At 39.0% G+C, this 141,112-nt stretch overlaps 2 protein-coding genes across 6 annotated transcripts; one reads left to right on the forward strand and one right to left on the reverse strand.

The window, feature by feature from the left end:
* Positions 1-3,017: 3,017 nt before the first annotated feature.
* MTFR1 (mitochondrial fission regulator 1) lies at positions 3,018-59,676 on the reverse strand. Of its 4 annotated transcripts, XM_059166346.1 has the most exons (10): positions 59,522-59,676; positions 42,610-42,682; positions 37,710-37,852; positions 32,246-32,325; positions 31,394-31,492; positions 25,500-25,615; positions 8,213-8,445; positions 6,086-6,350; positions 5,355-5,523; positions 3,018-4,541 (listed from the first exon to the last, which is right to left on the reverse strand). In XM_059166346.1, exons 4-10 carry the CDS (start codon positions 32,267-32,269, stop codon positions 4,473-4,475), a joined length of 975 nt encoding a protein of 324 aa, XP_059022329.1. In that variant the 5' UTR covers positions 32,270-32,325; positions 37,710-37,852; positions 42,610-42,682; positions 59,522-59,676; the 3' UTR covers positions 3,018-4,472. The 4 variants fall into 4 exon arrangements, with proteins under 4 accessions (XP_059022329.1, XP_059022326.1, XP_059022327.1 ...); XM_059166343.1 differs by lacking the exon at positions 32,246-32,325 and having other exon boundaries at positions 59,522-59,670; XM_059166344.1 differs by lacking the exons at positions 32,246-32,325; positions 42,610-42,682 and having other exon boundaries at positions 59,522-59,670.
* Positions 59,677-69,105: 9,429 nt separating this feature from the next.
* ARMC1 (armadillo repeat containing 1) lies at positions 69,106-105,660 on the forward strand. Of its 2 annotated transcripts, none has more exons than XM_059166347.1 (7): positions 69,106-69,317; positions 76,534-76,834; positions 81,819-81,910; positions 92,920-93,109; positions 101,449-101,565; positions 101,651-101,725; positions 103,491-105,660. In XM_059166347.1, exons 2-7 carry the CDS (start codon positions 76,652-76,654, stop codon positions 103,680-103,682), a joined length of 849 nt encoding a protein of 282 aa, XP_059022330.1. In that variant the 5' UTR covers positions 69,106-69,317; positions 76,534-76,651; the 3' UTR covers positions 103,683-105,660. The 2 variants fall into 2 exon arrangements, with proteins under 2 accessions (XP_059022330.1, XP_059022331.1); XM_059166348.1 differs by having other exon boundaries at positions 76,614-76,834.
* Positions 105,661-141,112: the final 35,452 nt, after the last annotated feature.

Below are 141,112 nucleotides of genomic sequence, written 5' to 3' on the forward strand. Positions count from 1 at the left end.
TTTTTTATTTTTTTTTTTATTTTTTTTTAAGATTTTATTAATTTATTTGACAGAGAGAAAGATCACAAGTAGGCGGAGAGTCAGGCAGAGAAATTGGAGGAAGCAGGCTCCCGTTGAGCAAAGAGCCCGATGTGGGGCTCGATCCCAGGACACTGAGATCATGACCTGAGCCGAAGGCAGCGGCTTAATCCACTGAGCCACCCAGGCGCCCCTGTAGTTTTCTTTTTATGTGGTTTGTCTTTCAGTATCAGGCCAGTGCTGGCCTCTGTAATCTTTATTATTTCCTTCCTTCTACTAACTAGATACAAGCTTAGGTAGTTTATTTGGGATTTTGTTTCTTGAGGTAGACTTTCTTTAGCCATGAACTTCCCTCTTGGAAATGCTTTTTGTTGCATTCTATGGCTTTTGTAAAGTTGTTTCATTTTTCATTTGTCTTAAAGTGTTTTTTAATTTTCTCTTTGATTTCTTCATTGACTTAATGTTTAATAATGTTTTTAGTCTCCATGTTTTTGTGTTTTTACCAGTTTTATTAATGTAAATGACTTCTAGTTTCATACTGTTTTAACTGTTAGGAAAAAAGAGGCCTGATATTGAATTTATTGAAACTTTTCTGGCTTAACATGATCGCTCTTGCAGAATGTTCTGTGTACAGTTGAAAAGAATCTGTATTCTACAGTTTGGGGGAATGGAATGTTTTGTATGTATCAAGTCCATCTGGTCTAATGTGTCATTTAAGGCCAATGTTTCCTTATTTTCTCTCTGGATGATCTATCCATTGATGTAAGTGGGGGTATTAATGGCTCCTACTATTAAAGTATTACTGTCACTTTCTCTCTTTATGTTTATGTCTCAATATTTTGCTTTCTATATTTACATGCTCCTATGTTGGCTGCAGAGGTATAATGATAAAAGGGGTTGATCCAAGAGGATCTAACACTTGTAATCATTATGTAATACCCTTGTCTTTTGTTACAGTCTTGGTCTATTTTGGTTTTTTTTTTGAAGATTTATTTGAGAGAAAACAAGCATGAGGGGGGTGTGGGATGAGCAAAGAGAGAGCAACACACTGACTCTGATGAGCATGGAGCCTGATGCAGCCCACCTCAGGACCCCAATATCATGACCTGAGCCAAAATCAAGAGTTGGACACTTAAACAGACTGAGCCACATGTTTGCCCCTAGTCTTTGTCTATTTTGTATGATATGTGTATTGTTAACATTAGTCTTCTTACTGTTTGCTTGCATAGAATAACTTTCTTCATCCTGTCACTTCCAATAGATGTATCTTTAGATCTGAAATAAGTCTCATAGGCAGCAAATACGTGGGTCTTTTTAAAATGTATCCAGCCACCCCCTCATAGGTAACATGCTTATCTCCATTTTGTTTAGTTTTCTCAGGTTTTGTCCTATTCTTTTGCCTTTCTTTGCTTCTGTAAAGTAGGCAAACAGCTACCCCTCCCAATCCTGAAGGAGTGGCCCTGTGTAGGAATGCCCTGTGCAGACTGCAGCTGCCTGACCGCTTTGCATGGTGAGCCGGAATGGAAGCAGGCACAGGCCAGGGATATACTATGCACACTATGCTAGGGCCACCTTTGGGGGGAATGGCTCAAGCTAGTGGGGGCCTGAGGCTCACTGGGGTGGCCCAGCAGGCTGGCTAGAGTGCCTGGACTCTGCTCCAGTCTACGCTATCAAGATGGAAGGGGAACATAAACAATGGTAATGAGCAGTGCTTTCCACCTGAGGCCCAGCAGTTTCTCCACCATTCTTCTGACAGCTGTAGTTAGTAAATGGCTCTCCTTCACTCAGGGCTAATTGCCCTTTAAACCAGTTTTTTTTTTTTTTTTTTTTTTTGCTGTGCCCCAGGGTGGACAAATCTGCACACAGGCTCCCCCAGGATATCCCTCCTTATGTAGTTTGCTGCACTGGGGTTCAGGTTCCTGTCATTACTCCCTCTCACCTACCTTTCTCTCTGTGGTCCCTCTCTCTTCCGTTGTACGAAAGCTATTCAGTCAGCCCTTAGTTCTTCTAGAACAATTGCTTTATATGTAAATTTGAGTTTAGCAGCTCTCTAAGCTCCCTAAACCACTATCCTGGACTGCCTCCCAAAAGTCTACTTCAGCCTCATTCTATCCCTCAGAGAAAACTCCCTTATTTTGGAGTTGTTAGAAGGATGGTTTTTCCAAAGTATTTGTTTCCGGTAGTTGCTACCTCACGTTGTCTTCTTTATCACTGAGACACAGGCTCTGGAACTAGGTATATCAAGAAAACAGGATTCTTGCACAGACGGGCCCATGACTTCTGCTCCACCGCAAGCCTGTGCAAGCAGTATACAGGATGACACCTAGCAGAAATCAGTTTACTGGAAGCTACAGCACCCTCACGTAAAATCATGTGAGTAGTCATTATTTAGCTATCTACCACTCATAGAATGCATTCAAACTTATTTCATGTAATCCTCAACAACTGTTTCAGCTGAGTAGTATTCCTGTTTTGAAAACAGAATGACTTGTAGAACTCCCAAGTCCAGGCTCTCTGACTCCTATTCAGTATGTATATATAGTGCATCTCGGACCAGTCAGATCATAGGAGACAAAACATACTAGTTACTTTACATTTTATAGCTGAGGCTCAGAAACTTTTTTTTTTTTTTTTTTAAGATTTTGTTTATTTATTTGACAGACAGAGATCACAAGTAGGCAGAGAGGCAGGCAGAGAGAGAGGAGGAAGCAGGCTCTCCGCCGAGCAGAGAGCCCGATGCAGGGCTCGATCCCAGGACTCCGGGACCACGACCCGAGCCGAGGGCAGAGGCTTTAACCCACTGAGCCACCCAGGTGCCCCAGAAACTTTATTTTTATCATCTTTCACTTAAGGCATTGTGCTGAGTGGGAGAAACTGAGACTGGTGAGTAAGTGGCAACGGATTTCCACCTTCAGAATGCAGAAAGTAAATTCTAAAGAATCTGCATGTACGATATAAGAGAATCTTACCCATTAAAAAATAACATATAGGCCTTGTGGTCCAAGGAAAACATAAGTTTGCTTTATTTTAAAACAGTAACTTCTTCAATTGGAGAAGTGGCCAAAATTCAATACTGATACAAATTCTTAGGAGGTCAAAATATGAAATTCAGGCAAATTTTCTGAATTTTTTTAAAGGCAGAATTTATAAATCAAACAATGTAATCAACAACATATGTAAAATAAGTCACAGTTCAAATTTAAGCTGAGTAACATTTGCTAATATTGAGAACACTGCACATATTTTCAATAACTTAAAAGTAAATTCTCCTCTTCCTATCTTCACTTCTTTTTACTAGATTTAAGTAAATCCAAATATTTACTCGTGGTAAGAGATTCTGGCATTAACTATGAGTTTAACAGAAATACAGAAAACCATAAAGATTATCAAGCATTCACAAATGATCAGGTATAGCAATTCCTCAGAAGCCCTCAATGAGAAAGGCTGTTCTCCACTTTCTAATAGCACCTAAGGTTTGCTGCATAATGTAATTCAACAGAACAGCACTCTGACCAATGATAAACTTATATGAAATTATTTCGCCTATTCAAGGTTTCATTATAAAGCTACGGTATTTGACCAATATTAAAAATCTTAAAACTCCATTATATTGCCATTTCCATTATGTATTACCTCAGCAACAAGTTATCTTTATGATGCCATTTATTCAACTGGAAAAAAAAAAAAAAAAGATGGTACATTGTGGTTTTCATCTGTTACAGATTTAATTCAATAATCTGATTTCTCACTATATGAAAACTACATTTTCTTTCTCAGTGCTGGAAAGCACTAAAGTGAAAGCAGCTTTCATAGTCCCTGACTTCCCTTTAAATGAAAGCATTATGGAATTTTCAGCAGTGAACATTATCTGGTTCCTACTTTGAACCCCATCTCCAAGGAAATGAGAGATTCTAAGGTAAAAAGTCCCGTTCAAGGCAAAAAGGTTCCAATCCTAAATATTTCACTCCAACAACCTGTGTTCCATCATTGAGTAGTAAATGATCAGTGACAACTAATGATGGTAACAGTACCTTCACTGACATCATTATTAAAATCTACATACTATTTTATATCCAAATATATGCATATAAAATATCTGCACATATAAATTAGTGTTAAAAATTAAAAACTCAACATCTACAAATGTCCTTTCTTCTGAAATCTATGTAATTGTTCTCAAGAGTAGAAACCTGAACATCCCAACTATACATTAAAAACACATGTCTGAATACATGTTATGGAAAACTTCAGAACTAATCTTACCCCCCCAAAAAAACAAAAAACCCCCCACAAACTTAAGAGTGCTTTTGTTATTGCTGAATCTAATTAGACTTAAAGGATGTCACTGAATAATAAATTCAGGTATTTACTAAATAGTGTTGATTTCTACTTGTCAAACAGCCCTAACAAACCAACAGCTGGAACAAGGGTAGTTTTTCTCTGCTCACTGTCTATTAGGAAGTTGAAACATTTTCAATTAAAGCCTTCATTTTTCCTGTAGACTTCAACATGTGTGGCCCAAACTGGAAAAGAAACAAAAAAAAAGTATCAAGACACTGGTTCAGGTAAAAGTAATGATATACTCCCCTCCTAATCATGGATCAAAAGTCTGGGTAGGTTCTGCATGAAAAACCAAGCAATAAAACAGTAAAACCGTGAACTGAATATGACACATTAACAAGGAAAGCAAATTATTTCCTAGAAAACTATAACCATCTTAGCAAGACCATAAGCTTTAGTCCAATTTTACTTCTTTGAGTAAAAGAATGAAGTATAAGGTTTCCTTTCCTCAATGTCTAAAGAGTTTCAAAGATGCTAGAATTTCTAAGATACCTGCTTCTCTAGAATGGACAAGCACATATACATGACAGTAAAGGGAATGTATAAATTAATATTTGAGTTTCCATAAAATCTGCTCAATCTCCCCTATGACATGAAACATACTGCAAGGAAGGTCCACGTTGAATCTCACCCACATCAGACTACTTTCACAAGGCCCCCTAAAGGAAAATGATCTTTACTTTTTGAATTCTCCTCCACAACATACATACTGTCCTAAGATATAAATTTTAGTATAATGAATTTCGCTTCATTATGCTTACATGGAAATCAAGCACAGCATGGAAAATTTAACACTCGTGATGCTAAGCAGTGAAGCCAAGAGTTGGCTTTTGCTTCCCTTTTTATGCTCTTAAATCTACTCGTGGGTAGGGGCTAAATCCCATAGCACATCCTTCTGAATTCTAAGGCCACAGCTCAATGTCACAAAATACAGGTGGCTCAGTAATGGAGTCAATTGCCATGCTGTACAAGGGAAGAGGTGACCTAATACTCACCAACACTGTTTCTGAGGTGGCGTCTGATGCAGGTTTGGGAATTCCTTTATCAATTTCACCTTGACTATCGCTTCGATATCGATAAGCAAATTTCTTTTTCAGAGCCTCTGCGATGAGGGCAGCTGGGTCAGTAGCATCCACCGTTTTGGGCTTTATATCCTGTTCTGACCTTAAGGAAGTGAACAGAAACCAAGGGGACATTTCAGTATGCTGGCTCCTTCCGAGAAGTCACTGTGTGCCTGCACATGCTTGATGGCACGTCTCTAGCATCACAGATCCCCAGTGAAGTTACTGACAAACATTGCGAGAAGTGAGACAGAAACCCTAGATTTAAGGCTCAGTTAAAGAACACAAAGATGCCCAAGGAACAGCTACTCAATTCAACTCAAGAGCACACACTGTGCTCTCCCTTCAGGGCAATTACAGCTCCATTCTTCTCCCAAAGCCTAGTGATCACCACAGTGCGTATACAACACAGCTTTACTGAACAAAGCACTGGACAATAACAAAGGCTTTACATAAAAGAACTTTAAATGCAATGGGGGAAAGACAAAGTGTAACCTAGAGATGTTTGCTAATTTCTTAGATAAGAACTAAGAATTTTTTTTAAACTAAAAACTAGAACTATTCATGGTAATCATGTTATAAAAGAAAATTCTCAAGGAGTCTAGTACTTTGTTTTACAAAACACAACAAAAATAAAGTGTGAGAGAAGGTAAATGTATTCTCACCTTTTTACTGACCGAAGTTTTACACTATTCATATCTTTAAGGATCTCTAGCATATTTGGCATATCAGGTTTCTTTGGACTGCTCTTAACCAAAGTCTTCCCAGCACAGGCTTTTTTCTCCCTTCGCTCTTTTATCAGGTCAATAGCCGATGATGCACTTTGGTGGAGTCCTGATGGGGGAAGGGGTGGGGGAGGTGGGGGCGGCGGCGGTGGTGGTGGAATAGAGGATGGTGGTGTAGTAACAGATGTGGCAGGCTCTAAGTCACCTACAGAAATAAGGAAAAATCAATTTAATCTTGATGGTAACCGGCAAATAAAATACTTTTAACAGGGGCACCTGGGTGGTTCAGTGGGTTAAAGCCTCTGCCTTCAGCTCAGGTCATGACCCCAGGGACTTGGGATCAAGCCCCGTGTCAGGCTCTCTGCTTAGCGGGGAGCCTGCTTCCTTCTCTCTCTCTCTGCCTGCCTCTCTGCCTACTTGTGATCTCTGTCAAATAAATAAAAAATCTTAAAAAAAAAAAATCCTTTAAAAAGAAAGAAATTCTTTTAACAGCAAAATTATGTTAAGGACTTTTGTATACCTGAAATCAATATGCTTGAAAGAAACCTCAGTTAAGGAAGTAAAGGAAGTTTCATTTACTTGGTTAGAATCTTGAATACCTGCATTTAATCCCAAACTCTCCAGATGGAAAAGTTCCACTTAACAGGGGTGTTTTTGTGATCTCAAATGTTCAAGCCTGGCTACTGCACATTCTCTAACTACTTTTAGATAAAATATAAAACAATGTGCACTGTATAAACATCTTCAACATAGTTTGACAATTCACTACTGTATTTGGAAAAACTGGTAAATTTGTGATTCATTTTAGGAATATATATATTTAAGACTTACTGGGCATTTAAAGTTTTAAGGCTTATTATTCAACAAATTTCTGAAAGAAGAAAAAGTATTACTTTTCAAAACAGTAACCAAGGTAAGAGTTAAAGTGACACCAAAATAAGGATGTAAAAATTCATCTTTCTGCATAACTAGAGGACACAGTTGTTCACTGGTTGAACTGTATTAATTAGGGGGAGCTCAATGTAAAATTTTTACTCAAGGGTTTCTGACTGTAAATAGAACATTTAGTAACATAAATCTCCAAACTGCCTCACTACAGCAGTTTTCATAGTCTGCCAGAAGAGGGAGGTAAAGCAAAAGAGAAATGCAATTTAAAAGTTAAAAGCAAAGGCAGGACTTCTGGATTTCAAAAAGTTACATGCAAATTTCATTTAAGTAACCAATTACTTCTTAAACACTCAGTGCCCAGAGTCCATCTGCTCTCTATCTTGGCAGTACACAGGCTGGATGAGGTTTCCGTGCTGGATTACATTAAACTCTAGGAGCATAAGTGGCTCAGAAGCAGAGTAACTGTCCTTATCCTTTAACCTTTAGAATTGGCTAATTCTGAATCTAGCCAGGCCTCAGGAACACCACTAGGGAAAACAACTACTACTTGCCAGAGGGTTAATGGGCTAGGATTTCAAAACTATGCTTTCTTCTCCAAAGTAACAATGCACACAAATAAAAGCACACAGTACTAAACCAGGAGTCACAGGACCTGAATTCAGTTTCTACTCTGGGCAAGAGGAAGAGAAATGACTATTAAGTAGCTACCATGTGCTAAAGGCATTGTATAAAATTTCCACATTTACTATAACAACTCCACCATATAGGTACTACTGGCCCATTTTAGAGCATAAGAGGGAGGAAGAAAGGCCTAGGACTTGCCTTACAATATGCAGGTAAGTAAACAGCACTCAACCCTGTCAGGGCTCTTTTGAGATTACTTCACGGCTGATAAAATTGGTGCCATTATCACAGACAAAAGTTTCCCAAGTGCATTCACATAGCAGCAATTCAACTGTATGAATTTCAGTACTTTCCCAAATTCATTCTCTCTGATAGCATCAAAATTGTACCAAACCAACAAAACCACTTAAACTTGACTGGGTCCTGGACTAAACCATGGAGAAGACTGATCTTTGGTTTTTTAACAACCCCATGGCTATTACTTGCTAATACATTTTAAAATTAGTGGCATTCTGCTAATTTCCAGTTCACTGGTTAAATGTATGATTTACAGACCTGTAATGAGATTTTGCTGTTCTTGCAGGGTCACAATTTTGGCAATCTGAGCTCTGAGAGCAGCAAGTTCATTTTCAAGGGCACAGATCTTCTGCAATGCTTCCTCATTCGCTAGTGCTGTCTTCTGTTGAGGATCTTCTGGAGACAGGTTTGGTAAGGAAAACTGCCTGCTTGGCGGCTTCTCAAAGAAGGGAAGGTCATCCTGGAGAGGTTGCCTGGATCTGACCTCTGTCCTGCAAGAAAGAAAAAAGGATCGCTAGATCACAGGGTTTGTAAGGAAATATAAAGATCATTACCAATTAATCAGAACATGATATCTGAGAAATACTTTTCAGACTAACCTTACATAAATCCCCTCCTGTAAGTTTCAAAACAACAAAGTACTTATCAACCTGATGCAGGTACATACCAAGCCAGGTTTCTTACTGCAATCATTCTTAATTTCTATGTAATATGCACAAACTTACACTATCAGGAGTATCACAGATTCCAACAATGTTTTTGCTAATCCACATTTTGAGTAGGTTTGAACTTAATGTTCTAAAAATGGTAAACTAGGGACGCCTGGGTGGCTCAGTTGGTTAAGCAGCTGCCTTCGGCTCAGGTCATGATCCCAGCGTCCTGGGATCGAGTCCCACATCGGGCTCTTTGCTCGGCAGGGAGCCTGCTTCTCCCTCTGCCTCTGCCTGCCATTCTGTCTGCCTGTGCTCGCTCTCTTCCCCTCTCTCTGATAGATGAATAAAATTTAAAAAAAAAAAAAGGTAAACTAATTACTGGTTTCATTTGACAACAAAATCAAATGAGTAATTCAATATCCTTTTGCCAGGATCTGGGCTTCTGCATTTCAAAGTCAGTGTTTTCCACGTATGATAAAATACAACAAATTTCAAGACACAGTGTAACAATATGGCCCAAACAGCATCAGAAACTAAAAAGGAGGGACAAGAATGAACTGAACCCATGAAGTAACTACATACACAGTCTTATTTCACCTGGGTTTAAAGAAATTTTTTACTGGGGCGCCTGAGTGGCTCAGTGGGTTAAAGCCTTTGCCTTGGGCTCAGGTCATGATCTCAAGGTCCAGGGATAGAGCCCCACATCAGGCTCTCTGCTTGGCAGGGGCCTGCTTCCCTCTCTCTCTCTCTGCCTGCCTCTCTGCCTACTTGTGATCTCTAGCAAATAAATAAACAAAATCTTAAAAAAAAAAAAAAAAAAAGTTTTTTTACGATGCACTGCTCCATAGTTACAAATATAGGTCTTTTTTTTTTTTTAAAGATTTTATTTATTTGAGAGACAGAGACCACAAGTAGACAGATAGGCAGGCAGAGAGAGAGAGGAGGAAGCAGGCTTCCCACTGAGCACAGAGCCCAATGCGGGGCTCGATCCCAGGACCCAGGACCCTGAGATCATGACCTGAGCTGAAGGCAGAGACTTTAACCCACTGAGTCACCCAGGCGCCCCCAAATATAAGTCTTTTGAGGCTGAGAATAAAATTTAGATTTCTTTTTAACTATCAATTTATACGCTCAGCTGTTTCATCCTATTTTTCTACAACTGGGTTTTCTAGGCCTTTAAGCCCTTTGTTCTTCCAGCTTTACTGAGGTAAAACTGACAGTTGTATTTTATTTATCTAAGGTGTACAAGATGATGATCTGAGTACACACTGTGAAATAATCACCACAGTCAAGTTAATGAACATATCCCAGGCTCCCTCAGTTTCATGTGGTCATGTGACTGAGTTCCAGCTAACAAGATACAGGCAGATGTTGACAGGAGAGGACTCCATGAGAAAGTCCTTTAATCTCTAGCCCCACCCCATTCCTTGCTCCTGAGTCTTGAGTACAAGGTGATGACTGGATTTGAGAGTCCCAGACAGCCAAAGGCTAACCTGGGCATAGAAGCCAATGCTAAGGATGGCAGAGAGCCTATCTGGGTCCCTGTGAACACTGTAGAGCCACTGTCAATTTCAGACTATCTACTCTGGATATTTTTGATTTGAGAAATAAACTTCTATCTTGTAAAAGGTACCATTATTTGGGGCTTCTCTGTTACATGTACTCAAACCTAATCCTGTTATAAAACCATCATTAAATTCTATTTTAATTTTCCTTTACCTGGATATTGGTATTTTATTTTTGCTTAACAAGTGTTATAATTCTTCATTCTACCTTGTGTTCTAAATGAAGGAATTCTTGGACCTTTAGCTTTTGGTATTCCCTGAATTCAGAAGTTTTTCTTCATTATTTAATTTTGCTTATGCTCTCTTAATTAATTTACCATACATGGAGGATGCCTGTAAACTTTTTTTCCGTAATATTATTAAATAAAAATACCTGGAGACTAAATATCTCAGTTGTCCCCAGCCTTAGCTTAACTAGCAAGAAACTTTAAAAATACTAACTTTAGGGGCGTCTGGGTGGCTCAGTCGTTAAGCATCAGCCTTCGGCTCAAGTCATGATCCCAGGGCCCTGGGATCGAGCCCTGCATTGCATCAGGAAGCCTGCCTCGCCCTCTCCCACTCCCCCTTGCTTGTGTTCCCTCTTTCGCTGTCTCTCTCTGTCAAATAAATAAATAAAATCTTTTTAAAAAAAGACTGACTTTATTAATTTTAAGTTGGGTATCTGTGGGATAAAGAAGTAGGTCTGGCTTACAAAGCTTTAATTACCATTCCACTGCTTACCTCCACACTGGGAAGAAACAGGTGATGAAATTTCTTTAAAAGTACATGAAGACTAAACAATGGTAAAAACTTCTCTAATGAATAGTACCTATATTCTGATTACATACATTAGTATGTTCTTTGAAAGATTACATATTATATAAGTTATAGATTAGATGCATGTGCTCTAATCACCTGCAATAAAATTTTAATAAGGCACTGTCATTTTTTTAAAAGATTTATTTCTTTGCAAAAGGGCATGCACACACTTTGCTTTAAAAAAATGAACCCAAGGTGCACCTGGGTGGCTCAGTGGGTTATGATCCCAGGGTCATGATCCCGAGCCCCCCGTCGGGCTCTCTGCTCAGTGGGGAGCCTGCTTCCTCCCCTCTCTCTACCTGCCTCTCTGCCTACTTGTGATCTGTCAAATAAATAAATAAATATATATATATATATATTTTTTTAAAAGAACCCAAAAGAATGAATATTTTTGTATCTGGTAATAGGAAAATGAAGGTTTTCCTATTACGTATGAACACAGAAATTTCTTCAAGTCTATACTGTAACAGCAAATAAATTCTGGACCCAGAATCTATAGTGTCACTCATCAAAAAACGATGTTATAATACTTCTTATTTAAAAACTAGTAGTCACTTTATTTTTTTTTAAGTTTTATTTAAGTAATCTTGATATACAACAAGGGTGCAAACTCATGACCCAAGTTCAAGAGTTGCATGCTCTTCCAACAGAGCCGGCCAAGTGCCCCCCTAGTTCTCACTTTAGTAGATAATACTTTCCTACTTAAATTATACACATTTCAGGATCCAAAAGTTTTAAATGATTTTAAGTTTGTCTTAAAAATGTTACCATTCAGGGGTGCCTGGGTGGCTCAGTGGGTTAAAGCCTCTGCCTTCAGCTCAGGTCATGATCTCAGGGTCCTGGGATCGAGCCTGCATAGGGCTCTCTGCTCAGCAGCGAGCCTGCTTCCATCTCTCTCTCTATCTGCCTGCCTCTCTGCCTACTTGTGATCTCTGGCTGTCAAATAAATAAATAAAGTCTTTAAAAAAAAAAAGTTACCATTCAAGTAAGCTGAAGTTCAAATCCCATGAACATTTACTCTTCAATATCCAGAATTAGAACAAGATAATATGACAATTTGGATTAAGAGATCAACTAATCAACTATAAATCATGTTTGAACAGCTTACTTCAAAATATTTTCTTGCCAAAATGAATTGAGAGAATTAATGAATACTGAACAGCAACTGCAATGTTAAAAAAAAAAAAAAAAGAAGTTACTGCATCTCCCCAAAACCCCTACAGATCAGTTTTTCATTTTGATTTTCTACTGAAAATTAAGGACAAAACACTCATTATTGTTCATCTTGAAAACAAGTGTGCCAGGATAACAGGAAAAAAGTTTAGTCCTTTAGGAAAATAATTTGATAACAGTGTCAAATCATCTGTATTTTAGGTCTATCCTATTTTTATAAATTTGATGATAAAGACTTTTCATTTCCTTTGTGAAATATGTTAATAGTTATGACCATACACAGTAATTACAGTAAATGTCGAACTTTAAATGTGGATTTTTAGAAGCTGAAAAAGGAAAGTAAACCTGAAATGATTATGTCTTCTCAAAACCACAGAAAGATTTGACATTTATAGGAGCGCAAGAACCAAAAACAAAAAAAGCCAAGATGCTGTTGTGCAATATTCTTGTGTATGGAAAATATTTAGATTTTATGAAATTCTTAGACATGTTCCTTCCTTTAAAAATGCATACACCCTTTCCCACAGACATGTTCTATAAGACATCTGACAAATAATTCATTCTCAGAACCAATGTGTTCTGCCATCCTTCAAAGGGCTAGTAAAAGCTACAATATAGAGGCAGAATTAAACCAAATGAAGAGGGGCGCCTGGGTGGCTCAGTGGGTTAAAGCCTCTGCCTTTGGCTCGGGTCATGATCTCAGGGTCCTCAGATCGAGCCCCACATCGGGCTCTCTGCTCAGCAGGGAGCCTGCTTCCCCCTCTCTCTCTCTGCCTGCTTGTGATCTCTTTCTCTCTGTCAAATGAATAAATAAAATCTTAAAAAAAAAAAAAAAACAAATGAAGAAAAATGATCTTTTCTAAAATTCTTATGTATAATTCTGAGAACTGTGAAAGAAACAAAGCAAATATAAAACAAAAACAATAAAAAGAAGGATCAAGTATGGATGTGCCAAAAGCAGAAGACAAATCATGATTATCTCTTAAAAACCATTTTCTGTGGGGCACCTGGGTGGCTCAGTGGGTTAGGCCGCTGCCTTCGGCTCAGGTCATGGTCTCGGGGTCCTGGGATCGAGTCCCGCATCGGGCTCTCTGCTCGGCAGGGAGCCTGCTTCCCTCTCTCTCTCTGCCTGCCTCTCCATCTACTTGTGATTTCTCTCTGTCAAATAAATAAATAAAATCTTAAAAAAAAAAAAAAAAAAAAAAAACATTTTCTGTACCCCAACTTCTTCTATAGGTGAGATTTCTACCTTTTTTGAGTTTGGCTCCCAAATGCCTTATGGCAAGCTCCTGTTCAGAGTAGCACTGCACAAGAGTTTTCTAGCTCTCTTATTTCTTAAATGATATTATCAAGGGCAGCCACTTTGGGGGGTACAACTTAGATAAATACGAAGGGCTTTTTAAGCTTGCTAACCATTTCAAAGAAAATTCTAAATTAAACATAACGCACCTCTGAAGTCCTTTCTATCACACAGTTAATGAAACATCAAAATCTGAGTTCATGTTAAGTTAGCCATTGCCCTATGAAAGATGATATTCCTAGGATGATTGTTACTAACTCTCCAACACCTTTTTAGTTTAGAGAATAGCCCAGAAAGATAAAAATATACTCTCTTGTCAATGGGACCCAGGGAGGGGGTTAAAGCAGCAATTTAGTTCCCTGAAAACAAAGTCTCTTTCCAAAGTGCATAAGTAGCTGAATAGACAACTGAACCAGGAAATTATTTCCAGAGGCAAGTAATCCATTAAAGGATCTATAGTGGGGAGTAAGGCAGGACTTTTGTAAGGCTACAGACCCAGATGACCATTTCTTTTTTTTTTTTTTTTTTTAAAGATTTTATTTATTTATTTGACAGAGAGCGATCACAAGTAGACAGAGAGGCAGGCAGAAAGAGAGAGAGCTCCCCGCCGAGCAGAGAGCCCGATGCAGGACTCGATCCCAGGACCCTGAGATCATGACCTGAGCCGAAGGCAGGGGCTCAACTCACTGAGCCACCCAGGCGCCCCTCAGATGACCATTTCATTAGCTGTTTTAGACTCTGTTCCTATTTTGGCATTTTAAAAGCTGGACCTTCCTAAAAGTGATTATTTAATAACATTAAATCCATGTATTTAATGCAGTACTGACTGTAGCATCTTATTGATGTATATTATCAATTAACATCTAGTGTCAATTAATTAAAATTAAAATAGGAATGAGTAACAACTGCTTTTTGCTATGCTGTGAATAGGAAACAGTCTTGCTCCAGTCTACAAAGGTTCCTGGTCTACCCTCACATCTGTGGAGCTGTGGCAAACCAGCCAGCTTGCATGATGAGTCATCTCCTTTGGAATCTTAATCAAGGTCCTCCTCTATGAGGTCAGAGTTCCTCCCCAACACTCCTTGAACAACGCATTCCATTCTATACTCACACTGAAATTTGAAAAATTAAACTGGATATCTTTGGTCAAATCCTCAATCTCACTTTGCTATCCTTATATTGCAGATTTTTATAAATATGTTCATCTTGGTCATTAGATTATAATCAGTCTGGTAAGCAAAGGGGCTACCTTTAATACTTTCAAGTCTTATGAACCTATAAATTTGCATTTGCTGCATACTCATTTTGATATGTATGTGGCACGCAGAATCAAGAAGGTACAATTAGATTAATATAAACAACAGATATTGAACTTGAAATATTCCAATATTCCTTAAATAATATTCTTCTACTCCAAAAAGCTACCAAATACTTGATGACAATATGTTGTCTACTAAGAAGCCACAGAGATTACAGTCTTTAAATTTCATCACACATAATACAAATGCTATGCTGTGTACATATCTAAAGATACACATTCTCCTTAGGCTACTATTATGAAAGAAAACAAATGGATTATTATTTTTTTAAGATTTTATTTATTTATTTGACAGACAGAAATCACAAATAGAGAGGCAGGCAGAGAGTGAGAGAGGGAAGCAGGCTCCCTGCTGAGCAGAGAGCCCGATGCAGGGCTCGATCCCAGGACCCTGGGATCATGACCTGAGCCGAAGGCAGAAGCTTTAACCCACTGAGCCACCCAGGCGCCCCAAATGGATTATCTTAAAACAAGACTGTCAGTTATATTGATCCTTTCAATGAATCTCAATGCTTCTTATAATTCTTTCCAATTCTGAGGCCATTCTGCTAATTCAAAGGGAAATGAAAATGTGTATAGAAGAGAAAAAAATGAGGCCTTTACTCTGCCTGCTACAGTGCTAAGTTGTGATAAGTTCTTTTATGTTATCTTCTAAAATTCTCAAGACAGGTTTTTTTTTTTTTTTTTTAAGATTTTATTTCTCTGACAGAGAGAGACAGAGCACCAACAGGGGGAGAGGCAGAGGGAGAGGGGGAAAGAGAAGCAGGCTCCACACTGAGCAGGGAGCCCAATGCCATGCAGGTTCTATCCCAGGAGCCTGGGATCATGAGCCAAGGCAAAGGCAGACACTTAACCAACTGAGCCACCCAGGTGCCCCTCAACACAAGTATTAATTCTTCTAATATTAAGAAAAAAAAAAACAAGTTCTGTGCATTTGAAAAAAATCATTTGTACAATAACTATGAAGGGCTCTTATATAGCTATTTTCCCAGAGAAAATACTGTGACAGTTTAATGGTTAATAGAAATGTCATTAACAGGGGTGCCTGGGTGGCTCAGTGGGTTAAGCCTCTACTTTCGGTTCAGCTCATGATCCCAGGGTCCTGGGATCGAGCCCCGCATTGGGCTCTCTGCTCAGCGGGAAGCCCGCTTCCTCCTCTCTCTCTGCCTGCCTCTCTGCCTACTTGTGATCAAATAAATCAATAAAATATTTTTTAAAGAAATCTCATTAACATAAATTTGAAGGGAGAAAGAAGAAACAAGTATCTCGAATAGCTCTGGCTTTCAAACAAATACAAATATGAGAGGCAAAGAAACACCCAAACTGAAATATACAAGTTCTTGAATCTACTCTCATTCATATGGTCTTTAAGATTTAAGTTACAAGGGACAGGCTGGCTCAGTTGGTGGAGCGTATGACTCTTGATCTTGGGGTAGTAAGTTTAAGCCCCACACAGGGTATAGAGATTACCTAAAAATTAAATCTTTTTTTAAAAGAAAAGATTTAAGTTATGCTTTAAAAATTTTTTTTTAATTTTTTTATTATTTATTTGACAGATCACAAGTAGGCAGAGAGGCAGGCAGAGAGAGAGGAGGAAGCGGGCTCCCCGCTGAGCAGAGAGCCTGATGCGGGGCTCGATCCCAGGCCCCTGGGATCATGACCTGAGCCAAAGGCAGAGGCTTTAACCCACTGAGCCACCCAGGCGCCCCTAAAAAAATTTTTTTATTACATAATTTCCATCTATAATTTGTCAAAAATCAATACAAAGGGCAATATAGCACCATACTCAAAAGAAAAAGGCTGTCCAATTTTCCTAATCATGTAGGCCGTATCACTAACCCTGTAACCATGGCCATCGGCACTACACCACCTTTGCAACTCCCTCCCTCTAGAGCACCATTCAAATCCAGCTGGGTTTCCTCTGTTTCTTTCTTATTGTGTTCAAGTTCAGATTACCTTTACCTACAGTACTTCCAGGTACCTTTTCAAAGACCCTTTAGCCAATTATTTTCAACATCACAGGCCAAATCCATTATTCAGATCCATTATGCCAATTCAGTTACTATTATCACAATCCCCATTAATAGCTACCCCATGTCATATCCTCTACAAACATGACATTTTTGTTAAAAGTCCTTTAGAAACTTCTCTTTCTAGGAAGATGGAGCAGACTAGTTTTCCCTATTCTTCCTCTAACTAAAACTAAAACCCCTAGACATTATACATAAAACAAATGTAGATGACTGAAAGCTTGGGAAGAAAGAATGAATGGGACTTTGGGATTCAAAAAAACAATGTAGGAGTGAGTGCCCCAACTTTTTCTTTTGCTTCATATATCCCAGACTGGTTGCTGGAGTAATGGGTGACCCAGAAATGTCAGCAGATGCAGGGGAAAAAAGCCCAACAAAAGCCTGCTCTCCTAGCCAAAGGACCAAGAAAAGGGTAGGCTCCCAAGAGAAAGAAAGCTATATAAAAGCTATATAAAAAATAATTGCTATATATATATATATATAGCTATATATATAATTGCTATATATATATATATATATATATATAAAAGCTATATATATAAAAGCATATATATATATAGCTATATAAAAGCTATATAAAAATAACTGCTCTAGGAGCACCTGGGTCGCTCAGTTAAGTGTCTGCCTTTGGCTCAGGTCATGATCCCAGGGTTCTAGACTTGAGCCCTGCATCAGGTTCCCTACTCAGAAGGGAGTCTGCTTCTCCCTCTTCCTCCCACTTGTGTTCTTTCTCTAATAAATTAATAAAACCTTTTAAAATAATAGTAACAGAGGCACCTGGGTGGCTCAGTGGGTTAAAGCTTCTGCCTTCGGCTCAGGCCATGATCCCAGGGTCCTGGGATCGAGCCCTTCATCGGGCTCTCTGCTCAGCAGGGAGCCTGCTTCCTCCTCGCGCTCTCTTCCTGCCTCTCTGCCTACATGTGATCTCTGTCTGTCAAATAAATAAATAAAATCTTTGAAAATTAAAAAAATAATAATAATAAAAAATTAAAAAATAGTAATAAAATAACTGCTCTACTCCAAACATCACAGAAAGCACTGTGGTCCCACCTTATCATGCAACAAAGGCTAACTCCCATCCTTACTAGGCTGTAAAAGCGGTACCTCATACTCTGCAGGATGCTGTCACAGAAAGTAGGGAGAAGGAATGTCACAAGGGCATCCTCCCCTCATAGTATAGTGGAGATAATGTGGGGAGCCTCAAGTTACACCCCATTCAGCAATAATGAAGCACTCACATCTGCCTGCTGGGATGGTGTCACAAGAGGCCTTGTGGAGAGCTGGAGCTCCCAACAACATCCTCAGGGGTGAATGGAGGCATAATGGGGAACTGGATTTCTACTCCCACCTGGCAGAAGTAAGGTGGTACCTACTCTTTCCCAGCCAGAGTGCTATTAGTGAAAAACAGCTGTAGAACAGGTTTAGATCTAGAAAATATCTAGATTTCAATCAAAAATCACTCTTTGTATATACAAAGAAACCTAAAGAACATAAAATGAATGAAAAAGACAACAGATGGCAACTCTGAGAAGATAAAGATGTTAAACTATGACATAAAGAAGCTATGATAAAAAGGTTACAATGAGCACTTATCAGCACTCCTGAAACAAACAGTCTCAGCAAAGCAAAAGAAAATATAAAGGAGAACCAAATAACAATTTTAGAACTAAAAAGTAAAATAACTGAAAACACAGTGGATAGGATCAAAAACAGAATGGTGAAGACAGAGGAAAGCATCAGTGAATCTGGAGACAGAACAAGAAAAAATTAACCAATTTGAAAAGCAAAGAGCAAACAGACTAGGAAAAAATGAACAGTCTCAGTAACCTGTATGACTATAAAAGATCTAATATTTGGCTTATCAGGGTCCCAGAAGAAAAGGAGAAAAGGGGCCAGGCTGAAAAAGTACTTAAAGAAATAATGGGCAGGGACGCCTGGGTGGCTCAGTCGGTTAAGCCGCTGCCTTCAGCTTGGGTCATGGTCCCAGAGTCTAGGGATCCAGTCCCACATCGGGCTCCTTGCTCAGCGGGGAGCCTGCTTCTCTCTCTGCCTCTGCCTGCCACTCTGCCTGCTCGTGTTCTCTCTCTCTCTCTGACAAATAAATAAATAAAGTCTTAAAAAAAAAAAAAGAAAGAAAGAAAGAAAAAGAAATAATGGGGCAGACAACTTAAAGAAAATATTTATGGAAATAATGACAAAAGACATAAACTTGGAAATTCAAGAAACTGAGTGAACCCCAAACAGGATAAACACAAAGAAATAAATGCCAAGAAACACCTTACTCAAAGTTCTGAAAATCAAAGACAAAGGAAAAATTTTTAAAGCAACTAGAAAGAAAGGGTACCCTACCTATAGGGGAAAACCTCTTTGAATGACAAAGGACTTCTCACCTGAACATGAAGGCTTCCAGAAACTGGCACATTTTTCAAGTGCTAAAAGAAAATAACTGTGAACTCATAACCTCATATCCAGCAAATATATCCCTCAAAATTGGGGAAATCAAGGATTCTCAAATGAAAGGAAAAAAAAAAAAACTAAAAAACAAAAAAAAGAGCAAGCACACCCAACCTAAAAGAATAGCTGAAGGAGCTCTCTAAACAGAAAGAAAGCAATATAAGTAGAAACCGCATCAGTCAGAAAGAAAAACACAGCAAATGTGGGTAAACAGACTTATTTTCTTCTCTTTCTAAATTATGTTTTCTAAATTATGTTTGATTATTGAAGGAAATATACTGTATGATGTGATTCTAAATGTTTGCACAGGAAACCTAAAATTATAAACATGGGAGGGCACAGGGACATAAAGGAGAAGACCAACTGGTAAAATGACAATACCAGCAGAACATGGTAAGTTAGGTATATACAATGTAATACTTAGATCAACCACCAAAAGAGCTTTACAAGGAGACACACTTAAAAACAGATAAATCAAAAATGGATTCCAAAAAAATGTTTAAGTACTCCACAGAAAAGTATAAAAAAAGGGACCCGAAGAGAAAAAAAGTAGACTTATATTCTAACATAAAAATTACATAAACATAAATGGCTTTTTTTTTTAAAGATTTTATTTATTTATTTGACAGCGAGAGATCACAAGTAGGCAGAGAGGCAGGCAGAGAGAGAGGAAGGGAAGCAGGCTCCCTGCTGAGCAGAGAGCCCGATGTGGGGCTCGATCCCAGGACCCTGAGATCATGACCTGAGCCAAAGGCAGAGGCTTAACCCACTGAGCCACCCAAGCGCCCCCATAAATGGCTTTTATATATACCAATTAAAAGAGAGATCGGAAGAGTGGATTAAAAAATTATGACCCTGATATCTCAGGGTCCTGTGATCGAGTCCCACATTGGGCTCTCTGCTCAGCAGGTAGCCTACTTCCCTCTCTCTCTCTCTCTCTGCCTGCCTCTCCATCTACTTGTGATCTCTGTCAAATAAATAAATAAAATCTTAAAAAAAAAAAAATTATGACCCAACAGCATGCTGTCTGCAAGAAACTCGCTTCAAATGTAATGACACAGACAGGGTGAAAGTATACAAACAGAAAAAGAAAATGATCTGAAATAGAGAGGGACATTAAATAACAGTGAAGTGATAAGACATAGCATTTCTAATGTGTACTCACCAAACACACTTCAGAATATGCTTTTTTCAAAAACCAAAAACTATTAAAACAGAAAAGAGACACACACACACACCCACAAACACCCCCTTTTCAACAACTGTAAGAACAATGAGGAAGGATAGAAAAAAATTCAACAACGGGATCTATTTGACATTTACAGGGTATGCCATGCATAATATACTTCTTTTTCTCAAGTAACCAGAGAATATAAACAAAAATGGCCCATATCTGGGACCACCGAAATAAAAATTCAACAAATCTAAAATGGAAGTATACAGCATGTGTTCTCTGGCCACAATAGAGTAACAGCAAAATTTCCAAGTATCTGGAAACCGAACAAACTTTAAAATTATTCATAGATCAAAGAAGACATCTCAAGGGAAATTTAAAAGAAAATACAGTGAACGGATTTTTAAAAATATATTGAATATACTGAAACTTGTAGGGTGCAGCTAAAGCAATGCTGAAAGGGAGATTTATAGCACTAAAATGGTTTTACAGTAGTCTCCCCTTATCCATGGGGAAATATGTTCCAAGACCTCCATGTAAGCCTGAAACTTTGGAGAGTACTGGATGTTATATATAGTATGTTCTTGCCTATACATATATATCAATGATAAAATTGAATAAGTTAGACACAGTAAAACAGTAAAAATAATAATAAAACAGAACAATTGTAACAATGTGCTGTAATAAAAGTTACATGAATGTTATCTTGCTCAAAATGTCTTATTGTGAGGCATGTGGGTGGCTCAGTGGGTTAAAGTCTCAGCCTTCGGCTCAGGTCATGATCCCAGGGTCCTGGGATTGAGCTTTCTGCTCAGCAGGGAGCTTGCTTCCCCCACCCCTGCCTGCCTCTCTGCTTACTTGTGATCTCTGTCAAATAAACAAATAAAATACTTTAAAAAAAAATGTCTTACTATACTGTACTTACCCTTATTGTGGTAACAGATGATAAAATGCTTACATGATAAGATGAAGTGAGGTAAATGTAGAATTAATGCAGAATTATGCTGTTACTGACATTCTGACAATATGTCAGAAGGAGGATCATCTGCTTCTGGACCATAGTTGACTGTAGGTAACTGAAATTGTGGAAAGTGAAACTGCAGATACGGGGGGACTACTGTATTAGAAAAAAGGAAAAGCCTCAAATTAATAAAGTAAGCTCCCACTTTAAAAACCTAGAAAAATAGGGGCGCCTGGGTGGCTCAGTGGGTTAAGCCGCTGCCTTCGGCTCAGGTCATGATCTCAGGGTCCTGGGATCGAGCCCCACATCGGGCTCTCTGCTCAGCAGGGAGCCTGCTTCCCTCTCTCTCTCTCTGCCTGCCTCTCCATCTACTTGTGATTTCTGTCAAATAAATAAACAAAATCTTTAAAAAAAAAAAAAATTAAAAAAAAAAAAATAAAAAAAATTAAAAAAAAAAATAAAAAAATAAAAAAAAAAAAAACCTAGAAAAATAAGAGCAAAACAAACTCAAAACAACCAGAAGAAAATAGAAGAAATCAACAAAATTGAAAACAGAAAAATGAAAAGAGATTCTTTGAAAAGATGAATGAACTTTGAAAAGATGAAAAGAACTGACAAGTTAAAAAAAAAGAGAAGGTACAAATTAACTAGTATCAAGAATGAAACCGAGGATACAACTACACACCTTGTAAACATCAACAGGATAAGGAAATGCAATGGATAATACCACACACATAAATCTGACCACTCAAATGAAATGGACCAATTCCCTGAGAGGCACAACCAAGATTTCACCCAAATGAAACTGATAGAACAGTTCTGTAACCTGGAGAAAAACGAATTCATAATTTTAAAACACACCAAAAACAAATCTCCAGGCCCAGATTTCACTGGAGAAAACTACAAAATATAAATCAAAGGAGCACACTTAAACATAAAGCAGAACTATTAAAATAAAAAAAACCATGTCCCAACAAAACTGAGAAATCAGACAGGCTATGCCAATCCTGTCCTACACGGAAACAGATAATGAAAGAAATCATGCAAAATGGATCAGTTCAAGCCATAAGGCACATTCATGAGGGTTTCTTCCATTATAAGACAGGGATATATAGACATGTTACCAGAACAAATGAAGAATCAGGAAAATATTGAAAGTTTTACACATATGCCTCAAATTCACTGGATGGGGCATACTGAAAGTAACAAAAGGACAGAAAAGAAAGACTCTGGATTGCTGTGAATTCCGGGGATAGTCATGAGGAGAGACTGGCTACTTCAGGACTCCTCAAGGAGTAAATGAACTGGACATTGAAAATTTGTTTACTGGGGCACCTGGGTGGTTCAGTGGGTTAAGCATCTGCCTTCAGCTCAGGTCATGATCCCAGGGTCCTGGAATCGAGTCCCATCTCGGGCTCCCTGCTCAGCAGGGAGCCTGCTTCTTCCTCTGTCCCTCACCCCACTCTAGCTCTCTCTCTCTCTCTCAAATAAATAAATGAAATATTTTTTAAAAAGAAAAGGTGGGGCCAGCTTGGGGCCAACTGAAAAGCTCAGATGAATCACAACATATCATTAAATTTCCAAAAGGCCGTGAATTTAAATAACCCCTTAAACTAAATTAAGCAATGTGAGGTTCTCTGTGACAGTGGAATATTTGTCCCTTCACCATGTCATTATAATGTGCCTATTTTCTTGTATCACCCTAGGCTCCATGCTGTTTTTGTTAATATCACTGAATATATAAAAACACTGATTGAGGATAGCAGAGTAGCTAAATGCCTTTAAAGTTCTCTAGTTGTCTTTATTTTTCTCTTATGACAATGTCCTTTTTTACTTTGATCGTTCACAGAAGTGTGAAAGCGCTTGTCTTAAAAGTTCATGGCATTCCTTTGTAGTAATGAAGTAGCTTCTGTCTTTAACCAGTGATGATTTCAGACAGAAAAAAAGGGGGGCGGGGCATGGAACACCAGTTTACCATCTCCGTGATTTTTTTTCAAACACATAATGCTTTCTTCAGACCCTGTTTAAGATTTGCCAAAAGCAGTGGAAATAGACTGTTTCTCTCAATAAGTTAACATTTTGTTTCTTTTCATTTGTCTTAACCTAACTTGCAATCTGTACTCAAGAGAAAAATAATTTTCCACAGGAAATAAATATTCTTTATGGTAGTTTACTCTTTATACTATTAATGGCCCGTGCTGTACAGAAGGTGGTGTCTGGGAGGGAAAACTTCCCATCATTCCTCCTCATTCTTTTGGTTGGTCTAATAATTGAAGGACAGATTTTAAAAAAGAGTGAGAGAGAACCTGCAGACTGCAGTTCTTACACTGACAGCAAAAGCATGACCCATAAAACAAAAAAATTGCTAAATTGGACATTAGCAAAATTAAAAGCTTTCGCTTTGGGAAAGACTATTAAGTAGATGAACAGACAAGCTTTCACTTGTCCCCATATATGTGGGAGAAAGGTTTACAAACTACGTATCTGACAAGGACTCGTATCTAAAATAAAGAACTCTTGGAGTGAACTCCAATTAGAAAATGGGGATAAGACATGAAGAGAACACTGTATCCAAAAGGATAATAAAGATGGCAGATAAACTCTTGAAAAGATGTTCAACATCATTAGCCATTAAGAAAACACAAATGAAAACCACAATGATATACACAACTTCAAAACTACCAGATTGGCAAGAAAAGAAAAAAGAATGACAACATCAAAGACTAGTGAGGCTGGACCTGGATAAGCCACACATTACTAGTAGGAATGTAATTGTCAGTTTCTTAAAACGTAAACATGCAACTATAGTTGACTGAGATGATCCATCAATTGCACTTACAGGCATTCATCCCAGAGAAATAAAAATTTATATTCACTCAAAATCTGGTTCACCAATGTTCATAGCAACTTTATTGACTTTTATCAATGTCAAATCCTGCTTGTGGTATTGTACCAATTTTGCTGGATGCTGCCACTGGAAAAAAATTAGGTAAAGAGTACTGGAAAAAAATAGGTAAAGAGTACAGGAAATACAGAAAAGTCTCTGTAAAATTTCTTACAACTATATATGAAGAATCTATTACTATCTCAAGATAAAAAGTTTAAAAAAATAAAATGAACATCTTTAAAAAGAAAGGCTCTTTACCTGCTAATCCTGCAATACCTGGTCTCTGTTCATCTATAGCTATGTCCTCACTTCTACTTGTCATTCAAATCAAATTCCTTCTTTGCTCTTGGATTACTTGATTCTTATTTTATCCAGCTAAAACCATTCAAATGAAATTACTCTTGCTAAAGTCAATTACAATCTTCCAACTGCAAAACAAAATTGAAACTTGCTCGTTTTTTTTAATTTACCTACCCTAGTATTTGACACTCATAATTAGTTCTCCCTTCCATGAAACCTTCCTACCTCTGCTGGTTGTCCTTCCTCAGCTTTACTGTCCTCTCCTCTGAGAAGCCTTGCCAAACCTCTCTCATCCCACAGGGACCTTCTGTATTTACTTAACTTTATAGTACTGACTTCCTTTTTAATCTCCTCTAGCACAAGAAATATTCCTGGAAATCAGTGTCTTGTTTTATCTCTGTATCTTTGAGGCCTAATAAGAATGAAGAGTTGAAATATGCTGCACGACTGTTCATTAGACTGAAGCATAGTCAATAATTCGTTCAGACTCTTTCAAATAAATGGAAGCATCTAACTCTTACACAGTCTGTCCTTTGAAACAAAACTCATCTTGACTTAACTTTTAGGAAGCATTCTCCAGTAATTATACCAATTCCCTACTAAGAATCACAAGTTCCTCTGCCCCAATAAAACCTCTGCCCCCCCAAAATAAAAATTACTTACCTAAACACATTTATGATAGTTCCTTTTCGTTTAATATTAAACTCCTGAAGGGCAGGCAATTCTATGATTCATAGAGACTTAAGACAGTTATATATGTCTCTAGGAACTCTACAAATACTGAGTCTTTAAAATGAACAGAAAATAAGACTGCTTAAGAAAAACAATGGGCTTAGTTACCAGAGATCAAATTACTAAAAGGAAATACTGCAAATATATCACCTTTTAAAATAATAAATACTGCATCCCAGCTGACAGCCTTCCAGACTAACCTTTGTCTTGTTGAACATTCTCCTTCTTCTTTGGCTACCCATCCAACATCAGCAAAAGACACCACTGCATCTTCTCCTAGATGGTTTGGGCTCCATTCTGTTGTAGGGCTGGTAAGCTGTAAGTTATAAGGAAAGTTCTTTGGTACCAAGATGTCAGAATAAAACTTAATCACCTAAAAGAAAACCATCAGCTCTGGTGTTACAACCACATGGACAGTTTCTATATTTACATTGAAGGTCCCCACAAAATGGACCATTAGTTATGTCATACAGTTGCCTAGGAATGTATAACATTCTCTGAATTATAATAAAAATGGGTATTATATAGATCTGCTGTTAAAATGCTGAAAAAATATTTTTTAAAAATCCTTAAATCATGAATTTTTAAGTAAAAGTATTAACTGTAAAAAACAAAAAATACTAATTGCACTAAGACAGAATCCCCTAGTTAATCTTAACCACAAAAATGAGAATATTCTGAAATTCTTGAAGTTCTTGAATTTACTTTAAAAAAAGGAAAGATAATTAAATTAAATTAAATTTGTCTTTTTGTAAGTACAATGCCAATGAATATAATTTTAAAATTAAGTTACCAGATTAATACTTCCTAAAAATAAGTAACAGTAAGCTTTAAATAAATGAGACAATGCAGACTTTGTAATTGAAGAAAAGTTAAAAAGGCCAAAGAGATTTACTTATTAATGCTTTTATCAAAAATGTTCTCAAGGGGCGCCTGGGTGGCTCAGTTGGTTAACCATCTATCTGCCTTTGGCTCAGGTCAAGATCCCGTGGTCTTGGGATAGAGCCCTGTTGGCCTCCCTGCTCAGCAGGGAGTCTGTTTTTCCTTCTTCCTCTGCCCTTTCCCCTTGCTTCATGCTGTCTCTCAAATAAATAAACAAACAAAATTAAAAAAAAAAAAATTCTGCTGTAACCCATGCTCTGTTTAAATCCTTTAATACTGTCACTGTCAGATCAAACTTTTGGAAGCTACACTTAAATGTAATGCTTTTTCCTCAAAGACAAAATATACCTTGCAAACACATTAATACTGAAAGAGTTAAAAATCAAAATGTCTTTAATATTATGAATAAAATTTTAATTGAACATACTCGCTGCTGGTATGCACTAGCATACCAGCATTCTGAAATAACTACCTAACATTATCAACCTAGTAAAGTAGCATTAGAAAACTGACATTTTAATAACATACTAAAAATATCAAGTATTTAAAATGCCTGGGTGGCTCAGTGGGTTAAGGGCTCTCTGCCTTCGGCTCAGGTCATGATCTCAGGGTCCTGGGATCGAGTCCCGCATCAGGCTCTCTGCTCAGCAGGGAGCCTGCTTCCCCCTCTCTCTCTCTGCCTGCCTCTTTGCCTACCTGTGATCTCTGTCTATCAAATAAAATCTTTTTTATAAAATGCCTTAAATTATGGCTTTTGGGGAGGACAAGATACAGGCAACAGGAAAAGGGTAAGCTTTAAAAGGGTAAATATTCAAGAATCTAATCCTGGGCAAAAAACAAACAAAAAATAATAATGATAATGAATTAAGATGAAAAGCCTTTCAAAATACAAATGTTTTAAAGCATGTAGTGGAATAACTGTGGCCATAAGAAAGGGAAAAAAAAAAGGAGTAAACTCCTCAGGAAGTACACTGTCAAAAGATATGATCAAAGAAAAATCAGTAAGATTTTTCTACTTTTCCCCCTTATATTTTAGAAATTCATCCAAATAAGTCAATAAACACACAGATATTCAGTCAATCTTATATAACTGAAATTAACGGGGCATCACATCTCCTCTCAAGACACAGAGAAATCCGGTAAGATTATTTCCATCTGTTACTGAAAACACAATAATGTATTAATATTCCCATAACATTGTAATAGGGAGAGTCCCAAGTGGGTTACATGGAGATCCCTGAACAAAAAGGGCTCCCAGTCCCATGGAAGTTCCTAGAACATACAGTATTTAATGGGCTGTTTGTAAAAGTGAAAGATCAAAAAAGTAAAACGTGAATGGTACCTTCCTAAGGTGCTAGACTTTATGAAGATCAATCTGATTGTAACTATTCTAAAAAGTCTTATTGCAATACAGTTCTAGTTTGTAGGAAGTGAGGTATATTAAAACAAAGCTAAGTTTTGACCCTTCTTCCTTTCCCACAAAAGTTACAAAAATTGAAATTTTCTTCCTAGATATTTCTGCTTACAAATGGAAGCAAAATGGTACTTTTATAAAAATACTTAAAAATAGAAAAGTTAACCTATTTTGTGACAGCTTTTCAGAGTATTTATAACACAATTAAGGATTAAACAATGCAGCTCAATTTTACATATGTAGTTGCTTTCTGCATAAACTTTAAAAAAAAAAAAACCACAAACCAAAACTTTCCATGGATTTAGTAACATGTAACATGTGCTCAATGAGATGAAAATGTTGATGATACTGTTGATCATATCTGTATCATTTCTAATGGACATCCTACCCCACAAAACAAGGTCATCTTAGTAATTTAAGTCATTTATCTACATTAAACAATGATTTATGCCTTTAAAAAAAAGTCTAACAAAGTCTCTGAGGAAACCAAACTCATTGAAAAGACAAGATAAAAGTGAAAAATAACAACACTAATCTTTTTTTAAAAAGGCATTTCAGTTGCTGCTGAAACGTACACTGAATAACAAGCATGGAATGGGAAGGACAATTCACTCAGTAAAATACTAGTTAAGGAGACACCAGTGCAGGCAAGGGGGCTGATGGCATGGAATTGTTGGAAGGATGATTTAGATGCCAGTACTGACATGCATGGATGACCTAAGGGAAGTTTGAAAAAGACAAAACCAACTTACTAAAAATTCCAGCAAGGTCCTGTCTTACCATAGCTACTGTTAGTAGGGGGGAAAAAAAACAATGAAGAGAACAGACAAAAAAATTTCTTCAAAGTCAAGGGCATTATAAAATTTAAAAGTAAAATTAGCAAATATTGATTTGTAAGTATCCAAAGTCCTTTCAGAAAGTATGAAAACCATTTCATCCAGAGCAATAATCCAGTCGTTGCATTGTATTTTTACTGATTTTAAGAAATTTAATTCAACATCTGATATAATTTAAATTATCCAAAATTCAATTATATTTCAAGAATTTTACTACAATAACTTTACACAGTTTTATATATTCTGATAATGTAAAACTAACTGATTAATAGAACTCAAAGAAAAATACAAAGCTTGTATAAAAGCTGAAATACCTAGAATAAAATATTAAGAGAGCTAACTTTGTCCTAATGTGACTTTTCATAAAATAAACAATTAGGAACCATGATTCTATCAGTTTCTTGCCAATAAGTGTGTTTATAGTAATCAGACTTAGTCTATTTTACTGGCATTTGTTTATAGCCCAATGCAAATTATGTGTTCTTAAAAGGAGCACAGCAAAATAATAATCTACAGCTTTTACTTACAGTTTATTAATTCTTTTTCTACCAATTCCTGCCATAATAAAAACAACTGAAAGCGAAATTTCCATATTTTAATACAGTGACATACAATAAGCCAAGCAGGTACCTGTGTAAACAACACTAAATCCAGTATTCTCATGCTTTGCTGTAGTATGGTCCCTTTTTAAAAACTGAGGATTTAGGGGCACCTGGATAGCCTGATTTCAGCTCAGGTCATCATCTCTGGGTAGTGAAATCAAGCCCTGCACTGGGCTCTGCTGAGTGTGGAGCCTGTCTGAGATTTCCCTCTCCCACTGCCACCCCCCAGGCTGTACTCCATGCACATGCTCTCTCTTTTCCTCTCTCAAAAAAATAAATAAAATAGGGCGCTGGGTGGCTCAGTGGGTTAAGCCGCTGCCTTCGACTCAGGTCATGATCTCAGGGTCCTGGGATCAAGTCCCGAATCGGGCTCTCTGCTCAGCAGGGAGCCTGCTTCCTCCTCTCTCTGCCTGCCTCTCTGCCTACTTGTGATCTCTGGCAAACGAACAAACAAACAAACAAATAAATAAAATCTTTAAAATACTGATCTTGAATTTGAAAAGACTCAGTAGGGGCGCCTGGGTGGATCAGAGGGTTAAGCCTCTGCCTTGGCTCAGATCATGGTCTCAGGGTCCTGGGATCAAGCCCCACATCCAGCTCTCTGCTCAGTGGGGAGCCTGCTTCCCCCCCTTCTCTGTTTACTTGTGATCTCTCTGTCAAATAAATAAATAAAATTTTTTAAAAAAGAAAGAAAGAAAGAAAAGACTCAGTATACTGTAAAACCAACTGGAAATAAAACTCTCACTATAAACAAATGTCGTCTACCTTTCACTACATTCTCAAGTAGGTCACCAGTCTTTCTCTTACATTATCCCTCTCTCCTATGTTTATCCATCTTTATTCAAATGCAGCTCCTGCATTAAACCTAATAGGCTTAATTCTGCTCATACCTTTTTAAGTGACTAGTAACACAAAGAGATCTCTTGGAGAGATCCAAGAAAATGTACTTGGCTCTAGTATTTCAGCTCACTGTCAAGGCAGATTTGGGTTTTTACTAAAAAATTCTAGATTACCTTCTATATACCTCTAGCTACATGAACACAAAAGACTATGCTTAAGCTCTCCTGCAACTAGGTTAAGTAGATACATTAACAGATAAAAAGAAAATTTTAATGAACTGAGCAATCCAAAAAAAGTTAATAAGCCCTAGTTAACAACCGTAGTTTATTTTGAAGGAAGCTAGCAAATGAAGCAATAAGCATTTTGTGTCTAATTGAGTTGAATTCTCAGAAATTGTGCTTGGGAGTTACCACCACAGATTTCTTCATTTTCATTATTTTTTCAAAAGCCTATAGTTTGATAAAAATATTACTTCTTGGAAAGTTCCAATCTGTCACTTTCTAGACTGATGTACAAAGGTTTTGCCAGTCAATTTGCAAGCAGGATTATGAGCACAATAATGAACAATCTCGTTAGTCAACCTGAACAAATGCTAATTTCTACTGCTTACTTAGGAACAGATTTTTACCTCCATCTACCAGGAGAATTGATTTATGAGTAAATCAATAATATCAAATAAACTTGCAGAGGCACTTCTGAGCTTCTGAATTATGAGTTAAATATATCTTCCACATTTCATATGCTAATCTATTATTTAAAATTGGTATAGCTATCTGAACTTTACATTCTTAAATGTTGAACTGAAATATTCTGCAGTATTACTGTTGTAGAGAATTAGTGAAAAACAGGAACATGTCTAACACTATTACAACAATAAGGAACAAAGCCCAATCCAGAAAATAACAGTTTATCTCCAAGCAAAGAACAGAGTTGCTCCTATCTGGTGCTATAAGAGAATTCTAAGACCTGTGCATTTAAAAGTATTCCCAAATCAGGGTTGCACTATCCTCTCATTCAGAGAACAATTACTTCTTTGTCTTGACACTGTCCTTTCCAAAAGCAATGGTTCCTACAATTAATACTAAGCTTTAAACCAAGCATGGAGAAAGCAACTTAAAAGGCATCCACAGAGATATTGAAAAATAAACTAGGAGAACAGAATGGGTGTCCAAGGGAGAAGGTATGACAAAGAAAACAATGGTAGTATCTGAAGCTTCTTAAGTAACATAAGGCCACGTTTGAGGTCACCTGAGAATTAACAACTCCTTGGCTTATTATATGCTTTTACAAAATGTATTCTGCGTATTCTTAAGAGGGATAAGTGTCTTAAGAACTTTAAAAAGCTTGAATAATCACTTCACAGAGGAAGTAAAATTAGAAAGACTTTACCATGATTTTACTGTCTTTTACTGACAGTAGCATCAACAGAGGGAAAGGTTCAAAATTACTTTTAAAATTGTCTTGCCTATTTGTATTTCTAATGCACTTATTAATATAAAATTTCAAAATATATAGAGTACCTGAAACTGAACTCTTGGGCACTGGATCAGAGATAAGTTAGTACCAATTTTCCTTACGATACTTCGAGATGAACCATATGGCTTCCCAGACCAAAGTACCTGAGGAAGTAGGAAAAACCAAAAGTTTAATTACAAGAGTTATAAAGGTTTGTAGTTTGTTCCTACAAAACACTGGACAATTAATTGCACAACATGTTGACACATTAATTAAGGGATCAGAATGCTCTATGTGTTACGGGAAATGAGCTAATATTTCTCAATTAGAAGTTTAAGGATATATATAGCTGGTTATGATTAACACAAAGTTTAATGTAAGGCATTAAATAAAAAACACAGAAGAATAACTAGTAACTGTAAAATAATACATCTGAAATAAATAAATGCATTTTCATTAGGTTTTCGTATTATTCTGTAAAGGAAACACAATTTCTCTCTCTTCTGCTGTATTTTTAGTTTTAGAATTCACGCACGATTTTTTTTAAACTGTGAGCTACTTTTGTTATAATGGACTTTTCAAAAGAAACCCAAATCAGTACAAAGTTCAGAATCTGAAGTTGTACTATTCAGGGTACTTTGCTTTTGTTTGCTACATAAGAATGTCTGGTCAAGGTTAAGTGTAGGCCAAAATCCAGTCACACTGCATCTTTTTGTGAGGCCTTGTCCCAAGGTAAAGGTATCTTTTCCTAATTTATACAAAGGCTGAATGAGCTTACAGTGACCCTAACTAGCAGAATTCCTCAGATGAAATCATAATACACAGAGAACATTATGCAAAAACAAACTCCCAAAGCAAAAGGCAAACAAACAAACAAAAAAACCACACATGTAGAATGTTAAATCATTATAAAGTACCTTGAAACTTCTCCCCAAGTACATGATTTTTCCTTAAAGAGAAAAACTATCCATCTGTTTTGAGTGCTACACTTGAAAGCCTGGACAGAAAGGCAGAGAGGTGGTATGCTATTAAAAGCAATTTTAAAAGAAAAGAATAAGAATGATATGACCACTTAATTCATTAAATTTTACATTCAATTATATTCTAAAACTAAATAAGTAATACCAAATCAGCGGCATGTATTCTGAGCAATAGACATTGACCCTTTTTAGTCATGCCATGGCCGTTCTAATTTAAAGAATGGAATTACCGTAATATATGCAGTATGAACAAGGGATAAATGTTATTGTAAACAGCAGTGGCTCCAACACATAATCCAAATTAGACTTTTAAACCATTCTAAAAGCATGCACAATTTGTAAAATGGGCATAGAAGTAATCTGACTTCTTAGATTTTCACAACTCAACCCAATTAGATAGAACAGTAGGGCTCAAAGTGAAGATCATGGGGATGTGTATATAATAGTTCTGGTATATGCCTCAGCTTTTACCTAACTCATCATTAATATGTTCAAAGTTTCACTATTACCCAAGAGAGTCCAGAAAGTACTATACCCTACACTGGCTACTATAACCAATAAAAACTGAACTCTTGCTTAGGAAATATAAATTAAAAAGATGGTAAAGAGTGGGAAATAGGACACTAGAAAGAAGACATTGATTTTGAAATATGAATATTAAACAAAGAATGTTAAGAGGCAGAGCTACTGTGAAGATTAGAAGAGAATTACCTGTAATTAGGAATGCAAATCATTCACACCAATGACTGATCAAACAACTAATAATAATAACACATAAGGACCGAGAAGAAAAACATCGGACTAGACAAAAATGGGAAGCATCACAGTTTTACAAATTCAACATAAGAGGCCAAGGACAAAATAAGAATATGGGCAAGTAATTCTAAGACAGTATTTAAGCAAACTCTACCTTATACATGTTCATAGGTCTTAATCTTTTAAAAAGAAACCCACAGGGCAATAGCATCCTATACCATCCCTTCTCTTCCTGAATCTTCTATTTAGTCACAAGTCAAAATTCTCCTATGATGTAGGTGTAGTGGAACACTATGCATCACAATGTGACAATTACAGAGTCTAAAGTGAATCTCCCATCCCTTCAGTATGCAAAGATCTTAACTGGAGATGAAGAGGGCAAGAAACTCACAATGAAAAATTTGGAAAGGATTTGCCAAGGTCAGGAACTAATGTTTCTGCCAACTTTTAGCATTCCTTGCTATGCATGCTTCAGGGCTAAGTTTCAACTATTATCATCCCATCTGCTGAATATCAGAAGGAAAAGAGTACCAGGTGACTTCTATAAGAGAAGGTGGCCAAAGATTCAACATTTACTTTTAAGGACAAAGTAGACTATTTAGGCTTCTTATACAAAATTCTAAAGGAAGTAAAAACAGATTGCTTTATGTGATTTTTTTCAAAGTATATACAGCAGACTAACAATGTTTTCCTGTTATTTATGAACTGAATAGCACTTAGCACCAAGAAATATGAAGGGTCTATGTAAGCTAATGATGAGAATATTTAGAAAGAAGAGTCATAAACTTTACTTGACTTTAGGAAAAAGTAATGGTAAAGAGCACCTAACTTTCAGGAACCCAAAACTAGGTCCTACTTCATTTTTTCTATTCAGCCATCATGGAGTGGGAGAAATTGTAAATGGCTGTGAAGAAATAATGAACAGATGGTACTGAAAAGTCACCATCTGTGCACTGGGAGACTGTAAGGCCCAAGTGTATCTCCTACCCTAACTGGTGGCTGAACTGTTGTCTTGTCGGTATACAAGAGAATGAAAGACTTCCTCTAAAGATAAACTGTCATTAATATTTTTTCAGATGTTAGAGAGAAGGGAGAAAACTAGCACTGCTAACCAAATGGATTTCATTAAGAAATAAGAATTCAGTTCCACTAGAAAATAATTAAGTAACTATTATTATTAAACAGAAAAACTCTGCTTTGCTTTATAATGACTACTGACAAATAATCTAATAATGAATGTGTGCATGTGTGTTTGCATGTCTGTGTCTAGTAATGACAGTCCCTAACATTTAGAAACAGTGTTTGAAAGTGATGACAGCAAGGAGGAGGATGACAACAAGAAAGCAATTTGTTCTTTTTTAACATTGTGAAATGCTATTGTAGAAGTGTTGAAGTGTGAGCCTGGAATCTGAAGCTATCATCTGTCTCATCGTGATGACTGTACTCAAGTTTCATGTGGTAATTCATCTGTTATAGACCAGTTTAATCTAAATTACTACTTCAGAGGTACCATTTAGCAGGAAAAAGTACAAATTCAATTCCAAATAAATATATTTTTCTCAAGATTAGCTATTTCATATTAATGCAAGGGTCTTTATTCTGGGGTCAAGTCCCTGAAATTACATGCAAAATTCTGTGTTTATGTGATTATTTTTAGAATAAAGTCCATACCATTAATCAAAATTCCAAGGAGTCTAAGACACAACAAAATACAAATTCTTAACTCCAAGGGAGCCAGGGGAAAATTCAAAGTGTGTGTTGGGGAAAGAGGCTAGAGACAGGAAGATGAAACTCTAACAATTTAAAATCCCCAATTAAAGAAAACACTTTCCACAGTTCTCTTCTTCCTTACTCTAAACTCTTAGCCACACTGACATTCTTCCTCCAAAGCACAAAAGGAAAACAAAGTTACAATTCTTAAGTATTACTGGAAATATATTACTAATACTAATTGGGTATTTGCTCTGACTGTGGATATACCTGTAAAACAAAGTATTGTTTTACTGAACATACATAATTTAGGCTAAAGAACTAGATATAGTAAATCAATCAGTAACTGCCATTACAGTGCTGATGTGTACAGTACAATACAAAGAGCTAATCATCAACAGTTGTTCTAATGGCAAAAACAAAACTCTAATCTCAAAGCTGCACATTTTCTTTTTAAGCAGATAAAACACGTAAAGAATGAAGGCAGTTTCTACCTGGAATATTTTCAAACACAGTATTAAGTTCATTATCAAACAATGGGAAAATATGTATTTACTACTGAAAGGGAGCAAAGAAGTTTTATTTTCAGATGTCCGAAAGTAAAATCTTCATAGACTATACCTTTCTTACACTTGGGCAGCATGCTAAGAAATTTTAGAAACTAAACAATTCCAAAGTATCAAACTGCTTTATGTTAAAAGAAAACTTCTTTCTATATAGATTTTCAGTTAATGGATTAAAGTTGATGATCATATGAGGGTGCCTGGGTGGCTCAGTCGGGTAAGCATCTGCCTTTGGCCCTGATCATGATCTCAGGGTCCTGGAATCGAGTCCCATATCGGGCTCCCTGCTCAGTGGTGAGCCTGCTTCTCCTTCTCCCTCTGCCTGCTGCTACCCTGCTTATGCTCTGTCAAATATATAAAACCTTTGAAAAGGAAAAAAAAAAGTGTTACCCCCCCAAAAAAAAAAAAAGTCTTTTCAGGGCCTTAATTATGAATACCCTGTAAATATAGGGAGTAAGTTAATGCTGCTACCTGGTTCTTTTTTTGGATGAAAAAAGGCATGAATGAACATGATGAACATGGATGAAAGGCAAAATGAACAAGCTAAATAAACTGTGTTATCTGTTTCTGAAACAAACTTCTGCACTTCGGTCTCAATCAGCATTAGTCACATTCGCCTGACTTGGGGCCAGGATTGGGGGAAATGACAGAGCAAAACCATAGAAAATTAACCATTATTGAATGTAGCTATACTACATACAAGCCTCTGTACTAGGTGTCATTTAATCCACAGTCATTTAATCCACAAGCTAACTCTGCAATAGTTCTTCTTATCTATAATTTGTGCATGCAGAAAGTAACTGGCAGAGACCAATTTCAGACCCAGAGTTGTTTGAATCCAGGATCTATGATCTTTTCACCAAATTATACTTCTTTTTCAATTATTTTATTTTTTTAAAGTAATCTCTATGCCCAATGTGGGGCTCAAATTCAGGACCCTAAGATCAAGAGTTGCATGCTTTTCTGGCTTAGCCAGCTAGGTACCCCTCTCTTAAATTGTATTTTTTACTAAAATTGGAAAGAAGAAGAACCGTAAATTGTAAAGCTTTACATTGGGGGAATTTTAAAATTACAAGAGCTTCCCATTTTTCTGGAAGCGAAGGAAAATTTTCACTGTCAGTACTAAAATGTTAATCTACTCTCTGTAACCAAATGATGGTAAACAAATGAGAAATGTGCTATAAGATGCATTAAGTAAAGTTCAAAACAAGAAAATGTAACTGAAAAAGATGAAAATACTATTAACTTCAGAAACCATTTTCCTACTGCTTATCCTCAGGCTAGTAATATCAAAATTATGCAGCCATTTAAAAAGATAATTTTGGGACGCCTGGGTGGCTCAGTTGGTTGGACGACTGCCTTCGGCTCAGGTCATGATCCTGGAGTCCCGGGATCGAGTCCCGCATCGGACTCCCAGCTCCATGGGGAGTCTGCTTCTCTCTCTGACCTTCTCCTCATTCATGCTCTCTCTCACTGTCTCTCTCTCAAGTAAATAAATAAAATCTTAAAAAAATAAAAAAAAAAAAAATAAAAAATAAAAAGATAATTTTATTTGGTTCTTTGCTTTTTATCTCCAAAGAAAATAGATGTAATGGGGGGGGGGGGGTTGAGAGATTCAGAGTTTGACTTTCTCTTAACAAGACATAAAAAGACACAAAATAAAAACAAGAGTACAAGGAGTACGTTAAAAAGTATACCCATTATTAAAAAATACATATATATATATACACATTTACACACACATATATACCCATATTCATATTATGTAACCTGCCTGTATCTTTTAATAAAATAGAATTCAACATTATTAATGCAAAGTATTGAATGTGAAAATGAAAAACAAATATTCATAAGACATGCCTGGCGCAACTACTGGTCTAATAACTTCACACTGGATCTTAAAAAAAGTTATATACCAGTAGAAAATACTTCAAATGAGATCAAGATCAGAAGATCTTTGGCACAGATTATACTAATTTTTCTTCATATACATAGTCATTGTATTAGAAGACATGACTTACCTTTTACCTTAAAAGTTGTGTGATAATGTTATAACGGCATTCAATAAGTTCTACAACATTCAGAGTTGTCAAGTGCTAGTCATATTTTATCCAATGATTTCTATGTTATCTCTTTTCTCACTACTAACAAATGCACTGCTTTTAACAGTTACATGAATATTGGTACATTTTCAATGTAACTCAAAATGTTACTCCCATACTTAGGATACTAGGTAAAGATTCACTTCTATGACTTAAATAAACATATTGAATTTAAAATGTTGGTCATATATAAATTCATTTCACGTTCTCAGAAAAAATTCTCAAAACATATACATGTCTGGATTTAAAAAATTAATTAGGAGCACTCACCGATTGCATGCTTCCTCCAACCTGTTGAAAAACCATCCTAATTAGGCGCTTAATCCAGCCAAGCATTTAGATGGCAAAGTGTCTCCAAATTTGCATTTCAAGTACTTCAGACATACATAGCAGCACATGGTCCAATAAGCACACTAAAATTTTAAAATGCAAATACTAAAATGAAATAATTGTTATTTAGAATCTTTACTGTCTGCAACATGTCTCACAAAGTCTAATCTAAAACATTTTAAAACTTTGTGTGTACTTAAAACAATTTTTGCCTATGATCAGTTTTGAAAAAACAGTACAATATTTTTTTAACTATTTTTTTCCAACCAGGGTTTTTTATTTGGAAGCAATAAACACCCACTGTGGCTAATTTAAGTAGAAAATGTTTCTTTGAGGGACGCCTGGGTGGCTCAGTGGGTTAAAGCCTCTGCCTTCGGCTCAGGTCGTGATCCCAGGGTCCTGGGATCGAGTCCCGCATCGGGCTCTCTGCTTGGCAGGGAGCCTGCTTCCTCCTCTCTCTGCCTGCCTCTCTGCCTCCTTGTGATTTCTGTCTATCAAATAAATAAATAAATCTTTGAAAATGTTTCTTTGAAAAGATATTTAGTAGATAACAATCTTAAAAGAACCTGACACAACATTCTGCCAGTTCCCACTTTTCTGCCTCACTGGCTCCTAAATTGCTATCTATACTGGTGGCATTTACTTGGCCAAATCTACCTGTCTACAGTTATGAGCAGATTCTAACTCCCACCAAAAATCACAAAGGAATCCCAGATATATGATACAGGAATTCAGATGCTAGAAGGTCCTTCCACAGTACTGGCACTATAACCCCTGCCTCTCATCTCCTTCCCCATCAATATATACTACAAATCTGACAGAATTAAATTGTTAACTCATCATACAGCATAACCCAGTTTACTGAAAGTAAAAATGTTTCATTGGTCTCCAATGAAACAAGGAGCTTGAACAAAACCATGTCAATGTGCTGCTTCCTCATCAACACAGTCTTGATTAAAAACAGAAACTGCTAAAAACAAAAACAAAACAAAACAAAAAAACAGAAACTGCCGAACAGAATTAGTGTACTTAGTATATTTGATTTACATTCTGATGCAAGCTCATCCCATTAAGGACCAGAAACAAAGACTCTATTTACTACACTTTAAGAACTTCATGAACTGGGGGACGGGGAGATAAAGGGTGCTACAAACACACCAGACACTGGCTAAAACATGAACTGAAAAGAACTAAGTCTTGATGACAAATCAAAGTTTATAACAACTCTAAGCACTGGCAGTAATATCTAATTTATCGATAACTGTGAAATGGTCATGACTAGAACTTTGGTGAGACAGATATATTTTACTGTTACCAATATCTACTATTGCTTTTAAACATGTATACTGAGAGTTAATGGGAAGAGAAATAGCAAAGGTCCAAAAATAAATAAGTCAAAGCTGGAAATGATGAACAAAAAACTAGTCAGGGGAAAAAAAGAATGGTTTTACGTAGGATTTGAAAACCTATCCTTTTTTTTTTTTTTAAATGTGGTGTAACTTACAATTTTATATGTCTAGCTAGATGAATTTTATATATGTATAGACCTGGGTAACCACCACCCAAATCAAGACACATAACATTTCCCAAACCCTGAAAGTTTCCTATCGAACTACTATTCTAACATTACGAGCACTTAATAGTTTTGCCCACTGTATATACTTTTCTTTGTGTTTGGCTTATTTCACTTAACAATGTCTGAGATTAATCCACACTGTTTGTAAATCGTAGTTCTCTATCACTGCTGTGTAGTAGTAGAGGTAGTTCATTGTATTACTATACCACAATTTAATTAACCAATTTACTGTTTATGAACATTTAGGTTGTTTCCATCTTTTATTTATTACAAACAAAGTTACTAAAATAATTCTTGTACGCAGCATAGTAAGGTACACATAACAACTCACTTCCCTTGAGTATATGCCCAGGAGTAAAACTGCTAGATTACACGATATACATACAGACAGTTCCCAACTTATACTTTTTTTACTTTACAACGGCGTAAAAGCAAATACACATTCAGTAGAAACCATACTTCAAATTTTGATTTTTGATCTTTTCCTGGGCTTTTGGTATGTGGTAGATACTCTCACATGATGCTGGGCAGCATCAGTGACTGCATGCCCAGGCATCCACATGATCACAAGGATGAACAACCTATAGACTTACAACCATTCTGTTTGTCACTTTTGGAACAGAATTCAATACATTACAGGAGACACTCAACACTTTACTATAAAATAGGCTTTGTGTTAGATGATTTTGCCCAACTGTAGGCTGATAAGTTCTGGGCATATTTAAGATAGGCTAGGCTAAGAAGTTCAGTAAATTAGGTGTATTAAATGAATTTTAGACTTTTGTATCTTCCATTTACAAAGGGTTTACTGGGACATAACTCCATCATCAGCTACATGATATATTGCTACATCTTTAATAGAAACTAACACCTTTCTGAAGTTTTTGTAACAATTACACCCTGAAAGCAGGTCACTGAAAGAGATCCAGTTATTCTACAATCTCTGTCAATACTAGGTATTGTCTTTTAAATTTTAGCCATTCTAGTGAGTTCTTTACATGTTTGGGGGGCATTTGGGTATCTTCTTTTCCAAAGTATCTTTTGCTTATTTTTTAAATGGATAGTGGTTTTGGTTTTTCTTGTTTTTATTTCTTTTTAATTTTTTTTAATGTTTTATTTATTTGACAGAGAGATCACAAGTAGGCAGAGAGACAGGCTGTGGGCGGGGGCGGGGGGGGGGGGGAGCAGGCTCCCTGCCAAGCAGAGAGCCCAATGTGAAGCTTGATCCCAGAATCCTGGGATCATGACCTGAGCCGAAGGCAGAGGCTTTAACCCACTGAGCCACCCAGGCGCCCCTTAAATTATTTTTGACAGCAGGACACCTACGTGGCTCAGTGGGCTGGGCGTCAGACTCATTTTTTTTTTTTTTAAGATTTTATTTATTTATTTGAGAGAGAGAGAGACCATGAGAGGGAAGAGATCAGAGGGAGAAGCAGACTCCCCAGCCCAATAGGGAGCCTGATGTGGGACTCGATACCGGACTCTAGGATCATGACAGGAACCGAAGGCAGCTGCCCAACCAACTGAGCTACCCAGGTGCCCGGGGCATCAGACTCTTGATTTTGGCTCAGGTCATGACCTCAGGGTCATGTGTTCGAGCCCCGTGTAGGGGTCCCTGCTGGGTGTGGAACCTGCTTAGGATTCCTCTCTCCCTCTGTCCTCCCCCACTCATGATCACACTCTTTAAAAAAAAAAAAAAAATATATATATATATATATATATATAATTATTTCTGCCGAGAAGAGATGTTTTGCAATCTGAGCTAAAGATTAGAGAGCACAGCTTAGATAAAGGAGATGAAATCTAAGAGTGAATGACTAAGAAGCCAGGATAGAAACTTCAGGAAATACTTGAGGAACTAGCTGAAAAAAAATAAATGCCCCTAGGGAAAAAGATCAAAAGGTAGCAGAAAAATAGGAAAGAAGTTTTGCCATCAAAGGGAAAAAAAGGAAATTTCAAGAAAGGAAATGGTTCTTGTTAAATAGAAAAATCCAGAAAAGAGGTTACATAGTCAGGTGATAGCCTCCTACTGCCAGCTCCTCCTCCAAGCTTCTCCAACAAGCTCTCTAAATTCTTCCTTAAGAGTAAATGTCCCGGGGGGCGCCTGGGTGGCTCAGTGGGTTAAGCCGCTGCCTTCGGCTCAGGTCATGATCTCAGGGTCCTGGGATCGAGTCCCGCATCGGGCTCTCTGCTCAGCAGAGAGCCTGCTTCCCTCTCTCTCTCTCTCTGCCTGCCTCTCCATCTACTTGTGATTTCTGTCAAATAAATAAATAAAATCTTTTAAAAAAAAAAAAAAGAGTAAATGTCCCTTCCCTTCTTAAACTGAAACTGGGCTCTCCTTTTACAATGCTGCCTCAAAGCCTTCTCAAAGGGTTCCTGCTTGCTTATTCTCTCACACTTTCTATCAGTGCTGTTCCAGTCAGTAACTTCCCTAACCTCTTTTAAAAACTTTCTCAAAGGCAAAACTAAGGGACAAAAAACAGATCAGTGGTCACCAGGGATTGAGGTGGGTGGGTTACTTAACAAAGGAGCACAAGGGAAGTTTGAGGAACATGGGTATTGTGGTGATGGTTTCATGACTACGCTCATCAAAGAAATGTTTGCCAAACTGAGTGAATTTTGCTGTACACAAATTAATCCCTTATTAAAAAAAGAAAAAGAAAAAGAAATCCTTCCCTTTGGAAGCACGGCTTTGGTTTTACCTACTATCCTCTACTGCTTATAATAAGGGCTAACTCAAGAACATTCAAGTCATTCCCCATCATTTAGCTATGACTGTAGCAAAGTCATCTTCTCTATTCCAAGTATTTCCCTAATTGAATTCCATGTTCTGGCCTCATTAGCACTAGTAAATCATAAATATCTTGTATTTACTAGTATTGGGTAATTTTTATTTTCACAGAAATGATGCATTCAACAGGATACTTTGTGTAAGTCCATTCATATAAAGATCCAAACTTACTTTTAGGTAAAATTAAAAGTAAGTTAATCATAGATTAGGGATTTTTCCCCCCCAGGGTTTGTTTTGTTTTACTGTTGGAGATAGGGGTACTGACTGATAGGAGGCCTGAGAAGGATTTCTGAGGATGCTGGCAATACTATATCTCTAACAGAGAGATACTTAGGTGTGTTTATTCTATTAAACTGTAAGAGAGTTGACAAAACTCAATCAATCTTTAGCCCTCCATTTTGTTCACATCCACTTGCTCAATGACCTGTCTTATGGTTATGTATTCCTGGCTCCTGGGAGATTAATATACATACCTTAGAAATACCCTCCAAGGAGACTTGCTTTGGACTCCCACGAGTCTGTTAGAGGTAAGAGTCTTTCCCTCTTCTGAAACACAGATGGCACCGCAAGGTTAGCTGTCAATGAAGTGCGTGCAAGCCTTCTGATCTCACTACAATACCCTCCTGCATGTACCCTCACTCTGTGACATCTAGACTAAGATATGGACTTTTCAGAGAAAAGCTGCACAGATGTCCAGACAGTCGTCAAACCAATCCTGTAAGTTACCCTGAATAAAACTCTGTGTAAACTGTATGGAGTTGTCTTCTGTGTTTTTCAATCCTAAGTGCCTTCTCAGGTGGAGGATACTATACAGTCCTTCCTTCCACCTTCCAACAGAAACTTATCAAAATGTACCCTTACATACTTTTTTTAAGATCTATTTATTTGACAGAGCAAGAGGGATCACAAGTAGGCAGAGAGGCAGACAGAGAGAGGGGGAAGCAGGCTCCCCACTGAGCAGAGCGCCTGATGCAGGGCTCGATCCCAGGACCCTGAGATCATGACCTGAGCCGAAGGAAGAGGCTTAACCCACTGAGCCACCCAGGCACCCTTTTACATATTTTTCTTTTCTTTTTTTTTTTTTTTTTTTAAAGATTTTATTTATTTGTCAGAGAGAGAGCGAGAGCGAGCACAGGCAGACAGAGTGGAAGGCAGAGTCAGAAGGAGAAGCATGCTCCCTGCGGAGCAAGGAGTCCGATGCGGAACTCAATCCCAGGACGCTGGGATCATGACCTGAGCCAAAGGCAGCTGCTTAACCAACTGAGCCACCCAGGCGTCCCTACATGTTTTTCTTAATGTAAGTTATGCTTCAAATAGAAGCCTTAAAAATGCATATAGCCTTTTGACCAAACAATGCAACTTTGAAGAATTTCTCTCACAGAAATAAAAGCATTATACATAAAAATACATGTATAAAGGTATTGTCTACAGTACTTTTTCTACTCACAAAATTGGGATCAACTTTAAATATTTGTCAATAAAATTGTTAATTAAATTACAGTATTAGAAATTAGTCCTATTAGAAAATATTATGCATCTATTAAGTGAGAGTCCAGAGGGTAATTACACCTGTGGTGAACACAGCACAATGTATAAAGTTGTTGAATCATTTCATTGTATACCTGAAACTCATTAACATTGTGTCAACTATTCTCAAATTTTTAAAAAAGTGATAGTCTATGTAAGGACTTGACAGCATATACATGATACAGGAAGAATATGTTAATTATGATTTCATTTCTGTAAAAAAACAAAAATCCTCAAGTTCTTTATTTAGAGAAAGACACACATCAAACTCTTAAAACTGGCCAGAGAGGGCAGAAGTGAACTTTTCTTTGTATAGTTTGCTTTTCATTTAAAAACAAAATCTAGGGGCACCTGGGTGGCTCAGTGGGTTAAGCCGCTGCCTTCGGCTCAGGTCATGATCCCAGGGTCATGGGATCAAGCCCTGCATCAGGCGCTCTGCTCAGAGGAGAGCCTGCTTCCTCCTCTCTCTCTGCCTGCCTCTCTGCCTACTTGTGATCTCTGTCTGTCAAATAAATAAATAAAATCTTTTTAAAAAATAAATAAAATAAAAACAAAATCTAGAAATTTAAAAAGAAAAAAAAGCATCTCACCTTCTAGCTTTCCCTCAGATACTCCTCTGCCCTACTTTGTCCAAATTGAGCCCTTCAGTCTCTTCTCCCTGCAATTCTCATCAACCTAATAAATCCCTTCTTACCTTCCCTTTCTTCTACCCCATGCAGCCAAAAATCACTTGAACCACTCGTCAGTATTTTTAACTCCTTTCTGTTGGCCAGGCCTTGATTAATTCAGCAGGCTACATGTCCTAGAATTGGGCTGTAGAAAAATTACTAAGACTTACATTTTGATGTTGCTACAAATGTTCTACCTCTGATCTCAAATGGCCCCTCACTGCTGTCTAGCATCCTAGGACATTTTCTTACTCTTGTCCCTCTTCCATTCTCCAAGAAGCTTTTTCAACCCTTCTCCATGCTACCCAAATCTCTTGAACACTTTCCTCCATCACTTCTCAGTAGATGACCAAGCATAGTACTTCAAATAACAAAGAAGTCATCTAACAGGAACTGTCGACATCCTGCAACTTCACATGTCATATATTTAACCTATACACCTATTCTGTCCCCCATTTTCTCCTGTTCCTCCTCCTAAGTGCTCAGGATTACACTCCCTCCACTCACAGGTCTCATTACATCAGCTTCTCACTACATACATAAATTCTCTTTCTCAACTTCAATCACATGCCAACTTCTGATTTCTCCCATCTGCTCTCAAACCAAAGAAATGCAGAACTCAACTCCCTAATTTTCTTCCTAAATCATTTGCTCATGTGTTCCCTACCTCAGCAAATGGCACCCATACTGTCAAGTTATTCCTCCTTTCTTCCAACTTCTACAATCAGGATCTAGGTTTCCTCCTAAATATCAGATTCCATTTCCACTGCTACTCTACTCCAATCCACTACAGCTATTCTAAGTCTGTACTGTCATAATCACCTTCCACAAATTTTGCTCTCCCTTTTCTAGCCATTCTCAGTACTACAGTAAGTCCTTTATGATCTGGTCTCTGTACTTTCCTATCATCTTTATCTTTCACACTCTTCTCTTTAATCCAGTCATACAGATAATTCTAGAAATTCAACAGGCTCTCTGGACTTTTCTGTAATCCAGTATTCTACACCCCCGTACAGTACCTCTGTGTCAAGCTAGGTCCTATGCATTCTTTATTTTAGCTTAGCTCTTACCTTCTCCAAGAGGTTTTTCCTGATCAGTGAGGATTAGGGCCCTCCTGTATACATTCTCCTAAACTGCACATTACAGCAATGTACCTAAAGTGCTTAACTCCTCCACAGCACTAAGTAACCTTAAGAGCAAAACTCTTCTTACTCATCACAGTGACCCCAGCCCTTAGCACAGTATATAGAATATAATAACAGTTGCTAAGTTAATATTAAAATACTAAATGAAGGGCATCTAAGCCTTTTCAACACTATCTCAATTGTAAACAGATACCTAGAAGAATTTATTTATAACGAACTACACAATTTCAGACAAATGATCCTCCCATGAGGTCAAATAAATGACAAAATACAAAAATCATCTATTTGAAAGCATCAGAGAACTATCAAGACAAAGAAGTATAAGCAGGCTCCCCGTGGAGCAGAGAGTCGGATGTGGGGTTCGATCCTAGGACCCTGAGATCATGACCTGAGCTGAAGGCAGAGGCTTTAACCCACTGAACCACCCAGGCACTCCTGTGATTCCATTTTTAAAAAAATAAAGCACAGAGCAGCACCTGGCTGGATCAGTCAATAGAGCACATGACTCCTGACCTCAGGGTTGTAGTTCCAAGCCTGATGGTGGGTATAGTTTTTACTTAAAAATAAAATCTTTTTTTTAAAAAAAGCATAGAAATAGTAGCCCAACAGATACTAGTATAAGTCAACTAACTTTTTAAAAAAAATTTTTTTAACTTTGGCCCAAGCAATAATGTCTATGTAATTATTGCTTATTATTTCAGGACATTTTTTCCCAATTCACTTTAAAAAACTTAAAACTACAGGTTGCACTCCCTATCAGAGCCCAAACAGATTGGGATAACAAGATATCCTGTCTAAAATAAATATAAAATGGGGTGCCTGGGTGGCTCAGTGGGTTAAAAGCCTCTGCCTTCCATTCAGGTCATGATCTCAGGGTCCTGGAATTGAACCCCACATCCGGCTTGCTGCTCAGCAGGGAGCCTGCTTCCCCGCCCCCCCACACTTGTGATCTCTCTCTGTAAAATAAATAAAATCTTTAAAAAAAAAAAGAAGAAGAACATCTGGCTAAAACCAAGTTTACGGATCACAGAGAATTGCAAAACTCCAGCACTGGGGAAAATTGTATATAGAATTCATTGCTTTTTTTCTCACAATTCTTCAGTCTTTCGATTTTATTTTTTTTCTCTTTCTTTTTCAATGTATTTCTTATTTTATCATCTTTTTTAAAAAACTTCTTTAATTTTGGGGGCACTAGGATTGCTCAGTTAGTTAAGCATCTGCCTTTGGCTCAGGTCATGATCCCAGAGTCCTGGGATCAAGTCGAGTCAGGATTCCTGCTCAGCAGTGAGTCTGATTCTACCTCTCCCCAGCTTGTGCTCCTGCTCTCTCTCTCTCTCTCTCAAATAAATAAAATCTTTTTAAAAACTTTTTTAATTTTCATTTTTACAGTTACATTCTACCCTTTCATTGTATTTAATTTTATTTTTATAATAATTTCATTATTTATTTTAATTTTCATTTTACAGTTACATTCTACCCTTTCATTGTATTTAATTTTATTTTTGTCTTTCTTCATAATTTTGGGATGCAGCTTCTTCTAACAGCCCAAAATACACACAAAATATAGTGTATTGCCCTCTTTACCTGATTTTTTTTTCTTTCAGTTTCAGGTCTCTTCTGATTTGTTCAGTGTATATTTCTCTGGGGTTATTGTCACCATTTTCATATTTAGATCCCTCATTAATCTATTCTTTGCTGGACAGAATGACAAGATGGAAAACCTGATCTCAAAAAAGAAAAGAGGCAATACTGACTGCCAGGTATCCAATCAGTATGGATGGATATAAGTAAGATGATGGAACTAGAGTTCAGAATAATGATTGTAAAGATACTAGCTGGACTAACATAGAAAACACTAGACAATCCCTCTCTGGAAAAATAAAAGAACTAAACCTATCAAGTTGAAATATAAACAGCTAATGAGATGCAATAAAAAATGGAGGCTCTAAATGATAAGATTAATAAAGCAGAAGAAAGAATTGGTGATACAGAAGACAAAATGACAAAGAATAAAGTGTAGAAAAGAGATAAAGAGCTACTGGATCATGAGGGGAGAATTCAAGAAATAAGTGATACCATTAAGCAAAAGAATATTAGAGGGGCAGAAAGTATACTGGAGCAAATTATAGCAGAGACGTTCCCTAATCAGGGGAAGGACAAAGGCTTTCAATACCAAGAGGAACAGAGAAACCCCATCAAAATGAATCAAATAGGTCAACACCTCAACATATAATAGTGAGTCTTGCAAACCTCAGAGACAAAGAGAAAATCCTGAAAGTAGCTCAGGACTAGAGGTCCGTAACTTACAAGGGTAGAACATTAGACTGGCAGGCAGAAAGGACTGGCATGATATATTTAAGGTGGCATATGAGAAAAATATAAAGCCAAGAATATTTTATCCAGCAAGGCTTTCATTCAAAAATAGAAGGAGAGATTAAAAAGCTTCCAAGACAGAAACTTTCCAAACTTTCCAAAACAGAAACTTAAAGAATTGTGATCATCAAAGCAGGCTTACAACATTAAAGGGAATCTTTTCAGCAAAGAGAGCTCAAAAGTAACATAGACCAGAAAGGAACTGAGACCAAATACAGAAACAGTGACTTTACAGGTAATACAGTGGCACTAAACCCATATATTTCAGTAGTTATTCTGAATGTAAATGGGCTAAATGCCCCAATCAAAAGACTTGGCATCAGATTGGATAAAAAGTAAGATCCACTGATACTCTGTATGCAAAAGATTCTTTTTTTTTTTTTAAGATTTTATTTATTTATTTGACAGAGATCACAAGCAGGCAGAGAGGCAGGCAGAGAGAGAGAGAGAGGGAAGCAGGCTCCCTGCTGAGCAGAGAGCCCCATGCGGGGCTCGATCCCAGGACCCTGAGATCATGACCCAAGCTGAAGGCAGCAGCTTAACCCACTGAGCCACCCAGGAGCCCCTGCAAAAGATTCATTTTAGACCAAAAGACACCTCCAGGTTGAAAGTGAACAAGTGGAAAATCACTTGCCATGCTAATGGACATCAAAAGGAAGCTGGAGTTGCAATCCTTTTATCAAATTAAATTTTTTTTTTTAAGACCCTATTTATTCATTTGACAGAGAGAAATCACAAGTAGATGGAGAGGCAGGCAGAGAGAGAGAGAGAGAGGGAAGCAGGCTCCCCGCTGAGCAGAGAGCCCGACACGGGACTCGATCCCAGGACCCTGAGATCATGACCTGAGCCGAAGGCAGCGGCTCAACCCACTGAGCCACCCAGGCGCCCTCAAATTAAATTTTAAACCAAAGACTGTAATAAGAGATAAGAAACAATACTATATCATAATTAAAGGGTCTATCTAACAAGATCTAACAACTATAAATATTTATGCCCCTAACATGGGAGCAGCCAATTATATAAACCAATTAATAACAAAATTAAAGAAACACATTAATAATAACACAATAATAAGGGGCTTTAATATCCCACTAACTGCAATGGACAGATCATCTAAATAAAAGTTCAACAAGTGCTAAATGACACATTGGATGAGAGGGACTTCACTGAATACTGAGAGCATTCCATCCTAAAGCAGTAAAATACACATTCTTCTGGAGTCCACATGGAACACTCTTCAGAAAAGACCACATACCCAGTCACAAATCAGTTCTCAATCAGTACCAAAAAACTAGGATCAATCCTTGCAAATTTTCAGACTACAGTGATGTGAAACTTGAACTCAATCACAAGGGTGAAGAACTCAAATATATGGAGGTTAAAAAGTATCCTACTAAAGAATAAAAGGGTCAACCAGGGAATTAAAGAATTTTTTTAAATACATGGAAACTAATGAAAATGAAAATACAACTATTTAAAACCTCTGGGATACAGCAGAGGCAATCTTAAGCAATACAAGCCTTTCTCAAGAAACAAGAAAGATCTCAAATACACAATCTGACCTTACACCTAAAGGAGCTGGAGAAAGAAGAGCGAATAAAGTGAAAACTCAGAAGAGAATGAATAAAGATTAGAACAGAAATCAATGAACTAGAAACCAAAGAACAGTAGAATAGATCAAGGAAACTGGGAGCTGATTCTTTGAAAGAATTAGTAAGATCGATAAATCTCTGGCCAGACTTATCAAAAAGAAAAAAGAGCGGGATGCCTGGGTGGCTCAGTGGGTTAAAGCCTCTGCCTTCGGCTCGAGTCATGATCCCGGGGTTCTGGGATCAAGCCCCGCATCGGGCTCTCTGCTCAGCAGGGAGCCTGCTTCCTCCTCTCTCTCTGCCTGCTTCTCTGGCTACTTGTGATCTCTGTCAAATAAATAAATAAAATCTTTAAAAAAAAAAAATAGAACAAGGACCAAATAAAACCATGAATGAAAGAACACAACCAAAACTGAAGATACACAAACAACTGTAAGAACGTATTATCAACAACTATAACCAACAAATTAGGCAATCTGAAAGAAATGGATGCATTCCTAGAGATGTATAAACTATCAAAACTGAAACAGAGAAGTAGTAGTAAACCTGAACAGACCCCTAACCAACAAGGAAATTGAAGAAGTAATGAAAAATCTCCCAACAAACAAGAGTCCAGAGCCGATGGCTTCCCAGGGGAATTTTACCAAACATTTAAAAAAGAATTAACATCTATTCTTCTGAAGCTGTTTCAAAAAATAAAAATGGAAGGAAAACTTCCAAACTTATTCTATGAGGCCAACACTGCTTTGATCCCAAAACGAGACAAAAACCTCACCAAAAAGGAGACTTACAGACCAATATCCCTCATGAACATGCATGCCAAAATTCTCACCAAAATCCTAGCCAATAGGATCCAACAGTATATTAAAAGGACTATTCACCACCACCAAGTGGGATTTATTCCTGGGCTGCAAGGGTGGTTCAGCCTCCGCAAATCAATCAATGTGATATAATACATTAATAAAACAAAGGACAAGAACTATATAATCCTCTCAATAGATGCAGACAAAGCATTTGACAAAGTACATCCTTTCTGGATTAAAACTCTTCAGAGTGTGGGGATAGAAGGAACATACCCCTATCATAAAAGCCCTATATCAAAAGCCCACAGTGAATATCATTCTCAATGGTATAAAATTGAGAACTTTTCCCCTCAGGTCAGAACATGGCAGGGATGTCCATTCTCACTACTGTTGTTCAATACAGTACTAGAAGTCTTAACCTCACCAATCAGACAACAAAAAGAAATGGCATCCAAATCGGCAAAGAAGTCAAACTCTAACTCTTCACAGATGACATAATACTCTATATGGAAAAACCCCAAAGATCTACCCCAAAATTGCTAGAACTCATTCAGGAGTTCAACAGAGTGGCAGGACATAAAATCAACACATAGAAATCGGTTGCATTTCTATACAGAAGAAAGAGAAAGTAAAGAGTCTACCCTATTTACAATTACACCAAAAACCATAAGATAACTAGGAATAAACCTAGCCAAAGCGGGAAAGGATCTGTACTCAGAAAACAAAGAACACTCATGAAAGACATTGAAGAAGATACAAAGAAATGGAAAAACATTTCATGCTGATGGATTGGAAAAAAAATATTGTTAAAGTGTCGACGCTACCTAGAACAATCTATACATACAATGCAATCCCTATCAAAATGCCATCACCTTTTTCAGAGAGATGGAAGAAATAATCCTAAAATTTGTATGGAACCAGAATCTGAATAGCCAAAAGAATGCTGAAAAAGAAAACCAAAGCTGAGATCTGACTTCAAGCTATAATATTACAGAGCTAAGATCATCAAGATAGCATGGTATTGTCACAAAAAACAGATGTGTAGATCAACGGAACAGAATAGAGAGCCCAGAAATGGACCCTCAATTCTGTGGTCAACTAATCTTCAACAAAGCAGGAAAGAATAACCAATGGAAAAAAGACACTCTCTTCAACAAATAAAATAAAATGGGAAAGAGATCGTTTCTTCAATAAATGGTGTTGGGAAAACTGGGACAGCCACATGCAACAGAATGAATCTGGACCATTTTCTTACACCATACATAAAAATAGACTCAAAATGGATGAAAGACCTAAATGTAAGACAGGAATGCATCAAAATCCTAGAGAACACAGCAAGCTCTGTGACTTTTGCCGCATCAACTTCTTGTTAGACAAGTCTCCAAAGGGAAGGGAAACAAAGGCAAAAAAATGAACTACTGGGACTTCATCAAGATAAAAAGCTTCTGCACAGCAAAGGGAATAGTCAACAAAACTAAAAAGCAACCTATGGAATGGGAGAAGATATTTGCAAATGACAATACAGAAAAAGGGCTGGTATCCAAGATCTATAAACAACTTCTCAAACCCAACACCCAAAATACAAATAATCCAGTCAAAGAATGTGCAAAAGACAAGAACAGACACTTCTCTGAAGAAGACATGGACAACAGACACATGAAAAAATGCTTAACATCACTTGGTATCAGGGAAATACAAATCAAAACCACAAGGAGATACCACCTCATACCAGTCACAATGGCTAAAATTAGCAAGTCAGGAAATGACAAATGGTGGTGAGGATGCATAAAAAGGGGAACCCTCTTCCAGGGTTGGTGGGGATGCAAGCTAGTAGAGCCACTATGGAAAACAGTATGGAGGTTCCTCAAAAAGTTGAAAATAGAGCTACCCTAAAACACAGCAATTGCACTAGTGGGTATTTATTCCACAGATACAAATGTAGTGATCCAAAGGCACACCTACACCTCAATGTTTATAGCAGAATGTCCCCAAGAGCTAAACTATGGAAAGAGCCCATATGTCAGTACACAGATGAATGGCTAAAAAGACAATGCAGTATATACATAAAATGGAATACTACTCACCCATCAAAAAAATGAAACCTTGCCATTTGCAACGACATGGATGAACTAGAGGGCATTATGCTAAGTGAAATTAAGTCAATCAGAGAAAGGCAATTATCATGGGATCTGACTCATATGTGGAATTTAAGAAACAAACAGGATAGCAGGGGAAGAGGGGAATAAACAAAATCAGAGAGCGAGACAAATCATAAGAGACTCTTAATCACAGGAAACAACCTGAGGTTGCTGGAGGGGAGGAGGTTGAGGGAGGCTAGGTAACTGAGTGATGGACATTAAAGAGGTTATATGATGTAATGAGCGCTGTGTATAAGACTAATGAATCAGTGGGCAAAAAAAATAAGATCCCATTCACAAATTTTTTTTAAAAATTAATTTAAAAAACACTAAAGTCATTAAATAAGGCAAAAGAGTAAGAGAACAAAATGGATTGGAGAACTACACAAACAACCAGAAAATTACCAAAATTATTCCAGGGAAGCAAGGATGGATCAACATCTGCAAATTAATCAACGCATTACACCACATTACAAAAAGGATAAAAATCATATGACCATCTCAATAGATGCAGAAAAATCATCTGACAAAATTCAACATTCATGATAACAAAAAAAACCCTCAAGTATTATAGATAGATGGATATTAGATATCTATATCTATCTATATTAGATATAGATAGACTTATCTCAGTATAATAAAGGCCATATATGACTAACCCACAGCTAACATCATACTCAACAGTGAAAAGCTGAAAGCTTTTGGGGAGAAGATATGAAGAACAAGACAAGGATGCCTACTCGTGCCTTTTTTATTCAACACAATACTGCAAATCTTAGCTAGAGCAATTAGACAAAAAAGATATCCAAATTGGTAAACAAGAAATAAAAAATTGTCACTATTTACAGATGACATGATACTACATATTGAAAACCCTTAAAACTCCACCAAAAAACCATTACAATAAACAAATTCAGTAAAGATGCAGGATACAAAATATACAGTGTAATCTGCTGGGTTTCTATACACTAATACAAACTACCAGAAAGAAAAATTAAGAAAATAATTCCATTAAAATTGCCTTGAAAAGTAAAAAATACCTATAATTAAATTTAACAAGGAAGTAAAAGACCTGAGCTCTAAAAACTATTAAGACATTGACAGAAGAAACTAAAGATGACACAAATAAATGGAAAGATATACCATGTTTATGGCTTGGAGGAATTAATACTGTTACAATGTCACTATCACCCAAAGCAATCTACAGATTCGATGTAATCCCCACCAAAATTCCAATAGCATATTTTCAGATAACTAGAACAAATAATCCTAAAATTTGTAGAGAAGCGCAAATCATCTATAAAAGTTGGCTATAAACAATTCTGAGAAAGAACAACAAAGCTGGAGATATCGTGCTCCCATACTTCAAACTGTATACTACGGAAGCTACAGAAATCAAAACAGATGGTATTGGCATAAAAACAGACACAATGATCAATGGAACAGAATAGAGATCCTAGAAATAAGTCCACACATACATAGTCAATCTATAACAAAGAAGGCCAGAAAATAAAATGGGAAAGAGACAATTTCTTCAATAAATAGTGTTGGGAAAACTGGACAGCTACTTGCAACAGAATGAAACTGGATCACTTTCTTACACCATACACAAACATAAAATGAAAATATAAGACTTAAATGTAAGACCTGAAACCATAAAATTCCTAAAAGAAAACACAGGCAATAAATTCTGGACATCGTCTTAGCAGTATTTTTTGTATCTGTCTCATCAAGTAATGGACAAAATAAAAATAAACAACTTGAACCACATCAAACTGAAAAGCTTTTGCACAAAAAAGGAAATTATCAAAGGAATCTGCTGAATAGAAGGTATCTGTATCAGATAAGGTGTTAATGTCCAAAATATATATATGCAACCCCACATCAAAAAACAAACAAAAAAACCCAATTAAAACATGAGCAGAGGGGTGCCTGGGTGGCTCAGTTGTTAAGCCTCTGACTTTGGCTCAGGTCATGATCCCAGAGTCCTGGGATTGAGACCCACATCTGGCTCCCTTCCGGGTGGGAGGCCTGCTTCTCCCTCTCCCACTCCTCCTGCTTATGTTCCCTCTCTGTGTCTCTATCAAATAAACAATCTTTTTTTAAAAGTGGGCAAATAAAATCTTTAAAAAAAAAATCTTTAAAAAAAAAAAAAAAAAAAAAAAGTGGGCAGAGGACTTAAATATACATTTTTCCAAAGAAGACATATAGTTAACAGATACATGAAAAAACGTTCGACTTCACTAATCAACAGGGAAATACAAATCAAAGCAACAAAATCACCTTACACCAGAGAGAATGGCTAGTAGGAAGACAAGAAATAAAAAGTGTTGGCAAGGGAGCCTGGGTGGCTCAGTGGGTTAAGCCGCTGCCTTCGGCTCAGGTCATGATCTCAGGGTCCTGGGATCGAGTCCCACATCGGGCTCTCTGCTCAGCGGGGGCCCTGCTTCCCTTCCTCTCTCTCTGTGATCTCTTCCCTTCCTCTCTCCTACTGTGATCTCTCTCTGTCAAATAAATAAATAAAATCTTAAAAAAAAAAAAAAGTGTTGGCAAGAATGTGGAGAAAAAGGAACCCTATGCACTACTGGTGGGATTGTAAATTGGTACAGCCACTGTGGAAAACAGTAAGGAAGGTCCTCAAAAAAAATAAAATATAAAATACCAAACAATCCACTAATTCCACCTCTGGGTATTTACCCAAAGAAACAAACCCACAATTTGAGAAGATATGCACCTCAATTTTTATTTCAGCCTTATTTATAACAGCCAAGATATGGTAGCAACCTAAGTATCCATCCATAGATGGTTTAAAAAAAAAAAAAAAATGTGGTATACACATACATACACAGGAATATTACTCAGCCATGGGAAAGAATGAGATCTTGCCATATGCAACAATATGGATGGACCTAGAGGATATCATGCTAAGTAAATTAAATCAGAGAAATAGTAACACCATATGATTTCATCTATACATGGAATCTAAAAAAAAACCCATAAATACAAAAAATACACTGGTGGTTGTTAGAAGGTGGGGGGGTTCAGGGATGGAAAAAAAGGGTGAAGAGGAGTGGTTGGTACAGGCTTTCAATTATGGAATAAGTCACAGGAGATGAAATCTATAGCACAGAAAATATAGTTAACGGTATTTTAACAGTGTTGTATGTTGACAGATAGTAGCTATGTTGTGTGAGCATAGAAGAACATACAGGCTTCTGGAATCATTACTTGTACCCCTGAAACTAACGTAACACTTACACTCCAATTAAAAATAAAAACTATATTGTAATAAAATTTTTTAAAAGCAAAAGACTCCATTCAGTAATGGAAGACCTTTAAGAACAAAAGATTTGAAAAAGAAAAACATACGCTCTTTGTTATTTTTAAGTGAGAAAATCTAAATTAAATTGTGTAAACTTGGGGTGCCTGGGTGGCTCAGCCAGCTAAGTGTCTGCCTTCGGCTGAGGTAATGATCTCAGGGTCCTGGGATTGAGCCCTGAGCTGGGCTCCCTGCTCAATGGGGAGTCTGTCTGTCCCTCTGCCTGCCCTCCACACTCTCTCTCTCAAATAAATAAAATCTTTAAAAAAAAAAAAAAAAAAAAAAAAAATTTGATCGTCCAAAAAAACGAAATCTTGCCATTCGCAATGACATGGATGGAACTAGTGGGTATTATGCTAAGGGAAATAAGTCAGAGAAAGGCAATTATCATATGATCTCTCTGATAAGAGGAACTGGAGAGGTAGGGAAGGGGTTCGCAAAGGGGAAGGGAGGAGAAAAAAAATGGGACCAGAGAGGTGGACAAATCCTAAGAGACTGTTAACCTCAGGAAACAAAGTGAGGGCTGCTGGGGGTGGTGGGAGGGAGGGATGGGTGGCTGGATAATGGACACTGGGGAGGGTATGTGCTGTGAGTTGTGTAAGACTGATGATTCACAGACCTGCACCCCTGGGGCAAATAATACATTTTATAAATAAATAAACTGATGGTCAATTAATTTTCTTTTCACAGAGTTCTTAACATTTAAAATACAGATGAGGGTGCTTGGGTGGCTCAATGGGTTAAACCTCTGCCTTTGGCTGAGGTCATGACCTCAGGGTCCTGGGATCATGTCCCATATTGGGCTCTCTGCTCAGCAGGAAGCCTGCTTCCTGCCGTCCCCCACCCCCCACGCCTGCCTGCCTCTCTGCCTACTTGGGATCTCTGTCAAATAAAACCTTTAAAAAAAAATAAAATAAAATACAGATGATTGGGACACCTGGCTGGCTCTATTATTATGGCATGCAACCCTCAGAGCTCTAAGTTCAAGCCCCTCACTGGTGCAAAGATTACTTAAAAATTCAATCTTAAAAAAAAATAAAGATGTATTTTAACATAAATTAGTACAGATGACTAAAAAGTTTTGAAACTGTGGGTAAATATTTTAAATTAAGAAGTTCTGAATTGGGACGCCTGGGTGGCTCAGTTGGTTAAGTGGCTGCCTTCGGCTCAGGTCATGATCCCAGTGTCCTGGGATAGAGTCCCACATCCGGCTCCTTGCTTGGCAGGGAGCCTGCTTCTCCCTCTGCCTCAGCCAGCCACTCTGTCTGCCTGTGCTCGCTCGCTCTCTCTCACTCTCTCTCTCTGACAAATAAATAAATAAAATCTTAAAAAAAAAAAAAAAAGAAGTTTTGAATTTTGGGGCATCTGAGTGGCTCAGTCTTAAAGCGTCTGCCTTCAGCTCAGGTCCTGATCCCAGGCTTCTGGGATCCAGCCCCACATCAAGCCCCTCATCAGGCTCCCTGCTCAGCGGGAAGCCTGCTTGTCCCTCTCCCACTCTCTCTGTCAAATAAATTTTAAAAATCTTAAAAAAAAAAAAAAAAAAAAGAGAGAGAGAGAGAAGAAAAGAAACTGACATTTACCAGCACTTCAGAACCACTCTGTCTTTTCATCCCCCTTTTTTAGGTGATTTGTTTTTCTCTTTTCCTTGCCTTACATCCATAAATTCAACAGTTACCCAAACCTATTTCGTCTATAACCCCAGGTCAAGCCACTCATCTTTTCACATCTCAAGTAAAGCCATCTTTGATAGTGCCCAGCTAACTTTTCCTATGAGATGGTTTACAATCAGTGAGTCACGGTTTTGCTCAAGTTCAAACTCCTTAAACTTGGCCCTCAAAGTACTTCACAAAGTACTTCACATATGAGTCTAATTTTATTTCTAGACTTCTGAATTAATCCCCTATAACAGGAATCCTAAACTCCAATTTAACTGGTTTTCCCTACTGTCCTCTGAAAAAGCCCAGCTGTCTCTTTCTGGTTCCTTATTCCTCTAACATTATTTGGAAAAAGACAGTCTTAGAAATAGTATAAGATTGAGAAGATAAGGGATACAGTTTAGTCAATATAAATAGCCAGTGCATGCTATATGCCAAAAGAATTAGAGCCTAGGGGCACAAGGATAGCTCAGATGCTTAAACATCTGCCTTTGACTCAGATCACGATCTCATCAGGGAGTCTGCTTCTCACTCTGCTCCCCATTTCTGCGCTAGCTCTCTCTCCAGTGCGCTCTCTCTCTCAAAATAAATAAAATCTTTTAAAAAGGGGAGTGAGAGTAGAGACTATCCGCTGATATATTTTTTGTTTTCTTTCCCCTTTAATTGGTCCTATACTACAGAAATTGTAAACATTTGTATTTACTGATCTACATTTACATACTTTGATTTTTAACTTAAAATTCAATTGCACTAACCTTTTACTGTTTGAAAGAAACATATATACTCATAAATCCCAGGGGTTTTTTTTTTTCCCATTATAGATTTATAGCTCAATAGAAATGATCCACAGCAGTTACAATTACTCCATTAATTCTTAGGAAATTTAATTATGGTTAAAAGAGCAAGAACTTGGCACTGCCCAGGGTTGCTATCCTAAACCCGATCCCCCAACCCCCGATTTCCCCCTTATTTACACCAGTGCGAAATTACGCAAATTGCTTAGTCCCCCTTTGCCTTCATCTGTAAAACTGGATAACACCTACTTCACAAGGCTGTTTTTGAAAATTAAATGAACCGGTGGAAACAATTTCACAGAGCTTCATACATACCAAGAGCCATATAAACAGAAATTATCAAAATTATTATTACTGCTCAAAAGCAACACTGCTACTGCCAAGACTAGATTGTTTGGAACCTTCATTTTTAATGATTTTGAAAACCTGAGCATAGGGCAGTGAAACTGCACTGTGGGAGAACTGCCCGCATTCTTACAGAGCAAACTAAATTTGCGCCGTCTACACGTTCACGTTTTCCTTACTTCACTCAATCCCTCTAGAAGGCAAATGATTAGAAAAAAAGAGTATATAATTGCTGACCATGACAAAGTCGTAGAAATACCCAACAGAGATTCAATGCCTGGGATTTGCTTGAAAATAACCTGTGGAGAAGGAGCCCAAGTGTTGACAATTGTTAAAACTGGGTGAAGGGTTCGCCAAGTTCCTCTCAACCTCGGTACGTTTGAAGATCTCCATAATAAAACGTGTTTTTAAATGTCTGAAGGTCGATCTTTTCTGTGGGGCTCCACGCGACTAGTTACGTTCAGGAAGCTACACTGGGAACTACTGGGAGGCGAAAAGTTAAAACAGCAACACCAGCCAGGTGAGACTGGTTAAGCCTCCCAGGCAAGCAGCAGGCGAGCGTCTCCTCCCAGAGTCCACAAGGCCCGGCCCGGAGGCGCACCCGCGGAGTCCGGCCGGTCTAACCCCGGGAAAGAGCGCAACGCCCAGGGCCTTCCTGGGACCGCCGCCGGGCGGCTGGCGAGAGACAAGTGGGCTCGGAAAGATGGACCTAAGGGCCGGGGGCGAGCGGGAGATGTGGGTGGGTGAGTCCCAGCCTTCAGGGCGAGTCAGCTGACTTCTCTCCGCTCCGCCGGAGCTCCAGCCCCAGCAAAGCCCTCGGCCACCCGGCTGCCCGAGAACGTCTCCGCCTCCCTTCATCCACAGCACAGACTCTCAACCGGCCCACGGAGCCCGCCGTCTTCCCCGCATGCCCGAAACGGGGACTCCTTCAGCTTTGACTTTGTTACCAGGGCTTCCCACCGCCCTCAGGCCCGGTGGGCCTCTTCGAAACCCCCTCAACCGCTTTCTTGGGTCCCTAGCCCCACTCACCTCCGCCGCGCGGCAGCCAGGTGCCTTCGTGAGCTTCTCCGGCTTCCAGCTTGGCTCTCCCGGGGAGTTACTGCCAATCACCCAACCTCCGCCCCAAATCCGGACCAGACTGACCAATCAGCTGGTTCTTACGGCCCGGAGGCGGGTACTGAGAGCCTGGACGGGACGCGAGACGACCCGCCCACAGGCCTGCAGCCACTTCTCACTGTGAATGTGCGCAAGCGCGGTGCTTGGCTAGAGGCGGGCACCTTCGCGTGGACTTCGCTTTGTGTCTTCACTGCTCTGCCCTGGAAAGTACTTTGTTAGTAAACCCCGCTCTCTAAGTATGTAGCAAGACCCGCATTCTGAACGTAGCCACAAGTGTGTATTACCCTGAAAGAAGCTAGGAGTTCTAAGCCCTTGTTAACCTGACTTGTGTTGAGTCCTTTTATCCCACGCTATTGAGACTTGTGTTTAGCCGGCAGATCTTCCCACGTGAACTTAATATCTCGGGTGTGTTTGTGTTGAGGGGAGTTGAGGGTGCGGAGTGTCCAAAGAGCATGGATGACGATTTTACTGTCCTCAGTTCCATCTGTTTAGTCTGATTCGTGGGCCGCATGTTTTTTTTTTTTTAATAGTTGAATATTTGGGGACACTAGATTTCAAGAAATCCTGCCATGAAAATGATCATTACATCTATAGCTAACAATATATTCAACATGGTAACGTGCATAGGCCCAAGTCGAAATTCATTTGTAGAAAGAAAAGCCTGCTTAAGGATTTCTGAATGGCCTTTAAAGAGGCTGTTGCTGATTGGCTGTCGCTGATTGGCTGTGTCTCTTACCCTCCCTTTGTAATTGATCCCACAGGTCACTCAGCAGGCACAGAGCCTCGGTGGTTTTTATTCCCGTGCCCAAGTCTCTTCAGGGTGAGGGCTTCCCGACTTCAGCAAGAGCATTAATCCATTTGGGAGCCCATTATGACTGTACAAAGATTTTTAAAAGCCTTTAACCACGCCCTCAGGAAGCCTCCGGGCTAACAGGAAGACAGAAACACAAACTTACTTAACCAAATGTTCTCATGGAGGAATAGTGGAAGCCTGGGAGACGGGCCTAAGCCAGCCCAAAGGCTCAGGGGAACGCTTACTAGAGGTGTGCTTGGGCTGAGGCTTGATGATTAGCTTCTGAGCTAAAGGAGTGGAAGCAAAACAGCATTTCTGGCAAAGTTTACTTGCTGAGATCTTTAAAGGGTGGATTTACTGGGGCGCCCGGGTGGCTCAGTGGGTTAAGCCGCTGCCTTCGGCTCAGGTCATGATCTCGGGGTCCTTGATTCGAGCCCTGCATCAGGCTCTCTGCTCAGCGGGGAGCCTGCTTCTCTCTCTCTCTGCCTGCCTCTCTGCCTACCTGTGATCTTTCTATGTCAAATAAGTAAATAAATAATCTTAAAAATAAAGGGGGGAAGTGGATTTCCTGCGAAGCTAATGAAGCTTGAGCTCAGACCCCCTGGCTTGCACCAGACCTTTCCAAGACCCAAGGGGGGACCCTAGAACTGAGTTCACATATGTTGTCTTCTACTCTTTAAAAAGAAGATGGCTTAAAGCAACCTTCAAACAGAGATTGGTTAAGTGCTTTTTTTCCCCATTCCAGCTTTCTTTTCTTCACATTTCTCTGCATGCTAAGTGCCCTCCAGTGACCATGGGCATTTTGAGGATCTGGGTGAGGGGAGGACGATTAAGTTGAATTTAGCTTCCTTTTGTGATTAGTTATTATGGACTCTCACACTGTTGTAATGTCTTCCCAGAATATTTCTAGCCATACTATATGCCATCTCACAGATGGCCTATGGATGTGTCTTATGGCACGTGGCACCAGAAGTATGTGGCCCGTGGAGGAGAAAGGATGGAAAATGTGTTGAGACAGAAATTAGGAGATGATCTTCTAGTCATTGTACTTGAAGTTATAATCAGTGTGCTTCACTTTTTGCCTTCAATAAGCTTTATTTTAGAATAATTTTAGACTTACAGAAATGTTGCAAAGATTGTTCAGAATTCCTGTTTACCCCTCACCCAATTTCACCTAATGCTAACATCATGCATTACCATGATGCACTTATAAAATTAAGGAGCCAATATTGGTACATTACTATTTACTAAACTCTAGACTTTATTCAGGTTTTATTAATGTCCTTTCTCTGTTCCAGAATCCTATCCAAGATGCCACATTGCATTTAGTCATCATGCCTCCTTGCTTAGATTCCTGGTCTATGACAGTTTCTCATGATGTCCTTGTTTTTCATAACCTTGATACAACCATGACAGTTTTGAGGAGCATGGTCAGGTATGTTATAAAATATGCCTTGATTCGAATTTGTCTGCTGTTTTTCTCATGATCAGACTGGGATTGTAAGGTTTAGGAGAAATACCACACTGAGATGCCCTTCTCATCACATCATATCAGGGGATCATGATGTTAGCATGATTTATTTCTGCTGATTTTAACTTGACCATGGTAGTATTTGCTAGTTTCTCCACTATAAAATTGCATTTTTTTACCCTCTTTCCATATTCTCTTCTTCAGAAGCAAGTCACTAAATCTTACCCACCCTCGAAGGTCATAAGAGATTAAGCTTCAACTCCTGGAGTGGAATATCTACATAAATAACTTATCATTCTTCTCTAGGTAGGATTTGTTTCTTCTGCCCATTTACTTTTTTATATTCAATCATTTATTCATAAAGAATCATGTATATTTATTTTCTATTTCGCTTATATTTTCTATATACAACCTCTCTTAGTGGACAGAGTTAGGATCCCTGACCCCTGGTATTCACACCCTTACGTAATCCCCTTTTAAAGTGGGTGGATTTTACATAGTGACCTCCTTCTAATGAATCAAATAAAAGAGTGATAGGATGGCAATTACAAGATTAGTTTTAAAAAAGTATGGCTGGGGTGCCTGGGTGGCTCAGTCATTAGGCGTCTGCCGTCGGCCCAGGGTCCTGGGATTGATCCCCGAATCGGGCTCCCTTCTCTGTGGAAAGCCTGCTTCTCCCTCTCCCACTCCCCCACCTTGTGTTCCCTTTCTCACTCTCTCTCTCTGTCAAATAAATAAATAAATCTTAAAAAAAAAAAAAAAAAAAAGGAGTGTGGCTTTCATTTTGCTTGCTCTCTCTTGGTCTCTCCTTCACTCTCTCTGAGAGAAGCTACCTGCCATATTGTGAGCTGTGCTAGGGAGAGACTTATGTGGCAAGAAACTGAGGGAGGCCTCTGGCCATCAGGCAGCAAGCAATTGAGGCCCTCTTTTCATTAGCCTCTGAGAAACTGAATCCTGCTAACAGACATGTGAGTGAACTTGGCAAAAGATCGTCTCTCAGTTGAGCCTTGAGATGACTGGAGCTCTACTGATACCTTGATTGCAGTCTTTTTTTTAAATTATCATATAATGTATTATTTATTTCAGGGGTACAGGTCTGTGAATCATCAGTCTTACACAATTCACTGCACTTACCATAGCACATACCCTCCCCAACGTCCATCAGCCAGCCACCCTATCCCTCCCTGCCACCCCAGCAACATTCAGTTTGTTTCCAGAGATTAAAAGTTTCTTGGGACGCCTGGGTGGCTCAGTGGGTTAAAGCCTCTGCCTTCGGCTCAGGTCATGATCTCAGGGTCCTGGGATCGAGTCCCGCATCGGGCTCTCTGCTCAGTGGAGAGCCTGCTTCCCTCTCTCTCTCTGCCTGCCTCTCCATCTACTTGTGATTTCTCTCTGTCAAATAAATAAATAAAATCTTTAAAAAAAAAAAAAAAAAAAAAAGTAAAACTTAAAAAAAAAAAAAAAAAAGTTTCTTATGGTTTATCTCTCTCCCTGGTCCCATCTTGTTCCATTTTTCTCTCTGTTCCCCCTATGCACCCCCGCCCCGCCTCTCAAATTCTTCATATCAGAGAGATAATTATGACAATTGTCTTCATCTGATTGACTTATTTCACTTAGCATAATACCCTCTAGTTCCATCCACATAATGGCAAATGGCAAGATTTCAGGGGTTTTGATGGCTGCATAGTATTCCATTTTGTGTGTGTGTGTGTGTGTGTGTGTGTGTGTGTGTGTGTATCACATCTTCGTTATCCATTCATCTGTTGATGGACCCTTGATTGCAGTCTTATGAGAGACTCTGAACCAGAGACCTGAGCTAAGGCACACATGGATTCTGCATGCACAGAAACTATGAGATAATAAGCAATTATTGTGTTAAGCTGCTAAGTTTTGGAGTGATTCACTAGGAAGCAATAAATATCTAATACAATTTCTGTCTTCTCTTCAAGATTGACGGTCCTGAAACTCCACTTTGGATCGTATGTTTAAAAATACATATGCTCAGGCCACTTCCCTGAATCTTAGGTGATTGTTTTATGCAACTAAGTTGGGAAATTAATGTAGAAGGTTACAAGGCAATCCATTTGGGGATTTTAGGAGAAAATGGACTCTCCTTTTCTATTTAGTATATCTGATCTTGGAGTTCCTCACCCAAATAAATGGCTCAGCTTACTTGGCAGAATCCAGAATAACTGAAACTTCAGTTATTGAAAAGAGGAGAAAGAATCGGAGTTCTCGCTTATTCACTGTGCAGCCTTGAAAAAGTCCCTTGACCTTTCTGTGCCTCCAAATTCCTAAAAGACTTAAGAATTATAGTGCCCCTGTTTAGGCAGAGATTTATCCATCATCAAGTATATTTTAGACCATGGAAAGGTAAACAAGGCCAGTTGTGGGCCAGCTTCCTTGCAGAAATTTCCCAAAAAGGTCAGATTCCCATTTGTTTTTATTGGTAGGTGGTGAAGCTGAATTTTTTTGTAGAAGGAATATGAGCTTCCAAGTCAGACAGACCCTCTGCCTTTTATCAGTCATATGGCGCTGGCCAAGTCAGTCAGCCTCCCCAGGTCTCATTTCCCTGAACTGCACAGTGGGGAAAATAGTCACCTCACAGGATAGCCCTGAAAACCGATTGTGTAACATTTGTAAAATACTTAGGATTACACCTGATTTATCACAAGGACCCAATAAATAATACCCATTTGGTGAGAAAGGCTGACTATTCTGCAAGCTTTAAACAGTATCCTCCCTGAAAATCCAGACCCTCTCTCTAGTTCAGCATTTTTTCTAGCTCCGACTGCCTGTCTATAGAAAATATAACACATTAAAATGGGCCTTAAGAGGTTCCAAGTTAGAATCCAGAAAAGCCTAACTGGCAAAAGGCCCCCAGGTAGACAGTGAAATGCCCATGTGAGGGGCATTTTAAGACAAGGTGAGGCCGCATGTGTCATTTATTAGCTAACTGGTCACCTTGAGGCATGTTTTTAAAGAAAAGCAAGCTGAATGCTTGTTTCTTAATATTTACCAGTTTTCAGAATCATTATTATACATCAACTATTTTGTTACCCTGAAATATAACACACACAAGAAAGGCAGTTTAAATGTTTGTTTTGATTCTCTCCACTTATTACATTTCCACAACAAAATCTGAGAGTTTTCTATACAGTATTCCTGCCAGCAACTTTGTGTCATTTTGATTTTTTACCAATCTGATCAGCATCATGATTATTCTCACTGTTAAATTAATTTGCGTTCCTTTATTAAAGGTGGGTTTAAATATCTTCATGTTTATTGGACTTTCTCTTGATTAAATACTAATTTTTATTCTTCATCCAACTTCTATAGGGTTGTTCAATCCTTTCTTGACAATTTGTGATAAATTTTTGACTACTGGCCTCTATTGACCCACAGAGTTACAAATTTACCCTCATATCTATTGTTCATTGACATTGCTTATATATTTTTTTGCTACACAAAAAACTACTTTTTTTGTTTATTTATTTATTTATTTATTTGAAAGACAAAGATCACAAGTAGGCAGAGAGACAGGCAGACGGAGAGGAAGCGAAACAGGCTCTCTGCTAAGCAAAAAGCCTGATTCCGGGCTCAATCCCAGGACCCTGGGATCATGACCTGAGCCAAAGGCAGAGGCTTTAACCCACTGAGCCACCTAGGCACCCCAACACAAAAATCTACTATTTATTTATTTATTTATTTATTTTTAAAGATTTTATTTATTTATTTGTCAGAGAGAGAGAGCGAGAGCGAGCACAGGCAGACAGAGTGCAAGGCAGGGTCAGAGGGAGAAGCAGGCTCCCTGCTGAGCAAGGAGCCCGATGTGGGACTCAATCCCAGGACGCTGGGATCATGACCTGAGCCGAAGGCAGCTGCTTAACCAACTGAGCCACCCAGGCGTCCCAAAAAACTACTTTTTAGAACTACTTTTTAGAAGTGGAATAGGTCTATTTCTTTCTAACTTCAGAGTTTCTAGTCTTATTTAAGATGTCACCTACTTCTATAGTTGTCTGTAGTGTGTATGTATCTTAAAGGATTTTTGCTATTTTATTTTACACTTCAGTTTTTAATCCATCTGGAATTTAAGTTTTTTTGGTAAATAATGTATATAAATACAATTTTATTTTCATTCAGATAAATAAAAGTGCTTCTATTTATAATTATTTCTCATCCTCTAAAATTTTCTATTTTGACATGCCTTTTAGCCTACATATTAGATAGTATGTGTATAGAATTTATGAATAAATAATACACATATATCAGAGCCATGTGCTCAAGACGTTTTTAAGGCTGAAAGTAGTACTTCATCAAAGGTTTTGGAAACCACCATACTAGACCATAAACTCCTTGAGGACAGTAATTATGTTTTCTCTTATGTTTGAATCCAGTGCTAAGACTGTCTCTGTAACCTTGGCAAAGAAAATAGTTTTAAAATTGAATAAATGAAAACTGCCATTATCTGATTCATGGTTCTTAAGCAACACAGCTGTTGAGGAACTTGACATTCCAGCTGTGTCCTGTGGCAAGATATCGGAGGCTAAGAACAAGCAATGACTCATAACAGCAGGTAGTATAACTTTATTGGTGTCAAGTTCATCCATTTTTAATATGGGAAAATAAATTCTTAAAGCCTTAGTATAACTTTATTGGTGTCAAGTTCATCCATTTTTAATATGGGAAAATAAATTCTTTTTTTTTTTTTTTTTAAAGATTTTATTTATTTATTTGACAGAGGGATCACAAGTAGGCAGAGAGGCAGGCAGAGAGGAGGAAGCAGGCTCCCTGCGGAGCAGAGAGCCCGATACGGGACTCGATCTCAGGACCCCGAGATCATGACCCGAGCCGAAGGCAGTGGCTCAACCCACTGAGCCACGCAGGCGCCCCGGGAAAATAAATTCTTAAAGACTTATAATCCTTAGGTGCTTATGAAATAGTTAATTATTTTTTGTGACTACAATCCTTGCCTTTTAAGGCCAGTCATCGAACTCTCTGTAGCAGCAGTTGGTAAGGAAGAATTAATCTTCTCAATACTTTAATGTCATGGGCATGATTATATTTAATTTTACATTTTGAACTTCCAAAAGACAAAGACTCTATTAAACATACATTCTACCAAAAACCTATGTCATCAATTACTAGCTGGGAATTACCATTTATAATTGACAAATAGACAATTACCATTTGTGTTCTCCCTTTCTGATATACAAATTAATCTTAGAAAAAATAGGAAGTTGTAGCACCTGGCTGGCTCAGTTGGTGATGAGTTCAAGCCCCATGTTGGGCATGGAACCTACTTAAGAAGAGAAAAAGCAAATTTACTTTCTGTGTTATTGCATTGTTTTCGATAACAATACTGAACACAATTTCATTTACTCAGTCAAACGGATTATGTTTAACCTGTCTGTGTCCTTTGGACTTCCTATATTTACTTTTTTACAGCTTTTTTTTTTTCTTATAGTAAATGTATGACAATTTTCTTTTATCCCTACCCCCGCCCCCCTAGTTCCAGCAGTTGGTTGGTCTGGTCAGTTATTAGGTATCAGGCTGGTGCTTCTACCGCTGGACATTATGCATCATTTCTTTTTACTTTTTGTTTTGGATTCAGTATTCACTTACCACCACTCCCTCTTCTGACTTGAGAAACAGAAACCATGCCAGAGATTTGCTTTTGCTATTGGTCAAACAGTGTGAAAGAGACCTTTTCTATTCCACTTTGCTTGTATTTTTCTTCTTGAGCTTGTTAGAAGGAAGAAGATAACCAAGGTTACAGAGAGGCAAAGAAATTTGAGCAGAAGTAACTGTTTGGATTTTATTTTTTAGTTTTCTTTGAAGTATTTATTTATTTGACAGAAAGAGAGTACAAGCAGGGGGAGCGGCAGGAAGAAGGAGAAGCAAGCTCCTGCTGAGCGGAGACATCCTGGGATCATGACCTAAGGAGAAGGCATACTCTTTTTTTTTTTTTTTTTGAAGGCATACTCTTAACCCACCAAGCCATCCAGGCGCCCCAGCTGTTTTGGATTTTAAATTCACTTAGGAATCAAAGTATTGGAGACAATTGCATAGAACACAGTCTGGAGATCCCCCCCCCACCCCCCCAGGAGGCTCTACATCCAACTTGGGGCTTTAACTGAGGATCTGGATGGAGAGTTGCATGCTCTATGACTGAGCAAGCTTGGCGCCCCGGGGATATTTGGTCTCATGCACTCTCTTTCCCCATTAGAGGCCTCTTAAATTCCTTGAGCTACGTGGCAAAAACAAATTGTGAAAGAGACTCTAGACTCCATTCAGTTAAGTTATTGGTGCAGTAGATGCAGTATTCTCAGACTGGCCTGTGGAATTTAAATTACAGTATATTTAGAGAAATAGCTTTAAAAACCAAGATCTATACTTAAGCAAAACAAAACCGCCAGTGACTAGCATTGATAAAAGTATATAAATCCTTACTATTATAAACTAAATAGAAGACAATATCTAAAAAATACTTTATGACGGATTTGAGAAGATTCTCTCTGACTGTAAGTCCCTTTCCCTTACAAGAAAAAAAAAAAAATCCTCCCAATAAGAAGTTATTATTTACGGGCTCCTTGCTCCGCAGGGAGCCTGCTTCTCCCTCTACCTCTGCCTGCCATTCTGTCCGCCTGTGCTCGCTCTCTCTCCCTCTCTCTCTGATAAATAAATAAATTTAAAATAAATAAATAAAAAAAGAAGTTATTATTTAAAATAAACAAAAAACTGTACTTCGCAGCCGTCGCGTTTAGGAACACAGTGAACATTACCAAGAAATGAACGCAATCCAAAAAAAACACCTAACATAGGGTTAATGTTCTTACCAAAAACTCAAATAATTAAGACTCACAAAAGCGAAGAAATATCACGAAAATACTTTATTCCACCTGAAACAGCTGCCAGAGAAAAACGTAACATTTGAATTTCCGAACGCAGGAGCAGACAGGTTACTTCGCGCGGGGATGCTGGGAATTGTAGTCGGGAAACTAAAACGGTTTCTCCGCCCGGACGCAAGTTTCTTCGCTCAGTGCTTAGCGGACGGACACTCGTTGGGCCCAAGTCCGGTGTCCCTGTGCTCTCATTGGACCCTTCCGTTCAACCCTTAGTGCATTTCCCCTAGATCACCAATGAACGCTTTAGTTTAAGAAGGCCTTCACTTACTGGGCGTCTTAGCCTCGCGTTGGAATGCTATCAGCCAATGAGAGGCCAGAACTGACAGATGTTGCAGGGTCATGGGGGAGAGTCCGTCCAGCCTTTCCCCGCCAGCGTCCTCGCTCTTTGGCTCTTCGAGTTAACCTGGTCGTTTGCTATCGCTGAGGCCGCGTCTGCCGACGGAGGGACCCTCTCGGCGGCTTCTGGGTCCCTCTGCCTCATTCGTCGGTGTGGCCCTGATGGTGCGGCAGGCTCTGGACTCCTGAATCTCTGGCGCGGTATGTAAGGGTCTAGGGGAGGCAGACAAAGCGGTGGAGCCAGGAAGGCCGCGGAGAGCGGCCCCTGCATCAAATCTGCGAGTCGGCCTGGGCCGAGGCGCTCTCCTCCGGCCTTCCCGAGACCCAGCAGTGCGTCCCACTAAGCGCTTTAAAGCGCCTTGTCCCGATATGTCCTGTAAAAATGTTAGCTTTGTTTATTTCCTCTCCATCCCCGGCACTCCGATTTTTTCGAACCCTGGGGTTAATGGCTCTCATCTCACTTCATCTCTCCAGCTTGTTCTTTGGTAAATGTTTTGTGCACCTGCATGTCTGCTAGGAGTGGAAGGACATTGTGTTTGTGTCTATTCGAAAGAGATCAGCTTTCACATTCTTGTATTTTAAATAACTTCTTGGAGGCCTTCGTGCAGTTAGCAACTCCTTTCGTGATAGTGCACTGATGTGTGAGGGAGGTGCAGAATATACCCCAACACCTGGTGGAATAGAAGTACCACAGGATCAAGTATATAGTTCTTGTTTGGTAACTGCTGGTGCTCGCCTCAAGTTATTTTCTTGATCCTGACAGTCGTTGGGGATTATTGAGAGGAAACTGAGGCTCAACTTCTCCAAGAGTTACAGTTAGTTGCTAGTAAAGTAAAGCCAGATCTGAACTCAATGCTTAGGTTATTTTTTAAAAACTTGCTTAACTGAATATGGATTTAGGTTGTGGGTGTGTACTCTCTGCAGCTCTTAGTTATAAGAGATCTGAATCATTCTTTGAACCGAATGGTAGGTTTTGGCTGAAGAATTGGAAATTATAATTATAGTCTCATATGTATCACCTAAATTCCCAGTTCCATCCAGCAGGATAGGCCTCACCTGGGGATTTTTTTTGGAAATGCAGAATCTCAAGCCTCACTCCATCTGCTGAATCAGATCTGCTTTTGAATAGATCCCTTAGATAATCAGAGTACTCCTAAAAGTTTGGGTAGCATGTATTGTCTTATGATCTCTTTGTCCAAATTGAGCTAAACAAAAAGAGAAAATAAAACAGAAAGGTTTTTTCACGTTTTCCTCATTTGCTATTGAGGCTTTGATTTTTCGTTATGTCTGTATTGGCAACTTTAGCTTAGCAGCCAAAAATCTTAAAACAGAAAAGAATATTTAAAAAGTTATTAAAAGCTAACTTGTAAGTCATCAGGTATTGGTAAAAAAAAATGATTGAGATAAGAGAGATAATTAAATAATACTGCTAACAAAATTTCAGGAACCTTCTGTTTACTTACAAAATCTACATGGTTCTCCGCCGTAATTTCCCCCCACAATTTTCTTCTTTTGATGAAAAGCTTCCATTTTCTTTGGAAGGAGTCATTAAATTTGCTACTGCTGGGGGTTTGCTACTACTACTGGGGGTTTATTTTAGTTTATTTATTTGGTTATCTGGTAATGAAACCAAAACATGGTCCCAAATTTACTTATTGTCATGTTGCATGATAATTAAAGTATTTTGTAGAATTTAAATGTTCAGGGTTTTATTCAGATGTTCCCAGCCATATTGAAAGGACATGCAGTTATTAACCACCGTTAAGTTTTAATTGCTCTTATTTGCACCAGGAATCACCTGGGTGCTTATTAAAATCATGTGTTGGGCCCTACCTCCAAGGATTCCTAGTGAGGTGTGGGTAGAGGCCTTGGATCTGCATTTTAATAATCCCAGCTTATGCTGATGCAGGCTGTCCAGGTCCACATTTCTTGGCATTAGTATTTTATTTATTTATTTATTTATTTATTTATTTTTATTTATTTATTTGACAGACAGAGATCACAAGCAGGCAGAGAGGCAGGCAGAGAGAGAGGAGGAAGCAGGCTCCCCGCTGAGCAGAGAGCCCGACACGGGACTCGATCCCAGGACCCTGAGATCATGACCCGAGCCGAAGGCAGCGGCTTAACCCACTGAGCCACCCAGGCGCCCCTATTTATTTATTTTTTTAAAGATTTTATTTATCAGAGAGAGAGAAGGGGAGAGAGCGAGCACAGGCAGACAGAATGGCAGGCAGAGGGAGAAGCAGGCTCCCCGCTGAGCAAGGAGCCCGATGTGGGACTCGATCCCAGGACGCTGGGATCATGACCTGAGCCGAAGGCAGCTGCTCAACCAACTGAGCCACCCAGGCGTCCCGGCATTAGTATTTTAAATGAAGAGTGAAACTATAAAGCAAGCTTCTTTTCTTTTTTTTCTTAATTTCTTTCTTTCTTTTTTTTTTTTTTTTTGAAATATTTTATTTATTTATTTATTTGAGAGAGACAGGGAGAACAGTAGAGGAGCACACAGAGGAGCAGACTCCCAGTATGGGGCCCTGTCCTGGGACACTGGGATCATGACCTGAGCTGAAGGCAGATGCTTAACCCACTGACCATGTAGGCACCCTGCAAGCTTATTTTCTTTTGAACCTATTTTACTACTCCTTATTAGAAGAAGAGAGCTGTTTTTGTTTTTGTTTTTAACTTAAGTTTTGGTTCATTGGTTGCTACAAAATTACTCAGATAAATGTATTTAAAATGTTATTTGAAAATTGTTTTGAGGGATGCCTGGGTGGCTCCTTTGGTTAAGTGTTTGCCTTCTGCTCAGGTCATGATCCCAGGGGTCTTGGGATGGAGCCCCGAAGCTTCTCCCACTCCCTCTGCCTGCTGCTTCACCTGCTTCTTTCTCTGTCAAATAAATAAATAAAATCTTTAAAAAATATATTTTGAGATTTGCCAATTTGAGAATAAGAGAGGGTAACATAGAATGAATACCAAAATGTATCATTTAAAAAACATTTTTTCCAGCCTAGGAAGGCTAACATTTTTATCAAACAATTTGAGTGTGTGAAAATGATACAATTAACACAAAGACTAAATGTATCTAATACATGAATTGGAGATAAAGTTCCAACTTTTGCTTACCTGTTTGCATTTTCTCAACTGTTCCATAGCTATCTTATAAAAACGTCTATGTGAATTCCTCAACCCACAGAAGTACTGATCATTTAACAGGATTTAGACAATTCTCAGAAAAAACTTGATTTTGGCAAGAATATCACATAAGGAAAGAAAAATGAACTCTTAACACTGAGGAAATCTCTTAAAGTTTTACCTAAAAACTCATGTAATTTAGGGGAGAAATCATAGCTTCTTTCTACCTTTCTTGCATTCATGCCACAGGAAATGCAGTGCTTGACCCCAGCATCTGCCTCTGTTGTGTTAGGATTTTTTTTTTTTTTTTAAAGATTTTATTTATTCATTTGAGAGAGAGACAGTGAGAGAGAGAGCATGAGCGAGAAGGTCAGAGGAAGAAGCAGACTCCCCATGGAGGTGGGAGCCCGATGCGGGACTCGATCCCGGGACTCCGGGATCATGACCTGAGCCGAAGGCAGTCGTCCAACCAACTGAGCCACCCAGGCGTCCCTGTGTTAGGATTTTTAATGCCTTGTGATATTCCTGACTTTTTCCTTGGAAGGTCTTAATTGAGTCCTCCCCGTCTCCATGGGCTTTGAAAACTGAAAGTTTTAAATGTTTTGGCTTTTCTTCATCTCAAAGGACCAAGAAAGGCCATAAAGTTTTCAGCATCATTTAAACTAAATGATTAAATATATCTAAGAACTCCTTAGCTAAGATTGGAGCTCTCCGGTTACACAGCCAGAGGTGAATGCAAAAGGACCCCTTCCAGTGTATTTGGTTCTTAAATATAACTTGGCTCTTGGGCCTTTGAGCCAGTAATTGGTTCTTCAGGTTCCAGTTTGGATAAGATTGGTGCTGTTGACAGCACTTTATAAAGCTCATGGATAAGGTGGTTTGTAAACAGGGATATTGAGGATGTTGAAAATAGAGGCACCTAAGAGGCAGCATGCTCCCAGACCCGTTAGTCTTATCTCTGTGCGTTCAGTTTGTTGCTTTTTTTCTAAATTTTTAAAGATTTTTTAAAAGATTTTTTAAATTTATTTGGCAGAGATCACAAGTAGGCAGAGAGGCAGACAGAGAGAGTAGAGGAAGCAGGTTCCCCACTGAGTAGAGAGCCTGATGCGAGGCTCAATCCCATGACCCTAGGATCATGACCCTAGCCGATGGCAGAGGCTTTAACCCACTGAGCCACCCAGGTACCCCTCTAAATTTTTTTAAATGGCCACAATATAATATTTTCATTTTTTGAAAATAACCTGCCAAATACTATCTTGTTAAAGGCCTGTTTTCTGAGTCCTTTATTTTGCATTTGCTTGCATACCTAAAAAAACTAATGTATTTTATCTTGAATAGGATTTCTTTTTGCCATATTATATGAATTAAACTTGCTTAGCATTGGTTTTAAATTGCTTAGAAGTCATTCCAATACCATTTATTGAGTGATCTTACTATTTTTTAAAAAAGATTTATTTATTTGTTTAACAGAGAGATCACAAATAGGCAGAGAGGCAGGCAGAGAGAGAGGGGGAAGCAAGCTCCCTGCTGAGCAGAGAGCCCGATGCAGGGCTCGATGCGGTGCTCGATCCCAGGACCCAGGGATCACAACCTGAGCCGAAGGCAGAGGCTTAACCCACTGAGCCACCCAGGCGCCCCATAATCTTACTATTTTTGGTTCCATGTAACTGAACACTATTTATTGAGCATTAACAATATGCTAAGCACCAGTCCTTTCCATGTATTTCTTTTTTATTTAGACAATACACTTAAAAAAAAAAAAGATTTTATTTATTTCTTGGACAGACCGAGATCCCAAGTAGGCAGAGAGGCAGGCAGAGAGAGGAGGAAGCAGGCTCCCTGCTGAGCAGAGAGCCGGATGCACCCCAGAACCCTGGGATCATGACCTGAACCCAAGGCAGAGGCTTTAATCCACTGAACCACCCAGGCGCCCCTAGACAATACACTTTTTAAAAAAATTTTTATTTTTTATAAACATATAATATATTTTTATCCCCAGGGGTACAGGTCTGTGAATCACCAGGTTTACACACTTCGCGGCACTCACCAAAGCACATACCCTCCCCAATGTCCATAACCCCACCCCCCCTTTTCCCAACCCCCTCCCCCCAGCAACCCTCAGTTTGTTTTGTGAAATTAAGAGTCACTTATGGTTTGTCTCCCTCCCAATCCCATCTTGTTTCATTTCTTCTTCTCCTACCCACTTAAGCCCCCATGTTGCATCACCACTTCCTCATATCAGGGAGATCATATGATAGTTGTCTTTCTCCGCTTGACTTATTTCACTAAGCATGATACGCTCTAGTTCCATCCATGTTGTCGCAAATGGCAAGATTTCATTTCTTTTGATGACAATACACTTTTGATAGCTGCTATAATTAGCCCTAAGTTACAGATGAAGAAACTGAGACAAAGAGTAAGGGATTTGCCTGAAGTCATATTTACCAAGCAGTGGAGCCTTGGTCTGACTCACTGAGAGTCTGCTTTCTTATATTGAATGTGTAAGTAACTTTCCTGGAAGAAGTATCTTTCTATTGTGCAGGCCCCCTCTCCTCCAATACCTGGTAAGGCCAGTTCTGCATTACTACCTTTTCTCCCCAAAATAGCCTTTAGTAGTCTTTCTGGAGTTACAGAAAAATTGTGTCCATCCCTTGCCTTTGCTAATTGGCATTGTTTTTGAAGTTGACACTAACCATACATACTTATTTATTCATGGAAAGTATTTACACCTTTATATTCTTACTAATAAGGAATGTGCAGTGTAACTTGGTGAATGGAAGTCATTATTTTTGACTTTCTGCACATACGAAGATTATTCCTTGATATTTTGTTTCTTTGGCTTTTGAATGTTTAGCATGTTTTCTAAAATATCCAGGTTTGCTTTTATGGGGAAAATGTACGCAAATTTAAAAGGACTGCATAGAGGTGTGCCTGGGTGGCTTAGTGAGTTAAGCAACTGACCCTTGATTTTGGCTCAGAGTCCTGGGATCAAACCCCACATCTCATTCAGTGCTCAGGATGGAGGCTGCTGGAGATTTTCTCCTTCTCCCTCTACTCCTACCCCCATGCATGCGCGTGAACTCTCTCTCATTCTCTTTCAAATGAATAAATCTTAAAAAAAAAAAAAAGTATGGAAAGAAAAGAAAAAGACTATGGAAGAAACAAGCAGGGTTGCTGGTGAGTAGAGGGGTAAAAGGATGGGGTAACTGGGTGCTGGACATGGAAGAGGGCACGTGATATAAGGAGCACTAGGTATTGTATAAGACCTTCGTATAAAATGAATCACTGACCTTTGCCTCTCAAACCAATAGTATATTATATGTTAGTTAATTAAATTTAAATAAAATTAAATTTAAATAAAATAAAATAAAATTAAATAAAAATTTTAAAAGGCTATGGAAAGTGGAAAGACTGTTGTTTAGGAGATAAAATTTTATTTTATTTATTTCATTTATTTATTTGACAGAGAGGCAGACAGAGAGAGAGTGGGGGAAGCAGGCTCCCCACTGAGCAGAGAACTCTGTGATGTGGGGCTCAATCCCAGGACCCTGAGATCGTGACCAGAGGCAGAGGCTTAACCCACTGAGCCACCCAGGTGCCCCAGGAGATAAGATTTTAGTGCGCTTTTATACTCACTAGCTTTCGTTACATGGGGCAAATTATTTAACTTCTCTGTGACTGTTTCCTTATCTGCCAAATGAATTACCTCAAATTGTGTTCCATTCTTCTGAATATGGCACACTCAAGAGATGGCCAGGTGTGTTTAGATTCAGTTCATGTTCACTGTGATCTCCCTAACTCCTGGGGCCTGACACAGGGTGAAATACCCTTCTTGGCTTGTTTTTTCTTCACAGCCTTTTTTGACTCCCTCCTTTTTCCTAGGGGTTTTTATCTTTTGTAAACCCAGTATGCTGGGTTTTGTTCGTAGATGAATAAGAAAAAAAGCTTTCAGCTAGCCACATTCCCTGAGGCACTTGTGTTAGGCTCCAGAACTGTTCTAGAGGGAAAAAAGCACTGGCAGTGGTATAATTTGAGAAGTATAGTGCAGGTTATGAGCTTTAACTGTAAAGATCCTGTTTATTGTGACTTTAGTGTTAAAATATGTATTGCTAAAATGGAATTTATTGGAATATTGAAGGTGACATATGTTCTTTAAATGTGGGCATAAATAACTTGGTTTTTGGTGTGTTTTTTTTTTACTCAGCTTCTTATGTTCATTTTACTTAAACTGTGGAATTGCCAAGTCTCGAGTTTCTGTGTGATTTAGAGTCATCTGTTCTTTCTAAAGGTGTCGTAATCCTGATTGTTTGACAAATGCCAGAACGCACCTCGGCAGCCTAGAACTAATCTTGCAAACCATTTCTACAGAATTTAAGAAGATTTTGTTCATGTGTATGGCATAGAAGATGAATTCATCCTCCTCCACGATGAATGAAGAACCTGATGCTCTCTCGGTAGTTAACCAGCTCCGGGATCTAGCAGCAGATCCATTAAATAGAAGAGCCATTGTCCAAGACCAGGGATGTCTCCCTGGCCTTATTTTGTTTATGGATCATCCCAACCCCCCAGTTGTCCACTCAGCTTTGCTCGTAAGTTGCCTTTAGTAATTTTAATCTCAGCGTGACAATTCTGCAATTTAGAAGAATTTGAAAAAGTGTTAGATGACATAAAAAATTAAAAGTGACTATAGAGTAAATAGTAGTAAGTCTGTATTTCTACATGTGCAGACTCGTGTGTGTCTGCGTGTACGGTCCTTTGACATAACTGGTAGCGTACTCATGCATGGAATGTTCTGTGACTTCCTTTATTCACTTACTAAGAAAGCTTGACGATTGTATCATTTCAGTATGGATAGACATATTAAAAAGATACTTGTTTCGTTTTTATTTTTTATTTTATTTTATTTTATTTTTTTTAAGATTTTATTTATTTATTTATTTGACAGAGAGAGATCACAAGTAGGCAGAGAGGCAGACAGAGAGAGGAGGAAGCAGGCTCCCCACTGAGCAGAGAGCCTGATGCGGGACTCAATCCCAGGACCCTGAGATCATGACCTGACCCAAAGGCAGCGGCTTAACCCACTGAGCCACCTAGGCACCCTGTTTTTATTTTATAATACTTTTGTTAAGGTCTGAATCACATACAAGTCACTTATTTAAAGTGTGTCATTCATTGGTTTTTAGTGTATTCAGAGTTACAGAGCCATCAGCATAATCAATACTAGAACATTTTCATCACCTTAGAAAGAAACTCCTCTACCTGTTCCTTCCCAGCACCCCTTCCCTAAATAACCTCTTTATATCTCTGTATTTGCCTATTTGGGGGAAAAAAAAAAAAGCCTATGTATTTTTTTACATAAATAGAATCATGTAATTCGTGGTTTTTGTGACTGGCTGCTTTCACTGAGCATGATGTTTTCAAGATTCATCTATATTGTCACATGTCTAGTACTGCATTCCTTTTTATGGCCAAATAAAAAGGGAAATGCTACATTCTCTCTCTCTCTCTTTTTTTAAAGAGATTATTTATTTATTTATTTGACAGAGAGAGAGAGAGAGAGAGAACAAGTAGGCAGAGAGGCAGGCAGGGGTCGGGGAGGCTCCCCACTGAGCAGAGGCCCATGTGGGGCTCAATCCCAGGACCCTGAGATCATGACCTGAACGGAAGCAGAAGCCTTAACCCACTGAGCCACCCAGGCACCTCCCACATTCTCTTTATCCACCTGTCAGTAGATGGACTAAGCACTTGTTTTCATAGAAGATGGGATGGAAAGATAAGGAAAGGAGAGGAAAAGAGAAAAACCTACAGGATCATAGCTAATAATGTAGAGGGAACTACCATGTTATGAGAAATGTGGGAACTAGAGGAAAGTGAAAGAACAATTTAAAGCAGTCAGGCAACAGAATGTGATAATTACACTAGGACAAATAATCTGGTTCTGTGAACAGAAAATGACATTAAAAAGAAAGACAGTTGGGGTGGAGGAGAAGAATAGTGGTAACTGTTGAAGATTTTAAAAAGTGCCTTGGGAGACTTAATCAGCCAAGGGTAATGTGTGGACCTGATTTGGTTCCTAATTTGAACAAATCAAACATAAACGTATCTTTTTAGAGATTTTGAAATGAATATGGATTGGATAGTAGGTATTAAAGAGTCATTATTACTTGTGCAGGGTATCAGTTTATGAAGAGTGTTGGGCTCTAGATAGGGACTTGGGCCTGAAGGTAAGGTGGGCTTTTGGGGTGGACTAGACTTGGATCTATTTATCTAATTGTCAGAGCACAAGCACAAGCGGGGGAGCAGGCAGAGGGAGAAGCATGTTCCCTGCTGAGCAGGGAGCCTGAGGTGGGACTTGATCCCCCGACCCTGTTTCATCACCTGATCTAACAAAGGCAGAGGCTTAACTGACAGAGCCACTCAGGCGTCCTTGACTTGGCTCTATTTAAATTCAGAAGGTTAGGGGCTGCTGGAGTAGAAGTTGTTTGAGGAGGCTCTGAGAGTTGTTACAGAAAATGGGACAGGTTGCTAACTGAGGAGAATGGTGAGATTGTTACAGTAGTTTTGAAGGCCGGATTAGCTCGGTAACACTGAATTGGTAAAATACTTTAGGCTTACAAACCTCCTTTTTCACCTCCCTTGAGGCCCATATAGGTCCTGAGAGCCAAATAGTTGGATTTGGTCAGAGTTGATTCTTGGTCAGGTAAGTTGTCTAGGGGTAGACAGAGGAATTCAGGATTTTGACAAAAGTATTTGAAATGATAGCCTGTAGATGCCAGGCTGAGCTGGAAGGGAGGTCAAGTCATGGAGGGACAGAGCTAGAGAGAAAGGAGAGGAATAGTGGGTTCAAGGTCACACTGAGTTTGAAGAGCATGTGTGGTGTTTTTATTATTCCGTTTTCTCGTCACTCTTACCTTATAAGCTGTACTCCTTTCTTTGGTTTCATATTATTTCTACCGAGACTGCTCTAATTCTTACCTTTGTTCCTCTCTACATAAATCCTTTTTCTGTGTGTTTTTTTTTTTTAATTTTTTATTTTATCACTGTTTTCCAGCAATGATTATGATGTGCTTTGGATGGATGGTTTTCTTTTTGTCTTATTTTTGTTGTACTTCTCTTGGGATTTGTTGAGCTGCTTGGATGTGTGTTTTTATAGTTTTCATTAATTTGGGGAAGTTGTCATCCACTATTTTTTCAGGTTTTTTTTTTCTCCTCACTCCTTCCAGTATTCCAGTTTCATGTATGTTAAATACTTCAAGTTGTCCTATAGGTCATTGTGCTGCTCTAATTTTTTTTTTTCTTTAAGTCTTCCACCCCCCTCTGATCTTCATCTTGGATAGTTTCTGTTGCTACATTTTAAGTTCACTGATCTTTTTTTCTGTGTTGTCTAATCTGTTCTTAACCCATCCAGTGTTGTTTTCATTTCAGATATTTTGTTTTTGTCCACGAGAAGTTACATTTGGAGCTTTTTAATATCTTCCATTTCTTTCCTCACCATGCTCATGTTTTGCTACTCATCCTTGAACATATGGAGCATATTTATAAAAGCTGTTTTAAATGCCCTTATTTTCTAATTTCATCTCTGTCACATCTTGGTCTGTTTCTGTTGATTTCCCCCCTCCCCCGGTCAGATCCTTCCTCTCTTTTATTCTGCTCTGCAAATTCTAGCCACCTGGGGTGTTTTCTGACATCAGCCAATTCTCAGAGTCTGTTGGACACCAGCTGGGTGTCCAGCAATTGACTTCGGTTTAGTCTGCCCACCTGGTGTTAAGTGTCAAACCCCCCAAATTTAAGGCTCACTCCCACAAGACTGTGTGCACTTCAAAGGCCAGGTGCAAGTATCAGGTCACCGAATTTCTGACTGAGCAGCTATAAATTGGGTGTTCCAGTGGCTCCCTCCTCAAGTTTGATAATTTACTAGAATGGCACCAGATCTCAGGAAGCTACTTTACTTACATGTACTAGTTTATTATAAAGGGTACAAATGAATAGGTTTATAGGGCAAGGTCTGGAGGGGTCCTGAGTGCAGTACCATCTGTCCCTGTGGAGTTGAGGTGTGCCACACTCCTGGCAGGTGGATGTATTCCCCACTCTGGAAACTCTGAATCTCCTTGTTCAAGAGTTTTATAGAGCTTAATCTCCAGCACCTCCCCACCTCCAGCCAATGGGTGGGGCTGAAATTTCCCACCCTGTAATCTCTTGGTCTTTCTAGTGACCAGCCACATTCTGAGGCTATCTTGGAGCCTCAGCCCAGCTCACTTCTTTTAAATAAACCCTGGCGTGATCAAAAAGGCTGCCTTATGAGTAACAAAAGAAACTGCTCTCCCTCTGAAAATTGCAAGGGCTTTAGGAGCTCTGCACCAGGAAATGGGCAAACACCAAATATTTATTTTTATTACACTGTACCACCCTAACCTCCCTACCTCTCTTCTCTGCATCTGTAACTCAGCAAGACCACTGGGTTCCTTTTGGGTTCCCGCTCCCTGTGCTAGTCTGAAAACTGCCTCCAGAGCAGTTAGGTGGGGGCGGTTACGAGGCCTTCCTCATCACTTCTCTCAGATATCACAGTCGTATGCTGCCTCTTGTTCAGTATGTTTAAGATATATTGTCCTGTTTGTTAGTTTTTTGTGGAGGGAGGCAGTTCCCACAGCAGTTAATCCTTTATGGACTGAAATGAAAATCAAAGTTAGGAGAAGTTGCAGAAATTATGGGAGATTATAGACAGAGAGGGGTCTTTGAACTTGTAATTTGGTAGGTGGTACCATTTTCATTGGGAAATGTAGCGTAGAGGACCAAGAGAAAATGTGAATGAAGGTCAGTAGGCTGAGACGGCAAAGTTTTGGGTGGTGTAGTTCACAGACCTATCCCTGAGAAGCAGGTGCCAAAGTCTTCGGTAAATGATGAGTGATTAGGAATGGAATCCCTAAAGAATCAGAACGTGAAAGAAGTACTTGCAAAATGTACTTTACATTTTTGATTACACGTCAGTAAAAAATAAATTTTGAAAAGTGTACTTTACATTTTAAGAAAAAAGCACCGCAGAAGTTAAGCTCCCAAAATAGAAATTTGTGTGAGTTTATCTTTTGCTTTTCAGTAAAAAAAGGACATTTAAAAGGTGAATTGTAAAACTAGAAACAGTTCATTCTGTAAAGGTGGTTGTATGTTTTGCCTCTCTCAGCAGTTTCTTTTAATTAATATGTAAAAAGCATCTAGGGAAATGGTGGCTATTGGGACTACTCCCTGAAATTAATAAATAGAATGTGGTTCCTTATATCTCTGTCAAGATGAAGTGGCGAAAAGGAAGCCGGAACAACCTAATTTTGACCTTGCAGATAAGTTAGGAGCCATCATTTCAAAGAGCAGATTCAGCTGCTTCAGCTCAAAGGATCATTTCTCCCCTAGGGGACTTCTCTGATTATCACATTTAAAGAAGAGTTTCTAAACACTTCAAAACCAATTGATTCTAAAAACAAAAACCTATTTTGCACTCTTTTTTCCTCTTGCAGTAGGTTAGTAACTGGTTTAGTTTTGAATAGTCTGGAGCTGTGAATTAACCTGTCACTGTTTTTGCTGTAGGCTCTTCGGTACTTGGCAGAATGCCGTGCTAACAGAGAAAAGATGAAAGGAGAACTGGGGATGATGTTAAGTCTGCAAAATGTTATACAGAAGTAAGTACAATAAAGGGTGTCTCCTAAGGCAGTAGAAAAATGGATCTTCCTGTTAAATGGATGCTGATTGTCAGTGTATCATTTTACTGAAATTTTTATTCTGATATGAAGGCATGCTTTTGTGGTTTGTATGTCCAGAAATGTTCTGAGTCAGTGTTCTTGATTATTCTTAAACACTGATATTAATAGTACTTAGGAAAATGCTCAAATTTTATTTAAAATATTGATAAATATGGTACTTATCATATCTTTATTTTTTAATTTTTTTATTTTTATATTTATTTATTTATAAAGATTTTATTTATTTATTTGACAGGCAGAGATCACAAGTAGGCAGAGAGGCAGGCAGAAAGAGAGAGGAGGAAGCAGGCTCCCCACTGAGCAGAGAGCCAGATGTGGGGCTCGGTCCCAGGACCCTGGGATCATGACCTGAGCCGAGGGCAGAGGCTTTAACCCACTGAGCCACCCAGGTGCCCCGAATCATATCTTTAAAAAGAGAAAATCCTACCTTGTATGAAGTTCTGTGAGGTATATGTAAATTGATTTGCTAGCAAAGTAACACAAGTTACTAATCACATTTGACAGTATGTAGTACTGGGGCATGCCTGGGTGGCTTAGTCGGTTAAGTGTCTGCCTTTGACTCAGGTCATGATCCCAGGGTACTGGGATCCAGTCCCACTTCAGGCTCCCTGCTCAGTGGAGAGCATGCTTCTCCCTCTCCCTCTGCTGCTCCCTCTGCTTGTGTTCTCTCTCTCTGTGTCAAATAGCTAAAATCTTTAAAAAAAAAAAAAGAAAAAAGAAAAAAAGTAATATTATAGTACCCTACAAAGTTCTTTTGCTACTTCATTCCTATCTTTTTTTTTTTTAAAGATTTTATTTATTTATTTGACAGACAGATCACAAGTAGGCAGAGAGGCAGGCAGAGAGAGAAGGGGGAAGCAGGCTCCCTGCTCAGCAGAGAGCCCGATGCGGGGCTCGATCTCAGGACCCTGAGATCATGACCTGAGCCGAAGGCAGAGGCTTTAACCCACTGAGCCACCCAGGCGCCCCACTTCATTCCTATCTTATTGAAAAGACCCTTTATTAAATATCATGGCAAAAAAAGGCTTTTGATAAGATTTTCCTGAGCATTATCAAGATATTTCTCAGAGACTTAAGAGCCATTTAATTTGAATTTTAGCAAATGGGTGGTTTTTTTTTTTTTTTTTTTTTAAGATTTTATTTATTTATCTGACAGAGATCACAAGTAGGCTGAGAGGCAGGCAGAAAGAGAGAGGAGGAAGCAGGCTCCCCGTTGAGCATAGAGCCCGATGTGGGGCTTGATCCAAGGACGCTGGGAACATGACTTAAGCCGAAGGCAGAGTCTTTAACCCACTGAGCCACCCAGGCACCCCAAATGTGTGGTTTTTAATTGTACCTTTCATCTTACTAAGATTTTCATATCCATTGTCTCATTTTGTTACAACTTTTGAGGTAGCTTTGACAGAGGACAGTTTTCTAGGTAAGAAAAAAGGAACATACAGTCCAAGTTACTTATCTGTAGTTCTTGAGTTCTCTTGCCCCTGGGAATCCCTGGTTTTGTTCCTTTCTTAGTGTTTGCTGATTTCCTGTTAGAAGGCTAGAAATTGAAGATTAAGTGTTCCAATATTTCTACTGTGTCTGGAAGCAAAAAAGCTATGCTTCTTGAGGCTTAATCTTAGTTTACTGTGTATTTTGATCTTCTACTAGACTTGACTGTTTTAAAACTGTAATGAGTAACCATTTAATTAATTAGTTAATTTATGGTTACTTTGTTTATTTTGAGAGAGAGAGTTGTGAGAGCACAAGCAGGTGGAGGGGCAGAGAGAGAGGGAGAAGCAGACTCCCCACTGAGCAGGGACTGGATCCCGGGACTTGAGCTGAAGGCAGGCTCTTAACCAACTGAGCTACCCAGGTGCCCCTAATTTATTTGATTTAAAATAATTTGAGTGATTGTCAACATACCTGTCTTATATTGGCATTCTCTATCTTGCCATCTAATCAATGCAGGCACAGGTAGTATAGAGAGGTGTCCCAGTACATGATATACAGATGAGGTAATTTATAACAACATAGAAGTTGTACCCTTGCATATGCCTCCATCCCCCTGCCCAACTGGGTCTTCTTTTTCTCTTTTTCTTTTCTTTTCTAAGATTTTTATTCGTTTGTCAGAACACAGCAAGGGGAAGAGCAGATAGTGGGAGAAGCAGGCTCCCTACTGAGCAAGGAGCCTGACAGGACTCCATTCCAGGACCCTTCGATCCTGACCTGAATCCTAGGCAGTCACTTAGTTCACTGAGCCACCCAGGCATCCTACTTCTGTAGTGACTCCTTAAGGAGCATTGTAAAAACTTATATATATATATATATTCTTAAGATTTATCTATGTATGTATTAGAGAATGCATGCACAGGAGCAAGGGGGAGGGGCAGAGACAGTGGGAGAAACAGACTTCCCAATGAGCAGGATGCATAATGTGGCCCTGGATCCCAGGATCATGATCAGAGCCGAAGGCAGACGCTGAACTGAATGAATCACCCAGGCCCCCAAAACTTGTATTTATTTTAAAAGGCTCTTGGGTGGCATCTCAGAGTCCTCTGCATTCACCTTCAGTTTTTTGCAAGATCTGATGGATATTAGGAAGTCCAGCTGTCTGCAGCTCCCTGCATCAGCCTCAGCCACAACTAGTTCCTCTGAGCTGCAAGGGTAGGATGTGAAGTCCTGATTTATAACCCTTCTCCCCACCTCGAAAGAACTCATTAGTTGTAAGGGTCCTGTTGGAAAACCTAATAAGAAATTGCTTCTTTTGGCACATCCAGTGCTTTTAGCTTTTGCATAAATTCAGCATGGTAACCCCCACAGCATTCCAGGGCATGAAAGGGTCAAGAACAATAAATAGCTGCTGTAAATGACCACAGGAAAGAAAACTTGCAATTTCTTTGGCTTGAGTGCTCCCAAAAGTTCTGTACTTCCCAAACACAAATGGTTATATTGTATCAGTGAAGAATCATCTAAACTGACTTCCAAGGCAGTGTGTTTTTTCTTAGTTTTCTTGGCTTCTGAATGAATTTTATTTTGTTAATCTTATTTTTTTTGGAATCTCTAAAATATTTGCTATGGGGTTAGCTGCCTGGTAAGATAGTTCTGTGGTGCCTTGATCCTTGATAATGATAAGATAGAGACTGAAGATTTTTTCTTGTTTTTTTTTTTTGTTTGTTTTTTAAAGATTTTATTTATTTATCAGAGAGAGAGAGAGAGGGAGAGAGAGCGAGCGCAGGCAGACAGAATGGCAGGCAGAGGGACACCTGGGTGGCTCAGTTGGTTTGACAACTGCCTTCGGCTCAGGTCATGATCCGGGGAAGTCCCAGGATCGAGTCCCGCATCGGGCTCCCAGCTCCATGGGGAGTCTGCTTCTCTCTCTGACCTTCTCCTCGCTCATGCTCTCTCTCACTGTCTCTCAAATAAATAAATAAAATCTAAAAAAAAAAAAAAAAGAATGGCAGGCAGAGGGAGAAGCAGGCTCCCTGCTGAGCAAGGAGCCCAATGTGGGACTCGATCCCAGGACGCTGGGATCATGACCTGAGCCGAAGGCAGCTGCTTAACCAACTGAGCTACCCAGGCGTCCCTGTTTTTTAAAGATTTTATTTATTTATTTGACAGACAGAGATCACAGGCAGGCAGAGAGGCAGGCAGAGAGAGAGAGAGATATGAGGAATCAGGCTCCCTGCTGAGCAGAGGGCCCGATGTGGGGCTCGATCCCAGGACCCTAGGACCATGATCTGAGCCAAGGCAGAGGCTTTAACCCACTGAGCCACGCAGGTGCCCCTTTTTTCTTGTTTTTAATTGAGTGATCAGTTAGGAATAAACAACAGAAAATGTTAACTGCCATCAGTTGTGTTAATTATTCCCTATGAGGTCTCCCTTTGAGGTCAGTTTCACTAGTAAAAATTTGAATTCTAGCTCTTACTTGCGACAAAGACTCTCTTTGCCCTCAGTTTCCTTACTAAAGCCTACAGTGACAGCTTCAAAGTGATTGAGGACCAAATGGGATAATATATGTAGAAATGCTTGTATATTTTATAACCTATAAAATATAAGGCTCCATTATTCTTGTTTCTAGTATGCTTTAATGCTGTGTAGTATGCTTTAATACTGTTTTTAACTGGCATATTCGCTCTGTTGGAAACAGTGAAAGGTTTAAGCATGGATGCTTCTATAGGGCTATTTTATTCATATGATGAACTTAAGATTGTTTATTCTTTTAACACATAGATGCTGAAGTTGAAAATATTTTGTACAGATTATTTAAGTGTAAGAAATTAGATGAAAAATTTACTGTTGCTATTTTTTTTTTTTTTTTTTTTTTTTAAAGATTTTATTTATTTATTTGACAGAGAGAAATCACAAGTAGATGGAGAGGCAGGCAGAGAGAGAGAGAGGGAAGCGGGCTCCCCACTGAGCAGAGAGCCCAATGCGGGACTCGATCCCAAGACCCTGAGATCATGACCCGAGCCGAAGGCAGCGGCTCAACCCACTGAGCCACCCAGGTGCCCCTGTTGCTATTTTTTTTTAAAGATTTTATTTTGACAGACAAAGATTACAAGTAGGCAGAGAGGCAGGCAGAGAGAGAGAGGAGAGGAAGCAGGCTCCCTGCTGAGCAAAGAGCCTGATGCGGAGCTCGATCCCAGGACCCTGGGATCATGACCTGAGCCGAAGGCAGAGGCTTTAACCCACTGAGCCACCCAGGCACCCCTACTGTTGCTATTTTAAAATATACTTTAAATTTGAACTTCAAAGATTTAGAGCAAGTTTTAGAGATCCTGTAGATTAAACCTGTAAATCAATTTTTTAGTTTGGTTGGCTAAGGTTGTAGTATACATGTGTATGTGTGAGTGTATATATATGTAAGTGAGAGAGACATCTATAGAATAGTAGACTTTTTAAAAAATTTTATTTATTTATTAGAGCACAAGCAGGGGGAAGGGCAGAGGCTTGGGAAGAAGCAGGCTCCCCGCTGAGCAGGGAGCCTGATGAGGGACTTGATCCCAGGACACTGAGATCATGACCTGAGCTGAAGGCAGATGCTTTAACCCACTGAGCCACCCAGGCGCCCTTCTGATGTCAGATTTTAAAGGCTGAGCTAAATCCGGGGCATTATTAATCAGCTCTTTCAATTTGCACTTGCCTAAGAAGACTAGGGCAATTAATACTTGTTTGATTATGCAGTCTCTCTTGCATTTATGGCCAAATAGACCAGAAAAGTCTAGATTTTTTAAATGTTTTAAATGATAGTATTTGAACAGTAATTTATTTTTATTTTTTTGAATATTTTATTTATTTGAGAGAGAGAGAGCACTAGCTGCTGAGGGCCAGAAGGAGAAGCAGACTGCTCTCTGAGCAGGGAACCAGATGCAGGACTCAATCCCAGGACTCATGACCTGAGCCGAATGAAGACACTTAGCCAACTGAGCCACCCAGGCTCCCCAATAGTAATTTTTTTTTTTAGGACTAAGGTAGCTTCTAAATATGTAGATGGTCTTGGATTTTTCTTTTGGTTTTATTTTTTAATTTATTTTTTTTTTTAAGATTTTATTTATTTATTTGACAGAGAGATCACAAGTAGGCAGAGAGGCAAGCAGAGAGAGAGAGAGGAAGTAGGCCCCCCTCGAGCAGAGAGCCTGATGCGGAACTTGATCCCAGGACCCTGAGATCATGACCTGAGCTGAAGGCAGAGGCTTAACCCACTGAGCTACCCAGGCACCCTCTTTGGTTTTTTTTGTTTTGTTTTTTAATATTTTATTTATTTGACAGACAGAGATCACAAGTAGGCAGAGAGGCAAGCAGATCGAGAAGAGGAAGCAGGCTCCCTGTGGAGCAGAGAGCCCAATGCGGGGCTCGATCCCAGGGCCCTGGGATCATGACCTGAGCCGAAGGCAGAGGCTTAACCCACTGAGCCACCCAGGCGCCCCCCTCTTTGGGTTTTAAAAGCATTTTTTGAAAATAAGGAAATAATTACTTATAATTGACTTATTGAACAGGTAGTTCATAGTACCCAGATCAAGAAATAACTTCATTTGTAATTTAATTTGCTTACATGCTTTTGTAAATTTAATTTTGCCTAAGACAAAATTTTACTTACTTTTAAGAGGGATCTGGGTCTGACCCAAGTGTTTATAGCAGCAGTGTCCACAATAGCCAAACTATGGAAAGAACATAGATGTCCATCAACAGATGAATGGATAAAGAAGATGTGGTACACACACACACACACACACACACACACACACACACAATGGAATACTATGCAGCCATCAAAAGAAATAAAATCTTGCCATTTGCAACTACTTGGATGGCACTAGAGGGTATTATGCTAAGCAAAATAAGTCAGTCAGAGAAAGTTATATGATCTCTCTGATAGGAGGAATTTGAGAGTAAGGGCAGGGAGTTGTGGGGTAGGGAGGGAAAAAATAAAACAAGGTGGGATTGGGAGGGAGACAAACCATAAGAGACTCTTAATCTCAGGCAACAAACTGAGGGTTGCTGGGGAGTGGGGGAGGGAGGAATGGGGTGGCTGGGTGATGGACATTGGGGAGGGTATGTGCTATGATGAGTGCTATGAAATGTGTAAGCCTGATGATTCACAGACCTGTACCCTTGGGGCAAATAATACATTATATGTTAATAAAAAAAATAAAAAAGGAGGGATCTGTAATAAAGATCCCGTTTCTAAAGAAGTATAACAATAAAATTAGTCCTTTGCAGTACACCTGAAGACCATACTTAACAGTGAGAAACAGTGAGAAACAGTCATTTGATTATGTTCTCCTTTTAAAATCTTTCAGTTTTTAAGTAGGTGGAAATGGAAAATCTTCCAGAAAGGAATTTACTCCAGTGTGAAAATGATGAAATTTTGGAATTATGAAATACTGAAGTTAAAAGGGGTTGTGGTGGGAGTATCTATTTCATAGAACTATTTTTCTTTTTTTTTTTTTTTTTTTTTTTAATATTTTATTTATTTATCTGACAGAGAGAAATCACAAGTAGACGGAGAGGCAGGCAGAGAGAGAGAGAGAGAGAGAGGGAAGCGGGCTCTCTGCTCAGCAGGGAGCCCGATACGGGACTCGATCCCAGGACCCCGAGACCATGACCTGAGCCGAAGGCAGCGGCCCAACCCACTGAGCCACCCAGGCGCCCCTATTTTTCTAATCTGTCATCCGTAATTACTTTATTTAAGCAGTTGTACCCTCTTTGACTCTATAGTTACATAGTTACAGTTTGTTGTAAAGCCTTAAAATTTTTGGGGGGGGTTGTTTTGTTTAGTTTTTGTTTTTTTGGTTTTGTTTTTTGTTTTTTGGGTTTCTTTGTTAATCTTTAATTTTCTAGTTGAAAGTGCAGATAGACCCTATAGCAGCATAGGCAATTGTAAGTGCACCTGTATCACCTTGGCAAATTGTTTTTATTTCTCCCTTCTGTTGCTGTTAATATGAAAACCACTGATACAGGTTTATGAGAGAATTATACCCCAAAGTCTTAAGGAATCCAATAGATATAATAGACTTATCTTCTCTCCTGTGAATCTGGAATGGCTCTTGCTCTATACTATCCTTCAGAGAATTGAGAAAATAATCACTTACATAGTTTTCTTATAGAGCTAGTTTCTTTTGCAGATCTCAATCAGAGAAGTTAGAGGAATGGTTTGTCAGACATACGGTAGCAATAATTAACCAGGAAAAGGAGGGTTAACTTAAGGAAACTGACAGCAGAGGCAGTCTTCCCTTTTTTCTGAAATTCTATCCAGTATGGTAGTCATTAGCCACATGTAGCAGTTTAAATTTAAATTAATTAAAATCAAATTTAAAAACCAATTTTTCACTTGTATCAGCCATATTCTCAGTATTCAGTAGTCATGTAACTAGTTGACTACATTTCCATCATCTCTGAAAGTTACGTTGGGCAGTGCTACTGTTCTGGAATTTCTTTGCCTAACTATATAAAAAGATTGTTTTTGTATTTTGGATTACTTTTATTTTGTAGATTTTTTTTTTAACAAGTTCCAGTAGAAGAATTACAGAATCAAGGAGTATGTATATTTTTGTGTATTCTTATCACAGTTAATTTTTTTTTCAAATAGTACCAATTATATTCTTACAAGCAGTTTCCACTTCATTGAATTTTATCAAACACTGGATGGATTGCTACATTGCTTTTCTCCTTTTCTACCTTGTCCAGTTCTAGATCAGTTGAAAAAGTCTAAACCATCTGTGTTCTTCAGGGTTGATATAAGATAGATGACATGGGAAGGTACATAAATTCATTGAAACTGATGTGGAAAATTTTTGTATTTGCATTTCTCGTGAAATATTCTCAAATTTTACACCAGATTCACAAAGGCATTAGTAAGTAACCCTGTGTGGTTTAGAACTACACAGTGCTTATTCTGCAGAACAGGAAGATAATCATTTAATGTTACAGTGGTTTAGTACTTTTGGTCTCTGAAATAATGTATGCATTTAAAAATTTTTTATATGAAGCTCATTAGTTGAGTATTTTGTGTATTGTGATGATTGTTTTTTTATTTGGTCCAAACACTTGAAACCAGTATTGGTGGTAGAAAAGGGGTAGCAAAGACATTGTATTTTTCCTTCCTAAATTCATGAGTATCTCTAACTACTGTCCTCATACTCTTTACAACTTGTGGTAGGCTGGTATTTAAAATATCTCAGAACTGCAGTGACCTTTTCAGTACTGTAAAACAGCTACCAGAAAAGTGCTGAGATAACTCCCCCTCAAAATAGTCTTTTTCATAGCTTCTTGCAATACACAGCCAAAGTCATTCAAAGTAATTGATCTCTGTGGTCAACAGTAGCCCAGAAAAGCAGTGGCTATAGTAAATTGAGTGCCCAGAAATTGCCAGATTAGTACCTCTGGACCTGAAGTTCTTTATAGATTTATAGTTTGAATATTGGAAATATTGGTCCTGCTTATTCAGTAAACAAATGGATTGTAAAAAGTTTAGTGAGGCCCTGTGGAAAGAATACATCCCCATTCTTGAAGAGAAAAAAATTAGAAAATTAAGATCAGTAATTTAAGTACAAATATAGTATTTTACTACATTTTAAAAGATTTTATTTATTTATTTGACAGAGATCACAAGTAGGTAGAGAAGCAGGCAGAGGAAGGGAAGCAGGCTCCCTGCTGGTCAGAGAGCCCAACCCTGGGATCATGACCTGAGCCGAAGGCAGAGGCTCTAACCCACTGAGCCACCCAGGCATCCCTATTTTATTTATTTATTTTTTAAAAGATTTTATTTATTTATTTGACAGAGATCACAGGTAGGCAGAGAGGCAGGCAGAGAGAGAGAGAGGTGGAAGCAGACTCCCTGCTGAGCAGAGAGCCCAATATGAGGCACGTTCCCAGGACCCTGGGATCATGACCTGAGCAGAAGGCAGAGGCTTTAACCCACTGAGCCACCTAGGCACCCCTATTTATTTATTTTAGAGAGAGAGTGTGATGGGGGGAGAGAGAATCTAGAGCAGACTCCACGCTGTGTGCAGAACCCTACATGGGGTTTGTTCTCACAACCCTGAAATCATAACCTGGGCCGAAACCAAGAGTGGGGTGCTTTAACTGACTGAGCCACCCAGGTGCCCCAGCATAGTACCTTAAATGTAGAGGGAGGAATGGACTATTGGGGTGAGGAAGTTTCACAAAGAAGATCACAGTTGAGGTTGAGCCTTCAAGGGAGGAGTAAATTTGAAAGCAAATGGTCTGGGTAAAGCTCTTTTGGTTGAAGGAAAAGGCATTTATAAAAGGTATTCAAAGAAAGACAAAAGGTGCTGATGTTGGTAGAGCTGAACGGGAGTAGATTTAAAGGCCTCAAATGTATAAGGTTTGGACTTAATTGAGCTTATCTATAAGTGAAATGAGGGTTATTTTTTATACTTAGGTGTATTGTCTGTTTATTCAATTTAACTAACTAAAAAGCATTAGTCTGTACTGCCCAGTTTGGACACTTTCCACATATGGTGATTTATTAATTCAAAGAAAATAAAATCATTTTTTTTAGTTGTGGTTGTTCAGGAGCCATATGTGGTGAGTGGACAGTGCAGCTGTAAAACCTTTCTGTCAATGCAGAAAGTCTTCGGACACAATGGCACTAGATGTTTATGTGAGGAGCTATGGTAGGATTTAAAAGTTCAAGAATGAAAACTTTTGTTTTAGTTGTGGTTTCATATACACACACACTCACACACACACACTTTGTTAAAGATATGTAAAAAATGTAAATTAAGAAACAATCAGTTTGAATTTATTACGAAATCTCTTTATTGAAGTAACTCTTAACATGAATGCTCCTCTCCTGATTTGTTTTCTCCCTTTGGATTTTTATGTTTTATACCTTCTTGAAGGAAAGGGCACTTCCAAATTACGTTAGTATGAATTCAGGGATGGGCTATATCTTGATTCTTTTAGTTGATTGTTGAATTAATGATTTTGATTAAATATGCTGTTACACTGTTATAGTGATAAGTCTGGAATCTCAGTGAACCACAGATTTAAAATGAAATTAGAAGACCCTGGGGCACCTGGGTGCCTCAGTCCATTAAGTGTGACATTCTTGGTTTCAGCTTGGATTGAGCCCTGTGTTGGGCTCAACACTCAGCCAGGAGTCTGCTGGAGATTCTTTAAAACCCCTCCTCTCCCTCTCCTCTGTTCCTCTTCACTCCCACCCCCCCCCCATGCACATGTGCACATGCTCTCTCTGTATGTAATACATAAAATCTTTTAAAAAAATGACATGAAATTAGAAGACCTTTTGAGCAGCTAGGTGCTTTTTCTATGTTGTTGAGTATTCTGGGATTCACTGGTATTTCCTTTCACTTGAAAAAAGCATCAGAATAAGAACACAAGGCTCTGCAAAGTCAAGGGATAAAATTACAGAATCAATAGAAGTGACAAGACAAATTAATTTGTGTGTGTTTCTTTTCAAGGACTACGACTCCAGGAGAAACAAAACTGCTGGCTTCTGAAATTTATGATATTCTTCAGTCTTCCAATATGGCAGATGGGGATAGTTTCAATGAAATGAATTCACGTAGAAGGAAAGCTCAGTTTTTTCTGGGAACTACAAACAAACGTGCCAAAACAGTGGTTTTGCACATAGATGGTCTTGATGATACGGTAAGACTTATAAACACTTGGTTTATAAGATGAGGTGGGAAAGTGGTGGATCCACCTTCTGACATATCAGGAGGTCAGTAGTAGCCTAAGGCTATATCACAATCTCTGTCTCACTTACTTATCTCATCATGTAGGCATTTTATTACCTCACATCATCACAAAAGGAGGGGTAAGTATAGTACAATAAGATTTAGAGAAAAGGGCGCCTGGGTGGCTCAGTGGGTTAAAGCCTCTGCTTTCCACTCGGGTCATGATCTCAGGGTCCTGGGATAGAGCCCTGCATCCAGCTCTGTGCTGGGTAGGGAGCCTGCTTCCTCCCTGCCCCCCACCATGCCTCTCTGCCTACTTGTGATTTCTCTCTGTCAAATAAGTAAATAAAATCTTTTTAAAAAAAGATTTTTTTTTTTTTAAGATTTTTTATTTTTATTTATTTAACAGAAATCACAAGAAGGCAGAGAGGCAGGCAGAGAAAGAGAGAGGAGGAAGCAGGCTCTCCGCTGAGCAGAGATCCTGCTTCAGGACTCGATCCCAGGACCCTGAGATCATGACCTGAGCCGAAGGCAGAGGTTTAACCCACTGAGCCACCCAGGTGCCCCCCAAAAAAAGATATTTAGAGAGATCACATTCATGTAACTTACTATAATGTATTGTTATATTTTATTTTAGTAATTATTATTATTAATCTCTTAGCCTAATTTATAAATAAACTTAGCCATATATATGTATAGGAAGAAAACATAGTCTGTATAGGTTTTGGTACTTTCTGTAGTTTTAGGCATCCCCTGGGGGTCTTAGAATGGATCTCCCATGTATAAGATGGAGAAGAGGGACTACTGTAAATAGTTTCTTGAGTGACATTTGCCAGCAGTCTTGAAGAATAAGTCGCATGGGGGCATTTTGTCTTAAAGGTGTCAGTTAATCAGAGGACATAACAATTTTAAATACTTATGTACTCAAATAGCACTAACAGCCAACTGAATCTATATTTATGGGAAAACCCTGTCCAGTGTTTCCACATACACGTGGAATATTTACCAAGGTAGACCTTATTGTGGGCCATCAAAACAAGTATTAATAAATTTAAAAGATTTATGCAAAGTATGTTCTCTTAGCACAAGGAAAAACAAATTAGAAATCAGAAACGAAGTTATTTGGAAACCAACCAGATATTTTGGAGATTAAATAATAGATTTCTTTATTTTTATTTTTTTATTTTTTTTTAAAGATTTTATTTATTTTTATTTATTTGACAGAGAGAGATCACAAGCAGGCAGAGAGGCAGGCAGAGAGAGGAGGAAGCAGGCTCCCTGCTGAGCAGAGAGCCCGATGCGGGGCTCGATCCCAGGACCCCGAGATCATGACCTGAGCCGAAGGCAGCGGCTTAACCCACTGAGCCACCCAGGCGCCCCTAAATAATAGATTTCTAAAATAATCCCATGAGTCAATGAAGAAATCAAGAGATTATAAAGCATTTTAAACGGAACAAAAATGAAAATGTAATATCAAAATTTGTGGGACACTGGTAAAACAAATAATTAGAAGGTAATTCAATAGCACCAAATGCCTAAATATTTATATACAAGAAAGAAAACTTCTCAGTGACTTAAGCTTCTACCTTAAGAAACTAGAAAAAGAAGAAAAATTAAGTCCAAAGCAGAAGAAACAAGACAAATCAGTGCAATGAAAAGCAATAGAGAAAAAACAGTGAAATCAAAAGCTGATTCTTTGACATAATAAAATTGATGAACTTGTAGCCAAATAGATCAGGAATAAAAGAGAAGTCACAAATTATCAATACCAGAAATAAGAGAAAGAAAACATTGTTATTTAATGTCAGTGGTATTAAATACATTCATAATGTTGTGTAACCTTCACCTCTGTACTGCTTATGAATGTACAGTTTTTTATATTGTAAAACCTAAAACTCCATACTCATTACACAGTAACTCCCCTTTCATCCTACCCCTCACCCCAGCCCCTGGCAACCACTATTTCACTTTCTGTCTCTATGATTTCAAAAAATCAGTGTCTTTTAAGATGTTTTAAAATAAGAAAAAGTATTTTCTGTCCACCTACATTTTTGCCATTTCCAGTGCTCTTAATTCTTTTGTGTAGATTCTGGATTTTCGTCTGATTTTATTTTTCTTCTGTTAACATTTTTTACAGTAGAACAGATCTGCTGGCAATGAATTCATTCAGGTTTTTGTTTTTGTTTTTGTTTTTTTTAATTGAAATAGAATTCACATACCATAAATACACCATTTTGAAGTGTTGAATTCCGTGCTTCTGGTATATTTACGGGGTTGTGCAGCCATCACCATAGTCTAATTCCAGAACATTTCATTACTCCAAAGGGAAACCTCGTACCCATTAGCAGTCACTATCCGCTACCCCCCGATAATCCCTAATTTACTTTCTGTGTCTATGGATTTGCCTTCTCTGGACATTTCATATAAATGGAATCATAGGCTGTGTGACCTTTCATGCCTGGCTTTCACTTCAGCATAATGTTTCCAAGGTTCATCCCTATTGTAGCATGTATTGTCCATCTTTCCTCTTTGTAATATTCCATTGTATGGATATACTATATTTTGTTTATTCATTCATCAATTGATGGATATTTGGGCTGTTTCCACTTTTTGGCTATTATTAATAATTCTGCTGTGAACATTGGTGTGTAAGTTTTGTGTGGATTTATGTCATTTCTCTTGGAATTGTTCCTGGGGTAGAGTTGCTAGGATGATATATGAACCTTGCTTAGCTTTTGAGCAACTTCCAGAGTGTTTTCTACAGAGTCTGCGCCATTTTACATTCTCATCAGCAACATATGAGGGGTCACTTTCTCCATCTCTTTCTTGTCAGCATATATTTCTTTTGTTGTTTAGTAGCGGCCCTAGTGGAGTGTGTGAAGTAGTATCTTATTGTGGGCTTTTTTTGCTGTTTTTGTTTGTTTGTTTGTTTCTCTTTTGTCGTGGCTTTGATATGGGTTTCCTAGTGATTAATGATGTTGAGTATCTTTACATTGCTTATTGGCCATTTTTCAGTGGTTGATGTAGTGTTTATTATATGTATCTTTACTTTGTCATGTATTTTCTCTTTTGGAGAAATGCCTATTGTCTATTTTTAAAGTGTTTATTTGTCTTTTCATTCTTGAGATGAATTCTAGTATCATGTATTACACTGGTGGTTTTTTTTTTTTTTTTTTTTAAGATTTTTTTTATTTGTCAGAGAGCACAAGCAGGGGGAGTGGCAGGCAGAGGGAGAAGCAGGCTCCATGTGGCACTCATACCCAGGATTCTGGGATCATGACCGAGCCGAAGGCAGACACTTGACAGACTGAGCCACCCAGGCATCCTAGTGATTTTCATATTTTGAATCAACCTTTCACTCCCAGGATAAATCCCAGTTGGTCATGCTATATAATCTTTTTAATATGCTGCTGTATTCAGCTTGCTGGGATTTTGTTGAGGTATTTTGTGTGTGTATTCCTACAAGGTATTTTATAGTTTTATTTACAGTTTTCTTTCATGTGGTATCTTTTTCTGGTTTTGGTATCAGGGTAATAACTGACTACATAAAATGAGCTGCGAAGTGTCTGGATGAGTTTGAAAGATTGGTGTTGATTATTCCATAAACATTTGGTAGAGTTAACCAGTGAAACTGTTTGGTCCAGAGCTTTCTTTGTGTGATATTTTCTGGTTTTAATTTAATCTCCTTACTTATTACAGGTCTATTTTTCCTTCTTGGAGTCAGTTTTGATAATTTTATTTTTCTAGGAGTTTGTCCATTTCATTGAGATTATCTAAGGTGTTGGCATAATGTATTGTTGATAGTATTTGCTTATAATCCTTTTGTTTCAGTCAGATTATTTTTTTAAAGATTTTATTTATTTATTTGACAGAGATCACAAGTAGGCAGAGAGGCAGACAGAGAGAGATAGTGGGAAAGCAGTCTCTCTGCTGAGCAGAGAGCCTGATGGAGGGCTCCATCCCAGAACCCTGAGATCATGACATGAACCAAAGGCAGAGGCTTAACCCACTGAGCCACCTAGGCACCTCTGTTTCACTCAGGTTTGCCTTAATGTCCTTTTATTCCTGATTTTACTAATTTGAGTCTTCCTTCTCTGTTTTTCTTAGTTTAGCTAAAAGGAGTCTCCGTTTTTTGTTTTTTTTTTTTTAAGATGTATTTATTTTTTTTGATAGAGAGATCACAAATAGGCAGAGCGGCAGGCAGAGAGAGAGGAGAAAGCAGGCTCCCTACCGAGCAGAGAGCCCGATGGGGGCTTGATCCCAGGACCCTGAGATCATGACCTGAGACAAAGGCAGAGGCTTAACCCACTGAGTCACCCAGGCGCCCCAAAGGTTTATCAGTTTTTTTTTTTTTAGATTTTATTTATTTATTTGAGAGAGAAACAGTGAGAGAGAGCATGAGCAAGGAGAAGGTCAGAGAGCGAAGCAGACTCCCCATGGAGCTGGGAGCCTGATGAGGGACTCAATCCCGGGACTCCGGGATCATGACCTGAGCCGAAGGCAGTCGTCCAACCAACTGAGCCACCCAGGCGTCCCGGTTTATCAGTTTTGTTGATCTTTTCAAAGAACCAACTTTTTTTTTTTTTTTTAAGATTTTATTTATTTATTTATTTATTTATTTGACAGAGAGAGAGAGAGAGAGAGATCACAAGTAGGCAGAGAGGCAGGCAGAGAGAGGAGGGAAAAGCAGGCTCCCTGCTGTGCAGAGAGCCCGATTTGAGGCTTGATCCCAAGACCATGGGATCATGACCTGAGCCGAAGGCAGAGGCTTAACACACTGAGCCACCCAGGCGCCCCAGAGGATTATCAGTTTTGTTGATCTTTTCAAAGAACCAACTTTTTAGTTTTGATTTTTTTTTTCTATTTTTTCCCTGCCATAATCTTTATTATTTCCTTCCCTCTGCTTTCTCTGGGCTTTCGTAAATTAGAAATTAAGGGTCCTGACTTGAGATTTTCTTCTATTTTAATGTAGTTATTATAGCTTATAAATTTTTGTTTAACCACTGCTTTCTCTGTATGCATCAGATTTGGTATGTGGGGTCTTCATTTTATTTCTCTCAAAGTATTTTCTAATTTTTCTTGTGATTTCTTTGACACATTGGTTCTTATTTATGAGTTTGTTTTATTTCCATATATTTCTGAATTTTCCAAATTTCCTTCTGTTATTAATTTCTAATTTCATTTCATGTGATTTGACAACATTGGATGATTTCAGTCCTTTTCAGTATATACAGGCTTGTTTCATGGCCTATCAGGGTCTGTGGTCTATCCTGGAGAATGTCCCTGAGAATGTGTACACTGTTGTTTGGAGTATCATAAGTTGAAATCTGTTGAATTCTGTTGCTTTATCCTTGCTCATTTTCTGTCTACCTAGTCTGTTCATTTTTTTTTTTTTTTTAAGATTTTACTTATTTATTTGACAAACAGAGATCACAAGTAGGCAGAGGGAGAGGGGGACGCAGGCTCCCCGCTGAGCAGAGAGCCGGATGCGGGGCTCCATCCCAGGACCCTGGGATCACGGCCTGAGCTGAAGGTGGAGGCTTTAACTCACTGAGCCACCCAGGCACTGCTGGTCTGTTCATTTTTGAAAGTCAGATATTGAAGTCTCTAACTCCTTTGTATGTCTGGTAGAGTCCTTTTTTTTTTTTGGAAAGATTATTTTTAGTGGGTGTGAAAATCTAAGTGACAGAATTTTCTTTTTCTTTTTTCTTTCCTTTTTTTTAAACACCACACTTTAAGACCTTGCTCCACTGTTGTCTTCCTTGCATTGTTTCTGTTTGGGATTCTAGTTTGCTTATTTGTGTTCTTCTCTATGTAATATATCTTATTTTTCTCACTCTGCCTACTTCTTTTTTTTTTTTTTTTTAAGATTTTATTTATTTATTTGACAGAGAGAGAGAGATCACAAATAGGCAGAGAGACAGACAGAGAGAGAGATGAGGAGAAGCAGGCTTCCTGCTGAGCAGAGAGCCCGATGCGGGACTCGATCCCAGGCCCCTGGGATCATGACCTGAGCCGAAGGCAGAGGCTTAACCCACTGAGCCACCCAGGCGCCCCACTCTGCCTACTTCTAAGAGTTTCTCTTTCATCACTGCTTTTGATCTGTTTGTTTATAGTGTTCCTTGGTATAATTTTCTTCATGTTTGTTCAGCTTCTTGGATCTCTGGGTTTATCGTATACAGCAAATTTGGACAACTTTTTTCTATTATTTCTTCAAATATTGTTTCTGTCCCCCTTCCCCTTGGTCTTTCAGGGATTCCTATTATACATATTCAGCCATGTGAAGTCTCACAGCTTGCTGATATTTCTGCTCATTTTTGCTTTTTTCTTCAATTCTTCCCCTCTTCTTTAATTTTAGTTTCTGTTGATACTTGCTAAATTTTTCCTTTGCAACTATTTAACTTCCTGTTAATCTCATTCACTGTGTTTTTTTTTCCTTTACCATTGACACTGTTTTATTTTATTATTTATTTTATTTTTTTATTTCAAGTAGGTTCCATGCCCAACATGGGGCTTGAACTCATGACCCTAAAATCAGGAGTTACATGCTGTGTAGCCAGGTGCCCCTTATTTTATTTCTAGAAATTTGATTTGGGTCTTTTTTATATCTCTTTAACATGTTTACTTATACTTTATCTATTTGAACTTACAGAAGGTGGCTGGAATAATTTTAATCTCCTTACTAATTTAATCATCTGTGGTTTTTTTGAGTCTATTTTTATAGATTGATTTTGTAATTATAGATTGGCTTTAAAGAGTCTGATACTTTTTTTTTTTTTTTTTTTTAAAGATTTTATTTATTTATTTGACAGAGAGAAATCACAAGTAAGCAGAGAGGCAGGCAGAGAGAGGAGGAAGCAGGCTCCCTGCTGAGCAGAGAGCCCGATGCGGGACTCGATCCCAGGACCCTGAGATCATGACCTGAGCCGAAGGCAGCGGCTTAACCCACTGAGCCACCCAGGCGCCCTAAAGAGTCTGATACTTAACAGACTGAGCCACCCAGGCACCCCTGTAGTTACTTTTCAATCCATTTTTGCCTTGGATCCCATGTTTGAGACTTGATATTCAGGTGGATATGTCTGATAGCAAATGAAAATAAAGTCCTCTTGGAGATACACACCTGTGTTCTCCATGGTCATAATGGTTGAAGTGATGGGAATAGTCTGCTGAGAGATGAAGCTGAAAAAAAAATAATCACTTAGTTTTAGGCACTGGACCTTGGCGACAAGATGAGACAGATAGACTAACCAGTGGTCTAAGTAGTGTATTACTAGGAATCAAAAAAACATTGAAAGGGGTATGTTTTATTGTGTTGTTAGAGGAAAATGACAACTAAAAAGAGGGTATTAGCCCTTGAGAATGCAGTGGTAACCATTGAGAATGCAATAAATGATGGAGGTGGTGATAAAGTGCTTTAAAAAGTAGTGAGTCATACACTGAACACTAATTCTAACATCAATGTATCGGAATTATCCTCAGAGACTTTTAAGCTAGAGCTCAGGTCAGCAAACCTTTTCTTTAAAGGGCCAGATAGTAAATATTTTAGGTTTTGCAGGGCATATGGTCTTTCTTAAATCTATTAACTCTGCTATAGTATGACATTAGCCTCAGACTAATGTCAAATGCGTGCAGCTGTGTTCCAGAAAAAACAGTGGTAGACTGTAGTTTGCTCACCCTTAAGCTAGAAGAACCTCTGCTTTTCAGCAGTTTTTATATATATTATTCTGTATTATTATTTTAATAATATTTAGTCTGTATTATTTCTGTATTATTATTTTCATTAAGGTTTAAATTAATATTTGCTAACTTCTTCTTCTTTTTTTTTTTTTTAAATTTGACGGAGAGAGAGATCACAAGTAGACAGAGATGGGGGGGTGGCGGGAGCAGGCCTCCCGCTGAGCAGAGAGCCTGATGTGGGGCTTGATCCCAGGACCCTGAGATCATGACCTGAGCTGAAGGCAGAGGGTTAACCCACTGAGCCACCCAGATGCCCCTGGCTAACTTATTTCTGATAAAAATTACTAAAACTAAGTATTGGTAATGAAGTTTGAAAAAAAAAATCCAGCGGGAATTATTAGCCTGTTGATCTTATAAAATTTAATAAACTTGACTGAACACCCCACAAGTATGCCCTCAAGAATGAGTCCGTAGAACTGAAATAGGGATTTTTGCTACCCATCCCCACTCCTCTGCGGCACCCCCATGATGACTTCTGTGTGGTTTGAGTTGATTTTTTTTTTTATTTTGCCAAATTTTTAAAATATTTTGCCAATTTTAATAATAATTTGTTTTTGTTTTTTACCTTTTCAGTCTCGGAGAAATCTCTGTGAAGAGGCTTTGTTAAAAATTAAAGGTGTTATTAGCTTTACTTTTCAAATGGCTGTTCAAAGATGTGTGGTGCGGATCCGTTCAGATTTGAAAGCAGAGGTTAGTATTTTAAATGGCTGAATATGCTTGAGGTTTTAAGTAAACAAATCCTTGTTCAAAATTGTTCCTTTTAATCCTGGCCTAGGCTTTGGCATCAGCGATAGCATCAACCAAGGTTATGAAGGCTCAGCAAGTTGTGAAAAGTGAAAGTGGCGAAGAGGTAAATGCTTTCAGTTTTCTTTGTACCTAATTGACTCCTAATTATTCTTTATGGCTAGCAGATTGTTAGTATTTTCAGGCTGTAGTTGCCAAATAAACAGGAGTATGATTGGGTCAGATTATCTTAATGTTTTTTGGCTAATAGTTAACCCTTTTAGAAATAGAAGTCTTGTGGATTTCAAAGTCTGTTCTTATATTTTGTGGGTTTCAGAGTGTCTTTATCTCAGTGGAGACATCTTCCTAATTTTATATGGAAGTAAAGGTTATCTAGTTTCCTTACATTGGTTTTTATTTTTTATTTTTATTAGTATTTTTTAAAAGATTTTATTTATTTATTTGACAGAGATCACAAGTAGGCAGAGAGGCAGGCAGAGAGAGGGCGAAGCAGGCTCCCCGCTGAGCAGAGTACCTGATGCGGGGCTCTGCAATCATGACCTGAGCACCTGAGCACTGGAAGGCAGAGGCTTAACCCACTGAACCACCCCCATACCCCTTACATTGTTTTTATAGTTTTAGTTTTTGTTTGTTTTTCTTACATTGGTTTTTAAATACTGTCTTTCTAACCTTAGTTTTGCTAATGTAAAAAATAAGGGTCTGTTCTCACCATGGATAGGTAAATATAGTGAAAATCTTAGCCTCTTGCTAGTTTTCCACTAGGGAAAACAAATCTGCAGTTCTTTAGGGTATTTATCTTCCCATGGAAAGGAGATTTAGTGGCCCTTCAGGGGCCCTAGGTAGCCAGATAACTTGCTTTTGTTTTCTTTAAATAGACAAGAATTGCATGTTTATTCCTGGAGCCTCAGGAGAAAAGCATCTTAATTTTCATGTATATTTCTGCCTTTCTGTGCTCAGCATTTGGGCCTACCTTTATGTAAGAGGAAGATTTTTTTTTTCATTTTTCATTTTTTATTTTTTATAAACATATATTTTTATCCCCAGGGGTACAGGTCTGTGAATCGCCAGGTTTACACACTTCACAGCACTCACCAAAGCACATACCCTCCCCAATGTCCATAACCCCACCCCCCTTCTCCCAACCCCCCTCCCTCCAGCAACCCTCAGCTTGTTTTGTGAGATTAAGAGTCACTTATGGTTTGTCTCCCTCCCAATCCCATCTTGTTTCATTTATTCTTCTCCTACCCACTTAAGCCCCCATGTTGCATCACCACTTCCTCATATCAGGGAGATCATATGATAGTTGTCTTTCTCTGCTTGACTTATTTTGCTAAGCATGATACGCTCTAGTTCCATCCACGTTGTCACAAATGGCAAGATTTCATTTCTTTTGATGGCTGCATAGTATTCCATTGTGTATATATACCACATCTTCTTTATCCATTCATTTGTTGATGGACATCTAGGTTCTTTCCATAGTTTGGCTATTGTGGACATTGCTGCTATAAACATTCGGGTGAAGAGGAAGATTTTTAAAGGAATAATACCCCTGAGAAAAAACACAGTGATTACAATGAGGAGTAAAGTTGAACTTTAACTTAAGACGTATATATCTGGGGCTCCTGGGTGGCTCAGTGGGTTAAAGCCTCTGCCTTTGGCTCAGGTCATGATCCCAGGGTCCTGGGATCGAGCCCCGCATCGGGCTCTCTGCTCATCGGGGAAACTGGCTCCTCCTCCCTCTCTCTTCCTGCCTCTCCGCCTACTTGTGATCTCTGTCTGTCAAATAAATAAATAAAATCTTAAAAAAAAAAAGTATATATTTTGTCAGTTAGGATGATTTTGTAGTAACTCTTAACATGTCTCTGTATCAGATGCTGGTCCCATTCCAGGATACGCCTGTGGAAGTCGAACAGAACACAGAACTGCCCGACTACCTGCCTGAGGATGAGAGTCCCACAAAGGAACAAGACAAAGCAGTGTCCCGGGTCGGTTCACACCCAGAGGGTGGAGCCAGCTGGCTCAGCACAGCTGCAAACTTTTTATCCAGATCATTTTACTGGTGACTTCACTTTGGGTCTCAAGGACTGTATGAACCAACAAGGGGCCAGTTTTCCATTGTTGTGGTGAACTGTCAAGTGCAATTTGCAATAAGTTATCATGAAAAGTTTTTAGATTACATGATTGCGTATGCTGCATTTTACATTTTATTGGACATTTTGCCCCATTCAGTGGTAAAAAGGACAGAGGCTACAGGTGGATATCTTTGTTGATGAAGGTATTTTGGTTTTGTTTCCTTTATTTGCCTCACTTTTTTAAAAAAAATGGGTCCACTGTTAAACCAAACATATATATGTGCAGCTTTACATTTTATTTTACGTGAAGCACATGATTAGGAAAACTCATTTTCTCCTCAAGCCTCAGGACCTATCTGAAGAGAAGCTTACTTTTTTTTTTTTTTTTAAGTTCAAGTTGTGCATGAATTACTGAACATTTTTCTCTGCTTTTCTTCATGAAAGATACTTGCTTTGGTATTCTTCACTGAAATTGAAAACCTTTCTCATTATCCCCATTTTGTGCCTTTTTTATTTTGCCAACCATGTTTATAGGAAGAACATTACTATAGAGACATTTTGTGAATTAAAATATATCCATATGAACATAGTAGTCCCCTAAAACCACAAGTCTACAAAAACTTTGCAGTCTTACTTGTAATTTTAATAGGATCAACACAAAATCAGCCAAGAAGAAGGAAACGTGTTTATTAGCAAAGTACTGTTGGAAACTATTTGAATGTGATCAGCTGTGGTTCCAGTTGACTATTATTCAGTTTGGTTTATATCAGCTCTTAAGAGTTCCGTCCAGCATAGTACTGGAAGCAGCTGTAGGTGGTCTCTAGGCCTTACTTTGTGGTCATATACTGTCCCTTGCTAGGTTAAAAAATAGTAAAGAACTGACAAACTTGAAAAAAGAAAACAAAAATTGAATGCCTATAATGCCATAGTGCCATTTGGTAGAGTCTAACCTTAAAACATGAATTGCTTGGCATCTGCCTATTCGGTAGGCGTTTCCTTGTATTGCCTTTTGTGAATTTATTATGAACATGCAGTCGTACTGAATGAAAAAAAAAAGACTCAAATTATTGCTTATAAAGAAATAAAGCCAGCATTGGTCCACTTAATCTTGTTCTCATGTCCAGCCAGAAAAAAAGAACTTCAGTGAAGGTAAGATAAATAAATATAAATATACATACATATATATTTTTTTGGTAGATAAGAGCTAATTACATATATGTAATGCTTTATTAAATTTCTGAAATATTTGGCAACTAAAATTTTCATTTTTGAAATCCAACTAAATCCAGATAAATTTTAGTGCTAATCTGATTAAGAAACTAATATGGAGAATTTGACATTCTTTTTCATCAACATTTAGAGCTGCTATTTTATTGCTTGTGGAGAATGTGAAGTGAATATTGGACCCTGGAGGGTTTCCTTGCATTTTCATCGCTTCTCTTTTAGAGAGAATTAAAAGCATCCAGTGTCACTGGAAAAAAAAGAAAAATTATTGTAAAATACTTCACCAACTAGAATCTTGAGTTCACGACCGTCTGGAGGGAGGGGTAGTGAGGGGATTGGGAATGATAGTTTTCATGTGTCTGGGCTCTGATTCAGATGACATGCACAACTGAAAGTAAAAGCTTTCAAGGCGTGTATTGCTTTAAATGCATAATACAACTTGCTGCCAGAACCAGATGTGTTGAAAATGAAAACAAACCCACCTCCTTTCAATAGCCATTAAAACAAAGTTTACTGTTTAACAAGTTTGTATTTTATTTTGCATTGCCACACATCTGCCTATTTAAAAAACTACATCTCTTTGGTAGTAATGGTTCAGTACAAGTAGGTATTACAGCTTGATGTCTGTGTGTTCTAATTCTAAGTGTTCTTTTATTCCAGGTCTTATAGAGCAGTTAAGGCAACTGTAACAGCATTTTTTGAAATATATTGTAAAATAATAAAAGGTAACATAATTAAAATTGAATGGATATTGCATTTTTGTGGTATAAGCATTATTGATTACTCCTGAGCCTGTTTGTATCCACAGTGCCTGGCACCTTCTGGCTCCCTGCAGGTGCGTTACCCAGCTCATTCCCATGCATCTTCCCTTCATTTCCTTCCCGCACCACACCTGCCTCTCCCTGGGTTTGGATCAGCTTCTCCTGTACATATACTCATTGTAGCATATATCGTATTAGATTGAAATTAGATTTACCAGTGTTCCCTCCTGGCTTAGCTCTCTGAGAACCGAGAGAGTCTGTAGCTGTTAACTGGCTAGCAGTAACTGAACAAATATTTTTTTAGGAGGATGAACAAAGAATTTTTCTTGGATCAGTAAAAATAAATGACAGGTACTTGTTAACTTGTTGGGTGACTAGGGAAAATGTCAGGTTGTATTGTTTTAATTTTTTCTGGCATGTTTGTTTCTGACTTATTGTTTCTGACTTATTCTGACTTTAGCAAGTTTCTTCATTTGCTTTGTCATTTGGTTTTTATTTTTCAGAAAAGTGGGAGAGGAGCATAATACTTGCTCTGTTGAATGAAGTTAAGGTTTGCTTATATCGTGATTCTTACAGAATTGTCATAGGAGAAATTTATTTATTTATTGTTTCAATATCCTGTTTTATAACTTACTAGCTATATAATTTTAGGTAATAATGTAGTCTCTGAGGTTTTTCTTCATTAATGGAATGGAGATAATTCTTCTACTTTATGGGATCATTATTTGAATCTGCTGAGATCATCACAAGTAACTTGAAACTAAAATCTTCTAAGTTTAAGGTGGAATTACTCTTACTGGAAGTTTGACACGATTCTCTTCTTACGCTCGATTCCAAGTGAGACACTATACCTTTGTAAACACACGTTATCTGGCTCCTCAACTTTCTCTATGCAGTTGAGGGTATTTTTTTGAGGGTTAGTTCACAGGTATTTGATTTTTATCTGAATGTCCCTTGACAAATTCATCTGTTGTCAGGATTTCAGTTACCCTTGTGTCAGTAATTTCTAAATCTCCACGTACTGTCATCTTTGATAGCTCCCCTTCCCTTCACCATACCTATCAGATACAAAATCCGTGAGTTTTTCTCTTAGAACCAAGCTCATGCATGCAGTGGACTTGAAAACTAAATCTGTCAGCACCATGCTAAGTCCTTTACAAATATTTAGTCCTTTAACTCTTAACAACCATAGGTAGGTACTTTTGTGTCTGTATTTTACAGATGGGGAAAATGAGGCAGAGAAATAGTAAGTAGCTCATTAGTCCCAGGTGACAGAGCTCTAATAAATGGTGAAGCCAGCATTCCAACCTAGACAGTCTGGCTCCCAAGTCTCCAAAGAGGCCTGCGTCTTAGGTCCTGCTGCTGTACCTTTCTGGTTCTACTACCACCATTCCTATCCAGACCCTCACACCTGAATCTTGTCAAGTGACTTAACTCAGGGGTCTCATAGCAATCAGAAACTCTGTCTGGGCACCAAAAAAGTCTGGTATATGAGAGAAGTGAGTCTGGTTATACCACAACAAAGGAAAACACATAGTGCTGCTGGCCTGTCTAAAGAGGGAAACCCATGTTTGCCGCTTGTATTGTGGACTTTTAACAATGTGGAGCTTCTGGACGTTGTGGCTGTTAGAATACTACCTGTGCCACAGACAACACCTCTGGGCCAGAAATTGGCTACTTTAACTTCCAGGGTGGCTACATTCTAATCTATCAGATTAATCTTTTTTTTTTTTTTTTTTTAACTATCAGATTAATCTTAACAGTATTTTTGTCATTTTCTGCTGTGATGGACTCTGGCTAGTTTGACTGCTTTGTCTAGCACCAAAAATGTCATGAGAGTTTAGCTACCAATGAAGTCCTTCATACATTCTATAGTATAATTACAGACTTTCTCTATGGGAGGCACGGTTGTTTATCTGTTAGGAAATGTCTGCTTTATTTAGTCTTGTCCATTTTTTATAACTGAAGTATTTTGTATTCATCCTACACTCTAAATCTTTGCTCATACTCTTCTGATTTGGAATTTCCTCCTCTGTACTATTTCTCCTTTAAAAGTCTTCATTATGGGGGCGCCTGGGTGGCTCAGTGGGTTGAGCCGCTGCCTTCGGCTCAGGTTGTGATCTCAGGGTCCTGGGATCGAGCCCCACATCGGGCTCTTTGCTCGGCAGGGAGCCTGCTTCCTCCTCTCTCTCTCTCTCTGCCTGCCTCTCTGTCTACTTGTGATCTCTCTCTGTCAAATAAATAAATAAAATCTTTAAAAAAAAAAAAAAAAAAAAAAAAAAAAAGTCTTCATTATGGGACACCTGGTGGCTCAGTGAGTTAAGCCTCTGCCTTCGGCTCAGGTCACGATCCCAGGGTCCTGGAATCAAGTCCTGCACTGGGCTCCTTGCTCGGCAGGGAGCCTGCTTCTCCCTCTACTGCTGCCACCGCCCTTGCTCGTATTCTCTCTTCCTCTGTCAAATAAATAAGATCCTTTAAAAAAATACCTTATTATGAAAATAAGCTCAGTATATTATAGAGATGAATAAAGAAAGCAAGTCCTCTGTTATCCTACAACATAATATCAGTAACTAAACATTTTTTTTTTATTTTTTTTTTTTTTAAGATTTATTTATTTGTCAGAGAGAGAGCGAGCGAGAGCGAGCACAGGCAGACGCAGTGGAAGGCAGAGTCAGAGGGAGAAGCAGGCTCCCTGCGGAGCAAGGAGCCCGATGTGGGACTCGATCCCAGGACGCTGGGATCATGACCTGAGCCGAAGGCAGCTGCTCAACCAACTGAGCCACTCAGGCATCCCAGTAACTAAACATTTTGATTTATTCTCATTTGTTTTAATTTGTTTCGGTTGGTAAGAAATGTACATTTAAATTTTCTTTTCCTTTTTTTTTTTTTTTAAAGTAAGCTCTACACCCAGCATGGTGCTTAAACTCACAACTCTTGGAGATCAAGAGTCACAGATTCTACTGACTGAGCCAGCCAAATACCCCTACACTTTAAATTTTTTAAGTTTTCAAAATAAGTATACAGTGAAAAGTGACTTTATCTTTGAACTACCAAACCTGGTTTTCCTAACCAGGGATAGCCATTATTCCTAATTTTGTGTGCCCATCAAGAATATTCTATAAATTTACCACCTTTTTCAAATTTTCTCCCCATATATGTGGGAATAAAATGCCTGGCACCTTAATTTTTTCGCTTAAAGTGTATCTTAGAAATTATTCTATATTCTTGTACAGAGCAGCTTCGCCCCACTCAGCTTCACAGTATTATATTAATGTTCCACCATTTATTTAGCCAGTGTTTTGACTGAAGTCATTTGCTATTACAAATAGTGCTGTTAGTATGTCTGTAGAGTAGATTTTTAGATGTAGAATTGGTACACCAGAGCCTGTGAGAGCTTTTAATTTTGATAGATTCTGCCTCCTTAGAGAGTATATCTGGTTTCTTCTCTCACCAGAATGATGTGAGTTCCTGTTTCCATTCAGCCTCTCCAACTGTATTATCCCATATTTAGCCCTTAATGATCTTAAAAAAAAAAAAAAAAAAAAGATGTCCTCTGAATGAGAGTTAGCTCTTTTATATATTTAAGAGCTGTTTTCCCCCCCTTTGAACTTAACTTTTCTTTTTTTTTTTTTTTTTGGCAGAGAGGAGAAGTCATTTGAGTTTTTTTTACCTGATTTATAGAAGTCCTCATACTAAACAGATTTGCCCATTTCTTTTTTTTTTTTTTTAAGATTTTATTTATTTATTTGACAGAGAGAGAGCATGAGTAGGCAGAGAGGCAGGCAGAGAGAGAGGGGGAAGCAGGCCCTTGCCAAGCACAGAGCCCCATGCGGAGCTCGATCCCAGGACCCTGAGATCATGACCTGAGCCAAAAGCAGAGGCTTAACCCACTGAGCCACCCAGGTGCCTCTGCCCATTTCTTTACTAAAAAATCTTTGCAGCACACACATTGCAACAGCATTTCGCGTTGCTTCTTAAACAAATCCTGTGAACAATTTTCACCCCATGATTCCTTCTTCCTCTTAACTGCTGTCTTAACTTTTTCGTTTTGGACCTCTCATTTATGATCCATTACTTTTCCTGAGTATATTCTTACTGGAATCAAGATCCTTAAGGGGAGGGAGTGTTTCTTATGTTTTACTGTTTGCCACACTACAGAGCATAATACAGGGCAAAATAGTGTTTGCCACACTCCAGAGCATAACACTACAGAGTGTTTCTTATGTTTTAGTATTTGTTACACTACAGAGCTGAGCATTTGGGGAGTGTTTACAAATGAGTTATGGTGGTGGGACAATTATAATAGTATTTCTATGTTGAAGGCATGGGTATTTAGTACTTTGGTTCAGATCTTGTCTGGATTTTAATTATTGCATATCTGTGTTGCTGCTCACTGCTTGTTAGTAACATTTATCATTACTTGAGCACATGCTGTGTTTCAGGCTCTGTACTGGGTCCTTGTGTTACCTTCTTTCATCATCACAGTGCTTCCATGAGGAAGGGTTTTCATACTTATTTTACTGGAAATAAAGTAACTGGAGTCAAACACAGCTACTGAATATTGGGGTTGGGATTTTCCTTCTTAGCGACCAAATAGTTGCCCGAATAATTGTTAGATATTTTTCATTTCTGCTCTTTTGGTTGTACATCTTTAGGGATTTTTATTGTTTCAGATCCAAATTATGCTGGTTTCAAGACTGCTGTAACCTGTCCTATTCTTCTGATTTACCTGACACTTACTTGTAGTTCAGTTGACATTTTTAGTCTTCAGTCAATGCATCATATGTTTTCCTTATCCTAAATTACCAGATTCTAGTTTCCAGAACCGGCCATTCCATGGAGCCCTCTTTGGCTGTCCATTTTGGCCCTTGCCAATCTGTCTCCCAGTTCTTTAAATTCTTTCAGCACTTAAGACGTCTGCTGTACATTTGACCACTCGTATCATTTGTCTCTTCATTCCCAAATGTGTTCATTTTGTGGATTATGACAGCAGAGATTGCTTTCAAAACTCACACTTCCTCTTCTGTACTGCTTCTTACTTAACCGAGCCCAAAGTGAAGCCTGACCAAGCCTCTCATTACTGCTGTTCTCAGGACCAGCCTGTTGGCCGAGGTGCTTTGCAGCCCTTACTGGCTCAGAAACCCTTATCTAACCTATTCTCTTCTGATAAGTTTCATGTGAAAATATAAGTTGTAAAGGTACCCATTTTTTCATGTTTACATATTTCAGGTAGGAAGATAATTTGTTAAGATGCATTAAGAATAGTGTGTAGTCTGTGCTAACAAATATTGCAGTGGGGGCAAAAATTGGGCAATATAGGGCACCTGGGTGGCTCAGTGCGTTAAAGCCTCTGCCTTCGGCTCGGGTCATGGTCTCAGGGTCCTGGGATCGAGCCCCGTGTTGGGCTTTCTGCTCGGCAGGAGCCTGCTTCCTCCTCTCTCTCTCTCTCTGCCTGTCTCTCTGCCTACATGTAATTTCTGTCTGTCAAATAAGTGAATAAAATCATTAAAAAAATTTGGGCAATATAAAATACACTTCCAGAAGAAAAAGTGATTTTGTGATTGGGAGAAAAAAAGGAAATTTTAGGTTAAGATAAATGAATTAGAAGACCGATAGGTTAGTAAGTACTGCTGAATGAATTAAACAATGGTAGTAGGAAATGAAAGAAGATAGAAAAGGGGAGGAAATGCCTGGAAAAGCAGATATACCAACCTTACCAATGAATAAAAAAATAGTTATAGCAAATGTAGATGAAAACCCTAAGGCAGACTGAAAATGTTGACCCAGAAATCAGGATTCAGTTTTAGGAGATAATCCATGTGACATAGCATTAAAGCAAGATGTAACTAGTGGGAACAAAACCACGTGTTTCCAGTCCATTGAGATAAGAACAATTTAATATTAAATTCAGTAGAAAACTAGCTTATGGATGATAATGTATAAAGATACTTCTGGGTGAAGATATTTATAGGGCTGGATATAAGGACTACTAGTCTTGTAAACTTCTTGTGGAATCAGAATGTAGTAAAATTCTTAGAGATGACAATTTATGAGAATCTTCTCACTCTGTGACTAAATAAGTAGCAAGTATAGCAAGTAAGGTAACAAGTTAAAATGCATTCCAAATTAAGATCCTGATCACCAAGTGATTAGTAATTACCCAGGATGAGAAAGCCGATCAGTGCTTTTTCTTCAGTATATGATTTCCTGGTGTTGAAATAGCAACAAGCCAAGCAGATGTTCTCTTACCTCCACAGAAGTTATGTTAGACATACAACTTTTATATTCAAGAAGTTATATTGGAAATAAAAAATGAAGGTACTTCCCTTACTCTTTATGGTATTTATTTCTGGTTGGTGAAGCTCAAAGGAGACAAAGTGATAGAGTAATGCCAGCAATTACCAACTCATGCTGAAGAGAGCCACAGGCTTCTATTAAAGTGTAGTGCTTACGGGTATTTTTCAGTTACATCATTAAAATCAGTTACTAAATACTTGAAAACCTATATTCTCCCAGTCCTGGTGCTTATTGGAGGGATTATGGACATAATCCTTCATGAGGCTCACTGTCCACTGGGAAGGAAGATCGTGGAACGGATAACAACAAATGTGATGTACCAGGAAATAGTACAGAAGGTTTGGGGAACCTGATATTGGTGGGGAAAGGGTGGGGGGGGGGAGTCAGGGTAGGTTTCTTGGAGAAATTAAGATTTTTTTTTTTTTTAAGATTTTATTTATTTTATTTGACAGAGATCACAAGTAGGCAGAGAGAGAGAGAGAGGAGGAAGCAGGCTCCCCGCTGAGCAGAGAGCCCAATGTGGGACTTGATCCCAGGACCCTGAGATCATGACCTGAGCCGAAGGCAGCGGCTTAACCCACTGAGCCACCCAGGCGCCCCAGAAATTAAGATTTAAACCAGAACTTGAACGGTGAGTGGAATTAGTTGGCTGAGTGGGGCAAGGAGAGCATTCCAGACAAAGGGAACAGCTTTATGAGGCTGGTGTATGGAGGCTAAACTGAGACTGGAATGTTGGGGGAAGCCAGATTAAACAAGATTATAGACCTTTTGATTTAGTCCCTGGATATTACATTTCATCTCCTAATGTAAGTAGTTCAGTTGCTCTTAAGTATTTGTACACTAATAAACAGTGACCTTTTCTGCTTTGCAGTCACTAACCATTCATTTGATCGCTAGTATTCATTTGATCTTCGCAACAATCCTGTAAAGTCTGAAAAAAAGGACTTTACATATGAAGAAATTGAAGTTCGGGTTTGGTAGTTTGCCAAAATGAGCTTGTTTAGGCTGTAATGTGAAAAGGGGAGAAGAGTGGATCTGAGGATACTTTATTACAAGGGTATTTCTATACTTGAAATAGACTGGCAGTGGTTGCTTGGCCTTGGGGAAGTAGCCGTGGGCATGGAGAGAGGTGACCTATTTGAGACCTTTCTAGGTAGTATCGTAGAAGAACTTGGTGGTTCCTTGTGAGAGGAGATGCCCAGGATTGTCAGCCGCTGCCGTTGTGGGCTGCACTGATGAGATTGTGGGCAAGGATGTTAGGGATCTAGACATGTGTGCTTTAAGATGGGAGAGACTGAAATGTTGAAATACTAACGGGATGGATTCGAGAGAGATGAGATACAGAAAAGAGAGCAATATAAAATGAGGTTCAGAAGCAAGTGAATCCAGAGTATGGGTAGAAGGACTGGCCTTTGATAGATGAACTCCTCTGGGTCCTTCTGTACAGCTGAATGAGGACTTAGTGGACTGACCCATTCAGACATTACTTATATTACTATTCTTACATCCCTAGTGGATTAAAAAGGCAAGGGGAATGGTTTTGTCTTAAGTCTATTTAAGATTAAATCAGGATAAGGGGTGCCTGGGTGGCTCAGTTGGTTGAGCAACTGCCTTCGGCTCAGGTCATGATCCTGGACTTCCAGGATCGAGTCCCGCATCAGTCTCCCAGCTCCTTGGGGAGTCTGCTTCTCCCTCTGACCTTCTCCTCTCTCATGCTCTCTCTCACTCATTCTCTCTCAAATAAATAAATACAATCTTAAAAAAAAATCTAAAAAAAAAAAAGATTAAATCAGGATAAGCATGTGCTCAGTCTTGATAATAGTCACTTGTATTTTTTATATTAACATGGATGAGTTTCTTTCCATGAGGCATCATCAGATTCCTAGATTACCATCCACTTTCTCTGACCCTTTCATTTGACTTTTGCATTTTAATTCAGAGGGTCTCAACCCTGTCTGTATGTTAGGGTCACCGGCACACTCTTAATAAATAGCATTGTTCATATCCCCATTTCAAACACTTGAGCCAGAGTCTCTAGGGATAGGGCAAGAGGCGTAGGTGGTGACTGGTGAGGGTTGGGGAGTGGTGGTTGTTTCTTTGTTTAAACAGCTTTATGGTAATTCTAATATACAGTCAAGATTGAGAATCATGACTTCGTTGATACACTTTTAAGATCTAAAGATCTTAGGAGAGCTAAGCTTTTGCTTAGTCTAATAAAGCTTCTTTTCTCCAATCAGCTGGTTTCAGAAACAAATTAAGAGAGCAAGCTTAAACACAATTTTTTTAATTGTTGGCTAAATATCTTTGCTATTTTATTAGTTATCAGCTTTGTATGGTTTTTCGTGTGCTCGTTTTGCCCTTGTACTTGTGTCCGGTGTGTTTCCTATTTTGGATGTCCAGATACTCTGTCTTCCCTACATAGTTTCTGGTACGGTGCTGCCTATTTGGTATTCTTCGTAGCTATGGAGTTTCTAACCTTGAAATTTTCCTTTATTTTAGCCCCCAGTATCACATGTTCTGAAATATTTCAACACATACACCCCAAAATGTTTGGATTCTCTAGATATCCACCATCTAGGCCGTGATCAAAATAAAAAGATACTAAAAAGTCAAGTCAGAGTTTAAAAATTTCTCAAGGCACTGCTGGGCAGAAAGCTTAAATTTAAGCAAATGAATACTTAAAGTGGATATAAAAATTTTAGAGCTAGCAACTATTCAAAAGCATAAATGTTTTAGGATGAGGAAGCCTCTGATAGTTGTAGTAAGCTTGCATTGTATTTGGTATCTGTTATAAATTACAGCTTCTATTATTACATCAACATGGAATTATGTTAGTCTGTGAGTCTTGGTTAATGGGTGTCACACATTTCCTGTATATTTATAAATTCTCCAAATTAAAAATATTAATCCAACACTAGAAGCAAGAATGTCATCAGTAGAAAGGCAGCTATTTTATATGACTTATTAGTAAGTTATGGCTATTATTTTTCTTCACCTGATTCAAAGGAATGCACAGGATATGTTCATGTAGACTATACCCATTAGTGCTTACTGTAGAGGAATGGTATTGACAATCTAATTTCAGTTGTCTACACTTTCAAAACAATGAAGACATATCACTTACCATAAAATAGAAATAGCAACCATTTAAAATAGTTCAACATTTATTGTATCATTTACTCTATAGAGGCAATCTCATTATTACTGTAAATATAGCCAGTTTATGTGCATATGTAGATGCAGGGATCCATAATGTACATTGCAATTTGTAACAAATACACAAATGTAATGCATATTTTGGATTATTTTCAATACAAGCTCATAGAAAACAGATTCTGTGGCTGTGTGCTCTCTAAGGAGTGGTTTTGATTTCAAGACTTGAAAGTTTTTAAATGAAATTTTGCCTCCCTCCCCCTTTTCTTGCAAATGAATTATTGAAGAAAAAAGTATGAAAGCAGATTGATGCTGTACCCACTTTTGAGATTTCAGATTCACATGCATTTTAATAAAAGTCTCCATGCAGTCTTAATTCTTAAGGTTAAGGCTTTCTGATTTGGAATTCATATACATAATAGTGCAAAGGTTCTGCGGTATATCTTTGTGATATGTATAGGCATAACAATTTTCCAAAAGTAAGTCTGGAACTAATGTATAAATGTGCTCTATAAAATCAGTAATATTAATAAATCTGAATTACTTTAAAGAAAAATCTTGGATGATATGTGACGTTTATAAACAGAGATAACTTGATTTTCCATTATATTTTCTTTCAGACCAAGTCCTGTGTGGTGGTTAGGGGGTGGCTGGGAGCCATGATAGGAAGAGAGAAGTACAATTCCTGAGTTCAGAGTTCTGACTCAGAACCCTTCTTTGACTTAAATGAACACAATTATCTGATAGAATAAACAGTGTTCATTATTCATAATATCATATAGATGTATTTCTCTAAAATACAATCCAGCTCAATAATGAAGAAGTCAGCAAGTCAAATTAAGGGTTATAAGAAAATTTTCCAGCTAAGTCTTACATTGAATATACCTTGTCCCCCAAAAACCTATTCCAAAGAACTACCTATCTGTGCCAGACTTTGTCTGTGTCTACTGTATTGTTCATCACAGGGGTTCTTGAAACGGGTGAAAGGAGTGGTAGTTTTTTCACAATATCTGGAAGCACATTCATGTCTCATGCCCACACAGTGCTGTGGTTACAATAATGTAGTGAACTGGGTTCTGGGGCCAGAGATGCTTAACTCCCGTATTGTTCAAGACAATCCCAAATATTGAGAACTGTTCTGTCCAAATTGCAAGTAGAGAAACACTGATAATAAGTAAATTGAGTGCATACCAGTAATAATACCATAATTTTGCTGGTTAATAAATTACATAAACTTAGATCAGATATTTTACATTTTATTTGAGTATGAATCAGCAAATTGGGACAGATTTTTTAACTTAAAATTTTTAAAAGATTTTATTTATTTGACAGAGACAGAGGGAACATAGCAGGGTAAGTGGGAGAGGGAGAAGTAGTCTCCCCAAGGTGCGGAGAGCCTAAGGTGGGGCTCAATCCCAGGACCCTGAGATCATAACCAGAGCGAAGGCAGACATTTAACAACCGAGCCACCCAGGCACCCTGGGACAGAAGACTTTTTTATGTCATGTGTTCATTAAATCTCAAAGTATAATTATGGTAACCATTAGGAAATCATGGAAGTCCTAAATCACCCATGAGGAGATGTTTCTTGACTCATTGACCTATATTCTAATGGAAGATTAGACATATGTTCTAATGGATTGGTCAGTCTAAACAATCTCCACTCATAACCACTAAATGTAAGAAACAAATACATTTCATTAAACTGAATCAAACAAATAATGATTTTTGAGTAAACATACTGAAATTCTTAATTTAAAAAAATTTAAGCCATTTTTCTAATGAGCCCAAGCTTCCTTAAACTATATTTCTGACTTTTTATGCAAAAGGAGGAAAAATGGTAAAATCCAGTTTGTTCATGTGACTTTTTGCTCTACCTAGATGAATAATATGCTAAGGGAAAGGTTGTTTACTAGAACTAAGAATCTTTTTAAATTTGTGTGTGTTCTATTTCAGTAAGATAGGGATAGATGGCGTTCCTCGTTTTCACTAGCCCTGTAATACAAATTGCTGAAACTGTAAAATGTGTATTTCCTGAGGCTGTTACTCCAGTCAGACTGTCTTACCTTATTCTATTTTGGACTTATACATTCAACAATTAAAATAATTGTATAGTAACTATTTCGTATTCTTTTCATGTTCCTGTAATGATTACACCAAAGTTAGCCATTGATTTACTTATCAAGAAATCTACTAATTCAGGGCGCCTGGGTGGCTCAGTGGGTTAAGCCGCTGCCTTCGGCTCAGGTCATGATCTCAGGGTCCTGGGATCGAGTCCCGCATCGGGCTCTCTGCTCAGCAGGGAGCCTGCTTCCTCCTCTCTCTGCCTGCCTCTCTGCTTACTTGTAATTTCTCTCTGTCAAATAAATAAATAAAATCTTTAAAAAAAAAAAAAAAAAAAAAAAAAAAAAAAAAAGAAATCTACTAATTCAGCTTCTGGGAATCTGAGAAGATCTAGGATTAGGGTCCAGCTATAGCCCAAAACCTGTGTGACTTAATCGTGCTCTTTAATTTCTCATATGCAAAGTAAGATTAATACCTATCTTCATAGGACTTGTGTGAGGCTCAACTTAGCATTTTAATTTTATTTGAAACAAAGGTAAACTTGAACTTAATCTTTAAAAAATTTTAACCAGTATTGTCTTTCTAAAAACAATCTCATGTTGGGGTGCCTGGGTGACTTAGTTGGTTAGGCATCCAGCTATTGATTTCAGCTCAGGTCATGATCTTAGGGTTGTGGGATCAGCCCCATGTCCAGCTCCATGCTCACTGAGGAGTCTGCTTGTCCCTCTTTTCCTGCTCCTTCCCCTGATTACACACACACACACACACACACACACACTCTCTCTCTCTCTCTCTCTCTCTCTTTCTCAAATAAGTAAAATCTTTAAAAATGAAAAGAATCTCATGTGAACTTACCATGAGGAATAAATAATGGCTTCAAATAATCTTTGGGATCCTTTGGAGGGGCTTGGTATTTGGTATTTGTACTAAATATGGATGGAGCCTTAAAGTGACAGTCTCTTAAGTTGCCTTTGTCAAAGGAAAATAGCCCAAGACAGCTTTGTCTATTGGAATAGAAGTGTTTGCATTTTACCATGGTGTTAACTCAGCCATGGTCGTGACTCTTCAGGGGTCCGAGATGAGGGATGGTGACGGATGACCTAGTCAACTTCCAGCTTGGATTTTTTGGAGCTAAAAAGCCCTGACATAAACAGAGATAATAGTATCAAAGTACTAGTACCATTATGGATGCTGAAAAATTTCAAATCTTTCTTCTTTAAGTTTACCTGGATTTTTCTTACTCTGAGCAAAGCAATAGCAGAAATTAGTACCAGGAGTGGGATATGAACCACCATTTCAAGATCTTGATTTCATTACCAGTATCTTCATGTACATAGAGGAATCCCATCAGAGTTACATTCAAATTTTATGACTCCAACTGGAGTGCTGGGCCAAAGAGAAAGTGAGAAAGGTTGAGAATTTAAGTCCTGCAGTCACTTGTGCCTACCATTTCTCTTGAGTATCCCCCAGACTAAGTGTTAAAAGGGAGACATTAATCTGTGGCTTCCTCAATTGGTCATAGATTCTTTGTGCCATGTAGTGTGAGCTTCTCACTGTGCAGAGTGTGATTCTAGTGTTTAAAGATAAGTGTTTTTTTTATACAAGATGGCCTCAAATACAAGCCAACTACTTCATCTGGTGCTCACCCAAAGAATGAGCCATCTGTTTGAATGCTGAAGGAAAAATTGGCTGTGTTGGACATATTGAGAGTCTGCCTCCAACATGGTCTGTAAATGTTGTATACTGTATTTTAAAGGTGACTTAGATTTTCAAGCATAATTTTGACTTTATGAGGTTTTTTTCCTTGTATGTGCATCTCTGTATGAGAAGTAAACTCTACTATAATAAATGTTGCATCCTTCCAATTTCCCTTTGTTACTGGATAACAGATAATTCCAACAGTTCTTTATCTTTCAAGGTGTATAGGGACATTAAATTTTTTTTTCATTAAAAGAATTGAAATAATGACCTGAATATAAATTAAGGTTTCCAGCAAATAGTTTTAAAGTTTAGGTATAGCTGCAAATGACCCATACAAAGTCAAGGCTATTACACAATTTAATTGAATTGCATAATTAATGAAATAAGCCCCAATCATGGCAGCAGCCTTGCATGGTTATCCTCTGTAACCATCCTTTGTCCAGTCCAGAAGGCTATGTGGTAGGGTTTGCTTTGGCTAAAAGATGATGCTCTAGATCAGAGATGAGCAAACTTTTCCTTTAGGGGACCAAATTCACCAACAGTGAATATTCCAAAAAGGACCAGAAAAAGGGTTTCGTAGGGTATAAAGTTTGTCCCAGCTACACAACTCTACAACTGTACCAAGAAAACTGCCAGAGACAATATGTAAACAAATGAGTATGCCTGTGGTATAATAAAGCTGTATAAAGAGAGGACAGGTTAGGGCGCCTGGGTGGCTCGGTGGGTTGAGCCACTGCCTTCGGCTCAGGTTATGATCTCAGGGTCCTGGGATCGAGTCCCGCGTCGGGCTCTCTGCTCAGTGGGGGGCCTGCTTCCTCCTCTCTCTCTCTCTGCCTGCCTCTATGCCTACTTGTGATCTCTCTCTGTCAAATAAATAAAATAAAATCTTAAAAAAAAAAAATATTTAAAGAGAGGACAGGTTAGATTGGGCCCCTCTGGGGTGTCCTGAGCTAGAAGATGGTGCCCTAGGCAGTGGTTCTTTAATAATGTTTGATTCCCAGACCAGCAACATTGACATCACTGAACACTTGTTAGCAAGGCAAATTCTTGGACCCCACCCAACAAGTAGCTGATGGGTCAGAAACTGGGGTTGGGATCTGGCAATTAGGGTTTTAATAAGCCCACCAGGGGACCTCGATGCAGGCATGCTGAAGTTTAAGAGCCGCTGCTATAAAGACCTAGAACCCTTTGAGGCCAGCCCTAAAACTGCACAAGATGATATTTTTGGTGGTGTCATGATTGGTGTACAAGACAATAAAGTCATTTGAACATTGAAGTATCCACAAGCATTCTACTGAGTCAGAAAACAGTTTAATACTTCTAGTAAGGACATTTTTGTTTTTCTAATTTCTGAAGTTGTCTTTTCTGGTTAATATGTTTGAATGTATTATAAATTTCTCTTGAAAAAAATTTCCCTTAAGTTTGAGACCAGTTTTTGTTTGTGCTATCATCATATATACTGAAACCTATGAAAATAGTACAAAGTTTCTCATTGTGGGATTTATTTTAGTGGAACCTAACAATGTTGCAAAGTTGTTGCATATGTTCATTTCCCATGTGTATAAAAGACCCATGTCTTAATGCAGGTGTCAGGATATTCAGTAGGAACTTTCCTATTGTTCTGGAATCCATGGCCATGCCCGAAACTAAGAAGAAAGGATAGTAAATTCTTCGTCCTAACCCAAAATGGACTATCTACTGTCCAACACTACCAAATTCTGTATTTATTGTATGAACACTTCCTTTACCTGTGAGGTTATGTAAGAAGTTTGAAGAAGGGGGAGTGAAATTTTGACCTTAAGAAGAAATAGCAGAGGACTTGTTCCACTTCTCCTGGTGGTTTCTCCCAACCTGGGGCGGGTGGGGAGGGGTGGGTGGCTCCAAGACAATCAGTCTGACACCAAAAGTACCAATAGGTCCTTCTTGCATTGTCACTTTAGTGGAGCATGGACAAGCACAGAGAAGCAGAAAATATTTCCCATAGAATCTGGAATGGAATGTGTACACAGAACTACTACGTGCTTCTGTCTATGGGTCTCTGAAGGCAAGAAGTTGGCCAGAGTAGCCTGTGTCAGTAGAGCGTGAAGGGACCTTAAGGTGCATGTGGCATGAGTGCTTCTGTAGAAGTGGGTGGGAGCTGCCACCCTGTTCTAGGTTTGTTCTAGATATCCTGTTCTAGGATATCCTCAGGCTATGGAAAAGTTACTTAGAGATTCTTTGAACTCCTTGAGAAGGAACTTGGAGGTTAAAGGAAGGACAGGAACTATACAGTTACCTAGGTCAAGTGAGAAAACTAACCACCTCAAGAGGGGCTTTGAGGACGTTTGTCGTGTATGGGTCAAAGGGAGAGACTCCTCCCTGAAGGAGCTGGGCTGAAGCTAACAGGAGCATGAGAGGAACACACATAAAGCCTATTTGGAGACCACCAGCGTGAGACAGAACTAAGTCCAGTTAAGAGAAATGAAGGACCCTTCCAACCGGGGGTATCTTCCCTCCTTCCTCCTTGTCTCCAGCTCCAGATTTAAAGAAGAAAAGGGAGAAAGTATCACAAGGATGGACAATACTGTTACAAGTCCTGGGGTTGCCATCCAGCCCTCGATGGAGATGGTTTGGAGGATAGCAATGGGCAAGGGGTTTTGCATCAGATATGAAAGTCAAGAACTGTAGAGGGTCTGATTTTACTTTGCAAGCTAACAAGTTAGCTTCCACATCTACTGGCAGAAGATATTAGATTCCTAAGTCAGAAAAATTGTTTATATTACTCACCACACAATAAAAGCACAAACCTCCTTGCACCCAAGTCCCATTGAGGGTAGGGGTGATTCATGGGCTGGGCTAATATGAATACATGGAGTAGGTTATACTCCAGGAAAAGCCAGGACCCCAATCAGCAAACATCACAGAGCAAGCAAACCAGTTTCACTCTTCTTAAGAGTGAGCTGTTACGTGGGAGTTGTCTGGGCTAGGAGAACGGTGAGGCAAAGGAGGGCATCCATGGTGCAAAATTTAGGGAAGCACTCAGTCCTAGGTTTGCACAAATGTAGGATTAGTATCTAAGGGTGAGAAATTCCTTAACTTTTGTGTCCAGGGCATCTTGCTTGCCTCACCCTAATCTTGGCTTTGGGAATCATGGGGGACTTCCTGGTGGTCACTTTGATTTACTTAGTTATCTACATGAGTAGCTACAGTATTTGCTCAGTGTCGGAGGACACATAAACCTGGCAGTCCAGCACACATGGCAGAAATGTGCTTCTCCCAAGAATGAGACTGAAGCTTGGGGTGGTTCAGATGGTTAAGCATCTGCCTTTGGCTCAGGTCATGATCCCAAAGTCCTGGGATCAAGTCCCACATCGGGCTCCCTGCTCATTGGGGAGCCTGCTTCTACCTCTCCCTGTGCTGCTCCTCTCTCTCTCTCTCTCTCTCTCTCTGTCAGACAAACAAACAATCTTTTAAAAAAAAAAAGATTCTTTTTGCTTTCTCTCTCTCTCTCTCTCTGTCAGACAAACAAACAATCTTTAAAAAAAAAAAAAAAGGAATGAGACTGAAGTTCAAAACTGAACTTTTTTTTTTTTTAAAGATTTTATTTATTTTATTTGACAGAGAGAGAGATCACAAGTAGGCAGAGAGGCAGGCAGAGACAGAGGGGGAAGCAGGCTCCCTGCTGAGCAGAGGGCCCGATGCGGGGCTCGATCCCAGGACACTGAGATTGAACTTTTTTTTTTTTTAAAGATTTTATTTATTTATCTGAGAGGGGGGAGAGAGCGAGCACAGGCAGACAGAATGGCAGGCAGAGGCAGAGGGAGATGCAGGCTCCCCGCCGAGCAAGGAGCCTGATGTGGGACTCGATCCCAGGATGCTGGGATCATGACCTGAGCCGAAGGCAGCTGCCCAACCAACTGAGCCACCCAGGCGTCCCCAAAACTGAACTTTTTAAACAATTCATGGATCAAATCCAGTCCCAATCCATAGTGTTGTTATTTTTTAAAGGATCACAAAATAACAATATGAAACAGAGATCATATGTGACCCACAAAGCCTAAAATATTTACTATCAGGTTCTTTACAGAAAAAGTTTGCTGACTCCCATAAAAACTGGAAGGCATTTAATTTGTGCATATCTTTAAAAGATGAGAGAGGGAGACTCAAAGTAGTATAGCTTCAGGCAATAATTTAAAAAATTGCTTCACATCATTCCCCTAAAGAGCCATGTTTCTTCAATAAACTATTTACACAGATTATAAACATTAAGCCTCTTTCAAATGACAAAAACCCAACTTTAATTAAAGCTAAAAGAATGCATTGGTTCACATAGACATCTTGCTGAAAGGGCAGGCTCAGAGTCAGCTCCAGGTCTGGTGACATCTAGGGATTTGAATGCCATTGGGACCCTACACGGGCTAGCTTTGTTTTTGCCTTGTACATTACCATGGATGGACTTTCCCTGAATGGCAGGGAACAAAGCTCGAGCCACTCCGGCATCGTCCCCGTGCCACTCGGACAGGCAATATGGCGCCTGCATCCTAGCTACAGGTTGAATCATTGTCCAATCCTGGACCCGGCATCATGGCCAGCGTGGGAGAGGAGCTATGTGAGTCAGCAGGCTGTGTTCCACCTCTGGCGCCAGTGGGAGCATGAGCTGTTAGAGAGCAGTGAAGAGCACAGACGTGACCTTGGGTGGTCATTGGCAGCTGCCCCAATTTGTGTCTAACTGTGTCCTTTAGTTTGGAATAACATGTGAGCTTTTAGGTCCTGTCAATGTGTGCAGTTGAAGCGCTTAGCCTATAAAATTTTCATGTGTTTAAAATTAGCTGCTCTGCTTCTGATTGATGTATCAGATTGGCCTCTCTACCCTTGTTTCTACAGTTTAATCACGTTGTTTGGAGTTGACTATGCCTTGCAGCACTTCCTCTTTACTGTGGGCTTACCATGGAAGAGTTGCTTAGGGAACTTTGATTAATCATCCTATTATGGTCAGGCACTCCTGTCTTTCTGGCCTCGCCAGATAGTTCTATGGCAAACATTACATTCCTGACTTTAGACTCTCTGCGTCCTATAATCACAGTGATGAATCTGTTTTGCTAATTAATTTTTAGTGTGGCTTGTAGATGAGGCTCATGAAACGAGTGAAATGTGACAGGCTTACAATCCATAAAGAAGCCTGAGTAAAAGCAACCATTCTCTAGATGGTTAACTCTGTTTGGGACTTAATGCCAGGTTGATCCTTGGGGCCTCACAGACTTGCGAGGCTAACTCGGTTTTCCTTTGTTTTGTCTGACACTTTGTGGCAGCATAAATAATTCCTACTATCCATAGTGGGTCAAATTTTGTATGAAAACTATTTCCCAAGTGTCTACTTTCTCATCATAATTTCGGAAGCAACTGCTGTCCTGTTACATCTACAGGTCTGTGCTGGTCTGTTCTCTCTGGGGCGAGATCTAGCAGGCAGACTGCTCTAATATTCTGTTCGTCCTTCTCTCACCCAAGAAGTCAACTCACCATGTTGATTTTAGTTAAAGATGTGTTTGACAGGGACATTTTTGTTGGGCGATATATTTTCATTGGTTTTCTGCAATAAGCTAGTTTTTAAAATTTATTTCTGGAAGCATCTTAGTTGGCTCCTAAAATGGTCAATAGCCCCTAGCACCACAAACTTAATATCATCTTTCACTCTATTTTTTATTTTCAGTTGCGTTTCAGGACTTGGGAAACATGAAAAAGAAAGGTTCTTAAAGACAGTGAGTGTGGATTTGTGGGAAGTAAGCAAATTCTTAACTTTTTTTAAAAAAAGATTTTATTTATTTATTTCACAGAGAGACACATAGCGAGAGGGAACACAAGCAGGGGCAGTGGGAGAGGGAGAAGCAGGCTCCCCACCGACCAGGGAGCCCATGTGGGGCTTGATCCCAGAACCCTGGGATCATGACCTGAGCCGAAGGCAGAGGCTTAACAACTGAGCCACCCTGCAAATTCTTAACTTCTGAAACAAATCTGTGGAAGAGTTGTTTCCCATTAGAACACACAGAAATCTGAACAAGTTTAGTGTTTGCATGATGTTTTTTCTTTTACAGCATTAAAGCTGTATTAAGCATATGTCAGTGTTTGATCACTCTGTTATGAGGCAGTGGAAGTATTTTAACAGTTTCTTGGACGTCAGCATACTGTTTCTGTTTCCAGCATGTGCAATATAGAAAAATATAGTTATGTCTTGAAGATAAAATGATACTTCTTAAGTTATTATTATTACATAATACATACACATAGTTTTTAAAAATAGATTGGTATTCAATGGTTTTAAATAACAAGTAAAAATCTCTCACTCTATCTTTAGTATCACTTTTCAGAGGTGGTCACTTCTTAACTGTTCTGTTTTTTAATTCTAAAGGTGGCTACCACCAGAGTAAATAATACAGTTCTCTGTTTCCTGATGTATGTCATCGTTAGGCTGTATTAGTCAACACCCTAATGTGAAAGATGACTCCCACCTCCCCCACTACTGGCCCCTGAGTTTGTTAGTTATATTATTATTATTATTTATAAAAGATTTTATTTATTTATTTGACAGAGAGATAACACAAGCAGGGGGAGAGACAAGCAGAAGGAGAGGGAGAAGCATGAGCCCAGCTGAGCAGAGAGCTTGTTGCAGGGCTTGATCCCAGGATCATGACCTGAGTCGAAGGCAGATGCCTAACCGACTGAGCCACCCAGGTGCTACTTAACTGATTGCTTCATTTTCTGTATAGAAGTTTCTTTAGTTTGATATGGTCTTATCTGTTTATTTTTGCTTTTGTTGCTTATACTTTTTTGTTGTTGATGTTGTTGTTGCTTGTACTTTTGATGTTACATCCAAAAAATCATTGCCCAGACCAAAGTCAAGCAGGTTTTCCCCTATGTTTTCGTGTAAGAGTTTGACAAGTCAACTTTTACATTTAGGTCTTTAATACATTTCAAGTTAATTCTTATGAGTGGTACATGTAATACTATTTAACACTGAGCCAGGAGGATTGAACCAATAAACAAACATACTCCCACCAAATCAAATCTTTGCCACTTGAAAGAGAATTTTTCCTATTTTTTTTTTCAGGTTTCTAAAATTTTTCCAGGGTTTCCAGAGTTGTTGTTGAGAAAGACAAAAAAACATGTTTCTTTGCCTTATCAGTAAGTTCTTTCAGCTTCTTACTCATATGATTTGCTGAATAAAATCCATTCCAACATTCTTTTTGAAGACAGTCTTTTTTTTTTTTTTTAAAGATTTTATTTATTTATTTGACAGAGAGAGATCACAAGTAGATGGAGAGGCAGGCAGAGAGAGAGAGAGAGAGAGAGAGAGAGAGAGAGAAGCAGGCTCCCTGCTGAGCAGAGAGCCCGATGTGGGACTCGATCCCAGGACCCTGAGATCATGACCTGAGCCGAAGGCAGAGGCTTAACCCACTGAGCCACCCAGGCGCCTCGAAGACAGTCTTCTTTATATCTTCTAATGTCTTGTCTTAGCCACATAGCTGTCTTCACAGGATTTTTTTTTCATAGTAATGTGGGTTAATCTTATTGTTTTCAGATTCTATGAAATTTTTTTCCAGAAGGATGTGTCCACAGAGTCCTTGAATATCTCTGAACCTTTTTACTTTTCTTCACACTTGGCTTTGTTGCTTCTCTGAATGATATCTTAATTTCTTTCTTTCTTTTTTGAAACATTTTATTTATTTGGCAGAGAGAGACACAGTGAGAGAGAGAACTCAAGCAGTGGCAGAGGGAGAGGGAGAAGCAGGCTTCTCGCTGAGCAAGGAGCCCAATGTGTGGCTCGGTCCCAGGACTCCGGGATCAGGATCTGAGCCAAATGTAGATGCTTAATGACTGAGCCACCCAGGTGACTAGTATCTTACTTTCAATTTTACTTTCTTTTTCTTTTTAGGTAGGCTCCACGCCCAGCATATGGCTTGAACTCATGACCCTGAGATAAAGACCTGAGCTGAGATTAAGGGTTGGACACTGACCTGATTGAGCCACCCAGGTGCCACTCAATTATATTTTCTTTTTTTTTTTTAATTTTTAATTTTTTATAAACATATATTTTTATCCCCAGGGGTACAGGTCTGTGAATTACCAGGTTTACACATTTCACAGCACTCACCAAAGCACATACCCTCCCTCAATTATATTTTCTAATTGGTGAGTATAGAATAATGCTATTGAGAGGTTCATTTTTTTTTTTTTTTAAATCTGGGAACTTGGCTTAACTCATTATTTCTAAGAATTGACTGATAGTCAGTTTTATCTTTTTCCTTCTAAGTCTTATCATTTTCTTAATCTTATTTCCTTGATCAAGATGACTGGTACTATGCAGTTTAGAATTATAGATCTATACCATTTTTTTCTCTCCAAATGTTTAAAATATTGTCTTATATCATTCAGGCACTCTGTTGAGCAATTAAATATTACTTTGAATTCCTCCTTTGTAGGGAACCTGTTTTTATTCTCTAGGAACTCTATGGTCTCTACTTTTTCCTTGAAATTCTGCAGTTTTACAAGGCTCTACCTTGGCATAAGGTATACTTTGGTGTATATATATAGATAAATATCTATCTATCTATCTATCTATCTTGGTATAAATCCTTTTTATTTATGTTGCATGGCATTTCATCCCAAAGACTTTTGTCTTCAGCTCTAGGAATTTTCTTCTTTTAGTTGTCTCTCCCCACCCCAACTCCCACTTTCTTTTTTTAAATTTTTAAAAATTTATTTATTTTCAGCATAACAGTATCATTATTTTTTCACCACACCCAGTGCTCCATGCAATCCGTGCCCTCTCTAATACCCACCACCTGGTACCCCGACCTCCCACCCCCCGCCACTTCAAACCCCTCAGATTGTTTTTCAGAGTCCATAGTCTCTCATGATTCACCTCCCCTTCCAATTTACCCCAGCCCCCCTTCTCTCTAACTCCCCATGTCCTCCATGCTATTTGTTATGCTCCACAAATAAGGAAAACCATATGATAATCGACTCTCTCTGCTTGACTTATTTCACTCAGCATCATCTCTTCCAGTCCCGTCCATGTTGCTACAAAAGTTAGATATTCATCCTTTCTGATGGAGGCATAATACTCCATAGTGTATATGGACGATCTTTGGTAAGTGTAATTTTCTTTCCATCACCTTTCCTTGAAAATAAGCCAAGCAGAGAAAGTCAATTATGACCTGAGCCAAAGGCTTACCTGACTGAGCCACCCAGGCACCCCATCTCTGCCCTCTTTTTAAAGCACCATCCCCTGGGAGATCTCAAGGCAGGGATGTAACTTATGATTCACAAAACTGAAAAGGTTGAGTAGTAGTGATTTCTTTAGATGAAGCTTAGTTTTCTATGGGAGCTTACTTTTAACCATTTCCATTTTAATGGGAATTGTCCTAATCAGCTTTCCTGTTTCTAAAAGGGATCACCCTATACATACATAAGTAGGAATGTGGGGTATTTCTGGGGAGATGGAGACAAAGCTTCCCCACACAACTTCAAGGATTTCTGACAGGAAGATGCATTAAATAAAGGAAATTTGCTGAAGGGAAATTTCAAGGAAAAGGAGGACAAGTACTTCACTATGTTAATGTCATTTCACCTCTTCCTCTCGGAGATGGAATCTCAGCTCAATTCTTTTTTTTTGCTTTCTTCTCCCTAGTTATTCTTTTAAGTTAGAGTGACAAGCAGAGGAAAGAAGGCAATAAATAACTAGCATCAGCAATTCATAAGTCAATTTCTATACTCTATCTGTTCTGCAAACCCGTTGTCAACTCACTGTAATTTTCCTAACCAGTTTGTTTTAGTTAAGTTCAGACATAAGCCCTTTGACTCAACCTTGTGAGGATAAAGGATAGAATGACTGGATTTTACCCGCTGAATTAGCTGGAAGCATCACATTTGATTTTAATACCTTTTTCTGTTTTCCGTCCTAAACCCACTGTGCACTTTACTCTTGCTGGAGTGTTACCGTGTGGCAATAGTCGTTCTTGTAACTCTTAAAAATTCTCACTACTTTGACAGCTTTGGTGTCTGGAAGCATGAGTTTACTGGTCACTTGGAACCTGAGATATGGGCCAGTCCACCCTCATGGCCTGATGTCACCTGAGGAAGCAACAGTCAGGACAAGACTCTGGACAGAGTCTGCAGATTAGGGGACTGCCATGCTGATGCCCACTGATACAGGGCTCTATGCCTCTGTTCTATCACACAGACATGCTGGATGAGATTTCTAAGGTTATTTGCAGCTTTGACATTTTATCATTTTATTATCTGCCAGACAATATGTCTAGATTTTGTTTTGTTTGTTTCTTGTAGTGGGCTTCACGCTGGGCATGGAGCCCAGTGAAGATTTTGAAATCACGACCCTGAGGTCAAGACCTGAGCTGAGATCGAGTTGGCCACTTGACTGACTGAGCCACTCAGGCACCCCAACAATGTGTAGGTTTTGATGTTAACCAAGAATCAGACAGTTCTGATCTATTTATTAAAATATTATTTATTTATTTATTTATTTATTTGACAGACAGAGATCACAAGTAGGCAGAGAGGCAGACAGAGAGAGGGGGAAGCAGGCTCCCCGCTGAGCAGGGAGCCTGATGCGGGGCTCCATCCCAGGACCCTGAGATCATGACCTGAGCGGAAGGCAGAGGCTTAACCCACTGAGCCACCCAGGTGTCCCACATTGAATAAATTCTTAATATAAATATGTCTTAAGTTCTTTTTAAAGACATTTTTATTTAAATTCAATTGAACTGGGACGCCTGGGTGGCTCAGTTGGTTAAGCAGCTGCCTTCAGCTCAGGTCATGATCCCAGCGTCCTGGGATCGAGTCCCACATCGGGCTCCTTGCTCAGCAGGGAGCCTGCTTCTCCCTCTGCCTCTGCCTGCCATTCTGTCTGCCTGTGCTTGCTCTCTCCCCCTCTCTCTCTCTGATAAATAAATAAAATTTAAAAAAAAAATAAATTCAATTGAACTAACATATGCTGTTTTATTAGTTGCAGAAGTAGAATTTAGTGATTCATCAGTTGCACACAACACTCAGTTCTCATTACTTCAAGTGTCCTCTTTAATGTCCATCACCCAGTTACCCATTCCTCCACCACCTCCCCTCTAGCAACCCTCAGTTTTTTCGCTATAGTTAAAGTCTCTCATGGTTTGTCTCCCTCTCTGTTTTTGTCTCATTTTTCCTTCCCTTCCCCTATGTTCATCTGTTTTGTTTTTGAAATTCCACATATGAGTGAAATCATATGGTATTTGTCTTTCTCTGACTGACTTATTTCATTTAGCATAATACCCTCTAGTTCCATCCATGTCATTGTAAATAGTAGGATTTCATTCTTTTCGATGGCTGAGTAATATTGCATTGTCCAATTTCTTTTTAAAAAGCTAAAATCTGAATTTAACTAGGTGTCCTTTTCCCCTCCCCTAAATTTAGCAATACAGGCTTTCTTCCTGGGCCGGGGTAATATTTTATCTTCAAGTCCCCAAGCATAGATTTTATAGAACCTTATGAAGAAGTGGCATTTTAGAGCCAGAATCTGGCTCAGAAGATCTATCAGGTCACCTTTCTCCTCTTATGGAGCCATCCACATTATAACCAGAGGTAAATAAATTGCAACTGAGAGTGCATATTAGTACCCTGCTCTCCTACCTTTCCTAAAAACTGATTTACTATATATACCATGCTTAGACTAGCAATCAACTGCAAGGCGCTGGTCTGACAGTGGCCATAGATATACATGTCCCTGGAGGTTCCTCAAAAAGTTGAGCATAGAGCTATCCTATGTCCCAGCAATCGCACTACTGGACATTTACCCTAAAGATACTAATGTAGTGATCTGAAGGGACACATGCACCTGTATGTTTATAGCAGCAATGTCCACAATAGGCAAACTATGGAGAGAGCCCAGATTTCCATCAACAGATGAATGATAAAGATATGGCATATATATACAATGAAATACTATGCAGCCATCAAAACCCCCCAAATCTTGCCATTTGCAACCAAATGGATGGAAGTAGAGAGTATTATGCTAAACAAAATAAGTCAATCATAAAAAGACAATTATCATATGATCTCTCTGATGTGAGCAATTTGAGAAACAAGACAGAGGATCATAGGGGAAGGGAGGGAAAAATGAAATAAGATGAAACCAGAGAGGGAGACAAATCATAAGAAACTCTTAATCTCAGGAAACAAACTGAAGGTTGTTGGAGGGAAGAGGGGTGGAAGGGATGGGGTGGCAGGGGTGATGGACACTGGGGAGGGTATGTGCTATGGTGAGTGTTGTGAATTGTGTAAGACTGATGAATCACAGACCTGTACCCCTGAAACAAACATTATATGTTAATTAAAAAAAAAAAATTAAAAAAAAAATACATGTCTTCCACCTTGATCATGGGATCCTGAAGAACAAATTTGGAGAGTCTCATGAACATTCCTTTAATAGACTCTTTTAAGTTCTTTCAAGTGGGGAAAATTCTATACTTCCTCAGATTTACTGGAGAAAGAAGTCAGGGAGGGCTAGGCAGCAGGATTTTTTCCAGTTTTTTTTTTTTTTTTTCAGTTCTCCAATATATATATTATGACTAACAAGGATTTCTATTTTTTCCCTTCTATCCCTTTCTGGATTTGTTGCTGACCCTAAAACTTGGGTACTCCAAGGAATGCTTGCAAGTCCAGAAATGGTACAGGACATTTCAGCATGAATGAGTAACAACACTTGACAGTGGGTTTGGCAGCCACGTAGGAAATGTCTCTCCACACTTCACAATAGCATTCACCCACTGGGTCTGCATTCAGAATCAGACAAGGGATGATAGCCACAATCCTGACACCAGTTTCATTCTGTGTGTTTTTCAACACCACCAAGAAGTTCTCTAGCGTCAGTTGAGCCCCACACTTCAACTCTGTTCTGACACCACCTGGAGACAGTACCACATACCTCATGCTAAGGGCTCAGTCCCACGAGACTGCCCCCTCCACACACTTCAGATGACAATTGCAAGTCCAGATTGTCACCTGTGTTTCTAATCGACCAGCTACAGATTGAAAGTTCTAAGGAGCCTTCCTTCAGTGCGATTGATTTGCAAGAGCAGCCCACAGAACTTAGAGAAACATCTTACTAACTAGATTACTAGTGTATTATAAAAGGATCTAACTCAGGAACAATCAGAGAGAAGTGTTACATAGGGCCAGGTGGGGGGAAGGGGTTGCAGGTCTTCTGTGCCTACTCCAGGCACACACTCTCCCTGAATCTCCACAGGTTACCAAACTGGAAACTCTTTGAACCCTCTGTTGGTTTCTTTTCTTTTCTTTTTTAAAGATTTTATTTATTTATTTAACACAGAGAGAGATCTCAAGTGGGCAGAGAGGCAGGCAGAGAGAGAGAGAGAGGGAAGCATGCTCCCTGCCGAGCAGAGAGCCGATGCGGGGCTCTGATCCCAGGACCCTGAGACCATGACCAGAGTCGAAGGCAGAGAGAGGCTTTAATCCACTGACCCACCCAGGCGCCCCAACCCTCTGGCTTTTTAAGGAGGTTTTATTACATAGGCATGATTGATTAAAGCACTGGCTATTGGTGATTGATTCAACTTCTGGGGCCCATTCTGAGATGTGGTCCAAAGCCACATTATTAACGTAACAAAAGACACCTTTATTGCTTTCATCATTTAGGTAATTTCAAGAGTTTTAGGAACTCTGTGGTGGGAATGGCGACGAAGACCACCTATATATTTATCGCCAGAATCACAATATCTCGTTCCCATTTCCCCTTTCCCTCTCTCTCTTTTCCCTGCTCTCAGTGTTTGTGGAGGGGAACGCCTCTGAAGTTCTTGTACTCCTACCTCACCTCATCAAAAGTAGGCTGGTGGTTCTTCGAGGGCCGTTCCAGTCTCTAAGGAGTGGTCACACCACCAGGTGAGCTCCAGCGGAAGACCTTGAGGGCAAAGCAACGCCTGTTGGGAAACTAAGAAAAGAAACTACTCCCTCAAGCTGTCAAGATCTCACTGAGGCAGCAAGACGCTGCCTGTGACTGACTCCAAGACGGTCATCGCTTTGATCCTCAAGGCCCACCTGCAGGTACACACCCACCCCTGTCCCACAGTTTCCTTATATAAACTGTGGAGGTACTTTTGGCTCTTTGGAGATAGTCTTTGAGATGGTAGTCTGCTGTCTTCCCAGGGTTGGCCTCACCAAAATTAATTCCTTTCTCATTTCACTACTACTCATTTCTCTGTCTTTGGATTTTGTCAGGGGCTAGTGGCTGCACCTGGTCTGTTTGGGACACCCAGCTCCATGCTCTTGTGTTCCTGCTCCTGGCTACAATTTCCCAATGGTGTGTAGGTTTGGAGGGACTGGGTTTGGAGCTAGACCAAAACGCCACGTATGTTACTTTTTAGGTAAGATATTTTAACTTCTACTTTTTAAGTTTATTTATTTAAGTAGTATTTTTTAAAAAAGATTTTATTTATTTATTTGACAGAGAGTGACACATTGAGAGAGGAAACACAAGCAGGAGAAGTGTGAGAGGGAGAAGCAAGCCTTCTGCGGAGCAGGGAGCCCGATGTGGGGCTCGATCCCATGATCCCAGGATCATGACCTGAGCCCAAGGCAGACACCCATGACTGAGCCACCCAGGCGCTCTTTAAGTAATATCTACACCCAACATAGGGCTTGAACTCATAGCTCTGAGATCAAGAGTCGCAAATCCCACAGGCTGAGCCAGCCAGCGCCCTTGGATTTTAACTTTGTTTTCTAAATTTTTCTAAAATTAGGCACTCCTGTTGGATAGAGATAATGCCAATAGTGTATAGTGATAGAGATAATGCCAATAGTGTATATTACAACATTAGTTTTTTTTTTTTTTTTTGAAGTGATCAGTGCCTTAATATAGTATGTAGCCATTTAACATTTTATTATCTATTTGGTTAAAAGTTGCAGCTACCAGTCTTACCATTTATAAAACATTGGTCTTTTATAATAATTATTGCCTAAGCGGTGAAAAGAACATTTGTTTCCCTATCAAGGTAACATTTGAAAACTAAAACATCTTAAATTTAAAAATAAATTTAAATTTAAATTTAAAAATAAATCTGGTTCTTATGAAGATGTTTAATATAATATGTTAGAAATAGAATGCGATATAAATTGAGTTATATTTTGTTCTGTCACATAAATGGTCATGAACAATCAAGAGTCTTTTCATATCTGGTGTAATGGGTGGGGAAGGACTAGACTGGCCACTCCTCAGCCTTGACTGCATTACCTCGATAATCCACGAGATGGCAGCAGAGAAATGTTCATTTAAATTTATCATCCACAAAGAGGTGTTGTAAGCGCGCTTCAACGGCAAAACAGACTAACCTTTTTAATTTGCTTCTTTCTGAACAGAGAGTAGCCAGCGAGGGCTTTCAAACCACTTCTCGGGCCTTTTATGAGACAAGTACTGAGGATTTTATTTTCTTTGTTCGTCCTGAAATTGTTTTCCTTGCTTACCGTCTTTTGCTGTGAGTCAGGTCTGAGCCTGGGGCAGTGTGCCTGCTGCCCTCCGTGTTTCTGTCACTGCATTCTCTCTCTTAAGTGATCTTAGAAAATCTGGGAACAAAAACTTTGGGATCTTTCTGTGTTCTTTGTGGTGATTGACAACCTGCTCCCACCAACAAGCGAGACAATGAAAGACAGTGATTTTGGGGTCTTGGGGCCTTGAGGTTACCTGGGGAAGTGTGGGTGGGTAGAGCACGAAGAAAGAGTGTGCTTTGGGGAGAGAAGGTGTTTTTATCTAGGCTGTGGTTTTCCACCTAAATTTATATTTCCATTATGGGCTTCTCTTTCACTTATTTGTTCGAGTGGGTAATTGCAGTTAACAATAGATGGTCACAGGGGCTTTTGAGTCAGAAGAAAAGAAATTGTTTTTCTGTGAATGACCTCCGTCTTCTCAGTTGAGGATCATGTATTTCTTAGGAAGTGATAAAAGGCATAATGTAAGTCTGGGTATGATTAATAACAAATTAACTGCCATTACACTGTGTCATTTATTACTTTGGATTTTATTATGTCCACAGTTTGGAAAACTTAATTACAGGTGCACGTGGGCACACACATACACACACACGCAAATCTGCATGTGTTTTTTGTTCAAAGTAATAATAAATGCTTGTTGCAAACTTTCGTTCTTTTTTATTATTTTACGAGAGATTTTTTAAAGAAAGATTTTATGTATTTATTTGACAGATGATAGAGAGAGGTAGAACAATAGGCAGAGAGGGAGAAGCAGACTTCCTACTGAGCGGGGAGCCCAATGTGGGACTTGATCTCAGGACCCTGGGATCATGACCTGAGCCGAAGGCAGATGCTCAACCAACTGAGCCACCCAGGCACTCCTGTTGGAAACTTCCAAAACATAGGAATATGTGAAAGAGAAAATGAAGTCTCCCATAATCCCCTCAGGTGGTTTGTTCTTATCCTCCGAGGTATCTCTTTGTGTAAAGACAAGCATTTACATTTTAATAAAATGAGATCCTGTAACATTGATACTGTTTCCTGGCTTAAATCTTACATTCACTTTATCGTGGACACCTTCCTATATTTAACTTTTGCAGGCTATATATTATTCCAAAGTATGTTGGTGATGTAATTTCTTAAACTACCTCAATGGATAAATATTGTTTTCCATGCTACTCTTGTTGCTAATGGCAATGTTGCACTAAACAAGTTTGTTGATCTTTGTGTACTTCAAATCTAAACTTTTTTTTAAACTTTTTTTGATTTTTTTAATAAACATATAATGTATTTTTATCCCCAGGGGTACAGGTCTGTGAATCTCCAGGTTTACTCACTTCACAGCACTCACCATAGCACATACCTTCTCAAATCTAAACTTTTGACCCAACAACATTTTCAAAGCTGGACCACCACATTGAAATTAGTAATAAGATCCTATAATTACGTTGTTGCCACAAGGGATAGAGTCTGTGCAGGAAACATAGGAACATGTTGCTAAAGTGTCCTTCTCCTTTTTTAAATTTTCAGGTGAAGCCTGTGCTTGAATGGTGGCAGCAAAGGACAGAAGACACACTTTCCCAAGTTTTTAAATGTATTAAGTAGTAGCGATTTCTACAAAAGCCCTCCCCTTTCCATGGAATGTCTTTGCACTTGTGCAGCCTTGACGCTGCTGGCTCCCGGTATAACTGGCCGAGCAGGTGCAGGGGCCGGCTTTTATCTAGACAGCCGGCTTGAACCGAAATGTGCTCTCCCCAGGAACCCTCCTGTCTGTGATTCCTCCTCCTGTCTGTGATTCATCCTCGGTGCCAGAGAGGAAGGAGCTGGAGGCTTGAAGTCTGGGAACTCAAGAGACAGGGTATTTTCAAGGAGAGAAACAGGACCCTGGAATGCACTCCCTCCCAAGGTCCAGCAGAGCCCGGTCTGTTTGCCTTCAGGGCACAGCAGAAGACCCATCTGTTTACTCAAGCGTGTTTCTGAGTGGTCGCCTTATGGTGGCTCCCCTCACCCACGAGCCTGGGTACAGCAGCCTCATCTTGTCGTCTTTGCCACTTCACACGGAGGGGCTAATGCCGGCAAAGATGGTTTTACAATAAGGCTTCTCTGCCAAAGGATTCAGACTCATTTATTCCATGTGACGTTTGATCAACATTTGATACAAATGGTAGGAATTAAAATCTAAGACATGCGGACCATTTCAAATTCAGACCTCTTTTTCAAGTCCCATGGCTATTTGGTTATTTATTAAATCTTATGTCTCTCTAGCTGTATAAGCTGAGGATTTAGGGTCTTTAAAAAATAAAAACCTGTCTTTGTATGAACGGGGGAAAAAAAGATCCTGACACTGTAAGATCCCAAGATTTCCAAGTAAGACCGTTGGAAACAACTTTTCCTTATAATGTAAGGCAGCATCTTATCAATATTCTTATCAATAACTTTTCTTCTTGTTCCACTTTCCAACTGTACCTTGTTCTATAGTCAGGACTGCTCACCGTGTGTCTGGTGTCTCATAGTCCCTTTTAGGTTTCCAGCACAGCACATGCATTGTTGCTTGTGACTTTTCAAATAAAACAGTGCTGCTCTGCTGCTTATGAGTGAAACCTGTAAAAAAGGCAAAGCCATGAATGTGCACTTCTGCTCCATCCAGGCTGTATCTTCTGTGTTCTGCTTCCCATGCAGTTGGAATAGTAACAGGGCAAAATATCAAGCTTGCAGGGCATTAATGCTTTGATTTCATTCATTCAGCAAGCTTACTTTGAGTCCCTGCCACAGGCCAGGTACTGTTCTTGTCACTGTTTTGTGAAAAAAAAAAAAAGAAAAAAAAAAGGCAAAAATTCAGCAAACAAACCCATCTCAGGCTATTAGGCGGGGATCATTGCCAAGGGAGGAAAACAAAGCAGGGAAAGGGAATGAGTTGTATTTTTAAGGCAGGGTAGGCCTTACTCATAGGATGAATAAGATGACATTTGGACAATGACTGGAAGGAGTAGATAAACCGGGAAAGAGGGCCCCAAGTAGGAGGCCTAGCATATGCCACCACTCCAGGCAGCAGCCCGCCTTGTGGGTATGTAGCTGGAGCGCACTCAGCGATGGGGAGAGAGCGCGGCATGAGGTCAAAGAGGGAAGAGGGCTCTAGTCTAGGCTCTGGAAGACTTTGCTATCTAGGTTTTAAAGCAGAGGAGAGAAGTGATTCGATTCTATTTATAAAAGGGTCAGTGGAAGTGCTGGTTGGGAACAGTGCAATGGGGGCAGCCAGGAGACCCGTGGAGGCCACCGCTGTAATCTTAGAAGGAGCGTGGCTGGCCCACACCACATGGTGGTGGTGGACATGGAGATTATCTGTTTTGAGGGTCATGATGACAGGATTTCCTGATAGTATGGGATCTTCCTAATAAGGGTCTAAAGGAGGGGAGAGTTTCTGACACAGCTTGAATGAATAGAGAAGCAGAAGAAGAAGCTGGAAGAGTAGAGTGGGGAGAAATCATTTAGGAGATAAGCCTGACAAGAGGGAGAGACCTTGGATGTGGAAGGAAGCTAAGGAATTCGGGTAATTCATAGTGTTTTGGTGAAGAGCGCAGTGAAGACTTCTGACGGGATCCAACGGCCTGTGAGATGAGCCAAAGGCATTACGGCTCAGAGAATGAAGTTGTCCCAATTAAAGCAAAGCGCACAGAAAATACCTTTGTCAGTAGCAATATGGATAATATAAAGGCAAAGAGTGGAGAAAATATAATAATCTCGACAAATCTGTAGTGAGTGAGGAATAGAAGGGAAGGGATGGTTCTGAAAAATTTGATAGCGAAGACACCAGCAACATTTGGCAATTTTGTGTTTAGAGTGTAGGATAGAAGATAAATTCGGTGCTTCTCCAAGGTTCCTAATTTTTTTTTTTTTTTAAGATTTTATTTATGGGCACCTGGGTGGCTCAGTGGGTTAAGCTGCTGCCTTTGGCTCAGGTCATGATCTCAGGGTCCTGGGATGGAGTCCCGCATCGGGCTCTCTGCTCAGCAGGGAGCCTGCTTCCTCCTCTCTTTCTCTCTGCTGCCTCTCCGACTACTTGTGATTTCTCTCTGTCAAATAATAAATAAAATCTTTAAAAAAAAAGATTTTATTTATTTATTTGACAGAGAGAGACAGAGAGTGAGAGCTGGGGGGTGGAGTGGGAGGGCAGAGGAATAGGGAGAAGCTGAATCCCCACCTGATGTGAGACTCCATCCCAGGACTTAGGACTTTGGGATCATGACCCAAGCTGAAGGCAGACACTTAACCACCTGAGCCACCCAGGCATCCCTTTCGTTTGTAGTTTTGAAGAGATGTTAGCCGTCTTTCCAATATTCGGAGGTTAGAGCCAGGGAAGGCTCATGACTGAAGAGTTAAATAACATGTTTTTTGAGAAGCATTGAACAGGTCTTGTAGAAAGAGCAGGAGACAAAGTGCCATTTTAAACTCAGAAGGTGAAAATACAGGGTCAAAGTCGATTGGGGGGTTTACCAAGGTTAGGCAAAATAACAGGCAAAGAGCAAATGATCTTCTCTTATTGTAAGTAGAAAAAGGAAGGGGTCACCTCAAAATGCCCTCAGATAATAAAAAGCTCAGGGAGAGGAGAGAGAAAAAAGACAAAGCTCTCCCAGAAGCCAGTTCAGACGGGACTCTGAGAAATCAGGGCCGCCCTGTCATATCACAAGTTATATAGACATTTTAGGTGGGGGTCTCTGGGCCATGGGAGACAAAAACCCAACTGGGAAGGATGACAGAATATTATCTTCATGGACGCCAGGGTAATGGGAGATGGTGTTTTTCAGTCCTCCCAGGAACAAGTTTTAGATAGAACAGGAGAAGGGAAAGCTGCAGGCATGAATTAGGATGAGGGAAGGGACATCTATGAAATTCATACTCATTTTAAAAATTATTATACATAACCGGCTGATGAATAAAGCCCACCAAATGTTTACTGTAACAGGGCATGCAATGAACATCACTGCTGTATGGGAAAAGATTCTGCCTCCACAAGGAAAGGAACACCCTGCCTTCAATAACTGCTGGCCCCAAGTTTTTATTTATTCATTCATTCAACAAAAATTACATAGGGCCTGCTGTGTGTCTGTCACTCAACTAGACAGATTCTGAGGACACAAAGTTGAGCAAGGTATGAACCTTATCCAGAAGCAATCTGGAGTTTCGTCGGGGACAGAGACATCAAATATTCAACAATCAGAGTAAAAAAAATTACTTGGGCTTTGAAGTCAGATAGACAACATTCACACCCCTGCTTGCCACTTCCTTTCTTGTGTATGCTTGGGAAACTGATCTTTGATTCTCAGCTTCCTCGGCTACAAAGCTGATATGGTAAATTCTGCCTTGCATTTCAGGTGCGGGGGGGATCGACAGGTGCCAAGGCAGGTAGTGGCAATAGAGCATGATCAGTAAGACTTTTTTTTTAATCAGTAAAAAGTTTGAGAAAAACGGATTAGGGATTTTCTGAAAAGACCTTTGACCCTTTAAATCTGTGAATTATCTTTATTGAAAACACTTGATATCAACTAATTATCATTCCTGGCCCTGGCTTTATAAGATCATTTTCACGTAACTTTTTTTTTTTTTTTTTAAGATTTTATGTATTTGACACAGAGAGAGAGTGTGTGTGAGAGAGAGAGAGCGAGCAGGGGGAGAGGTAGAAGGAGCGGGAGGAGCAGACTCCCAGCTGAGCAGGGAGCCCAACTTGGGACTCCACCCCAGGACCTCAGGATCATGACCCGAGCCGAAGGCAGATGGTTAACTGATTGGGCCACCCAGACCCTCCACATGGAATCTTCCTTTCAACCACACTGTTAATTACCGTTCCTCTACACACTCTGCTCCCTCCAGCTTCTGCGTTATTCCTGGGGTATTTCCATCTATCCTGTGCAGCTCCCGGATCCACGCCTCCGGATCCAGGGCCCAGCAGCCTGAGCCCTCCCACCTCGGACCCCCCAGCACTCCTTTTGCTTCCTGGACTTTCTCGGTCAACACTTGCATGCTTAGCCCAGGATAAGAAGTATCTGGGGGTCAGGAATCAGGTCTTATGCATACTTGTATCCTCTCAGGACCTAGCTCTCCACGTCTTACGCATAGTGGATGACATCTGAATGTTTGGGAAGTTGAGTTTGGTGCAGCAAGCCATTTCTTGTCTTATAGCTACAGAACAAGAGCTAATCTGTAGTTGTAAAGGGTTCTGGATCATTGAATGAAAGCTGCTCTTTCAGCAGATCATAATTGTGCAAAGCTGTTAAGTGTATACTTTTGAAGAACAGGTTTTGCTGTGTTACTGAGTTCATGTTGCCATGGCAACCTTAACTTTTGGCACTTTCTGAATTTAGTGTCCTACTTAATTTCCTGTGTTTGGCTCTGAGAGACCATATTTTTCTGTCCCTTTTGCTTGGTTATACAAATCTTTGAACTGAAAAAATATTTTATAAATTTATTTTATTTGCCTTATTAGGTCCTCAAGAGGATGCTTAAGATTTGGGACTTGGTCTGTTATCCTTAGGATCCCTGATTGCACCCAAGAGTGCCCTGTACTTTTAAAATAATACGTGTGTCAATATATGGTTTAGATGAATTGAGAAATCATCGGTGCTGTAGGCTGAACAATGTTTGTCCCAAAGACATTCAAATCCCAATCCTTGGAACCTGGGAATAAGTCACCTTACAAAATAAAAAGGGCTTCAGAGGGGCGAC

Source organism: Mustela lutreola, chromosome 3, assembly GCF_030435805.1.
Source record: "Mustela lutreola isolate mMusLut2 chromosome 3, mMusLut2.pri, whole genome shotgun sequence".
Taxonomy (NCBI): Eukaryota; Metazoa; Chordata; class Mammalia; order Carnivora; family Mustelidae; genus Mustela; species Mustela lutreola.

What these genes read in the sequence shown, in the direction of transcription:
- MTFR1 (XM_059166344.1), bottom strand. Translation starts at nt 37,775, where the DNA reads ATGCTTGGCTGGATTAAGCGCCTAATTAGGATGGTTTTTCAACAGGTT. An exon ending in TTGGAGGAAGCATGCAATCG is followed by an intron (nt 31,493 to 37,709) that starts GTGAGTGCTCCT and finishes CTACTTCCTCAG; the next exon opens with GTACTTTGGTCTGGGAAGCC. An exon ending in AAACTTCGGTCAGTAAAAAG is followed by an intron (nt 5,524 to 6,085) that starts GTGAGAATACAT and finishes CACTTCCTTAAG; the next exon opens with GTCAGAACAGGATATAAAGC.
- ARMC1 (XM_059166347.1), top strand. Translation starts at nt 76,652, where the DNA reads ATGAATTCATCCTCCTCCACGATGAATGAAGAACCTGATGCTCTCTCG. An exon ending in TAGATGGTCTTGATGATACG is followed by an intron (nt 93,110 to 101,448) that starts GTAAGACTTATA and finishes TTACCTTTTCAG; the next exon opens with TCTCGGAGAAATCTCTGTGA. An exon ending in AAAGTGAAAGTGGCGAAGAG is followed by an intron (nt 101,726 to 103,490) that starts GTAAATGCTTTC and finishes TCTCTGTATCAG; the next exon opens with ATGCTGGTCCCATTCCAGGA.